The 130,038-nt window shown below is 37.7% G+C and overlaps 7 protein-coding genes and 1 long non-coding RNA gene across 8 annotated transcripts; 4 read left to right on the top strand and 4 right to left on the bottom strand.

Annotated features, from left to right (window-relative positions):
* Positions 1 to 9,017: 9,017 nt before the first annotated feature.
* On the bottom strand, positions 9,018 to 10,041 carry LOC142626429 (metalloendoproteinase 2-MMP-like). Its single transcript, XM_075800253.1, has one exon. It carries the CDS (start codon positions 10,039 to 10,041, stop codon positions 9,103 to 9,105), a length of 939 nt encoding a protein of 312 aa, XP_075656368.1. The 3' UTR covers positions 9,018 to 9,102.
* A 19,037-nt stretch (positions 10,042 to 29,078) lies between these two features.
* On the top strand, positions 29,079 to 30,990 carry LOC142624516 (protein MOS2). The gene is made up of 2 exons (XM_075798102.1): positions 29,079 to 30,584; positions 30,704 to 30,990. Exon 1 carries the CDS (start codon positions 29,285 to 29,287, stop codon positions 30,572 to 30,574), a length of 1,290 nt encoding a protein of 429 aa, XP_075654217.1. The 5' UTR covers positions 29,079 to 29,284; the 3' UTR covers positions 30,575 to 30,584; positions 30,704 to 30,990.
* Positions 30,991 to 41,021: 10,031 nt separating this feature from the next.
* On the top strand, positions 41,022 to 46,584 carry LOC142624517 (uncharacterized). Its single transcript, XR_012842346.1, has 3 exons — positions 41,022 to 43,387; positions 44,666 to 44,773; positions 45,751 to 46,584. It is a non-coding gene; the product is annotated as an uncharacterized LOC142624517 (long non-coding RNA).
* A 4,683-nt stretch (positions 46,585 to 51,267) lies between these two features.
* LOC142626105 (metalloendoproteinase 2-MMP-like) lies at positions 51,268 to 52,858 on the bottom strand. Its single transcript, XM_075799891.1, has 2 exons — positions 52,601 to 52,858; positions 51,268 to 52,311 (listed from the first exon to the last, which is right to left on the bottom strand). The coding sequence occupies exons 1-2, from the start codon at positions 52,830 to 52,832 to the stop codon at positions 51,602 to 51,604; spliced, it is 942 nt and encodes a 313-aa protein (XP_075656006.1). The 5' UTR covers positions 52,833 to 52,858; the 3' UTR covers positions 51,268 to 51,601.
* Positions 52,859 to 74,316: 21,458 nt separating this feature from the next.
* Positions 74,317 to 75,428, bottom strand: LOC142623171 (metalloendoproteinase 2-MMP-like). Its single transcript, XM_075796573.1, has one exon. The coding sequence runs from the start codon at positions 75,426 to 75,428 to the stop codon at positions 74,496 to 74,498; it is 933 nt and encodes a 310-aa protein (XP_075652688.1). The 3' UTR covers positions 74,317 to 74,495.
* A 7,327-nt stretch (positions 75,429 to 82,755) lies between these two features.
* LOC142625034 (uncharacterized) lies at positions 82,756 to 89,352 on the bottom strand. The gene is made up of 12 exons (XM_075798745.1): positions 89,013 to 89,352; positions 88,839 to 88,919; positions 88,679 to 88,747; positions 88,493 to 88,561; positions 87,387 to 87,745; positions 87,111 to 87,294; positions 86,580 to 87,009; positions 84,004 to 86,288; positions 83,680 to 83,813; positions 83,467 to 83,586; positions 82,948 to 83,012; positions 82,756 to 82,831 (listed from the first exon to the last, which is right to left on the bottom strand). Exons 1-12 carry the CDS (start codon positions 89,350 to 89,352, stop codon positions 82,756 to 82,758), a joined length of 4,212 nt encoding a protein of 1,403 aa, XP_075654860.1.
* An 11,882-nt stretch (positions 89,353 to 101,234) lies between these two features.
* Positions 101,235 to 101,939, top strand: LOC142625033 (uncharacterized). Its single transcript, XM_075798744.1, has 2 exons — positions 101,235 to 101,561; positions 101,631 to 101,939. The coding sequence occupies exons 1-2, from the start codon at positions 101,235 to 101,237 to the stop codon at positions 101,937 to 101,939; spliced, it is 636 nt and encodes a 211-aa protein (XP_075654859.1).
* Positions 101,940 to 103,146: 1,207 nt separating this feature from the next.
* On the top strand, positions 103,147 to 103,944 carry LOC142625032 (uncharacterized). Its single transcript, XM_075798743.1, has 2 exons — positions 103,147 to 103,518; positions 103,735 to 103,944. Exons 1-2 carry the CDS (start codon positions 103,147 to 103,149, stop codon positions 103,942 to 103,944), a joined length of 582 nt encoding a protein of 193 aa, XP_075654858.1.
* Positions 103,945 to 130,038: the final 26,094 nt, after the last annotated feature.

Raw genomic sequence — 130,038 nt, 5'->3', positions numbered from 1 at the left:
AACTTATAATTTGGTATAAAATGATTAGCGGTAATTGCGGGTTTGGGAGGGCAGACATTCTAGAAATTCAAGAAAATCATATATGAAAATCATAGACAGAAGGGAATCATTTTTTTAATGATTTTAAAGTATTTAATAGATCATATATATAATTTAATACACGTGACGTGTGTGGTCTTATATTGACGGCCACGTAATAGCCCAATTTATATATAAAAAAACTTTGAAATTTTTTTTTTTTGTTTTTGTTTTTGTTTTCTCCTTTTAGCTGTTAAGAGTTAAGACCTTTGACCCTTTTGGAATCTAAAAGGAATAAATTGGAGAGAAAGAGAAGAGAAAAAGAAAGAGATTATACGGAATAAATAGAATTTATACTACATTTTGGGGTTGTGATAGTTAAATGTTAACCACAATCACTTTTGTCATCATTGTTCAATGTCCGATACCATCACTTAACTAGTCAACCACGTGGGTTTTAGTTAGCTCAACTGAAAAAGTTTCTGACGGTTGAATAAGAGATCTGGGGTTAAATCCTCGCTTACACAAAAACTAATTGATATCTTGGTTTGATGATAAAAAGTACAATGATCAAAAGAAGATGCCATAGGTTAAAACTCAATAAAAAAAATAATAATAAAAAAGACTAGTCAACCACTCACATTTTTATATTCTAATAATACACTTAAGTATATTACTACTACATAGGAAAACTTTGAATATGATGTGATATTATGAGTTTGGCTAAAATACACTTTACATCCTTTGAGTTTAGAGTCGATTCTTCATCGGTGCATCAACTTTCAAACTTATAATTTACACTATTAATTTCCAAAACTTGCATCTTACCTCTTTATAATTATGACAATGTCAATTTTTTGTTCAAAACAACATTTTTGGATGAGCAAATGACAATAGGTGATAGTCGAAAGTGTGAATTATATGTTTTGAAAGTTGAATGACTGATTTATAAGAAACCCCAAATAGAAGTGTAATGTGAGTGTACTTTTACTATCATTCTTCCCTCAAAACAAAAATTTTTTTTTTGTTATCTCTCTCTCTCTCTCTCTAGATTTGAAATTTATAAATTAAAAATTTTACAAACAAAATAAATATTACATACAATATTATATATATATATATATATATATATATATATATATCTCTCTCTCTCTCTCTCTCTCTCTCCAATCCCCCACCCCTCCCATTGTATATTTAGATCCCTTTAAAATAGATTTTTTAACCTATTGAATTAGTCAAATAGTTACTTAGGTTAATTATAAAATCTAGGTTAAACATTAGTATATCATATCATGCAGTATGGGAAAAGAAATAAGACAACGATATGATTACCCAAGAAAACCAATGAAACCAATCTATTTCAAGGTAAAAACTTGAGGAGGATTTGACCTAGCAATCCTCAAGATAAACAAATCCACTAGAAAAAATTTAAGTTTACAAAAGATTTAACTCCTAAACCTAATGCTTCCTCCAGTAGAACTTATTAACACGACCACGTGCAACTCCAACTCTATGGACTCTTCCCTCTTGGATTTGCTGAATGCAAGCTCCCATGCTTATGACTTTAAGTTCCCACTCAAAGATTTCAAATCACCAGTCGTTGTTGATCTTGTAGCAACAACTTGATTCCACCAGTTTTTCATTGTAGATCTTTTGATCTGGCAGATGCTTGTTGAGTTAAAAGGTCCAGAACCTTTCAGATTTCACAGGAGTAACTCACAAGACTTCCAAGAACCTCTAAAATGTAGTTAGGGTTATCCTTTTATACCAAAAAGTGTTTCACTTAAAATCTAAAATGTTTTTGTAGTGTTTGGATTGAAATAGAATTCTGCAAACAAAATCCTAACTGCAATTTTCAATCAGTCGAAGCTTAGTTTCAATCGGTCAAATCTCACTAAAATTAACTTCCCTTTTCTGCAGCTTGTAAATTCTTAAATCCTGATTTGTACTATCATGAGCAATGCCTAATAGATAATCTAGACATGTTTTGATCTCGGTTTGTCAACATACATAAAAATAGAAATCTAAATATTTAATCCTAAACATTTAGAACCTAACAAAAATAATTTCAAGAATGCAAGGTGAGTTTACTACTTTGATTATCTCTTTTTAATCGTAATAAGTTCTAAAAGAAAGTGTTCTTTCTGCTATAACAAGCACTACAAAAAATTGGTTCTATAGTCGCGTTTTTTTTTTCTTCAGCGATTTTAAAAATCATCACAAACGAGACCTAATATGGCCTTTTATTGTTACAATAGATTGACCTATTATGACGCTTTAAAAACGCTGCTATATGTCCAATTTTTTGTAGTGAAGCATTTCTTATAATTGCATATTGTAAGCAAGTGTGCCTAGCTCATACAAGAAGAGACTACGAAACACCCCCTTAAACTTTGTCTTGTTTTAGGAGTTTGAATCAATTAATTTTTCTTTTGGAGATGGACTTGAATCAATTAAATTAATACGATAAAGGAGACTTGAGAATAACGCTAGGAGTCTCTTATAAATGCCGGTCTACTGGCTAATGAAATTCATACAGGATATAGCACATCGCAAAATATATTCTCATTCGTATAGTCTATAAATGGCACACAAGCTTTAAGACTTTTACTCCGTCCAACGACGGCTTAATTTCAAATTTCCATAACCATGGCTTCAAAGTTCAGAAGTTCTTTTGCTTCAAAGTTCAGATGCTTTTTTTTTTTTCACTTGGTGGACCAAACACAATTTAAGGCTAAGCCCAAAACTTTTGATGGGCCTTTATGTATTTAAATATCAATTATTAATATTTAATTTATTAAGAATTTATTTAATTATTCCTACAACAGTCCACCACTCTACCAACTGAGCCAGGGTTGGACTTTGTCCACTGGACGACTGATGTCAAAGGAGAAAATATGAGAAATGTGAGAGGGTAAGAGAGGAATTGCACTATTTATAGGTGACAAATCTGGACATTGAAGCGATGCGAGGAACTAGAGCATGCCACGTGGCAATTTTCTTGAAGAACAAAATGACACGACTAGCAAGCCCCAAAGATCACTCCACATGTCAACATCTGAAGCATTTAATTTTGGATTACCTTGACATGACACTTGGAGGTCCCCTTAACCAATGGAAAACCACCACGTGCCAAGCCAATAGTATCATGGATGACACAAGGACAAAGGGGCAACTGATAGGGATTAGAGATCAATTTGTCCAAAGTAGTCATCCATGACCTTATCACGTCTAGAGAAATTTATGAATAGAGAAACCCAACTATGGCACCACATGCATGAATAGTACCCGTCCATAGATAACAAGACCATCCAATCTAAGGATGGTCGTCCATAATTCAAGGGCATAAACGGCCAGATGACACTTTGCAAATTTTGCAAGAACTTCTCAAAAGGCTCCATGTAATCAGACCGTGATACACTACTACCAAAACGTGGAGAGAATTCCCCGTAATCTGCTCCGCGTACCCCATTTTCTCTGCGTATCCCATTTTCTCATTAACCACACACATCACCCATGATGGTGATGGATCTAAACAAATAGACCCACTCCTAACTCTCTATAAAAAGAGCAAGTCTCCCATTCACCCAAGGTAAGTTCGACCATTTACTATTTCCCATCCTTGTGTTCTAGAAAAAAAAATTGACTTAACTGTCGGAGGGTGCTTGGCCAGGTTACACTTGTCATCTTTGGCTGTTCTTTCTTTCCTTTCAGGACCTATAGCCTGAAGCATTCCAACAAACTGATTTTCTAGCATCGTCAATAACAATTTGTAAGACTTCTATAATAAAATTTGTAATATTTCTAAAATCAATTAATATTTTGGACTTTCTTAAAAGTTTAGGAAAAATATATATAACTTACTTCATTTTTCCTGTATTATTATATGCTTTTTGTGGGATAATAGCTAATAGAATGCTCATGTGAATTTGCGTTAGCCATTTGTTATATCCTTTTTATGTTTTAGAGCGAAAACGGTATCAAAGAGTGGGATAATAACTAAAATTCACTAGGTAACAAGTACCTGACCCGATAGTATCGGGTTTTACCCAGTTTATCATGGGTAAAGAGACCCAAGATGGATTGTTGCCCAAATCCAAAATTCTTAGGTCGGGTTGGGATATTTCCCGAATCCGATCCATACTTTAAAAAAAAAATCCCTTAGCCAATCTAATAAGGGGTTATACTTATAGGCCACTTTCTTAGTTTTTTTTTTTCCATTACTTTTTTTCTTCGGCGGAGAGGTTTTGAACATTGGAAAAATGAAATTTTCTTAAGTCATAGTTTTAAAATGAAACAATGAATCAGCTAGCATCTATGAAGCATGGGTGCGTTTCCAGATTTAGGTGCGGGTGCAGCGAGATGCGACGATTAAAAAATTATTAAAAATATTTTTATTTTTATTTTCTATATATTGCTAAGTATACTTTTTTACATTATATAAACATATACCAAATTTAAGAGCAATAATAGATAATAACTAAAATATAATGTTCATAAATTAAATATAACCCATAAGTTTGAAACTAAAACATTCCATGATGTTCGGAAATTAGAATACAACCCACAAGTTTGAAACTAAAACAAAATAAAAGAAAATCAACAAGACAATCAAATACAACCGTCATCATCATTATCAACATCAATAGCTTCACTTTGAACTTCACTTTCACTAATAGTAATACTAGTACTAGCAATCCCAATAACCATGGTCTCCAACTCCGGCTCATCAAGTGTAAAGGCAGCATTCTCAAGAATTCCAACTCCTCCATGTATGTCGCTCTCATTCCAAGAGTCTCTTACAATATCCCACATCTTTCTTACTATATTTATGTACTCCTCATTGCACCTTGACAAGAGTCAAAGATTAGAATGCACATATACCAAATCCTCAACACGTGCAGGAGACATTTTTCTTTTTAAGGAATGAATGAATTTGTATATGCTCCAATTCCTCTCAGCACATGATGATGAACAAGGTTGTCCAAGAAGTTTTAGGACAAGGGTTTGAAGAGTTGGAAATGAGGAGCCATGGTATTGCCACCAAACCAAAGGTTGTAAGGCCCACCTATATGTTAAGGCATCTGGTGAAGGAAACCTCCCTCCTAAAAATGTAGCAAACTCAACTTTCACCACCCTTAAGTCATTTTCATCTTCAAAGTATCGATCCAAACACTTGCTCCTTTCCATATAAATTTCATGATCCCGATGTAGAGCGATGCGTTTTGGATTCTCCAAAAGCTATTCAATGAAGTAATACCTAGTTATTGATTAAGAAACAAATATAGATGAAACCTGTGTTTTACTAGAAGGGGGAACTAAGGAAAATAGAAAATAAAAGTACTTAGGATTTAAGGAATGAGCCAAGCAATGTAGTGGTGTATAATTTTTAGTCTATTGATCAATGAGTATATCATAAACCACATTAAAAAATAAGCTATACTCATCATCTTCCAAGCCTTCATGCCGATATATTGTTGCCTTCACCTTCTCTATCATTGAATTCCACATCTCATACACAAGATGAAGACAAGGCTTATCTATGTCGGCTGCTCATAGCATATCATAAATAGGTGATGTGAATTCAAAGATATAATCAACAACATCCCACCAACGATCACTTAGAATCATATCTTTTGCCTTTTGAGCTTTTCCAACATTATCCTCCCTCTAAGAAGCCCATTGGTCACTAATAGCCATGGCTTGAAGGCATCTTTTTATCAACTTTAACCTTTTCAGCATTACAACAACCGAAGCAAATCTAGTATCAGCAACTTGAAGCAGTTTTGATGGACAAAATTTATTAAACATTGTCAACCTCATTGAATGGTTCATAATAAAAACACGTATGAAGGATGCATCATCAGCAATACGTGTAATTCAACTACATTCCTCATATGTAACTTCATTCTTTTTAGTATTTTTTGCTGCATAAATATTCTTCAAAGCCAGATTGAGAGTGTGGACAACACATGGTGTCGAAAATATTTTGGAATACTCACTTTCAATAAGAGCTCTAGTAGACTTCATCACACTAGCATTATCAGTGATGACTTGGACAACTTTTTCATGTCCAATCTCTTTTATCACATCCTTCAACACCCTCGCAATATAATATTTGTCTTTGAACTCACCTGGCCCATCAATTGCCTTTATAAACACTGGACCCCTATCTGATACAGCCATAATATTAATAAGAGGCCTCCTTTATGGATCTGACCATCCATCAGAAACTATACTTACACCATTTTCAAGCCAAGAGTCCCTAATTGGTTTCCAAAGTCTTTCAACATGAGCTCTTTCTTTTTGCAAAATTGATGTTCTCAAGGCATTGTATCCAGGAGGAGCATAACTTGAAATGCTATGGGTAGCAGCATATGCATAGGAACTACGATAATATGGGTTCCTTACAAAGTGAAACGGAAGCCCACCGGTGTAAAATATCCTACCAATTCTACTATACAATTCATGTCTAGCATTATTCTGGAATGCTCTCTCCAAAGGAGAATTCGCAATCACCTTCCTCCTCTTACCATCAACAAGATCTGTATTATCACTCCCTGCCTGTCTCCGAAATGAGGGGATAAGCCCATGGCCTGGGGAAGGTGGGGGTAAGGGAATTTGACTTCTGCTTTCTCTCTCTAACTTATCATTCTCAATCTAATCATGCATTCGCTGCATTTCCAACCTATGGCTCGGTGTCACTTTAGGGCATGCTCTAATACCTTTATTACTATTTTTTAATAAATGAGCCTTAACCCTAAAATAGGATCCCAAAAAAAACTCCACCGCAATAGTTGCACTTAAACTGTATATTTCCAGCTAATTTAATAGTAGAACCAGGTGGTTTTTCTAATTTAGTCACATACTGCCAAAGAGGAGCTTCATCATTTGGCACTTCTTCATTAGATAAAGGTGAAGTTTCTATGCTAGTAACTTCATCCATTGCAAATTCAATAGATTCAATTTAACTTACAAATAATTTGACAAATATATAATTACTATTAACTAAGTAAAAAATCAAACCCAAGTCAAAACATTACACTATTACAGCTTATATAAAAAATTAAAAAAAAAATCATATCACAGATTGTAATAGAGCATGTGAGAGTATAATGAGCTTGAGATTGAAAAACTGAGATTGAAAGCTTTGATTAGTTTGATACCTAAGTTAAGAGTGGGTCGGTGAGGTGAGGTGAGCTTGAGACTTGAGACTTGCAAAGAACTCTGAATCAGAGAGGGGAAGGGAGACGGAGAGTGAGATTGTGAGAGGGGAGGCGGAGAGCAGAGAGCAAAACGGGGAAGGGAATGGGAGCAGTGGAGGCGTGGAGCTGGAGGCGCACAGAGAGATGAGAGTGAGAGGAGCCAAGCTGAGAATCTGAGACATGAGACGAGAATGAATAGGAGAGAGCATTAAGGTTTTGTTGTTAATTCAAACAGTGTGTTTTGCACCCTTTTTTTTCTTTTTGAATTTCGGCCTGAATTGGCCGGTTCGATGCCGATATAGATTAAATCGGTTTGTTTCGGCTGATACGGACAGATTCGACACAAATTGGCCCAAGTCAGCACTAAATTGGTGCGTATCGGCGCGTCTTGGGAAAAAAATCTAGACGCGGCATCGCCCGCCACACCCTGCATCAAGCTGCATCGGACGCGAGTGCAGCACCCATTTTGCCACGTCAATGCTTCAGAGGCTGGCATCTGTCTGAGTAGAACAATATAAGTTATGGGATCTTGATATTGGAAACAAGGACACAATTAAGCATGGTGGATGTCCAGGAAGCTATAGAGCAGCTTTAAGTCTTTAACATAGGCAAAAAGCAGTTACAGAGTCGATGATATTGATACAGATATGTGTCATTATTTTCATTGCATAGTCGCACGTAGAGTCAATTCCTACTCGAACTTCCAGCAAACACTAGCTGATCCAATGTTGCTATCATCGATTTTGTGTATGAATATTTGAGGAGGCTCTTCTCTGCTACAGGCAAAGTACACATGAACATATTAATCGCTTGAGGCTAGATCACAAGAAGAATCTTACTTTTTATTTTTCATGTTGGTTATTTTTGCATGTTACTTCAAATATACCTGTCAATTAAATTATGAAGCCATGAAATATGCACCAGTAAGGCTCCTTGAATGGGTGAATATCCAAGGATCAAATAATCTGGATTCCGGAATAATAGAGAAGATGTTGAGATACATAAGTAAAAATACATACCAAATGATATGGTATAAATAAGAGATTATAATGCTATGGCACGGTAGATTAGCCTCTATCGATGACCAAAAAAAAAAGGAGGATCAATTGAGACAGTTTGAGATGTTAAAAAAAAAAAACGAAATGAAAAGAGCAAACGGATGTAAATCAGTTGAAGTTGAACATAAAATTAAGCACAAAGAGAATGTACAAGATCGAGGTCATTAGTAGATCAGGCGTACCTAAAATTTGTAGGGTCAAAGATGTTGGATGAACTTTTTTTTTTTTTTTTGAGAAAAAGGCAAGGAGGATGAACAGATCATATTGGCAACTGTTTTTGCAATTGCACTAGCTTGACATTTTTTACTTTCTATGTATGTTGTTGAGATTGGGGATGCTTTTACCTCAACATGTGGCTGATAGCCGCTATTTAATGCACCTGAAATGGTACATCTATATTAAAATTCAATCATAAAAAGTCCTTAAGAAATTGTTATTTTTGGTTATTATAGTTAAAAAGAAATTAAAAAGTCTTATTCATCTCAATACAAATTTCCAAGTTGTATAATTCCATGATAGTATAAAAATGAAGCATTATTATTTCACTTTATTTTTATGATTTGATAATTGGGATTGAAGGATTTGAACATTGTTCGTCTTCGATGTAAAGATAAAAAGATCTCATTTAACTGCAAAGCTCTTGAAAAAATGAAATAGTATTATTACAATTTGAAGTAAAATACAATCAAGTGTCACTTTCTACCAAGAGTAGGTTAAAACTTTACTTTCTCTCTTCATGTCTCATAGTCCCAGTGCCATGTATTTGCACTATGTTTTATTCTCTACCTGCTAATAATTGCATATTGCACATCCTTGAACACTTAAAAATTACATAAGGCTTTAATGCCATCAATATCGTCCCTATGCAAACCTTGGGTCACCCTTGAACGTATGGCAGGCCACATGATGGCCCCTTCAACTTCGCTATGCCCTAACCCAAGAAGGTGCCCAATTTCATGCAAGGCAGCTGTCTCCAAGTCATATGAACCTGGGACTGCTCCCACACTCCATTTTTCATCTGCATCATAATGGAATCTCCCATTAGTCGGTGAAAAAGCATGGGCTAGGGTTCCACCAGCTCCATCGAAAGGGGCCCCATCTCCATGGTCCCCCCTATGAAAACCAATTTTGAGATCTGTATTTGTTTGATCTTGAGCCCTTGAGAACTTGAAGTGTGTGTTGGCAGCCCGCGTTTCAAAAGCTTTTGTGACGGGACTCATTGCTTCAGTTGGGGTGCCAGGGAGAAATCCATAGGTGAGATGGTACTTAGAAGTTGGCCACTTGGGATTTCCTTGGAAAAAAGTATAGTGAGAGACAGTATGAAGAGAGCCATGGCGATGGTGATGTTTATTCTTGCCTGAGCGCATCCAATTTGTACCATTGATGATATCTGCCACCCCACAACGAGGCATCATCATTGTTGATACTGTGTTGACATCCATTGACCCTGTGGCGTTGAGATGGTAATTAAGTTGGTAAGTTTTAATGGCAGATTCCAAGAGTTCATCAAAATCATCATCATTGGTATGAGTTTGATTTTGAGAATAATTATAGCTCAAATAACCAAATTTCTCAAGGTAGGCTTTGAGGTTATGGATGCCTTTGACCTTTTCTCCCTTGTGACATCCCTGAAGATGTTTGAGAAACCCAAACGGTGATGATTTTTTGTCATGGATGTTTCTTGATGTTGCATGGGAATGAAGAGGAAAAGGGAGAAGGAGGAGAGTGAATGAAAACAGAGAAAAAACTTTATAAGACATTACTGAGAAAGTTTGAAGTTAAGCTAGAAGCTAGAACAGCAGAGCTTAATGGTGCAAAAGTGTTATAGTTTGGTTGCTATGTATGGATTCTTAAGTAGAAGGGGCAAATTGATAAATCTTTTGCCAATTCAGTCGTATGTACATGACTTTTACTAGCAAATTGAAGACTTCATAAAAGTAATGCTATAGACCCATTGATTCACCTTTACAATGAGCTTTTTTTTTTTTTTTTTTTGTGAGAAACAAGGAGCATTAGAATATTAAAAGGAGACCAATTCTGGAATATTGGGTCTTAACATATACTCTTGGACTTGCCTCGATAGGTCCGACATATTAGTCTCCAAACTTATAATTTGGGATAAAATGATTTGCAGAAATTGCGGGGTTGGGAGGGCAGACATTCTAGAAATTCCAGAAAATCGTATGTGAAAATCATAGACAGAAAAGAATCGTTTTTTTTAAATAATTTTAAATTATTTAATAGATCATATATAAAATTTAATACACGTGACGTGAATGGTCTTATATTGACGGCCATGTAATAGCCTAATTTATAAGAAAAATTTGTAAATTTATTATTATTTTTTCTGTTTTCACCTTTTAGCTGCTAAGAGTTAAAGAGTATGGACTAAGGGTCCGTTTGAATGCAGCTAAAACTGAAAACTAAAAACTGAAAACTGAAAAATACTGTAGTAAAATAATTTTTTTTTTAATGTGTAAATAGTACCGTGGGACCCACTTTTAATAAAAAATTCTGAAAAAGTACATGAACAGTGCACGCACAGTACACGCACAGTGTGCGCACTGCGGTTTTGTGCCCCCGCAGCCGAAACGAAAAAAAAAATTCCTAAAATGTGTTTTGCGTCTAGACGTGGACACAAAACGCAGCTCCCAAACGCATTCTAAATAGAGTTTATACTACCTTTTGGGGTTGTGACAGTTAAATATTAACATTTGGAGGTCGAGAGCCATTTAGCTCACTGACACATTTTGGTATTTCAACTTAAAAAATCTAGGGTTTCTTCAAGCTCTCAACTATTGAATTATCAACAACAACAACAACAACAAAAAATTAAAAATTATTATTAGAGGTGTTTCTTTGTGAGAAATTTATACTATGTTGAGATACTACTTAACTCACAAGCCTAATGACATAATAAGGAGTTTCCGCTTTACATTGTTATATTAACCAATCACCGTTGTCATCATTGTTCAATATGCGATACCATCACTTCACTAGTCAACTATTATTTTTATATTCCAATAATACACTCAAGTATTCTACTGTTATGTAGGAAAACTTTGAATATAATGTGATATTATAAGTTTGGCTAAAATACGTCTTTTGAGTTTAGGATCGATTCTTCATTGATGCTTTTAATTTACACCATTGATTTCCAAAACTTGCAGCTTACCTCCTATATATATTATTATAACAATGTCAATTTTTTGTCCAAACAACATTTTTGGATGAGCAAATGACAACAGATAATGGTCGAGAGTGTGAATTACATGTTTTAAAAGTTGAATGACTGATGTGAGTGTATTTTTACTGTTGATCTTCCCTAAAAAAAAATTATTTTATTTTGTTATCCCTCTCTCTCTTTTATATCTATAATTGAACTTTATAATTTTTTAAAATTACAAATATAAGAAATATTACGTACAATATTCTCTCTCTCTCTCTCTCTCTAAGAGCATTTACATCAGTCTCACCAATTTAATATTTCAGCAAAAATTTATCTAAACTCAACCAAAACAAGCATGCACCAGCCTCACTAAATTAACTAAAGTTTTTAATGAGGATAGTCTCATCTTTACATGTAGTGATCTTATATCCTCGCTATATTAAATTTCAATGTTGATAAAGTATTGAGACTGATGTATGTACATGAAAATAATAGATAGCTAAAGTATTAAATTCCAATTTTTTTTTTTTTAGTTATTATATATTTCATTTTTGTAGTTGGGTTTCCCTTCTAAAACTTTAGGCATTTTCTTCTCAATAAGCGTAGCTAGCCTCACCCAAATATCAACCATCCAATCCAAAAACTTAACAAAAACAATAAAAATATTCATAATGATGATTGTATTTTAGCACCCAAAAAAAAAAAAACATATTTTACCACCGAAGATACCAAAAAAAAAAAAATCATGTGTTATTGCAACTACAGTAATTGGTATAAATACCAATTGACTGTAACAAGTTGTTAAAAAAATAAAATACAATATTTTATTACGATTATATCTCTTCCTTCAATTAAAAATTTCAAATTCTCTCTCTTCCTTTATTATTTTCTTAATGAGTTGTTTATATTATTTTAAATGAAGTGATAAAAAAATAGAACATTTGATATTGGGTATATTGTAAAGTGAGGTGATAAAATAAATAAAATAGCTTTTTAAGGCGCTAAAAGCTAAAATTTTTAATATCACCACTATGAATGCTCTAACTTCAACAACAAAAAATCCTAGCCAGCCTAGTATTAAAAAAGACGTTATTTTTTTTTCTTTATTGGTAAATGATTGCATCTTAATGTATTTAGAAACAACAATTTTGCTCATTAAAAAAAAAAAACAACGATTTTGTGTATTTATAATTTTTTAATATTATATGGATGTCTATTTGGAGTTTTTTTTTTTTTTACTTCGGTCCTCACGAAATTAAAATCTTGGGTTCATCTCTAAGCTAAATATTTAAGGAGACTGATGTGAATGCTCTAATCCAAAAATAATAATAATAATAATAAAAACTCTTCTACTACCTTCGCTAAGAAAGGAAAAGAAAAATGATTGCAAGAATGCAAGGTGAGTTTACCACTTTGGTTATTTCCTTTTAATCGTAGTAAGTTCTAAAAGAAAAACGTTCTTCCCATTATAACAAGCATTTCATATAATTGCAGATTCGAAGAAAGTGTGCCTAGCTCATACAAGAAGGCTACGAAAGACCCCCAAACTTTGTCTTGTTTTAGGAATTGAATCAATTTATTTTATTTTTTTGGAGAAGGAATTGAATCCATTAATATGATAAATGAGACTTGAGAATTACGCTAGGAGTCTCTTATCAATGCCGGCCTATATTGGCTAATCAAAGTCATACAGGATACAGCCATAACGAACGACTCAAAAGGAAAATCAAGGTGCTTTCAAAAGATAAAAGATAAAAGCACTTCGCATAATACATTCTCATTCATGTAGTCTTTATTTATATTTATTTTCTTTTGAGAAGAATTCCTATAGTCTTTAAATAGCACACAAACTATAAGACTTTTACACCGTCCAACGACAGCTTTAGTTTCAAAATTCCGTAACCATGGCTTGAAAGTTTTGAAGCTTTTTTTCTTTTTCTCACATGGTGGACTGAACACAACTTGAGGACTAATGCAAAAAACTTTTATGGGACTTTTATGTATTTAAATATCAATTAATAATATTTAATTTATTAATAATCTATACATATATATATATATAAACAAAACCTCTAAACCTTCCACAAATTTCCATATAATCACTATTTTCTTTTTCTTTTTATTTTAAATTCTTTTTTATTTTCGTTCCCCCACCATATAGAGTTTTGGTCGCAGTGATATCCTTACTCCAAGGACACTTTGGAGGTAGTTTAAACATAGTATAATTCTAATCATTTGGGAAAATGGGCTTTTGCCCTTTTCACGAAAAAAAATCAGCATGTTGCCCCCTTTCCCAAACTAATTAGGGAAATGCCCTTCTTTTGAAATTCGATTTTCTCAAAATTGAGTTTCAAAAAAAAAATTTTGAAGCCCTATAGGGACGTTTTAAGGAGCCTATAGCGATGTTTTAAGGACCTATGGTGGCGTTTTGTAACTCGAGCTCCATGAAATCAAGTTATAGGTAAATTTTTTTTTTTTGTTTTTTTTTTTACCTATAACTCGATTTCATGTAGCTCGAATTCCAAAATGCCGCTATAGGCTCCTTAAAACGTTGCTATAGGGCTTAACTCGATTTTGAGAAAATCGAGTTTCAAAAAAAGGGCATTTTCCTAATTAGTTTGGGAAAGGGGGCAACATGCTGATTTTTTTTTTGTGAAAAGGGCAAAAGCCCATTTTCGCCTCTAATCATTAGGCCATAAAAGAAACAAACTTTGCTATACATGTTTCAATCCTTAAACATAACAATTTGTCTGCCTATTTTTTTGATAGGTCGTCTACCAAAATTTGTATCTACATTAACTAATATTTTGTTTGGAAGGGGTGTAAAAAATATTATTGATATTGTTTGCTATAATTATAATTCTACAATACAAACCAACACTTTTCTAATCCATCGTTTAAAATAATAATAATAAGAGAAAATTATATTATAGTTGTATCACTTATAAAGCCAGTTTTGTTATAGTATTGTTATAGTAGTATTGTTGGCTTAGTTTTGTGAAATATGTTATTAATAACTCCTTTTTGTATTTGTTTGATGGTTCTTCATGTTTTTCTGTTTTTGTTTTCCTTTTGATTTTGCAGGTTTCCTTAGATGCTATCGAGCTACGGGCTTCAGCAGCTTTCAAACCTAGATAGATACTAGTTGTCAAGCTAGCTGTCAAGATTTAAAATCCAGCACTTCCTTACTTGATTCTTAGACAGACTTGCATGGCTTTAACACTTGAACTTGAAACCTTGTTCCTTGAAGTATTAAACACATCCTAGATCTACCTAATTACAAGTAAAGTGTGTTCTGTCAAAAGATTAGCCAATATATAAAATGTTGACATATGTTCCTAACATCAAATCACATATATCCTAACAATCTCCCTCTTTGGCAATCCGTGACAAAATCACAACAAACAAATGAACATATGAGAGAGTCACAAATCACTCAACTCATACTCTCTTGTTGAATACAATGAAATCTATTCTAACACAAATTCTTGAAAAACTTTCCCAGAAGAGAGTTCATGGCAAGTAGACTTTGACAACCTGTATTTCTGAAACACTTTAAAAAAACTCATCAAGGCATCTTAGTGTGAGATAGAAATAAAAGATTGCATACAATAAATAAGAAACATGTGTATAAAGAGATAAAAGAAACAATACATGGAGAGATAGGTGAAAGAACTGTAATAACAACCTCAAATGTATATATATCAACATGTACAAGGTTTGCTATCACAATATGATCACAAGATCTAAGGTACATGAACAATGTATCTAAAATTGAAAAAAGAAAAAGAAATAGATACTTAAAAATCCTCACTACATCCCTCAAAAATATGAACACTCCCCCTATCTCTTAAACTAACCCTCCCCCTATGAGTATGACTACTCTCATCTCAAAACTACTCCCCTTTTTTTGTCACGAGTGACAAAGGGGTAAGTACATCAAGTAGACATCAAGTAGACATCTCATCATCACTAGGCGAGCTAGCATCATCATCCTCATCAGCATCATCACTGCCGAAGCCATCGTCACTCTCATCCTCGGATGCAGGTGGAGATGGAGAAGAAGCAACTGTGAAACTACCCATGATAGCCTGTCGTCGTGCAATACGACCAACACGGGTGTTCATCTGACACAACTCATCACTGAGTGTGTCAAGGCGAGCATCTATGCGCACAAGTTGTGCCATGATGGCCTCAAGGGTCACACCGCCCATAAAAGAAAAAGGAGCGGATGTGGATGGAGCGGTAGAAGTTGGAGGAGCAACCATCTTGGTCTAATTCCACCTTGAGCGAAGCTGTGCAAAACTCCGCTTAACAGTAACGGCATCAATGGCACACATGAACGTGAAGTGGGGAGACTCAGGATAGGAGACAGAAAAATGGCAAAGGGGTCGTGTGATAGCCGAAGGAAAAATGAGCTTATCACGGGTCGCTGTATCCTTATAGACATCTATAAGGGAGAGTATAAAGTGAGAAGGGAAGTCAATTGAAAGATCCTTAATAAGGGATAACAAAAGGCGAGCACGAGGCTCTGTGATGGTGTTATAGTGAGACAAAGGATGTAGAACAAAGGTCATCACCATGTTAATGAACCTTGGACCTTTAGCAAAGTCCTAGCAATGGGTGTATTAGACAGTCACCCCAAGAAGAAGGTGTCTCACAGAATAGAGAAGAGAGTTCGTATTTGGACACTGTCCTTAGACGCTCACAGCCAGGATAGTCAGGATGCGCTACCCTAGGAACGTGTAGTACCTCGAATACAATATCCGGAGTAACTACTATACGTATACCCCGAGCACGAGTGACAAACTAGGGTATAAAATAATCAAACCTATGCATATTGGAGTAGAACTCCTGTATGATCACGGAAGGGCACGTGACCGGGACGCCACATAGTGACTCCCAACCCCTACTGTAGATGACAGTGGGTAGGTTAGTGTCAGAAAAGTCTTATAGAATGACTTGGCGTTTCGAATGAATGCCTCGTCATGAAAATTTCTCTAAGAAGTCCGATTTGGCCTTCTCATCACGGAACCGTACGTGAAAAGGAGTGAGGTTAGAAGGAGAAGAAGAAGAAGATCCCCGGAACAAAGAGGGTTCCGGGACGGAGTGGATTTATGTTTAGGTGCCATGACGCAACTAACATAAGAGGGAGAGAAAAAGAGAAAGAGAGGGAGACAATCAGAAAAGTACCAAACAACAAATATATCAAAATATGTAGAATTGAAGGTACGTATGCATGAGAATGCATGAAATGTGACATGCAAATATAAATTCATCATGAGCTCAGCCCAATCCAAACCTACCAGCACACAGCATAGCAACAAGGTAAACATACATCTAAAATGTATGAAACATTGTTATAATGCACATGTGATGCAATGCATGAAGTTTAATCATTTTGACAAACCCATCCCAAAAATTGAGCAAAAACTTCATTGATTTTAAAAAATCTCAAAACTTTCCAAAAATCCCAAAAGTTAGGTCAAACATATGAAATGCATGATGAAAAGAGGGATTAAGGACCTTACCAGTGAAGAAAAGCAAGATTAAGGTCGAAGAAAGCTTGGGCATGAAGTTTGAAGTGAGTGAGAGGTGTTTGGGAGGTAAAAAGACTCAAAGAAGTCGAGAGAGATCGAGGAGAACAGATTTGAAATCGCGAGGTGCGTATATATAGAAACTTCATAAACCTCGATCGATCGAGAGCTATCGAGCTTTAAAAAGGCGTGTTTTAGCTATTGAACCAACTATCGAGGATCTAATGAGATGTTCTCTTAACAATGAAGCTTGATGGATCAAGGTAGCTATCGAGGAGACAAAAAGTTTCTCGATGGACCGAACTAGCTATCGGGAGCTATCGAGAATGCGATAAAAAGTAGCTGAAGGGTCTCGATAGATAGCTTATTTGTCAAGAGCTATCGAGATAGCTTAAAAACAGTTTTTCAAAGAAGAGAAAAACACAGATATAAATGCAATCAAGCATGTTACTCAACCAAAGATCCAACCAACATTTCAACCAACTTATTAATTAACACTAACCCTCGTTCCCTTAAAAAATGAATTAATATTTTTTTTTACTCAAGCTCCATTAAGATCATGTACTATTTACATCCCAACCCCCTAACCTCAAAAAGGAGGGTTCTAGCGGAACAAAACAAACGATGTCGAGCCAAGAGCACCCTCATTCCTATCTAATTAATATAAAAAGAAAATGATGGATGTAAGAATCCACAGACGACCATATCCCTCAAGTCGCACGTTGCTTTTTACCACATTGCTTTAAACGAAGTTTTACCATAACATTTCCTAGCAGGTTGTAGTAAACAGTATGTAATTGATTCCATTATGGACTCATGAATAGTCATTGGTTCATTCAGTACATAGTAATCCATACTTTTATGAATGGGTAATTTCACAAGAAGTCTCAGCACAAATTAAATTTAACCCCATATTATATATATAATAAATAATACATAGAAATATAATAAATATTTTTTAATATATTATTTTATTTTTCTTTAGAATTATAATCTAAATATAAATATTAGAAAATAAAAAAATTGAACTAATAAATAACACAAATAAGTTTTTTTTTTAATCTCCAACTTGAGGTGACTTGCTAAAATAGATTCACCAATTACACACTTATTTGAGTACCAAGGACTCATAACACGTTATTAAAAATATTTAATTGATTGAAAATTTCCTATTTCACTATCATTACATTATTTGAATAAGGCTTTATAGTAAAAATTGCATTTTGATAATAATAGAGAAAAATTCATATTCAGATTAAACCATAAAAAAATTTAATTTTTTTTTTCACGAGGTGGTGGATAAAGACTGATAGAATAAAGGCTTTGGGTTGCTATTCTTTTTGATAAGTCATAATTAAAAGAGGATCCCAATACCTATCAAGTAGACTAAACAAATATCTTTGAAAGTAATTAGAAACATTCTATGTTAAAGGGTAAAGTTAAATATTTAAAATATAGGGATATTAAATCTATTGCCACAAAACTTAATTGAAATAAAATAAAGTTTTCAGTGAATCAATGAAATAGAATGATAACAATACATACATATATACATATATATATATATATATATATATATATATATATATATATATTTATATATATAAGCCTTCGCTCTCTTTCTGCATAGTTTATTTGACTTGGAAAAAGTCAAGAAAATAATCCGGCTACATTTAAAAATTTAGGAAGTAAGGAAATTGAATGGTAGATCACTTCGAGGGGATCTAGGCCTCCATGGACAGAGTATGAGAAGAAATGTAGAGAGAGAGAGAGAGAGAGAGAGAGAGAGAGATATTCAATCTGATGTTATTATTCATTGAATGAATTAGTAACCACCCATACTCATCTTATACATCAAGTCTCTAACTAACTATCCAACTGATAGTCTAACTAACCACCTTCAGATATGTAGTGCACACTCACACAGCCACTTGCACACTTACATGCACAGCCTTGCAGCAATACACGCACACCCTATCATCAGTACACACGCACCCCTGCATCAGTACGTGCATACCCCTGCGCGCGCGCACACACACACACACACTCACACTCACACTTGTAACCAAATACACTTATACAATAGAGATGCCTAACATTACCCCCTCCCATTTAAAGCACCTTGCCCACAAGGTGAGGGAATGACAATTGAAGCTGATGCAAAGACTTCCATGTGGCATCTTCTGAGGAACAACCAGACCACTGAACCAGAACTTCAATAATCTCTCTAGACCTCAGTGACTTGGACTTGGTTTGCAGCACCTTGATAGGTTTAGCACACACCTGACCTTAGCATCCACAAGTGGCAGAGTAGGAATGGGATGAACCTGTTGGCCAAGCTTCAATTTCAAACATGATACATGAAAAATAGGATGGAGTTTGGCTTCAGGAGGCAAATCCAACTTGTAAGAGACTGTCCCCACCTTCTGTAGCACTTGGAAAGGTCCAAAATACCTTGGTGACAGCTTCCACTTACCCTTATAGGCCAAAGTTCTTTGACTATAGGGCTACAACTTCAAATAGACCTAATCACCAACCTTAAAAGATCTGTCCTGTCTATGCTTATCAACTTGGACATTCATCCTCTCCTGGGTAGCAGCCAAATTTGCTCTAAGTATAGCTAAGACAACTTCCCTCTAACACAATAAAGCATCCAAAGCAGCCACCCTTGTAGTACCTAGCACATAGGATTGCAATGTAGGAGGTGAGAAACCATACAAAGCTTCAAAAGGGGTTAACTTCAAACTAGTATGGAAATTGGAGTTAAACCAAAACTCTACTAAAGGCAACCATTCAGCTTATCTGTGTGGACTGTCACTAGTGAAGGCCCTTAGTTAGATATTGCTCCAAGCATCTATTAACAATTTCTGTTTGACCATCAGTTTGAGGATGATAAGCAATTGACATGGCCAAATTAGTTCCTTGCAACCTAAATAATTTAGACCAGAACAATGAAGTAAATGTGGCATCCCTGTCACTCATAATAGATGTTGGCATGCCAGATGTTGGCATGCCATGCAATTTGAAGATATAGTGCATGTATAAGGAAGCTACCTTGGCTAGAGAATAAGGATGAGAGATAGGTAAAAAATGGGAATATTTTGTCAACCTATCTGCCACAACCTGAATTACCTCATGCCCTTGGGACTTAGGTAGACCTTCAACAAAATCCAAGCTTACATTTATCCAAGGAGTGGTAAGAATCTCTAAAGGTTGAAGCAAACCAGCTGGAGCAGAAGTCTTAGACTTGATTCTTTGGCACACATCACACTCCCTCACAAAAGCTTTTATATTTGCCTTCATCCCTTGCTAGAAGAATTCCCTCTTGGCCCTTTGGTAGGATTTGAGAAAACCTGAGTGACCAGGGCTACTATGAACCAGCTACAACACTTGAGTCTTCAAAGGGCATTGAGGACCCAAGAAGAATATGCCCTTATAGAAAACTAGATTATTTTGCCAAGTGAACCCAATGGGAGTTGTACTAGCTTGAATGGATTGAATAAGTTGCTGCATAAATTGGTCTTGAGAGTAGCTGTCTCTAAGGATATGCAACCAGGTAGGATCAGGAATTGAACGAAGCAACAGACAAGTAGCCTTAGAAGACCCATCTTGCTAACTTGACATAGAAATGAAATCAGACCTCCTTGAAAGTGCATCTGCCACTTTGTTTTCAACCCTTTTTTTGTATTCAACTACAAAGGCATACCCCAACAACTTAGCCAACCACTTTTGCTAAGCTGGTGTGGCAATTCTTTGCTCCAATAAAAACTTCAAACTTTAATGGTCTGTCCTCATAATGAAAGGTCTACCCAACAAATAAGGCCTCCATTTCTTGGCTGTAGTGGCCAAAGTAAGCAGCTCAGTCTCATAAGCAGACAAATTAAGATGTTTTCCCTTCAAGGCTTGACTATGATAGGCAATGGGCCTTTGCTCTTGCATTAGAACAGCCCCTAACCCATATCCTGAAGCATCACACTCAATGATGAAAGACTTTGAAAAATCAGGACGAGCCAAAACTGGAGGTTGAGCTACTGCAGCCTTGAGCTCATTGAAAGCAATAAGAGCTTTATCTGACCAATGGAACCCATCTTTCTTGAGGAGGTCAGTCAAAGGCTGAGCAATAGCCCCATAACCTGTAAGACCCAAAAACCCTTTCAGAGCCTTAGCATTTTGAGGAATTGGCCATTGTTGCATAGCCAAAGTATTCTTAGGATCAGCTTTCACCCCTTCCCCAAATATGATATGGCCTAAATATTCAACCTTAGCACAACCAAACACACATTTAGATTGCTTAGCATACAATTGATGAGATTGCAGAACCTCTAACACAATTTTCAAGTGAGAAAGGTGATTCGAAAAATTTGAACTAAAAACCAAAATAGCATCAAAGAAGACCAGCACAAATTTCCTCAAATAAGGCCTAAAAATAGCATTCATGAGAACCTGAAATGTTGAAGGAGCATTTGTCAAGCCAATTGGCATCACAAGGAATTCATAGTGACCCTCATGAGTCCTAAAGGCTGTTTTAGGAACATCCTCGGGTTTCATATGGATTTGATGATACCCTGACCTCAAATCCAACTTAGAAAAGATGGTGGAACTTGCAAGTTCATCTAGCAACTCATCTACCACAGGAATTGGAAATTTATCCTTAATGGTGGCCTTGTTGAGTGCTCTATAATCAATGCACATCCTCCAACTTCCATCAACCTTTCTAACAAGTAAAACAGGTGAGGAAAAAGGACTTTGGCTAGGCTGGATTGAACCAAGTTCTAGTAATTCATCTACAATTTTCTCAATTTCAGACTTTTGGATATAGGGGTATCTACAGGGTCTTTCACAGACTGGTGGTGTGCCATCTTTGAGAACAATCTGATGTTCATGTCCTTAGATTAGAGGTAATCCTGTAGGAACTTCAAACACCTTGGAAAACTGAGCCAGCAAGTTTGACAAGGCAATAGGTAACAAGGGTTGAACATCAGGACCAGAATTGGTGACAACTGAAATATGGAGGACCAAGCCTTTCTTTTCTCCACTAGAAAACAAATTATATGCCTCTGAAAAGGTTGAAGGTGACAGATGCAAGCCCTGCAAGAACACTTCTTTACCCAAATAACAAAATCTCATGGTCAAAAGCATGAAATCCCATACAATTTCACCCAATGTACACAACCACTGAGTGCCAAGGACCACTACACACCCCCCCCCAAATGCAACACATTGAAATCCACTACAAATTTATACCCTTGGATAATGACTTTCACTCTATGACAAACCCCTAAAGTCTTGATAATGTTGCCATCAGCCACCTTAACTTCTAAAATTTGAGATGTATCTAATGGTAAGTTTAGACTATGCAACTTAGCAGCATCCAAGAAGTTGTGTGTGCTCCTAGAATCAATGAGAGACACTAACTCATGATTTTTGATCCTGCCCTTCACCCTCATGGTCTGAGTAGATGGATTGCCCACCAAAGCATATTAGGTGATCTTAGCGGGTGCACCAACACTGTCAGCTAAATGCACATTCTCTTGAGGCCCCAACACCACCCCATCTTCCTCTAGCTCTACTAATTGAGCACTAGAACAAGGCTCAACATCCACATCCCAACCCTCCAATAAAAACAGCTTTGCCCCTTTACACTTATGTCCTAAATGCCATTTCTCATCACAGTTATAACACAAGCCTTGTTTTCTTCTCTCCTCCTTTTGAGCATTAGTTAGCTTTTGCAATGGAAGCTTAACCTTTGAATCATTTTTGCCCTCCAACTTAGGTAATCCTAAGATAGAAGGTTTACTGATATCTGATATAGGTTTGAAAGACTTCCTATTACTTATTAAGAACTCTTCTTGAATCTTAGCTAACCCAAAGGAATCATTAAGGGACTTAGGAACTAACATCCTTACTGGCAATCTAATATTATCTTTTAGACCACTCAAAAGCAACTTAGTTTGTGAGATTCAGACAACCCATTGATTCTGTTAGAAAGGATTTTGAAGTTACCTTTATAGGAAATTACAATGGTAGTCTGCTTTAGCCTAGTGAGTGCTTCCATTGGATCATCATAGGCTGAGGTACCAAAATGGGTCTGCAAAGCTTTGATAAAGACCTCCAGCTAGCAAAGCCACCTACTTGTTCAACATCTTGAAACCAAATCAGAGCTTCCCCATCAATGTGATAAGAAGCCATGATTACCTTCTAATGTTCAGGTGTACTATGGTGTGAAAAGAACTGGTTGGTCTTATAGATCCAACAAGTTAGATCTTCACCATGGAACTGAGGAAATTCCAACTTCAAGTTCTTGATGGTACACACTGAAGAAGACTCTAAGTTGTTGGGATTCCCAATTTGAAGAGCTCGTGAACCATTAATGGGACAATTAGGACGCTTTTCTTCATTTTCAGTTATTCTCTGCATAAACGAGTTGAGGGTTTGCAATTGTTTCCGAATTTCTTGTAAGGCTTGTTCATGGCAGTCAAGGACCTTAGACATCGTTGTAATTTTCTCAATATTTTGGGAAGTAGATTGTGTTTCAGTCATGGTGGTGAATCGGGATTAACCAAGCTTTGATACCAATGTTAAGATTTAGGAAGTAACAGGATTGAATGGTAGATCACTTCGAGGGGATCTAGGCCTCCATGGACAGAGTATGAGAAGAAATGTAGAGAATTAGAGAGAGAGAGAGGGAGAGAGAGAGAGAGAGAGAGAGAGAGATATTCAATATGATGTTATTATTCAATGAATAAATCTGTAACCACCCATACTCATCTTATACCTTAAGTCTCTAACTAACTAACCAATTATATCCAACTGACAGCAACTAACTAACTACCTTCAGATATGCAGTGCACACTCACACGCAGCCACTTGCACACTTACATGCACAACCTTGCAGCAATACACGCACACCCCATCATCAGTACACGCACACCCTTGCACACACACACACACACACACTTGTACCCAAATACACTTATACAATAGAGATGCCTAACATTGCAATTATTTCCTAAGGAAAAGTGACTAAGATGTATGAATATACTTTGTCTCAATTGGTACATATCATAAATTTACAATTATTCATAAAAGAAAACACAAAATACTTAAAAACGGGGTTCAAATAAAAGACATATGTTACGTATGTAACTTTATTTATTTTTTATGAAAATTTAGATAGCCACATATATTGAAATTGGTATTTTACATAGACGTTTAACCCCTATCTACTGCGTCAATTCTATGATGAATCCTAAATAAAAAAAAGAATCATATTAGAGTGTTCCAAACTATTACTATATTTTTATAAATGTAAATTAAAACAAGTACATATTAAATCATTGCTTGTATTTTTATTTTATGAGGAACTAACTTATTAAATAGAAGTATGATTTAATCTATGCTCCCATCTTACCTCTTACATCTATACAAAATAGATTCAGTTACATCTGTGTTATTTGAACATGATTTGATTTTTGAAAAAGATATAACTTATATAAGAATCAATCAATATAGGAAAGAAAAATCTGATTATAACCAATCTTATTCTACTCTTAAAAAAAAAATAAGGTTGTTTAAAAAAGGGCAATCTTTCTTTTATTCTAATATAAAATAGAAAATCTATATTCTGATATGATATATATAATATAATAGGTAAACTTTGGGATGGAAAAATTCGAACCTCTAAATATTGGGACCAAAACTCGTTGCCTTACCACTTGGCCACACCCCATTTTTTATTTTTATTCAACATTAATAAAGACTAATATTGATAGTAGTTCTTCGTCAATTCTAGTCCAAATCTATATAGAATAGATTAGATTGTTGCTAGGATTTTGAGACATTTAGATAGAGAATGAAACAACATTTATTGATCATTACTTACAATTCAATTGAGATATTGTATGAAAGTATGGTTTTGTCTATTCTCTTTTGATTTGAGAATTGAAGGATTTTTGATTTGGTTAATTCAAAATAATAATAATAAGATTATAATAATTCATATTAAGAACTCATCATATTAATAACTCAATCAAAATCAATTCAATTATCTTCAAGAACAAAGCAATTTTTTTATGCTTAATATCTTTAGTTTGATCTGTATTTGTCTTAATTCTACTCTTTCTTCAAGTAGGTTTTTCTTCTCAAAATTGCCTGAGTTTTATGCTTTTTTGAATCCAATCGTAGATTTTATGCTAGTAATACATTTGCTCTTTTTTCTCTTAGCTTTTGTTTGGCAAGCTATTGTAAGTTTTCAATGAGATCTTTAATACGGTCCTAGAAAAATTCATGATTTATTCAAAAAAAAAAAAAAATTCTAACAATTCATAAGATCAGATAAGTCTTATAATATAACCCTTTGATTCAAATAATGAAAATCTTGGATTGCCACAATAAGTCTGGGGTCCCCCCAGTTCCTCATTCAGACCCTCTTTTACAATGAAAGAACCTAGTAGATTCCTCCGCAATATCTAATTGCGGGTATGAAAAAGCTTTTGGTAATGAAAGACTTGACTCTTATTATAAATGAATTTCTGAAAATTCTTTTATATTTCTATAGATTTAGAAAAACAATTTCGTGGTGTCAACATAAGATATGTGGTATAAAAATGGAGAATATTATCTTTTTTTCGAAAAAAAGAAAAAAAAGGGATCTTGGAGATTGTGTAATGCTTACTCTTAAACTATTTGTTTACACAATAGTGGAATTCTTTGTTTCTCTCTTTACCTCCGGATTCCTATTTAATGATCCAAGACGGAATCCTGGACGTGAAGAGTGAAAAATAAAAAATAACAATAAAGTTTTTAAAATTTTCTTAGGATTTTATTTATTCCACATTTTTAACTATTAACTAATATTAATTAAAAAGAAAGAAAAAAGATTCATTGAAAGAGAAATTGAAAGATAAAGAAAAAATACCAAGTCATTGACTAAAGCAGAAAGAGAGGGTTTTGAACCCTTGGTATGAAAAACCCGTACAATGGATTAGCAATCCAACGCTTTAGTCTACTCAGCCATCTCCCTCAATTGAAAAAGGATAATTACTAAATTATATTGCACAAAAACAGTAAAGCTTGAAAAAGGGCCCTCTCTTTATACCTCCTTATTATTCAGTATATAATTATTATATAAATATCTAATTATAGAGACATAGAAAAATATAAAAAATATAGAAAATAAAAATCAGTGATTTCATTTAGCTAAAGTAAGGGCTCGAAAGTGACATCTCAACTCCACTATTCCAATAAATATAAATTTAGATATATAACCACCTAATGCCCCAAGAATATTATATATTATATAAACTATAAACTATAAATTATATAGCAATGAATTTCTTATATATAAAAAATTATAGAATTAATAAATAGTAAATAGAGAGTAATAATAAATATACAAATTAAAATTAAATAAATAATAAAAAAGAGTACATCTTTGCTTTCGTCTGCAAGATCCTTTTTTACTTTTACTTCCACAGCCCGGCCCCCGGTCCTGATTGGGTTGGGTCTTTTGTTTTTGTTCTAATGAATCATAGAAAAAAAATGATTGTTGTTGTTTCAAGAACAATCATAATAAAGGCAATTTCTATTCCTATCATATAGAATAGAATAGAATAGAATCCGAGTGTCATTTCTTAATTATTTTATTCTTTTTTTTCTTTCCATTTACTTTACTGGAATTAAAAGAAAAAGAAAAAGAGTAGAACCATATATTCTTGCACAATTTATGTTATGGCATATGCCCTTTTTTTTTTTATCAAGACGTATCCTTCTCATTTATAAAAAAGCATGTTTTTTTAGTTATTTAAATAAATCCTCTTTCCCCAATCTCATTAGTCTCCTTGGCCAAAGCATGTCAATGCTCTAATTTTCATGATTCTTTTATGATCTTATTGTCTTAATTATGACCCATTTTTTTGTTTGACAAAAGATCCATTTATATATAATAATCATATTGTAACGGGTATAGTTTAGGGTCTATTTATATACAATAATCACATGGTACCCAACACACCTCTAGGATAGTTTTTTGTGTGAAAGCAAGCCGGGCTTATTTCTCGTAAAAATACAATAGCTTCAAGTCAAGTTTTTTTGTGTGCAAAATACGAGGTTAGATTTGTGGTGCAAGTTTTGGAACATAAACAACTTAGGGTTAGCTTTAGTGTGAAAACAAACTAGCTTATTTCTGTTGTGTTTGAAATTAGAGTTTAAAGTCAGTTTATTTTACTATTAAACTTATTTTTGCTACTATTTAGCTTATTTTTGTTACTATTCATGGGTCTCACATCACTTTTTGGTACTATTCATAGATCCCACTATACTATTTTAGTTAGTTTTTACTTTTATTTACAACACTTTTAACAAAAAGTTTTCAATTTCAGTTAAATAAACTATTTCTAAATGGACCCGCAGATGGAAAAATTATTATATTGGGTAACTGGGTATAAACTATTTATATATATATATAGGTAAAAAATTGTCAAGTATAAAACTATATACCCGATACATTTTAAGATCTGATTCAAAGCCTGCACAACTTAGACCATAATTTGGAAGTCTCCCATAATATTGCCAAATAAATAAGTTGAGGCTGCTAATACCTCATGACATCTATGAGTTATTTTGATCAAAACTCTTAACTAGCATTTTGTGGGTCACCCCAAAGGGTTTTCTTATGGAAAATGAAAAATTGGTAGGACTTAAAAAAACAATTTCTTTCTATTTTTTTTCTCTCACCTCTTTTCTTCTAACCAAAAAAAAAAAAAAAATCATATTTCTTCCCTTTCGCACTTCTCCTTTGACTCAACATAATTCTTGATATATTAGTCCATGTATTATATGAAAAGGGGTAAATTTTGTACATACAACTTCACAAATTACTAACATCAATCCATATAAAATTATATAAATTGAAATTGTTATTAATTTAACAGTATAAATATATACAGTTACTATTCATATTCACATCTATTTTTCTAATATTTGTTTATCATATACACAAAAAAGAGAGAGAAATAGATGATTTGAAAGAATAAAAAAAAATTGATGAAAATAAATATTTTAATAAAATATATAGCCGGATTTTTTTATTCCAAAATACACCTACACCCTAGGTTTAAGTAGAGACAAAACTAAAGGATAGTTTGGTAAATACATGTCTAACTTGCACTAAAATATTGTCTACAAAATAGGAACATTCTTCCACTATCCTCTTATTCAAAGCAACTATACGCTTATTGTTTTTTTTTTTTAAATAGAAAAATAAGTTAAACACCTCACGTTTATCTAAAAACGAATTTAAATATATATATAAAATTAAAGGACAATTTGGTAAAAATACAACCCTAATTTCTACTAAAACATTACCTAAAAAATATGGTCACTTTCCTATTGATTTTCAAATTTATTTATTTATTTATTTTTGATATGATTTTCAAATTTATTAATCTACTTATAAATTAAATTCTCAAAATAAAAATTATATATGTAAATTTATTAATCTACTTATAAATTAGATTCTCAAAATAAAAATTATATATATAATAAAAAAAAAGAATATATATATAATTTTTATTTTACATATATAATTTTTATTTTGAGAATATAATTTATAAGTAGATTAATAAATTTGAAAATCGTATAAAAAAATTTATATATGTAATAAAAAAATATAGATTTTTTTTTGCTACTACCACTAAAAAAAGAAAGAAAGTCTCATTTCACGCACAAAGTGCGTGCGATAAGATTAGTATAAAATAAAAAGAGAGGTGCTACGTCCACAACATTTTTACAACAAATCATAGGTGGTTAGTTGTTATTGGTTCAAATTTGAACCTAACACTAAGATTAATTTTTTGCCCCAACAATAACAATCAGTAACATCCTGCCACTTAGAATTTGTTGTAAAAATATTGTGAACATATCATTTCTCAAATAAAAAATATAATGTAAATGCTTTTGAAAAATAGAAAAAAAAAAAATCTTTACGCTAAAATATATAAAAATTTTTAGAATAAATATTCCAACAAAAACTAGTTACGCCTGGCTTTCTTGGGTGTAAAAAAAAAAAAAAACGGCCCGGATGGATTGATTTCAAATTTGACAACATAAAAAAAAAGGGACTGTGGCACCAAATTACCAGTCGAAGCCACCGCCCTGCCTACTCCTCTCCGGTAGTATCTGTCTCTCTCTCGTTTCTCTTATTCAGTTTCCTTTATATTTGCTGCTGGAGGGGTGGACTGCTTCTACTGCTATGATTATATATAGAATATTTCATTGACCTAGTTGATTTCGAAGAAGATGATGAAATTCTCTCTGCAATCCAAAAAGCCCTTTTCTTCTTCTTCTTCTTCTTCAAAACCTAAACCCATTATCAAACCCTCCGAAGATTCCAAGCAAGTTCAATTCATAACCGAATTCGACGCCTCTTCCAAAACCACCCAACCCAAAAGACCCATTCCAGTAATCGCTCCCATCGAGAACGAATGGAGACCTCACAAACGCATGAAGAATCTCGAACTCCCGATCTCCTCTTCCGCCGCCGCGCCGCCGCTCTCCTTCGAGGCCGCGGCACCTGACTCCCTCGACGACAAGACTGCCATATCCTACGGCCTCACTATCCGCAACAACAACAACAAAACCCCAAAATCCGAATCCAATGGCGGCGTCGACGAACAAGAACTGCCGCCGCGATCTGAAAACAATAAGGGTGTGGAGAACATGTTGCTTCAGAAGCTGAGGGATGATTTGAAGAGGTTACCTGACGATAATGGGTTTCAAGAGTTTGATGATACGCCGGTTGAGGGTTTCGGCAAGGCTTTGCTCGCCGGATACGGATGGAAAGAAGGGAGAGGGATTGGGAAGAACGCGAAAGAGGATGTTGAAATTGTTGTACAGAAGAGACACACTGGGAAGCACGGGTTAGGGTTTGTCGAGAAGGTGGATGAGCCATTTAGGTTTTCTGTTGGGAAAAATGTTAGAGTCATTGCAGGGAGAGATGTGGGTTTGAAGGGTCGAATCGTTAAGGTATTAGAGAGTAAGTCTGAGGTTGTTTTGGAGCTCTCTAAGAGTGAAGAGAAAGTGCAAGTTCGAGTCCAACATCTTGCTGAATTGGGGTCTAAAGAAGAGGAGATTTGCTTGAAAAAATTGAGAGAAGCAGCATCAAACTCGAAAAAGAGGAAGATGGAGACAACGACAACGACAATGACCACTAGCATTAAGGCTTCTTGGCTTAAGAGTCACATTCGGGTTAGGATAATTAGCAAGGATTTGAAAGGGGGGAGATTGTACTTGAAGAAAGGGGAGGTTGTGGATGTAGTTGGACCGAGAATGTGTGATGTATCGATGGATGAGAGTAGGGAGTTAATCCAAGGTGTTTCACAAGACTTTCTTGAGACTGCACTGCCTCGCCGTGGGGGACCTGTTTTGGTTTTGTATGGTAAACATGAGGGTGTGTTTGGAAATCTTGTTAGCAAGGATTTGGAACAAGAAACTGCTGTGGTTCAGGATGCCAATAACCATGACTATGTAAATGTGCGGCTTGATCAAATTGCAGAGTATATCGGGGATCCCACCTACCTCGGATACTGATATGTTATTAGTAAGTAATTCAAACAATTTTCATAATGGGCTACTGATCAGTTGCAACAATCTAGTTAATTTAGTTGCTCTGTGTTATCGTGGCCTATACTAAGAAAATTTGAACGTTTTCTCCCCCAGGGAAATCCAAGGATGAAGCGATGAGTGATTATATCACCAAGGTGAAACAGTTGCTGGAAGAAGCTGCCGCATCTGCTTGATATCTTGTTGATGTCTGTGTTCAAATGTTTAAATTGAATGGAACATAATGATCTGTAGTTTTCAAACTGGTAATGAGTTATTTCTGAATGGTGTGAATGAATCAGGTTTATCAGGTACTTCTACTAGATGTGGTTATGGCAATTGTACTTGTACTGAGTATGTTTCTTTTGATTATAAATTATGTCTGGTCAAATCCTTGAAACCCACCCATTACAGTTCCTGCTTTTAACAAAGCTTTGGTTTAGCTCGAGCTTTTTTGTTTCTGCTTGAATATTAGTGAGTGGGCTGTTCAGGTTGGGCAGCATAGACCTCTCAGATCATTTGCCTACAGCAGTCTTCTTCACTCCCACTTTGCTCTGTCCCTCAAGTTGAATATTCCAGGACAGCCTGCAAATCAGATTCAAAAGGCAATGACTTTTTTTTATAACGCAACATGATATGAAGACTAACAATGAGTTAAAATGAGCATACAATTTGGCTCAGGTACTTACTGGTGTTCACTGGTCCAACAGTGGCTTGCTTGTAGAGACCATAGAGAATAAGCTTGTTTTCGTTTGTCGTATTCTCTGCCAGGGTCTTGGCTTTCTCTGCATGCTCTTCAAATTCCTCCTGCAATAACCCCATTGTGGTCAGACTAGTGCAGTTTGATGCATGAATGTTAAGAGAGATGAATGAAACAGAAGTCCACCCTTTAACAATAATAGGCATAATGGAACTAAATTCCAGACAAAAGAAAAATGTTTACCAAACCAATTCCTCCATCTTGATGTAGCCATCAACACTTTTGGACATTATCCACAGAACCCCAAAACATAAAAGATTAAAGTCCAAATTTCCATAGGCAATTTCATAATGCAGTAACAAATGATCTACAGTCTTACTACCACTTTTGCAAATGCAGCAACGATTAGATAGTTAATTAAAATATATTGTAAAAGTAAAGATCAAAAAACAACAGGGTAGTAAAATTTTTAAAAAGACACAAACCATCATTTGGGCCCAACCACAAGAACCATTTTGTAATTTTATTTATTGTGCAACTCTTTGTTGTGTATTATATGGTTTACTTTGCAGGAGGCACATTGTTGTAGTCAGTGGGGTCATGACTTTCGACCTGACTATAAGAATCTTGGCATCCTCAAGACTCAATTTCCTAATGTTCCTTTGGTTGCTTTGACTGTATGTCTTCATTGTTTTTTTTTTTTTTGTCATCATTAAAGAAAAACATCCAAAGTTTCAATTTCTAATTTCTATAATGCCGTTGTGTATGTAAGTTTATGTCTTTGTCATATGTTTTTCAGGCAACTGCGACACAGAAGGTCCAAACTGATCTGATGGATATGCTGCACATTCCTAAATGTATTAAATTTGTCAGCACAGTCAATAGGCCGAATCTCTTTTATATGGTATAGTTTTTAGTGGGTGTGTTTATTTATATATTGCCTTCAATATTTCTGTATTAATAATTTATGAGATATCATATTGTCTTGAACTATAGGTGTGGCAAAAGTCATCAGTTGGTAAGGTGGTGATTGATGAAATTGCTGAATTCATCCAAGAATCTTATTCAAATAATGAGTCTGGGATAGTTTGTTGCTTTTCTAGAAAGGAATGTGAACAGGTCTGTGTCTTCTACCTTTTCTTCCCTTCCAGTATTATGTTCATTAACTGTTATAACTTGATTTGAAATTGTTTCTTACCTGTTTTATATCAGATTAGCTTTTATGCAAGTTGCTAATGTAAGATTTTTTATTGCCACAATTGTTAAAAATAATGGTAAAAGAAATATAAATAATGAAATCTTGAAAGGATTGTGTTTTCAACAAAATTTAAGCAAATTGAATTGTTTAAATTTTATTAAACGCAAGTTCAAGATACCCCTTTTTTTCCTACAGCTAACTAGTACTAGCTGATGACGCGTGGTGCATTTTGAAACATTTTGCAAGAAATTATCTTATGGTGATATGGTCCATGTATATTTAGGAATTGACTTCAATTATATTACAAGTTAGAAAGAGAAAACACATAACTTTAAAATAATTAAAAATTTGAACCTTTAGCTTGAGTGATTAGACAAAAAGTTAATTATATAACTCTAACTTAAGGTTTTAGCTATTTTTTTAATTTTTATATTCTTAATTGTGTGTTTTTAATTTGCTTTTCTCCTTTTCATAAAAAAATAATAATAAGTAATTGTTTTTTTATATCTTTTTTGAACTTTTTCAATTATTTCCATCTAAATTTGAGTAAAAATATCATATTCCAAATAAGTTGTTTCTTATATAAATATTAGAAAAATAAAATTAGTGCCACATATTTGCCTTTTGAGGTGCATTCACATTTGTTTTGAGGCAGTTAGGCTTGCGGAATAATTTGGGAAAATCAGAAATAGTGCCAGTTGGGGAGGTACACAATATTGAGGATTTGGCAGGAATTCTTGGGTGTGGTGTCTCTTCTCTCCTAACAAAATATCTGGGATTACCCCTGTGTGCTACTTTCAAAGCAAGAGCTATTTGGGATCCATCTTTAGAACGTATGCAAACGAGGTTGGTTGGGTAGAAAAAAATGTACCTTTCTAAAGGGGGTCAGCTCACTCTCATTAAGAGTATGTTATCTAGCCTTCCCACTTATTTCTTACTCTTTACCCTTTTACTAGCGGGCATGGCAAATTGGATGGAAAAATTCCAAAGGGATTTCCTCTGGGGTGGGTTGGGGGATGAATTCAAATTTCACTTGGATAATGAGAATAATTGTTCTAATCCTCTTTATCATGGGGTTTGGGAATTAAGAAGTTAACGCTATTTAATCAAGCCTTATTGGCTAATGGTTGTGGCTATATGTGTTCGAAGATACAATATTTTGGAGATGGGTAATAGAGATGAAGTATTGGTCCAGTAGTAAGTTATGGCGTACAAGTGAGGTTAGGAGGCCATTGGTGGTGGGATTGTGGATGCATATTAGGAGTGGTTGGACTCAATTTGAACAGTTTATTAGATTTGATGTTGGAAATGGAACCCAAACTAGGTTTTGGCTTGATGTATGGCAGGGGAAGACTACCATTAGACTAACCTTAAGGGGAGAGATCTCATTTTGTTTCACATTACAAGAGATAGAGATGCTAAAGTGGCCTATCATGTAGAAATCCAGAATGATGAGTGTTATTGGACCCTAGTGTTTCTGTGTAGTACATGATTGGGAAGTGGATCTTGTGGAATAGATGCTGGAGGATCTTTACATCACAAAGGTCCAGAATGGGAATGCTGACAGGTTGATGTGGACCCCTTCACTGAACAAAGGTTTTCAAATGAAGAGTTATACTGTGTATTGAAGGGGTGGCAGGGAGAGTTCCAATGGAAATGTATTTGGAAAGCCCATGTTTTGTCGAGGGTTTCTTTCTTTTCTTGGTGTGCGACTTTAGAAAGAGTCTTGACAATTTATAATTTAAGGAAGCAGGGAATTATTTTTACGGAGTGGTGCTTCATGTGTAAAAGCCATGGGAGGATGTCAATCATTTATTTTTACATTGTGCTTTCTATGATATTCAGGGCCTGTTTGTTTTTCCATCTCAAAGTCACATTTTTACATTTTGAATAACATTACGCACATTTTCACACACTTTTTCACCCACACGTATTTCAAAAAACTACAAAAATCTCATCTCAAACTACTCTACCAAACACCCCCTTAGTATGTTGAAAACTTTTTCAGTTCTAGAAGAAACAATTTGGTGGTAGAGGTTCTTGCGGGGGGGGGGGGGGGGCGGGTGGTTGGTTATGTCTCATGTTGCCTTGGAGGGAGTGGAATGCTAGGTTTTAAAGATAAAGGGAAAGAACATTTCCCTAAAATTAGCAACAGAAGCTACCAAACCAGCAGCTGACCAGCCTCGAGAAATTCCTCAAGTTCCAACTAAGCCATCCAAGGATAGTACTAATTTATCTTTGAAAGATTTATTGAAGTCCCTATGTCATATGCATGAGTTCTCCATTGACTGTCAAAAGCACAAGTTATCTTGTGAGTAACATTTGACATGTTGAGTTGAAGATACATGTAAACGAACAATGGGAACTTAAAGTCACAATCAAAGAAAATATGATAAAATGATCAATGTCTAAGGTGCCATGACGTAGGACAAGGGGGCAAGCAAAATTAGATTTAGAACTCTTGGGCAGATCTGGTAGCAATTGGGTTTTGAGGGTTTAGGGTTAGGGTATTCAGATTAAAGGTGAGACTGCACATCTTGCCTCTTTGGAGGAGATTTCTTGGAGACAAAAGTCTCAGATGTTATTTGTGAAGGAGGGGGACAATAATACTCGCTTTTTTCATCAGGTTGCAAACTCCCATAGAAGAACTAATCATATTGGGGTATAGAGGTGGATGGTGTCCTCTATGAGGATGAGCAAGAGGTACGGTCAAAGGTGGTCCATTTTTATCAGAATCTGTACACTGAGTCAGATACTTGGCGCCTTTCTATGGATGGATTAGAGTTTGCTAGTATTGAGGAGGATGAGCGGCTTGATTTAGAGAGGGATTTTTCTAAGGAGGAAGTGATGAAGGTTCTTCAAGAGATGGAGGGGGATAAAGCCCCAGGTCCTGATGGTTTCACTATGGCATTTTTTCAAAAATGCTGAAGTGTAGTGGAAATTGATGTCATGGCCTTTTTTGATCATTTCCATAGGAGTACAGAGTTTGATCGGTCTCTGAATGTTACTTTTTTATCCTTGATTCCCAAGAAAAATAATGCTTTGAATATCAAAGATTTTAGGCCTATCAGCTTAGTGGGCAGTGTGTATAAGCTTTTGTCTAAGGTTTTGGCAAAGAGATTGAGGCGGGTGCTAGATAATCTTATCTCGGAGTCACAGAATGCTTTTGTGGGTGGTAGATAGATTTTGGATTCAGTACTTATTGCTAATGAATGTTTAGACAGTAGGCTGAAGTGTTGTACTCCAGGGGTGGTGTGTAAGTTAGACATTGAGAAAGCGTATGATCATGTAAATTGGGACACCTTGTTTTATTTGTTAGAGAGGATGGGTTTTGGGGATAGATGGAGGAGATGGTTAAAGACTTGTGTCTTTACTGCCCGCTTCTCAGTTTTGATTAATGGATCTCCTGTTGGTTTCTTTGGTAGCTCTAGAGGTCTCAGACAAGGTGATCCTTTGTCTCCCTTTCTCTTTCTTTTGATCATGGAGGTTCTAAGTCGTATACTGAAGAAAACTAAGGAAGGTGGTTTCATTCAGGGCTTTCAAGCGGGTCCTATTAATTCTACCGGTATCTGTGTTTCACACCTTTTATATGCTGATGATACCATTCTTTTCTGTAAGGCCTCTAGAGAGCAGATTCTTACTATTAGGCTGGTTTTAACTTGTTTTCAAGCTTTTACTGGTTTGAAGGTGAATGTGGGGAAAAGTGAAATCGTCCCTATTGGGGAGGTGCGTAACATTCAATCTTTAGCTAATATTCTTCAATGTAGGGTGGGCAGTTTGCCTATGACTTATCAAAAAAAAAAAAAAAGTTTGCCTATGACTTACTTGGGTATGCCATTGGGAACTTCGTATAAAACAGCATCTATTTGGAATCCGATCCTTGAGAGGATGGAAAAGAAGCTTTCAGGTTGGAAGCGGCTTTATTTGTCAAAGGGTGGTAGACTCACCTTGCAGAAAAGTACCCTTTCAAGCCTTCCAACTTATTACCTATCCCTTTTTACTATCCCTTTTTACTATCCCTAAAGCTGTGGCGACTAGATTGGATCGAATTCAGAGGAACTTCTTATGGGGTTCATCAGCTAAAAGTTTCAAATATCCTTTGGTGGCTTGGGAAAAGGTTTGTTTACCGCGTGAGTTTGGTGGTTTGGGAATTCGGAATTTGGTGTCTTTTAATCTGGCCCTATTAGGGAAATGGCTTTGGAGGTATGGCCATGAAACCACTCATCTATGGCGAAGGGTTATTGCCATGAAATATGGGGAGGGAAAAGGGGGTTGGTGCACTAGGGCTTGTCGTAGGGCTCATGGCTGTGCGTTATGGCGAAGTATTAGTGAAGGGTGGGAAACTTTCTCAAAGCATGTCTCTTTTATGATAGGGGATGGTTCTCGTATCCTTTTGTGGCATGATAAGTGGACTGGAGATGTTTCTCTTAAATTTCTTTATCCTCAGTTATTTATGTGTTCAGCCAATAAGGAGGCCTATATTTCGGAGGTGTTAAGCCCTCCTATGGATGATAATGAGAGTGTGGAGTTTAAGATTTTATAGAGAATTCAATGATTAGGAGTTAGCGGCTTCTTACTCCCTTCTTCGTTTCATCCAAACTCGAACTCCTAGGGGTGGAGGGTGTGATAGGCTTAGTTGGGATCTTAATGGAAGTGGAAAGTTTGATACTCGGTCTTTTTATTATAAGATTCGAAATGTAGCTCCTTCCACTTTTCCTTGGAAGGGCATTTGGAAAGTTAAAGTTCCTAAAAGGGTGTTTTTTTTTCATGTGGATAGCAGCTCATGGTCAGATTCTAACCTTGGATAACCTTATGCTTCGTGGTTGTCATTTGGCGAATTGTTGTTGTATGTGCTGCTGTAATGCGGAATCTGTGAGCCACCTGTTACTTTTTTGTCTGATAGCTCATTCTTTGTGGATGTATATGATTCGGTTGTTTGGGATCGATTGGGTCATGCCTGGTTCAATTGTGGACTTTTTTTTTAGTTGGTATCATTGGCTTGGGAAGCATAGTTCTGATATTTGGAATTTGGTCCCAGGTTGTTTAATGTGGACTATTTGGACTGAACGAAATCAGCGGTCTTTTGAGGATGAGGGGAAAACGGTGGTTCAGTTATTAGAGTCTTGCCAGCGGACCTTCTTCGATTGGTCTCGATGTTGGGGTTTCTCAGATTGTTCTACCCTTACGGATTTTCTTTCTTCTATTAGAATAGATTAGGGGTTGCTTAAGTCTTTTTGTTTCCTTTTCCTTTATTCACTACCGTGAACTCTTTGTATTGTTCTCGCTTTTCTCTTATTAATAATATTCTCATCTTACTTATAAAAAACAAAAGAGGGTTTAGGGTTAGGTTTTGGTGGGGAAAAGGCTGGAAAATAATAGGGATTATAGGTTTCTGAAGGGGACAAGGATTAGTAGGATTTGGCTGTTTGGGGATGAAACAGAGGAGAAAAATCAAGATTTGGGTGACTGTGAGCAGAAACATAAAGAAAAGATAAATTCCTTGGCATCACACAAACCGTAACCGTCCATAACTGTAAACAAAGCTTCATAGCTCTAAAGTCTGAAAATATATTTTTCCTTCCCCAGTAGAAAGCATTACAACCCTTTAAATAGAACTCTAATACCTTTTCCTAGTTGAAATAGGATTTCTTAAAACCCTAATAACACTTGGATTCCAGGGGGCTTTTACTACTAAGCCCAACTAAATAACTAAACTTAAATAAAACCCAAAATAAGTCCTAATGGACTATTAGTACAGCCCATGTTTAGAAATTAGGAAATTACAAAATTGCCATTGACACAAAATCAAATAAAATATAAAACTGAGATAGGCTTTCCTCTGCCTGCATCATGCCTATTGTTCAAGGATTGGAAGTTTGGAAATTAGACTCAATTGCCATTCTCAATATAGTCAAAGTTTCAACTAAAGATCTTTTAGGGTCCGTCCGTTTGGGTGGAAAATAGAGAGGATGGAAAATAGAGAGAGAAAAATAGGGTGGAAAATGTTGTTTTCTACTGTTCGTTTGGAGAAGGAAAATAGGAAGGAGAGAAAATCCGGGAGAAAGTTTTCTCTCTGGGCCCACATTTTTTTTTCAACGTTATCTTCTCTCTCTCTCTCTTTTTTTTTATTTTTTATTTTTTATTTTTTAAAACGTGACCTGATCTATAATAATATAAATTTATATATATGATGTGATAAATTTTATATTATGTAATGAGTACAAATAAATTTATTTCTTACATATTACGTAACAAGAGTATAATAGTCAATTTATATAAATTACATTTTCCATCCTTCCTATTTTCTCTCCAACTGAACAAAAGAGTTTTTCACCTCTCTAACCGAACACACAAGAGGGAAAACTAAATATTTTCCGTCCTCCTACTTTTCCACTCTTCTAACCGAACAGACCCTTAATGAAACAAAGACTCTAAAGAGGTGGAAGTTGCTAATGAAGTTGAAATTGAAGAAACAAGAGTATAAAAAATGCAAGGGAAAGGCAAAGGATTTGGAGTCCGAAGCATCTTATTCCCAGTTTATGTTGCATATCAAAGAAAGGTTCTGTTGCTTGCACTAACTTCTTCAAAATAATGATTTTGTCATATTGAAAAGTTTAATGGTTTAATTGGATTAGTGAGTGTATCGTTATCATCATTACTACTTAAGATGAAGAAATAAAAGGAAATTGAAATCTGATCATTTTATTTAATGTCAAGGATTTACTTCAAGAAACTGAGATTCTTCTTACTTCAACACTTTAAAACTCGAGGACAAGTTTTCTCTACCAGGAGAGAATGACGCAAGTAGCAAGCTAATATCATTTTAATTTTATTTTAGGTGTCATGACTGGTGTATAATTTTTTGGTTTTTAGAGATGGGTTTTCCTAATAGTCTTATTTTGGTTTTATTTGAGTTTAGTTATTTAGTTTGAGCTTACTAGTAAAAGTCCAAGGAGTCCAATTCTTATGTCCTACTAGGAGTGGAATAGGTATTAGTCATCTATCATATGGATGTAATGCTTTCTATTCAGAAAGAGGATTAAGTTTCTAAATTTTTAGAGGCCATGAAGCTTTGTTTGATACAACCTTCTTGAAGGTGTGATGCCTAGGAAATCTTTGGCGTGATCCTTAGAAGTTTACTGTTTTTCTTTTCTGTTCTTAAATACCCAAACTTAAAACCTTGCAAACACACATTGGTTTGTAACCTTCTAAACCCTAAAATCCAAAATTTCAAACCCTAAGGGCTCATTTGGTTTGGCCATGACTCAGTTTTCTTAACTCAATACTCATAACTCAATACTCATATCCCAAATCTCACTTTATCTCAAAAACTCCAAAATTCTTGTTTGGTCACATAACTCACCTTTTGCCACCATAACTCATATTTCAGAAATTAAAAACACTAAAATTCAGTTTTCAATTTCCATCATCTATCACTCAAATTTTTGAGTTTTGAGTGATGAAAGCATCACCCAAAAACCAAGCCAAACAATATTTTTTCGGTGGGATCCACGCGTTTTGGAAATTTAGTGATGAAAACTAAGTGATATCACTCAAAATCATGGTGATCCAAACAAGCCCTAAACCACCCATCCATTAAATATCCCCAACAATGCTTATAGAGAGCCAAAACACTTTTCATGGGTTACTGTTCACAGACCTGGAACAACAATCTAAGTGTGCATTTAGATACTGCTTATTTTGTTGAAAATTGAAAATTTATTGCTGAAAATACTATAGCAAAATATTTTTTATTGCTACAAATTACTGTTCATCCGTTTTTAGCACTTGGCTGGTCCATGAACAGTGCCATGGACCAGGCAAAAAAACGCAACTTATACAAACACAATAAGCTCTACACAAATGCACTGTAAATCTTAGATTATCTTTTTTGTCTCATCCCTAAATCCCACTATTGTTGAAGCTGAAATACTTATTTTTGTAGACTGTATATGAATGGACTTCAACGTCTCTTACATCTTCTATTGCAGACTTTCTTGAGTTCTTGGATTCCTTGAGCTTTCATTAATTTTTTGTTGTACCTTTTGTTTTTATTTATTTATTATATGTTTTTGCTTTGCTCCTTACATACACCCCATGTATTTGGTTAGCATCCCTTTGCTTCACTTATTTATTTATTTATTATTATAGATTATATATAAAAAAGTGCCTAATTTTTTTAATGTCCTATTGTCCAAATAAACTCTCAGCATCACTACATCCAAACTAGTTGGGTTCTTATCAGTTAGTGTAAGATTAAATTTTTTTTTTTAAATTATTTTATTTTTATTTCAGAGAAATATGTTTACATTTTGCATTATGTTGTGAATATATGTCAGTCCTTATGTCATCGATATGAAACTGCAGCTTTGAGTCATTTGACTGAAAATTGATTATTTGTCTTTTGTATGCCATCGAGAGTTGCAGATTGCAAAGGAGCAACTAGAGAGAGGAATTTTCAAACAATTATTATAATGCAGATATGGATGCAAATACTTGTGAGAAAGTACATATGTGGTAAAGTCATTGTTTTAATATAAAATGTTGTGAATTGCAATGTGTTAAATGGTTAATGAGCTCTATCTCAAATGGCACCTCCTCCCCTTGTAAAAGCAAGGTGGAGGGTGAGGTAATGTGAATTGCAATAGTAATTAATTCATTAATTTTTTATCATCATGGAGCACAAAATGATTAGGGGTGTACATAGATTGGGTTGGAAGGTTTTACGATCCTAAGTAAATTTTTTCCTAATTTCATTAGGTCTATCAACAAAGGTTTTTGTTAAGAAAAATGTTAGGACCACCAACAGTTACTCAACTTTTGCCACAATTCGCCACGTGTTATGGCAAGTTGTGAGTAGTGAAGAAAAAGTGGTGGGTCCACACTCCACTTACAACTTGCCATGTGATGAGTTGTGACAAAAGTATGTAATTTTGTGTCTTAACATTGTTTAAAAATTAAACACATACCACATCACTCTCCACCAAACCAACACTTTTTTTTTATATTCTATTTTTCCTGTCCATGTCTTTTTTATTTGTTTATTTTTTTAATGAATCTCCTCCAATCTTCTCCTTTTTAATCTCTTCCACATGTTTTCTTCACCAATTTTCTAGAATCTTCATTTCTTCTCCTACCTTCTTTGTTCTTTCTTCTTCAATTTTCTCCTGCCTTATTTTTTCTTTCCTTTATAGATGTAATAGATCTCCACCCCTGTTTTTCTCTCACTCTCTCATCGTCTTCTATTGCCATCGTGCTCTCCCTCTTGCAGTCCGCTTCTCCCCATCACGGTACCAACACACTTCTCCATGGTTGATCTATTGTGCTGTGCGTCTATGAAGAAGAAAGAGAAACGGACTCACCAGCTACCTTGCAATTGACGAAAAAATCTTTGCTTGAATGGTTGGTCATTGACAAATACAGAGGATTTGAGATTGTCTTACAAAGGCAGAAATGGAGTTGTCTTTTGGCGTTTAAATGGTGGTTAAAATTGGATTCATTAAAAAGAAGTAAGGGTAGTTTCAGAAGAAGACAACTTTCCAACAGTAAAGAGACTTGTTTAGCTTGTGTTTTGGTATTGTTACTCTGATGGTCCAATGCAAAAACCCCAAAAAAACACCTTTACGGTCCCAAAACGCAGGTTGTGAAAACTATTTCAAACGCTAAAATTTACTATTTGAAAACGGCAATGTGCATTTTGGGTCCAAATAGCTGAACCAAACGGGCATTTAAGACCCATCGGGTGGGTGTGTATGTTACCGATCCAAAAAATTTTTAAAAAATTTGCAATGTGTAAATTGAGTATTCTGCAGCTAGTTGTGGTGACAGTTTCACCATTATTTTGTTACATCATTTGCTACTACTCCAGTTCAGATAAATACTCCCATTGCTTGTCTTGCCACTCAAGAACCCTATGTCATTGAATTGGGTGAGATTAATCATATGACTGGGATTTTTTATATCCTGAGCATCTAACTAGTCTTTTTTGCACTACTTTGGTAGATGGCTCTGCCACTAATGTTTCTGGTTTGGAAATATTAACCTTCTACTTTTTCACGATCTTCAGTCCTATATTTTCCTTAATTTCCATTTAGTCTCATTTTTGTAAGTAAACTGGTGTTGCAATATTCTTACCTTTGTATTGCATCTTTTATGATCTCTCACGGTTTGATGACAGTTAGATTGGTGGCGGAATTTATTATCTTGATTTATGCAACTCTTCCTGTTCAAGTACACTTTATTCATCCGTTTCTTCTCTTTAGCATCATTGTCTTCTCAGTCATCCTTCTCTTTGGATCCTGAAACTGTTAGTTCCTTCATGTCATCAAGTTGCGTCCATGCAAGGTGAAGCGTTTTAATTGAGGGAGCATCATAGCTTGTCCTTTGTGTCTAAGAGTGAGTTGTGTCAATAATTTTTTTTCACTTAGTACATCAGATATTTGGGTTCCAAAAAGGCAATAAGAGTCCCATCATATTCTCTTTGTATACGTCTTGTGCACTTGGGCTATGCCTGTTTTTCTTTAATGAAAAAAAAAAAAAACATAAAAACTAATAAGAGTCCCATCATATTTGGGCCTTAGGTATTTTGTATTTTTTGTTTGATACTTCAATTCGTATCTTTATATTTGATAAAGCTCGTTTATATTTGACACAATTTTTTTTCCTCAATTTCTTGATGGTCACGGCATGCAATGCATAATTCATTTATATGTTTACATACAATAAAATGCTCTGCAAAAGTGTAAGTTGAGACATATTTTGGAGAATACCTGTGCACTTTTATTCCATGCTTGTGTTCCAAAACCATATTGGAGTGATGCAGTGCCGACAGCCTCTTATCTTATCAATTGCATGCCTTCCGTTGGCCTTGGTGCGTATATCCCTCATGTCATCCCGTCTCCTGGTAAAGACTTGTTCCATTTATCTCCTAAGCTTTTTGGGTGTATTTTCTATTTTCACATCTTAGGTCCAGGAGGTGATAAACTTGATCCTAGATCTCTTAATGTATTTTTCTTAGGTACTCTTGTTCTTAGAAGGGATACAAGTGGTATTCCCTTACTCTTTGCCATCATTTTTTAGTGTTGATGTCACCTTCCTAGAACTATTCCGAAAAAACTATTTATAGTGTATAGTCCTTAGCAACCAAGTCCCATTGAGAATTTTCCCTAGTTTGGAATCCACTTCTTGATTGTGATTCTCTTCCTACTATGCTGCATAAAGATAAGTTTACTTGTACTTGTCATCCCATTTCCTGGTTTGAAACATTTGTCTCCACCTTTTGGTGCTTTTGTTTCTTGGGTAAATTATAGGGTCGATTTGGGTCTCAAATTTAACAAATTTTGATTTGGTCTTTGAAATTTAAAAAAGGGTACAATATAAAAAAAAAATTAATAGAATAATATCTTATAAAAATCAACACATCATTTATATTATATTATATTATTTTTCTTTATAATTACATTTTAAAGGTGAAAGCCACCATTTGTTAAAAAAAAAAAAAAACCCAGCCTTGATTGACAAAGAAAAAAAAAAGACTTTGATTCAAATGAAAAAAAAAAAAATACATTGAAAGACATTGAAACCATAGCTTCCTTGAGATACACGAGGAAAAAAAGGAAAAGAAAAAGGAACAACGTTAAGCACGCTGACACAGTGGAGAGGGAGTGGCAGATTTGGTGTTTTCTCTCTTACCCTACTCCTCATTTTCTCTCCTAAAATCACCCCAAATTGGGGAGATAAGATTTTGGTAGGCCCAGAGAGAAAATTCCTAGGCCTAGCCAAAATCTCTCCAATTTTCCACCCCAACCGAACAACCCAGAAAACCCTTTTCTCTCCCCCATTTTCTATCCTCCTTGTTTTCACCCCAACCAAATGGACCCTAAGTCTATCCAGGAGTCTTTATCATTTATTCCAGGCTGGAGGAAAACATTCCATTAGAATGATACATGGGACATAGTTCCTCTTCCATCCAGAAAAAAAACTATTGCTGGTTATCACTGGATGTATACTGTGAAGAACTGCTGGACAGTTCTATTGAGCATTTGAAGGCTCAACTTGTTCCTCCCATTCTTGAGTTTTTAAAATTTTAATTTTATTGCTTCCCTTTCTATGTTGTTAAATATATGTATGTCTCACAATTGATGATTATAGGTTTCTATATTAATATGAGCTTTGTTTGCAGGTCATGCACAACTTATGGTTTCTTTGCTGTAAGATATGCAAGAGAATGATCAGAGAATGACGATGTTACAATTGATAGACAAAATGAAAATATAGCACAAGGAACTAGGTTGGTTTTATGCCTTTAATTCATTGTCCACTGTTGAATATGAATAAGCTGGATATCATGTGTAAGCAGAGCAAGGCAACCATAGATATCATGTATATGTTAGTATTACCAGTATACAATATTGCTGCTATTTTCTCATGGCTGATTTTTATTCAAAGACTTCGCCCATAATATACTTATTGATTACTAAGTGAAGTGGGAAAAAAAAAAAGGATAAAATACTTATTGGTTGCATCATTTGAAGACGGGACTGTGCAAGAGTCGGATTTCCAGGTGGGTTGAAGTGTGGTTTGAATTATCTAAAAGGCAAAGGATTAAAGATCATCAGTAAGGTGGTTTTTGCTGCTACCATCTATCAGATTTTGGCTCCAAAGAAATAAAAGAATTAATAATAGTAGGATTCTCTTAGAGAGGATTGTATTGTCAATAATATTAGGGATGTTGTAAGGTTTAGAATTAATGGCAGTGGTAACTTGTAAATTCATAAACTCCCTGCAGAACAGGGTGTTATGTGCTGTGTTGACTGTGGAGGATTCCTAGATCTATTCTTTGTTAGGCACTTAGGGATGAGGATGGCTCCTCTTGCACTATACCTATAAAAATATGCAGTAGCCAGCAGGTATGGGCCCAGCAACTAGATGGGCATCTCAAAAAAGATTCTCTGCAATCTACATGATGGGCTGGTTTTATTGCTAATGCCTAACACAATGTTCCTTCTATAGTTTTAGGTATTAGTAACAATATTTTGAAAGATGTCTTATAAGGCAATGGTCAATGCTCCTAATATTTCTTTCAGGATTGTTTTGACTAATCATAACCAATACATGAAGCTCTCCTCCTTTTGTTCGAAATTCATGTCATTTTTATTAATCCTTACATTGTGTCTTTTTTTCTTTCTTTCTTATTTTAAAGCACTGCTTGAAGCCAATACCTTTCTGTCTATCATATGGTAATTTATCGTATTACAAATTCCCTAGGTTCTGAACTGAAGAGAGAGGAAACAGAACTTGTCATAAAGCTTATATTAGATCGTATATTGGTAAGAATCTTCTCTTTTGACCTTATAATTTTTTTTAAAAAAATCTCGATAACTTTTCTTGGTGAACTGCTAAAAGTTGTGTAAATTTAATTTGTTAATTACATTCAATGTGCTACATAACGTGGAAAATTATGATGTTCTGAAAGGAGGAAAAAAAAAGTTTGAACAAAATAGACCTACTAGTTGATTATGGCATCATGCTACATTCCTTTCTGCACAAATTGTGGCATAACTGATAGGATTTTTCTCTATGTGAATGGAATTTCACATTTTTCTAATGAAAATAATCTTACATTAGATTTTGAAGCAGTAGTGACTAACCATTTGCAATATGAGTGTCGGTAGAGAAATTTTTTCATCTGTCTGACACAATCATTAGTTTTTTTTTTTTTTTAAGTAAAAAAAGGGAGCTAACAGGTTAGTTCACTACCCTAGGCCCACTTGAACCCTACTCATGACTGGTGTGGGACCATCTGCGCAATTAATGGGGAGTGCCAATACTTGAACTCTCAACCTCGGACTCACAAGTTGAAGTATTGGAGGGCATTTTACCACTAAAGCACCTCCGCAGGTGGTGTCTAGCAAATTCATTAGTTTGCCCAATATTGTCAATTTCCATCATGCTAGATGTCGAAGTCTATAAATGTCACCCTAATAGCTCTGCATGTTTTAATTATTGAGCATAAACTATTGGGAATTTTAATGTTCATTTCATACTTCTAAATTTGTTCTATAAACAGAAAGCTAGCCACGACATGAAAAAAAAAAAAAATCACTAACAGACACATATGAACCCACAAAGATGGGCAGCGGAGAGTGTAACACACAAAAAGACCCTGCTTACTTTCTTAAGACACAGATTCATGTGAGCACAAATGCACAGAGAGATGCAAAAATAAATGCGTTTCAATGATATCTGGGTTTGTGAGCTTTTGAGTTGAACCTTGGTTAGGTTGGGCTACTTCTATACTAAACAAGCTTACCTTCAGGCTTTAGCTCTGCTTATTTGAAGCAAGTCTAGCGGAGAGTCTAGCCAAGTGTTTGTGACAAGCTTGTGAGCACTTCGCATTTTTAACCAGATTCTTCCTACCTTGGTCTTTTAAAAATGGCGAAATTATACTATTAGTCCCTGAAATTTACCTTGTGTGCGCAATTGGTCCCTTAAGTTTGAAACAAGCATAATTAGTCCCTTAAGTTTTAAAACTGAGTTGTATTGGTCTTTTTACTAACTGCTATTGACGGTGTTACTTAAGTGGTTAACGGAACAATGACTTGACATTTTTTTAATGATGTGACATATTTTTAATTAAAAAATTACAAACTAAAAGGGATTAATATTAACTTTGCTATCAAGTAATTACCCTATGTCCAGGACATAGGGATTAATATCAAGTAGAATCTATAACTGGTTTATCAAAAGTAGAATATTAACTTTGCTACAACTACAACTCTTACTAAACAAATTAACGTAACTACATATTTTGAAAATATAATAATTGAATTGCATGTTCTTTATGTTCTTAAAACACATATCAAATATCCAGTCAATCAGATGTTATTTACTATTCGATTCATAAACTTATTTTTATGTATAATTTTAGACTCCAAAAAGTCGTAATTTAAATATTTGATGGATGGCATGGCTATTTTTCTTTGATTTTCTTGAAATTTTGCAAGTATGGAGGATTAAGAAAAAAAAAATGTAATCCAATAGTAGATTTTAAAAAAATTCATATTCAATATAAAATATATATTGAGTAGAGTTGCAACCTTAGTTTACAAGACTACAATCAAGTTTGTTTTGTCCAAAGTTTATGTTAGGTTCTTAGACTTTAGGAACTAATGTATTAGAACTTCAATTTGTAATATGTTGACAAACCATGATCAAAACATAGAGTTTAAGTTTAGGCTTACTCAAAGTGTGTTTAATTGTAAAATTGGAATCGAATGATTGCAGGATTTATTGGACAAAATCTGCAAGGCTTGATCGATCAAAAATTAGACTCGATTGATCGAAACTCAGATTTGATAGATCGAAACTTGTGTAGATTTAATTTTCTGCAGAATTTTCAATTTAGCCCAAGCCCATGTGGTGTTTAGGGTTAAGTGTTTTACTTCACATATAAAAGGAAAAACCCTGACTACGTTTTAGAAGTCTTTGAAAACTGTGTGTCGAATCTTCTGTGAGATCTAGATGTGTTTACCTTCATACACACACATAGAGTTGTCAAGATCAAGATTCGTGTCAAGAACTAGATGATCTCTTCAATTGCTGCATAAAGAACGTTAAAGAAGATCTAAAACCTTTGAGTGGAGTCTCAAAGTCACTAATAGGAGAACTTGTGGTTATAGCAGATCAAGGAAAGAAATAGTCCGTGTACTTGAAGCTGTCACGTGGTTGTGGTAGTAAGTTTTCTGCTTGAGGTAGCAACATGATGTTAGTGGTCTAAGTTTTATTGTACAAAATTCACTTCTTTCATAGTGGATCTGTTTTATCTTGAGGATAGTTAGGTTAAATTCTCCCTAGGTTTTTTACTAGTTAGGTTTTCCTGAGTTATCATATCACTGTGTTCTTTATTTTTTCGCATTATTTACATGATATGATTTTTTTGTGTTAACCTAGAACTGAATAATTTATCGAAGTATTCACTTGGTTAATTAATTAGGTTAAACAACTTGTGTTAAGGGTCTAAAAACGTACAGTTTAATTATGTTGGGTAATTTTATGGGTTTGTTGCTTGCATATTTTAGTGGGGGTGGTGCTGTTTTTAATTTTTTTATAGCTATTAAGTAACAAACTTTCTCACACTTACCTAAGAAATGGCGTCCATGCGCAAAATGGGTTAGAATTTTTTGATCCGTTAAAAAATGACCCATTTTGACCCGCGACCTGATTGATCCGCAAACTCGATTAACCTGATCCGAACCCGACCCTCCCGTTTTGCCATGTCTACCAACGTTGAGTAGATTGAGATTGATGTGTAATTCTTATAAAATATTTACTTATTATTTTTTGCTTAATATGTTATGTATTCCATTATAGTTTGTCAGTCTTTACTTGCCACCTTCATTTTCTCTTTCTACTTTAAACAGATCAAAGATTATACCAAGATTAGCTTCTAGAAAGTTGGAAAAAAAAAGTTGTACCAAATTTTGGTATCAAGTGTTTAATATTAATTGGTAAGTGGTAACAGTATCACCAGTGAGAATCTAATCATAGTTAAGGAACTCATAAACATTTGACAGATTGCATCTATTTACAAAAAAAAAACTTGTTTGAAAAATACGGGTCAGCCCGACCTGACCCGACCCAACAAGCGACCCGATTGACTAGACCTAAACCTGACCCGACCCGCCCATTTTGCCACGTCTATGTGTGTATGCACTTGGTTTCAATTTTTCCACTATACCAGCTTGATTTTTGTCCTTTTTTTAAAAAACAATTTTGAGGTAATAACTTCGCATACTTGATTGGAAGCCTTACCAAACTTTGTTTTAGGCATAGTTTTTGGTATAGGTTGGAGAGCCAAAATGGGGATATATCCTTTTCGGCGAAAAATTCTAATAAAATGTCCCATTTCTGAAACTATTTAGAAATATGCTTCTGTTTTGAAACTCAATTTTCTTAAAATCGAGTTTCAGTGTAGAACTTGAGTTCATTGAAGTTCCACAATATAAATATATATATATATATATATATATTTAGTTTGATTTGGCTATAATTCGATTTTCTAAAAATCAAGTTTTACATTGAAAATCGATTTTGAGAAAATCGAGTTTCAAAACAGAGACGTATCCCTAAATAGTTTCAAAGAGGGCATTTTGCTGGAACTTTTCGCCGAAAGGGGTATATCCCCATTTTTGCCTAGGTTGGAAAGCTTGTACAATAGTCTTTATAAAGGTATCAACTTTGTTTAGTTTGGTAAGGTTACTTAGCCAAGAAGTAGGGTGGTTCACATGGGAAATCTTCAAAGTTGGTTTTTTATTGTTCTTGTACAAGCAATATATATAAATAAAGAGATGAGCTTGAGATGCCATTTTATTTCTTTTAAGATGTAGATAATTGCTCCTAGCTTATGAAATTATCAACTTTTTGGATCAACCATGGGTGAGTTATGACAAATTTGTGCACAAAGAGGGCACTCCAACTTGATTTGGACCAAATTTTGTGGGCTTGGCATGATTTTTTTCCCCATCTTTGCAAACATACTTTTAGGCCTTTCTAATCTCTATTTAGCTCAAACAAGGTGTTGTTGGAAGCTTGTGACATCTTCTTTCTAAAGATACCAACTTTGTAGCCTTTTTTTTCAAATTTTATAAGCTAGAAGTTTGGGAAAGTAGCATTGAACTCAAGTTTTTGTCCAAAAATTTCCACTTTGGTATTTTCTCGAATTCTTACTGTTTGAGTGGAATTTTTGTGATTTGAACTTTCTAAATCAAGTCACAAGACCTTTTCAGTGACCCCTTGCACCAAGCCAAGGTTGTTTGATCATGATTTAATTGAGATTTAACCTCGATTAATCATGATCAAGTTTTATGTCACTTTATCCAAAAATGACCACGTATATGGTTAATTTTCAATACCTTGCTCATTTTACTTCCAATGTGGGCTTGCAAGTAATCATTTTAAAGGAAATTACTTAATATCTTATATGAGCATGAATTTTATCCTGATTGAACGATTAAGTTTTTTGTCAATTTTCGGTCAAATTTTGGTTTCGCATGGTTAAACTTAGTGAATGATAGGAAACATGTTGTGGAAGATGTGTTTTGGTGTGATATGATAGAATTTGGTGGTTTTTTCTTGTCCGTTTGACTATTGTCAAGGTTTGATCAATGAAGAGTATTTTGGTCATTTTGGCTCTTAATTCTTGAATTTGGTTATTTTGACATTCAATTGGGTCAAATCAACTTAATTTTTTTTGACTCATTTGATTTGAAGGAAAAAAAAATTAAGCAAAATTTTTTTTTTTTTTGGAAAATTTATGAGCTTAATTAATCGAGAACAAACAAAATGAGGTATCAATAGAGGACACCTATGGTGCACTAGTGGGTGAGATTTTAGGGCTTGTTTTCATAAGTGGCCTAGATCTAGACTTATGGTCGTTACTCTGGTAAATTTAGAAATATGTTTCAAGAATCACATTTCCCGATCAGGATGTCTTCTTGGCCCACAAACTCATCTTTTGACTCCTATGTTTTTTCAATCATTGAGTTCTACGTGAGGTTTTCCGTTCACAATGGTTCACTGGATGAGGATCTCAGACAAATACATTTTTATCCATACTAATTTTAAAAACTTTATTAGTAAGATGACTTTAACTATTATCCTATTTTTGAAAGTACCAAATTTATAAGACATCTGTATTAAAAGTCAATCAAAAAAGTCCTTAAAAAATTATTATTTTTGGTTATTATAGTTTAAAAGAAATTAAAAAGTCTTATTTATCTCAATACAAATTTCCAAGTTGTATAATTCCACGATAGTATAGAAATAAAGCATTATTAATTTACTTTATTTTTATTATTTGATAATTGGGATTGAAGGATTTGAACATTATTCATCTTTGATGTAAAGATCAAAAGGTCTCAATTGAACTACAAAGCTCTTAAAAAAATGAAATAGTATTATTACAATGTGAAGTAAAATACAATCAAGTGTCACTTTCTACCATGAGTAGATTAAAACTTTACTCTCTCTCTTCACGTTTCATAGTCCCAGTGCCATGTATTTGCACTAGCTTTATTCTCTACCTGCTAATAATTGCATATTGCAAATCCTTGAACACTTAAAAATTATATAAGGCTTTAATGCCATCAATATCGTCCCTATGCAAACCTTGGGTCACCCTTGAACGTATGGCAGGCCACATGATGGCCCCTTCAACTTCGCTATGCCCTAACCCAAGAAGGTGCCCAATTTCATGCAAGGCAACTGTCTCCAAGTCATATGAACCTGGGACTGCTCCCACACTCCATTTTTCATCTGCATCATAATGGAATCTCCCATTAGTCGGTGAAAAAGCATGGGCTAGGGTTCCACCAGCTCCATCGAAAGGGGCCCCATATCCATGGTCCCCTCTATGAAAACCAATTTTGAGATCTGCATTTGTTTGATCTTGAGCCCTTGAGAACTTGAAGTGTGTGTTGGCAGCCCACGTTTCAAAAGCTTTTGCGACGGGACTTATTGCTTCAGTTGGGGTGCCAGGGAGAAATCCATAGGTGAGATGGTACTTAGAAGTTGGCCACTTGGGATTTCCTTGGAAAAAAGAATAGTGAGAGACAGTATGAAAAGAGCCATGGCGATGGTGATGTTTCTTCTTGCCTGAGCGCATCCAATTTGTACCATTAGTGATATATGCCACCCCACAACGAGGCATCATCATTGTTGATACTGTGTTGGCATCCATTGACCTTGTGGCATTGAGATGGTAATTAAGTTGGTAAGTTTTAATGGCGGATTCCAAGAGCTCATCAAAATCATCATCATTGGTATGGGATTTAGATTCTCTAGAGTTCTTAGGGTACTCTACCAGTAGATTTCATTAAATCCTAACCACTCTTTAATGATTTAATGGTCTAGATTCTGCCATGTCAGCATTTCATTAATAATATTCTTAAAATAATAAAATAATGTTGTAAACAAAACAATTAAGATGATTGTTAATGAAATGCTGACATGTCAGAATCTAGACCATTAAATCATTAAAGAGTGGTTAGGATTTAATGAAATCTACTTGGTAGAGTACCCTATGAATTCTAGAGGATCTGAATCCCATTGGTATGAGTTTGATTTTGAGAATGGTTATAGCTCAAATAACCAAATTTCTCAAGGTAGGCTTTGAGGTTATGGATGTCTTTGACCTTTTCTCCCTTGTGACATCCTTGAAGATGTTTGAGAAACTCAAACGGTGATGATTTTTTGTCATGGATGTTTCTTGATGTTGCATGGGAATGGAGAGGAAGAAGGAGAAGAAGGAGGAGAGTGAATGAAAACAGAGAAAAAACTTTATAAGACATTGGTGAGAAAGTTTGAAATAAAGCTAGAAGCTAGAACTTAATGGTGCAAAGTGTTATAATTTGGTTGCTATTTATAGATTATTAAGTAGAAGGGGCAAATTGATAGATCTTTTGCCAAGTCAGTCGTATGTACATGACTTTTACTAGCAAAATGAAAGACTTCATAGAAGTAATGCTGTAGCCCAACTAATGAAAGACCATGAGCATTTTTTTTGGGTGAGAAACAAGGAGCTAGCATGAGAATATTAAAAGGAGACTCTTCTCACAGGAAAGAATATTAAATGCAAAAACCACATTTTTGTCTCTATATTTTTACACAATTCCTATTTTGGTACTATCTTTTATTTTCACCACTTTTAGTCATTGTTTTGAAAAACGCGTTCCGTTTTAGTCCCTACTGTTACTCATTTAACAGAATTATCCTACTTGGCTAACGGTCCAACAGTAAATGCTGACGTGTCTATTAAAATAATATTAAAAAATTTATTTACATTTAAAAATGGCACATCAGCAATTTAATTTAAAAAAAAAAAGCCACATCAGATAAAAATAATATAAAAATTTCTAACCAAATTATTTTTTTTTAAAGAAAAGAAAATAGTTAAATTAATTTTTTTTTTTGGAAGAACAGGAAGAACTCAGCTAGCCCAGAGAATGTGTTTTTCCCCCAACTAAGCTTGCCCAGAAAATTAAAAATTTAAAACAAATTTCCTATTACTTTCCCACACTTTCTCGGGAACCAAACACAAACTAGTGAAACAAAACAAAAATCAGCTTTGAGATTCTAAGAAACCAAACAGATCTATCAGCGATGACAATTTAACCTCAAGAACAAAAAATTAAATACTCGTACTTTTCCACGCTTTCTCGGGAAACAAACAGATCTATCAGCCACCACGCTTTTTCGACGCCAGAGTAGCCATTTCGTACCTTTCGTTTTTTGCTCATTTGACTGACGCCCACCCACTCATCGACGCCTACCCACTTACCATTGCCCACCCACTAACTGACGCCACTGACCCATCTTCTCTTCCCTCTCGCACAACCCCTGGGTCCAACGATAATCTTGGGTTTTTGGTGGCTACCCAGCTCGCCTCCGTTGGGTTAGATTTTCAGATTATGTTATTTGTTTCTTGGGTTTCTTATTTTTATTTTTAAATTTTTCGATCTGGGTTTGTGGAGAATTTTCTTGGCTCTCTGATCTAGATTTTTGTTTGATGCTGGTTGTCTTTTGGGTGGTCGGCAGTGGTTTGATGGTAGGTTGCAATTTTGGTGGCTGTTTTTTGAATGGTTTATGTTGTGTTTTTTGAATTGTTAATGGTAGTTTGGTAGCTGGTGGTGTTTTGGTGGCCGCTTTTTTCTTCCGATGTGGAGTTTTCTGGGCAAGCTTAGTTGGGGGATGGACACATTTTCTGGGCAAGTTGAGTTCTTCATGTTCTTCCAAAAAAGAGAAAAAAAAAATTAATTTAACTAATTTTTTTTAAATAATTAGGTTAGAAATTCTTATATTATTTTTATCTGATGTGGCTTTTAAAAAAAAATTATTGATGTGGCATTTTTAAAAATGTAAATAATTTTTTTAATATTATTTTAATGGACACGTTAGTATTTATTATTGGACCGTTTTCTACGTAGGATAATTTTGTTATATGAATAACGATAGGGACTAAAACGGAACGCATTTTTTAAAACGAGGACTAAAAGTGATGAAAATAAAAGATAGAGACTAAAATGAGAATCGTGTGAAAATGTAGAGAAGAAAATGTAACTTTTGCCAATATTAAGAGGAGACCAATTCTGTAATATTGGGTCTTAACATATACTCTTGGACTGGCCTCCATCGGTCCAACACTTTAGTCTTCAAACTTATAATTTGGGATAAAATGATTAGCGGAAATTGCGGGTTTGGTAGGGCAGACATTCTAGAAATTCAAGAAAATCATATATGAAAATCATAGACAGAAGTGAATCATTTTTTTAATAATTTTAAAGTATTTAATAGATCATATATATAATTTAATACACTTGACGTGTATGGTCTTATATTGACGGCCACGTAATAGCCCAACTTATATAAAAAAGACTTTGAAAATTTATTATTGTTTTTCCTGTTTTCTCCTTTTAGCTGTTAAGAGTTAAGACCTTTGACCCTTTTGGAATCTAAAAGGAATAAATTGGAGAGAAAGAGGAGAAAAAGAGAGTATACCGAATAAATAGAATTTATACTACATTTTGGGGTTGTGATAGTTAAATATTAACACAATCACTTGGTATTTCAACTTATAAATTTAGGGCTCAAATCTTCTGTCCCTCAACTATCGAATTATCACAAAAAGAAAAAAAATTATTGGAGGAGTTTCTTTGTGAGAAATTTATACTATGTTGAGATTCTACTTAACTCACAAGCTTAATAGTCTATTAATGAGTTTATGCTTAACATCATTATGTTAACCACAATCACTTTTGTCATCATTGTTCAATGTCCGATACCATCACTTGACTAGTCAACCATGTAAGTTCTAGTTAACTCAACTGAAAAAATTTCTGATGGTTGAATAAGAGATCTGAGGTTAAATCTTCGCTTACACAAAAACAGATTGATATCTTAGTTTGATGATAAAAAGTACAATGATCAAAAGAGGACGCTATAGGTTAAAACTCTAAAAAAAAAAAAAAAAAAACTAGTCAACCACTCACATTTTTATATTCTAATAATACACTTAAGTATATTACTGCTACATAGGAAAACTTTAAATATGATGTGATATTATGAATTTGGCTAAAATACACTTTACATCCTTTGAGTTTAGAGTCGATTCTTCGTCGGTGCATCAACTTTCAAACTTATAATTTACACTATTAATTTCCAAAACTTGCATCTTACCTCCTTTATAATTACTAGCCTCGTCACACGCGCTTCACTCGTGAGATGATACTTTTTTTTAGCCAAAAGAAAAAACTCTATGTTTTTATTATATATATATATAATTTTTATTTTGAGAATCTAATTTACAAGTGGATAAAGTAATTTGAAAACTAACAGGAGAGTGATCCTATTTTTTAGGCAATGTTTTAGTGGGAGTTAACGTTGCATTTTTACCGAATTGTCCTTTAGTTTTGTCTCTACTTAAACATATGGGTGTAAGGACATTTTTGAACTAAAAAAAATGAGGAATCCAAACAGGGAAAACCCCTTAAATAATAGTATGGATGACAATGTCAATTTTTTGTTCAATACAACATTTTTGGATGAGCAAATGAAAATAGGTGATAGTCAAAAGTGTGAATTATATGTTTTGAAAGTTGAATGACTGATTTATAAGAAACCCCAAATACAAGTGTAATGTGAGTGTACTTTTACTATCATTCTTCCCTCAAAACAATTTTTTTTTGTTATCTCTCTCTCTCTCTCTCTCTCTAGATTTGAAATTTATAAATAAAATAAATATTACGTACTATATTATATCTCTCTCTCTCCAACCCCCCCCCCCCCCAAAAAAAACTCTTCTACTACCCTTGCTAAGAAAGGAGAAGAAAAATTGTTTGTTTATTTAGATCCCTTTAAAATAGATTGATTAACCTATTGAATTAGCCAAATAGTTACTTAGGTTAATTATAAAATCTAGGTTAAACATTAGTATATCATATCATGCAGTACAGGAAAAGAAATAAGACAACGATATGATTACCCAAGAAAACCAATGAAACCAATCCATTTCAAGGTAAAAATTTGAGGAGGATTTGACCTAGCTATCCTCAAGGTAAACAAATCCACTAGAAAAAATTGAAGTTACAAAAGATTTAACTCGTAAACCTAATGCTTCCTCCAGTAGAACTTACTAACACGACTACGTGCAGCTCCGACTCTACGAATTCTTCCTTCTTGGATTTGCTGAATGCAATCTCCCACGCTTATGACTTTGAGATCCCGCTCAAAGGTTTCAGATCACTAGTCGTTGTTGATCTTTTGATCTGGCAAATGCTTGTTGAGTTAAAAGGTCCAGAATCTTTCAGATCCCACAAGAGTAACTCACAAGACTTCTAAGAACCTCTAAAACATAGTTAGGGTTATCCTTTTATACCAAAAAGTGTTTCACTTAAAATCTAAAATGTTTTTGTAGTGTTTAAATTGAAATAGAATTCTGCAAACAAAATCCTGACTGCGATTTTCAATCAGTTGAAGCTTAATTTCAATCGGTCAAATCTCACTGAAATTAAATTCTCTTTTCTGCAGCTTGTAAATTTTTTAATCTTGATTTGTACTATCATGAGCAGTGTCTAATACATAATCTAGACATGTTTTGATTTCGGTTTGTCAACATACATAAAAATAGAAATCTAAATATTTAATCCTAAACATTTAGAACCTAACATAAATAATTGCAAGAATGCAAGGTGAGTTTACCACTTTGATTATCTCTTTTTAATTGTAATAAGTTCGAAAAGAAAGTGTTCTTTTTGTTATAAGAAGCACTACAAAAAATTGGTTCAATAGTCGCGTTTTTTTTTTTCCTTTAGCGATTTTAAAAATCATCACAAAGGAGACCTAATATGGCCTTTTATTGTTACAATAGATTGACCTATTATGACGCTTTAAAAATGCTGCTATATGTCCAATTTTTTTTGTAGTGAAGCATTTCTTATAATTGCATTTCTAAGAAAGTGTGCCTAGCTCATACAAGGAGAGACTACGAAACACCCCCTTAAACTTTGTCTTGTTTTAGGAGTTGAATCAATTCATTTTTCTTTTGGAGAAGGAATTGAATCAATTAAATTAATATGATAAAGGAGACTTGAGAATAACGCTAGTGGTCTCTTATAAATGCCGGTCTATTGGCTAATGAAATTCATACAGGATATAGCCAAAACGAACAACTCAAAAAGGAAAATCAAGGTTTTGTTTTTTGAGAAACAAAAGGAATCAAGGTGCTTTCACAAGATAAGAGCACGTCACATAATATATTCTCATTCGTATAGTCTATAAATGGCACACAAACTTTAAGACTTTTACTCTGTCCAACGACTGCTTAATTTCAAATTTCCGTAACCATGGCTTCAAAGTTCAGAAGCTTTTTTTTTTTTTTTTTTCACTTGGTGGACCAAACACAATTTGAGGCAAAGCCCAAAATTTTTGATGGGCCTTTATGTATTTAAATATCAATTATTAATATTTAATTTATTAAGAATTTATTTAATTATTCCTACAACAGTCTTCCACTCTACCAACTGAGCCAAGGTTGGACTTTGTCCGCTGGACGACTGATGTCAAAGGAGAAAATATGAGAAATGTGAGAGGGTAAGAGAGGAATTGCACTATTTATAGGCGACAAATCTGGACATTGAAGCGATGCGAGGAACTAGAGCATGCCACGTGGCAATTTTCTTGAAGAACAAAACGACACGACTAGCAAGCCCCAAAGATCACTCCACATGTCAACATCTGAAGCATTTAATTTTGGATTACCTTGACATGACACTTGGAGGACCCCTTAACCAATGGAAAACTACAACGTGCCAAGCCAATAGTATCATGGACGACACAAGGACAAATGGGCAACTGATAGGGATTAGAGATCAATTTGTCCAAAGTAGTTGTCCATGACCTTATCACATCTAGAGAAATTTATGAATAGAGAAACCCAACTACGGCACCATATACATGAATAGCATGAATAGTACCCGTCCATAGATAACAAGACCATCCAATCTCAGGATGGTCGTCCATAATTCAAGGGCATAAACGGCCAGATGACACTTTGCGAATTTTGCAAGAACTTCTCAAAAGGCTCCATGTAATCAGACCATGATACACTACTACCAAAACGTGGAGAGAATTCCCCGTAATCTGCTCTGTGTACCCCATTTTCTCCATTAACCACACACATCACCCATGATGGTGATGGATTCGAACAAATAGACCCACTCTTAACTCTCTATAAAAAGAGCAAGTCTCCCATTCACCCAAGGTAAGTTCGACCATTTACTATTTCCCATCCTTGTGTTCTAGAAAAAAAATTGACTTAACCGTCGGAGGGTGCTTGACTAGGTTACACTTGTCATCTTTGGTAGTTCTTTCTTTCCTTTAAAGACCTATAGCCATCACCATAGACTAGAGCATTCCAGTCTACTGATTTTTGAGCATCATCAATAACAATTTGTAAGACTTCTATAATAAAATTTGTAATATTTATAAAATCAATTAATATTTTGGACTTTCTTATAAGTTTAGGAAAAATATATATGATTTACTTCATTTTTCCTATATTATTATATGCTTTTTGTGGGATAATAGCTAATAGAATGCTCATGTGAATTTGTGTTAGCCATTTGTTATATCCTTTTTATGTTTTAGAGCAAAAACAGTATCAAAGAGTGGGATAATAACTAAAATTCACTAGGTAACGAGTACCTGACCCGATAGTATCTGGCTTCACCTAGTTTATCATGGGTAAAGAGAACTAGGATGGATTGCTGCCCAAATCCAAAATTCTTAGGTTGGGTTGGGATATTTCCCAAATCTGGTCCATACTTAAAAAAAAAAAAAAAAAAAATCCCTTAGCCAATCTAATAAGGGGTTATACTTATAGGCTACTTTCTTTTTTTTTTTTTTTTTCCATTACTTTTTTTCTTTGGTGGAGAGGTTTTGAACATTGGAAAAATGAAATTTTCTTAAGTCATAGTTTTAAAATGAAACAATGAATCACCTGGCATCTATGAAGCATGGGTGTGTCTCTAGATTTGGGTGCGGGTGCGGGTGGTGGTGCAAGACTCGGAAATTTTTGAAAAAGTAGGGTGCGGGTGTGGGTGCGGCGGAATGCGGCGATTAAAAAAATTTTAAAAAAATTTTTATTTTTTTTTTTTATATATTGCTAAGCATACTTTTTTTTACATTATATATATACCAAGTTTAAGAGCAATAATAGATAATAACTAAAATATGATGTTCATAAATCAAATATAACCCACAAGTTTGAAACTAAAACATTCCATGATGTTCGGAAAATAGAATACAACCCACAAGTTTGAAACTAAAACAAAATAAAAGAAAATCAACAAGACAATCAAATACAACCGTCATCATCATTATCAACATCAATAGCTTCACTTTGAACTTCACTTTTACTAGTAGTAATACTAGTACTAGCAATCCCAATAACCATGGCATCCAACTTTGACTCATCAAGTGTAAGAGCAGCATTCTTAAGAATTTTAGCTCCTCCATGTATGTCGCTCTCATTCCAAGAGTCTCCTACAATATCCCACATCTTTCTTACTGTATTTATGTAGTCCTCATTGCGCCTTGACAAGAGTCAAAGATTAGAATGCACATATACCAAATCCTCAGCACGTGCAGGAGGCATTTTTCTTTTTAACGAATGAATGAATTTGTATGTGCTCCAATTCCTCTCAGCAGATGATGATGAACAAGGTTGTCCAAGAAGTTTAAGGACAAGGGTTTGAAGAGTTGGAAATAAGGAGCCATGGTATTGCCACCAAACCAAAGGTTGTATGGCCCACCTACATGTCAAGGCATCTAGTGAAGGAAACCTCCCTCCTGAAAATGTAGCAAACTCAACTTTCACCACCCTTAAGTTATTCTCATCTTCAAAGTATCGATTCAAACGCTTGCTCCTTTCCATATAAATTTCATGATCCCGATGTGGAGCGATGCGTTTTGGATTCTCCAAAAGCCATTTAATGGAGTAATACCTAGATAATAATTAAAAAGAAATATAGATGAAACGTGTGTTTTACTAGAAGGGGGAACTAAGATAAATAGAAAATAAAAGTATTTAGGATTTAAGGAATGAGCCAAGCAATGAAGTGGTGTACAATTTTTAGTCCATCGATCAATGAGTATATCATACACCACATTAAAAAATGAGCTATACTCATCATCATTCAAGCCTTCATGCCGATATATTGTTGCCTTCACTTTCTCTATCATTGAATCACACATCTCATACACAAGATGAAGACAAGGCTTATCTATGTCGGCTGCTCATAGCATATCATAAATAGGTGATGTGAATTCAAAGATAGAATCAAGAACATCCCACCAACGATCACTTAGAATCATATCTTTCATCTTTTGAGCTTTTCCAACATTATCCTCCCTATAAGAAGCCCATTGGTCACTAATAGCCATGGCTTGAAGCCATCTTTTTATCAACTTTAACCTTTTCAGCATTACAACAACCAAAGCAAATCTAGTATCAGCAACTTGGAGCAGTTTTAATGGACAAAATTCATTAAACATTGTCAACCTCATTGAATGGTTCATAATAAAAACACGTATGAAGGATGCATCATCAGCAATACGTGTAATTCAACTACATTCCTCATATGTAACTTCATTCTTTTCAGTATTTTTTGCTGCACAAATATTCTTCAAAACTAGATTGAGAGTGTGGACAACATATGGTGTCCAAAATATTTTGGGACACTCACTTTCAATAAGAGCTCCAGCAGACTTCATCACACTAGCATTATCAATGACGACTTGGACAACTTTTTCATGTCCAATCTCTTTTATCACATCCTTCAACACCCTCGTAAACACTGGACCCCTATCTGATATAGCCATAATATTAATAAGAGGCCTCCTTTGTGGATCTAACCATTCATCAGAAACTATACTTATACCATTTTCAAGCTAAGAGTCCTTAATTGGTTTCAAAAGTCTTTCAACATGAGCTCTTTCTCTTTACAAAATTGATGTTCTCAAGGAATTGTATCCAGGAGGAACATAACCTGGAATGCTATGGGTAGTAGCATCTGCATAGGAACTACGATAATATGGGTTCCTTGCAAAGTGAAACAGAAGCCCACTGGTGTAAAATATCCTACCAATTCTACTATCCAATTCATGTCTAGCATTATTCTGGAATGCTCTCTCCAAAGGAGAATTCACAATCACCTTCCTCCTCTTACCATCAACCGGATCTGTACTATCACTCCCTGCCTGTCTCCGAAATGAAGGAATAAGCCCACGGCCTGGGGGAGGTGGGGGTAAGGGAATTTGACTTCTGCTTTCTCTCTCTAACTTATCATTCTCAATCTGATCATGCATTCATTGCATTTCCAACCTATGGCTCGGTGTCATTTTAGGGCATGCTTTAATACCTTTATTACTATTTTTTAATAAATGAGCCTTAACCCTAGAATAGGATCCCAAAAAAACTCCACCACAATAGTTGCACTTAAACTGTATATTTCCACCTAATTTAATTGTAGAACCAGGTGGTTTTTGTAATTTAGTCACATACTGCCAAAAATGAGCTTCATCATTTGGCACTTCTTCATTAGATGAAGGTGAAGTTTCTGTGCTAGTAACTTCATCCATTGCAAATTCAATAGATTCAATTTAACTTACAAATAATTTGACAAATATATAATAACTATTAACTAAATAAAAAATCAAACCCAAGTCACAACATTACACTATTACAGCTTATATTAATAAATTTATGAAAAAAAAAAATCATATCACAGATTGTAATAGAGCATGTGAGAGTATAATGAGCTTGAGATTGAAAATCTGAGATTGACAACTTTGATTAGTTTGATACCTGAGTTGAGAGTGGGTCGGTGAGGTGAGGTGAGCTTGAGACTTGAGACTTGCAAAGAACTCTGAAGCTGAGAGGGGAAGGGAGACAGAGAGTGAGATTGTGAGAGGGGAGGCGGAAAGCAGAGAAGGGGGGAGAATGGGAGCAGTGGAGGCATGGAGCTGGAGGCGCACAGAGAGACGAGAGTGAAAGGAGCCAAGCTGAGAGTCTGAGACATGAGATAAGAATGAATAGGAAGAGCATTAGGGTTTTGTTGTTAATTCAAACGGTGTGTTTTGCACCTTTTTTTTTTTTGAATTTCGGCCCGAATCGGCCGGTTCAGCGTCGGTACAGATTAAATTGGTCTGTTTTGGCTGATATGGACAGATTCTGCTTGAATTGGCCCAAGTCAGCGCCGAATTGGTGTGTATCAGCGCGTCTTGAAAAAAAAAAAAAAAAAAAAAACTAGACGCGGCACCGACGCATGGGCAGCAGCGTTACCCGCCGCACCCCACGTCAAGCTGTGTCAGACGCGGGTGCAGCACCCATTTTGCCGCGTCAATGCTTCAGAGGCTGGCATCTGTCTGAACAGAACAATATAAGTTGTGGGATCTTGATATTGGAAACAATGACACAATTAAGCATGGTGGATGTCCAGGAAGCTACAGAGCAACTTTAAGTCTTTAAAATAGGCAAAAAGCAGTTACAGAGTCGATGCTATTGATAGAGATTGTCATTATTTTCATTGCATAGCCGCACGTATAGTCAATTCCTACTCGAACTTCCAGCAGACACTAGCTGATCCAATGTTGCTGTCATCGATTTTGTGTATGAATATTTGAGGAGGCTCTTCTCTGCTGCAGGCAAAGTACACGTGAACATATTAATCGCTTGAGGCTAGATCACAAGAACAATCTTAATTTTTATTTTTCATGTTGGTTATTTTTGCATGTTACTTCAAATATACCTGTCAATTAAATTATGAAGCCATGATCCTTGAATGGGTGAATACCCAAGGATCAAATAATTTGGATTCCGGAATAATAGAGAAGATGTTGAGATACATAAGTAAAAATACATACTGATGAGGCTGAAAATATCACCAGTGAGTTGTAAGCGCTCCTCGAACGAAAACAACACCTGCAAAAGGAAAACAAAGGACCTAGAAGAGAGCACCGGTGTGGTGTCGGCCGAGTACCCTCCGAAGGTCAAGTTAGAATCTTGTTCCTTTAACCCTAGAGTGCCAGAGTTAAGAATATTATGCGTACCTTCATACCTAGGGTTTCTGGAGTATTTATATTGAGTAGAATTACCTTTCTTTAAGGATACAACTTCCTTCTCAAGTTCCTTTCCATATAGGAGTCTTTCCAAACGTGTGTCGCAAGAAGTCCAAGTATACACGTTTGCGTGGGGATAAAGCAAAGGCTTATCTGAAATATATCAAATGACATGCCGCGTGGCATCCACAATTAATTTATACAAGACGGATATTCAGCAACACCCAACCGTCATAGCTGGGTCACACATGGTGTCGATCCGTCCTCAACCCCCCCGTCTATATACCATTTTTATCCCCTTCAGTTGCCCCCTTCAGTCCTTGGATCCGTCCTTAGAATCTGACGGATCCATGAAATGACTTAAAACAATGTATTAAACGGGGACGGCCTTGGCATACCATGACCGATGACACGTGGCCTGTATTTCTGACGAAAAGCACGTGGCCCTCGTGGATTGGCTATTTCCCCAAAATGAGGCGTCGTTTCGTATTCCGTGCCCTCTGTTCTATAAAAAGCCAGATTTTTCTCTCCTCATTGTATCTTCATATCAAAAACTTGTGAGCAGAGCACACCCGTCACAACAATCGTGCCCTCCCGTCATTTCAGCAGATCCGTCCGTAGTTTCTCGTCAGAAACCATATCGATCCGGTACGTATTCCAAACCTTTCTCCGTCTTTCTTTGAATTTCACTTTTTTAAGTATATGCATTTTCTTTAGAACCGTCGGTGTCTTAGGTTGTACCGTCATAAATGTAGGTAATGTCTAGTGCGTCAAGTAACCAGTCGTTTGTCCGCGAGGGGGCGGGCTACGATGAAAAGTTTTCGTCAGGTCCAAGAGATCCTGACACTTCAAGTGAAGAGTGGAATCCGTCAAGTACCTCTTCTTCCCTTGATGGTGGTCTGGAGACGGAGAGTTCAGAGTCGTCCAGTAGTAGCTTGGACGGTGTGGATCCCCCCGTCCAATCAGTAATTGGCCCAGATGGCCTTAGGGAGTTCGTCATGCTGCCTCTCTGGACGGTAAATGATTTTAGGTCATCCATGACTGAATCTCAACTCAACACACTTAGGACAAAGTACCAAATACCAGACAACATCCGTCTACGTCTTCCCAACAAATCCGAGAAATGCTACTACAAGGGGTTAGACGGTGTGGGGATCTACGAGCAAGCTTTAAAGGCGGGGCTCAGATTTCCCTTAAGTTCTCTTCACCGTCGACTTCTTCAATACCTTGGTCTGTCCGTCACCCAAATTTCCCCCAATGCCTGGAGAGTGTTCATTGGGGTTGAGGTTTTGTATGGGGCGATGTCTGAAGGTGCCCGAAGGTTGACGGTGGAAGAATTTTTCCATTGTTACCGTCCAACAGAGATTGTCAAGTCCAAGGGGATGTATAGCTTTGCAGCTAGAAGTCCCTTATTGAGGCTCGTCAGTGACACTCCAGACTCAAATAGAGACTGGAAGAGTCGTTACTTCTTTTTGGAAGGGGACGAATGGATGTGCCGTCCAGGAGATGTAACTAACATGCCCGTCGACACAACATGGGGCATAATGCCTCCGTCGGGTATGTGTACCTTTTTTTGCTTCCGTCCAGTCTTTGAAGTTAATTTTATTTTCTAGGTCTAACCGTCCTTTATTGCAGCTCGGGACCGTCCTCAGGTTAACTTGGAGCAGTGGAGTTTCTTGGAGAGAATTTTTAACAAGACGAAACTGCAGGAAAGAACTTGGGCTCAACTAGTCACCCTTGATACTCTGAATTGGTATTGTGACGGACCAGAACCTTCATCCGCTGCCCGTCAATACGACAACAGAATTCGAAAACGTAAGTTCGTCAAAACTATTCCCGTCTTTCATTTTTCTTTTGCTTTACTTTACCTTTCCTCTCTCATCCGTCTTTGATTCGCAGAGATGGACGCCGCCAGGAGGAGAGCCCTTATTAAACAGCAAGCAGCAAAGAAAAAGCAGGACGGAGGTCAAGCAAAGGGGACGGCCCAGACGGTACCGTCAAAACGAAATCAACATGAGAAGACGGACCGTCCTCAAAAGAAACAAAGGACCACCGTCGAACCCGTCGTGGCCTTACAAGCTGAGAAAACGCCCGTCAAACATGGAAAAGGCAAAGGCTTAATGAAGGGTCCAGCACCTTCAGGGGAGAAACCACCCGTCCTCTTCCGGGAAGATTCGAACTATGCCCTTGAGAAGATGTCGTCCATGCTGACAGCTGACGACTACGCAGACCTTGGCAACCACTCGACGGAGGCGATGGGTGAAACAGGCCTCTTCACCCTTGCACAGGTAATTTGGATCCGTCTAGTATTGTTGTTAAGTTCCTTTACGCCCGTCATTATCATGACATTGTTTTTCTTCTTTTTTTTTTTTTTTTTTTTTTTTTTTTTTTTTTTTTAGGCCATGGTGATGATGAAGGGGCTTTTTGGCCATTGCCTTAATCATGAGACATCCATGGACCGTCTGAGACAGAAAAACAAGACGATGGAGGAAGAGTTACATGAGCTGAAGACCTATAAGATTAATATGGACAGAAAGCTCAAGTGCTCGGAGCAAGTTAGAGGCGAAGTGGAGAAAGAGAATGGGCATCTACGCGAACTTTTTAAGGACAAAGAGAAGTAGCTGACGGAGACGGTGTCGAAGCTTGACAACGCCAAGGAGATAGCCGTCCAAGAATACCGTGATTCTGAGAATCTTCTGACGGAGCTTGGAAACTCCTTTGCAGACGGGTTCGATGACGCTATCCGTCAAGTTAAGTCGTCATACCCTGACTTGGACGTATCTCATATCAACATTGATGCTTAAGGGCAAACACTTGCGCAATCCGTCCAGTCAGAAAGTACAGACGAAGTGTTTGCCGTCACTGCTCCAGCCGATGAAGGTGAAGTTCAACATCCTACTCAGCCAGACGATGGTCCATTGGACGGGAACTCATCTCCGAAGAATGAATAGAATACTTGCTTTTTTTTGTAAAAGTTTTTACCGTTGTAAAAGAACTTTAAACCGTCATTAATATTTATTAAACTTGACTTATCAAGTCTTTTTATTGCATTTTGCTTGCTCATTAACCGTCATGTATCCAGTTAACCCGTCCACTTTGTGAATGGACTTTCAAACGTATTTTTGCTAACCGTCCACCATGTAAACATTCATTCGTGGGATGATCCGTCCACTCTGTAGACTATGTTTTTACCCTTTGGGTGATCCGTCCACTTCGTGGACTAGTAGGTTTCTCACCCTTTTGGTGATCCGTCCACTTTGTGGAATCGTAGGTTCTCACCCTTTGGGTGATCCGTCCACTTTGTGGACTTGTAGGTTTTTCACCCTTTGTGTGATCCGTCCACTTTGTGGACTTGTAGGTTTTTCACCCTTTGGGTGATCCGTCCACTTTGTGGACTTCTAGGTTTTTCACCCTTTTGGGTGATCCGTCCACTTTGTGGACTTCTAGGTTTTTCACCCTTTTGGGTGATCCGTCCACTTTGTGGACTTGTAGGTTTTTCACCCTTTGTGTGATCCGTCCACTTTGTGGACTTGTAGGTTTTTCACCCTTTTGGGTGATCCGTCCACTTTGTGGACTTGTAGGTTTTTCACCCTTTGGATGATCCGTCCACTTTGTGGACTTGTTTTTTATTTCATTGTAGACTTTCCATCAGCATGCATAAAAAATTCCTCTCATAAGTTCAACAAACCAAATTGTTCATGAAAAAGAAAAACTGAGCTCTAAAAAGTAAAAGCCATAACATTCTAAAATTAGACTGAAAAGTAAGGCAGTAGGTATTGTGACTGCTGCACTATTGGTAGTACTTCTTCAGGTGCTCCGTGTTCCAGGGCTGGCCTAACTTCTTTCCGTCTAATGTCTCCAAGTAGTACGTTCCTTTCCTGTGCCATGAGATGATTCGGTACGGACCTTCCCAGTTGGGACCCAGCTTTCCCAGGGATGCATCTTTCGTAGCGCCAAGCACTTTTCGCAACACTAGATCTCCAACTTTGAAGTCCCGGTGCCGAACCTTAGAGTTGTAATGTTTTGCCATCATGTCCTGGTACCGCGCCAGTCTTTCGGCCGCTGTTGCCCTAACTTCATCAACAAGGTCAAGCTCTAGACGTAATGCTTCAGTATTCTTACTCTCGTCATAACTTTCCACGCGGTAGCTCGTCAATCCCACTTCTGCTGGTATGAGGGCTTCAGCACCAAACGCCAATCGAAACGGTGTCTCTCCCGTTGGCGTCCTTGCCGTTGTTCTATACGCCCATAGGACACTTGGTAGTTCGTCCGGCCATATGCCCTTTGCCCCCTCGAGCCGGGTCTTGATGATTTTTAACAAGGACCGGTTCGTGACTTCAACTTGTCCGTTGGCCTGTGGATGGGCGGGCGACGAGTAGTGATTATTGATTCCCAGCTGAGAACAAAAATCTCGGAACGCATCGTTGTCGAATTGCTTCCCGTTGTCTGACACGAGCACTCTCGGGATCCCATATCGGCAAACAATATTTCTCCATACAAAGTTGCGAATATTTTTCTCCATGATAGTAGCAAGAGCTTCTGCTTCCACCCACTTGGTGAAGTAGTCGATACCAACCACCAAGAACTTCAGTTGTCTTGCCGCTATAGGAAATGGACCCATGATGTCTAACCCCCATTGTGCGAATGGCCATGGGGCCGTCATAGGCGTGAGTTCCTCCGTTGGCTGTCTGATAAGGTTGCCGAATCGCTGACACTTATCGCAGGCTCTTACGTACATGTGGGCATCCTTCTGCATTGTCGGCCAATAATACCCTGCCCGGAGTAGTTTGTGTACCAGAGATCTTGATCCTGAGTGGTTTCCACAGATCCCTTCATGAACTTCCCTCATTACGTAGTCCGCTTCGTCATGGCCCAGGCATCTTAGATAAGGTCGGGAGAATCCTCTTTTGTAGAGGATGCCTTTGATCAGTATGAATCGGGCAGCCCTAACCTTCAATTTCCTTGCTTCTTCCTTCCGGTCTGGAAGCTTGCCGTCCATGAGGTACGCCACAATTGGAATCGTCCAATCATCTCCAGTGGTTAATTCCTGCACCTGAACATTATCTAGTAATGATGAATATTGGACGAAGGACAATACCTGCTCTGGGACGACCATTGGTTCGGCTGAAGCAGCCTTTGCGAGTCGATCCGCTTCTTGATTCTCTTCTCTCGGTATCTGAGTTATCGTGAATTGGAGGGCACTCGTCCGACCCTTCACTTCATTGAGATACCTTCTCATTCGTTCATTCCTACAATCATAACTCCCATTAACTTGGCTAGCTACGATTTGGGAATCGGAGTAGACCATTGCCTTCCTGGCCCCAGCTGCTATTGCAAGCTCCAATCCCGCTACCAGGGCCTCATACTCCGCTTCATTATTCGTAGCAGGGAACTCCAGACGGATCATACATTCAATCTTATCTCCTTCCAGGGTGTGGAGTACAACTCCGATTCCTCCCGCATGCTTATTGGAGGATCCGTCTATGTGAATTCTCCATGTAGGCGTCTCTTCTGCCCCCTGCACCTCATGTGTAGTGAATTCCGCAATGAAGTCTGCCAATATTTGTCCTTTCACAGCTGTTCGTGGCTGGTATTGGATATCGTACTCGCTTAGCTCGATAGCCCACAAAGCCATTCGTCCGGCGGTTTCAGGATTGTGCATTGCTCTCCGCAATGGCTGATCCGTCAGGATTGTTATTGTGTGGGCTTGGAAATACGGCTTCAGTTTTCGAGCTGCGGTTACAAGTGCGAAGGCGAGTTTCTCTATCCGTGGGTACCTCTCCTCAGCGCCTCGTAGCGCCCGGCTCACAAAGTACACAGGCTTCTGGACCTTCCCTTCCTCTCTAATGAGAGCCGCACTTACCGCTGCCGATGAGACAGCAAGATACAGGAATAATTCCTCCCCCGGCGTAGACGGGCTAAGTAATGGCGGGGCAGACAGATACGCCTTCAACTCTTCAAATGCCCTTTGGCATTCGTCCGTCCACTTGAAAGATTTCCTTAGCGTTCTAAAGAAAGGGAGACACTTGTCGGTTGCTCTTGATACGAACCTATTTAAGGCTGCTATCTTTCCCGTCAGGCTTTGCACTTCCTTCACCGTCCTTGGAGGGGATAGATCCATAATTGCTTTCACTTTCTCGGGGTTGACCTCAATGCCCCGCTGGGACACCATGAACCCTAAGAACTTTCCAGCAGTTACTCCGAATGCGCATTTACTTGGGTTCAGCTTCATTTTGTACGTTCGAAGAGTGTCGAAAGTCTCCTAGAGGTCCCTCAGATGATCCGACGCCTTTACGCTTTTTACCAACATGTCATCTACGTAGACTTGGACGTTCCGGCCAATCTGGTGCTCGAACATCTTGTTCATTAATCGTTGGTATGTGGCTCCTGCATTCTTGAGCCCGAATGGCATCACCTTGTAGCAAAAAAGCCCTTGACTCGTCACAAATGATGTCTTCTCTTGATCTGTCTTCTCCAACTTAATCTGGTTGTACCCCGAGAAGGCGTCCATGAAGCTCAACAACTCATGTTTTGCGGTAGAGTCGACTAAGGCGTCAATCCGTGGGAGCGGGTAGCTGTCTTTAGGGCACGCTTTATTTAGATCCGTGAAATCAACGCACATTCTCCACTTCCCATTTGACTTTTTGACCATTACCACATTTGCCAGCCAGTCTGGGTAGTACACCTCTCTTATGAAGTCCGCTTCTCGTAGCTTCTGCACTTCCTCTGCTGCAGGTCGATCCCTTTCGGGGGCGAATACGCGTTTCTTTTGTCGGACTGGAGAGAACGAGGGTGATACGTTTAATTTATGGACTATGACTGTCGGATCTATCCCCGGCATGTCGTCATGGCTCCATGCGAACACATCTTGGTTTTCTTTGAGGAACAGTAGGAGCGCATGTCAAATCGTTTGGTCGACCGAGGTTCCTATCCTGGTGGTTCGATCGGGCCTTGAATCATCTAGTTGGACTTCTTCCAATGTCTCCACGGGTTCTGCCACTGTTCTCTGTTCTTCGATGCTCATTGTCTGTACGTGGTCATCCATCTCCATCATGGCCACGTAGCATTCCCGTGCCGTTACCTGATTTCCGCGTAGTTCTCCAACTCCATGTTTAGTGGGAAACTTGATCATCAGATGGTAGGTTGAAGTGATGGCTTTCCATGCATTGAGAGTAGGACGTCCGAGTATGGCGTTGTATGCTGAAGAACAATCAACCACTAGAAAGGAGACATTTTTAGTTATCTGTCGTGGGTAGTCTCCTACCGTCACCTCCAATGTGACGGATCCTAAAGGATGGACCCGGGTTCCCCCAAAGCCGACGAGGGGCGCGCGTGCCGGGATCAGGCGCTCCTTTGCAATCCCCATCTGCTGGAACGCAGGATAGTAAAGGATGTCTGCTGAGCTCCCGTTGTCTACGAGAACTCGGTGGACGTTGAAATCCCCTACCTGTATGCTAACCACAAGCGCGTCGTCATGGGGGTGGTGAAGGCGCCGGGCCTCGTCTTCAAAAAACTCGATACTGGAGTCGTTTCGCCGTATTCTTTCTAATGAAGGTCCCGTCGACTGGACACTTTGTACCGTCCGTAAATAAGTCTTTCTGGCCTTCTTGGACGATCCTACTGAAGCGTTGCCCCCCATTATCATCCGTATGTCTGCTACCGGTGGTCTGGGACGCTCATTTTCCCGTCTAGGATTCTGCTCCTGAGGATGATCAGTTCTTTCCTTCCTCACGAACCTTTGCAACCTTCCTTGCCTTATAAGGGCTTCAATCTGTTGTTTCAAATCATAACAATCCGTCGTATCATGGCCGTGGTCTCGGTGAAAGCGGCAATATCTATCTCTTGGCCTCTTGTTCGGATCTCCCTTCAATTTGCCCGGGAATGTCAAGCTTCCTTCATCTTTGATCTGCATAAGCACTTGGTCAATTGGGGCTGTGAGGGGGGTGAAACTTGTGAACCTCCCTGAAGGCGGTTTGGGTCTCCGGTCTTCTCGTCGATCTCTGGTTCTAGCCACTTTTCGTCCGTTGTCTGGTTTCATATCTTCCTCTCTTTCCCTTTTCTTTGGTTTGTAGTCTTCTCTGGCCAGCAAGGCATCCTCCGCGTTCATATACTTCGTTGCCCTGTAATAGACATCGGACATAGTCTTTGGGTCATTCTTACATAGGGAAAATAAGAACTTACCCTCTTGTAACCCATTTGTGAATGCTGCCACAAGTGTCTTGTCGTCTGCCTCGTCTATCGAGAGGGATTCCTTATTAAAGCGGGCTATATAAGACCTTAATGTCTCACCCTCTCGTTGTTTAATTCCCAGTATACATGCAATAGACCTCTTGTGTCGATGACTTCCAATGAAGTGTGATACAAACTGTGCACCTAATTCCTTAAAAGTGCCGATGGAATTAGGCGTCAACTTGCTGTACCAATCCCTCGCAGGCCCTTTCAAGGTGGTGAGGAAAGCCCTGCACATGATTTCGTCCGGTACACCCTGAAGATGCATTAGAGTTCTGAAAGACTCCAGGTGATCCAACGGGTCCTTGGATCCGTCATAGTTTTCTACATGGGGCATTTTAAACTTTGAAGGGACGGGGTATGAATTCACCAACGCTGTGAATGGTGAATCCGTTCTATGGACTAGGTCGTCCAGATTGCTGGATACTCGTCCCTTAAGGGCGTTCATCATTGCATCCATACGTTCCCTCATCTCCTGCATTTCGGTGGCTATGTGAGTCGGCACAGGGTCTAAAGCAAGCGGTTGATTGGTTTCTTGTCGCTCGGGTCTAGTCGGAGCGTTGCTGCCCTCAGGTCTTTCCGCGTTCCTTCCTTCGGGACTAGCTCCCTCCTGATCTTCCTGTGGTGCGCTCTGATGTGCAGTTATTTGCCGCAACTGCTCTTCCAAATCATGTTTCTGCTTAGTGAGGCGCTCAACCGCCGCTGCAAGCGTTTGGACCTGCCTTTCCAAAGCGGTGGCGCGTGGTTCGTCGCCTTGATTATTGTTCGTTGCCATCGATCGGGTGAGTGCCATGCAACTCTTTGTCTCAGGGATAGAGCGAGGCTGAAATAATCCGAAGTTTTTCTTCCTCCTCCTTAGTGTAGTTTTTTTTTTCCCACAGACGGCGCCAACTGATGAGGCTGAAAATATCACCAGTGAGTTGTAAGCGCTCCTCGAACGAAAACAACACCTGCAAAAGGAAAACAAAGGACCTAGAAGAGAGCACCGGTGTGGTGTCGGCCGAGTACCCTCCGAAGGTCAAGTTAGAATCTTGTTCCTTTAACCCTAGAGTGCCAAAGTTAAGAATATTATGCGTACCTTCATACCTAGGGTTTCTGGAGTATTTATATTGAGTAGAATTACCTTTCTTTAAGGATACAACTTCCTTCTCAAGTTCCTTTCCATATAGGAGTCTTTCCAAACGTGTGTCGCAAGAAGTCCAAGTATACACGTTTGCGTGGGGATAAAGCAAAGGCTTATCTGAAATATATCAAATGACATGCCGCGTGGCATCCACAATTAATTTATACAAGACGGATATTCAGCAACACCCAACCGTCATAGCTGGGTCACCCATGGTGTCGATCCGTCCTCAACCCCCCCCGTCTATATACCATTTTTATCCCCTTCACATACCAAATGATATGGTATAAATAAGAGATTATAATGCTATGGCACGGTAGATTAGCATCTATCGATGACCAAAAAAAAAAAAAGGAGGATCAATTGAGACAGTTTGAGATGTTCAAAAAAAAAAAAAAAAAACGAAATGAAAAGAGCAAACGGATGTAAACCAGTTGAAGTTGAACATAAAATTAAGCACAAAGAGGATGTACAAGATCGAGGTCGTTAGTAGATCAGGCGTACCTAAAATTTGTAGGGTCAAAGATGTTGGATGAACATTTTTTTTTTTTTTTTTTGGAGAAAAAGGCAAGGAGGATGAACAGATCATATTGGCAACTGTTTTTGCAATTGCACTAGCTTGACATTTTTTACTTTCTATGTATGTTGTTGAGATTGGGGATGCTTTTACCTCAACATGTGGCTGATAGCCGCTATTTAATGCACCTTAAATGGATTATGAACTAATATATACTTTGAAAACCTATTTATTTAAAAAAATTTGAGAAAAATTGGTTTTTATTTTAAAAATGTTTGGATGCAAAATCACATCTTTAACTCAATTAAAAAAAAAACCGGGTTTGGATCAGGTTCTAGTTATTCACGAGTAAAAAATCTAGGCAATAATAATCGGTTATCAGGATCAAGATATACACAAGTAAACCCAGCCCATGACCATTACTAGTGACACCCTCATTCTTGAACAGGAACTCAGACTTCATCCATGCTTAACTCCAGATCCTTGCCTACAAATAAAAGGTCTGCTCTCAGTCATGGCAGAACAAGTTTTAGGGTCTATTCCAATCTTATATAGCTTTTGCTCATTTTTACTATCTCTTAATATTCTCTGTTATGGTGTATGTAGTGTCTATATATATATATATATAAAAGTGCAAATGGGTTAGCCTAATATCACTTAATTAATTAAGTCGGCTAGGTATTAGAAATTTCTGTTTTTTTTATTTTTTGAGAAGAGGCTAGGTACACATTAGAATTTGAGAGCAAACCAAAAACAAGAGCCTTAATAAAAGGGAACATTTGATTGCAAGTTACTAACACAACATTAATAAAGGTTACACAAGGTGGATCCTCAATCCGATCATATAATTATGGCGTATGCCTCGTAGCACCATAACAATGTATTTCGACAGTAGATGGCAAATGTTTTATTCTCTCTATATATATTAGTACGTTCGTACGTAACTGAAGATTCCACTATCTTGGACACTTAAACATTATATAAGGCCTTAATTCCATTGATGTCATCTTTGTCCAAACCTTTGGTCCCTCCTGGAGAAATGTTAGGCCACATAATAGCCCCCTGAACTTTGCTATGTCCAAGCCCAAGAAGGTGCCCGATCTCATGCAAAGCAACAGTTTGCAAGTCAAATTGACCTGGAACAGCTCCCACACTCCATTTTTCATCAGCATCATAATGGAATCTTCCATCAGTTGGAGCAAAAGCATGGGCAAGGACTCCACCAGTTCCATCAAAAGGGGACCCGTCTCCATGATCCCTACTTTGGAAACCAATTTTGATATCTGCCTTTGTGTCGTCTTGAGCTCGCGAGAATGTGAAGTGTGTGTTGGCAGCCCATGTTTGAAAAGCTTGTGCAACAGGGCTCATGGCTCTAGTTGGGGTGCCAGGGAGAAATCCATAGGTAAGGCTGTACTTAGAAGCTGGCCATTTCTGCTTTCTAGGGAAAAAAGCATAGTGACTAACAGTGTGTAAAGAGCCATGGTTGTGGTCATGTTTTTTGTTGTCTGAACGCATCCAATTCGTACCATTGATGATATCAGCCACACCACAACGAGGCATCATCATGTTGGATACTGTTTTGGCATCCAAAGTCCCAGTGGTATTGAGGTGGAAATTTAGCTGGTAAGTTTTAAGGGCCGACTCTAGGGGTTCATCGAAATCATCATCATTGGCATGGTTTTGTTTTCTGGAATGGCTATAGTTCAAGTAACCAAATTGTTCAAGGTAACTTTTTAGGACTTTGATGCCTGAGACATTGTCACCCTTGTGACATCCTTGTAAATGCTTGAGAAAATCAAAGGGTGATGATTTCTTGTTATTGGTGTTTCTTGAAGTTCCATGAGAAAGAAGAGGAAGAAGGAGGAGAGTGAATAAAAAGAGTGAAAATGCTTTAGAAGCCATAGCTGCAAAAGTTTGAAACGTAAGCACTTTGTTAAATGTTGTGTAGAAGTGTTTTAGTTTTCATTGCTATTTATAGATATTATTAACGGGTGGCTTCTTGAGAGATATTCTGATTATTCTCATGTGAATGCAAGGTTGATTCTTCCTCTACCATGATGGTATGACTTTTACTAGCAAGATAAGAGATTGAGAAGTGACCTAGAACTAGATGTGGCCAGCCACTTGGAGACTCAAGGTCTAGGGGCCCTTTTTTTCCGAATTTCTACAACTTCTAAAGTAATGCCACATACCTAATTGTGGAATTTGAGATTTATAATTTGTTGTGATGATAAAATGTGATTTGTGAAACATCATTTTTATGTAAGCTCACTTATCACTATAGAAACCATAATTCATTATACACTAATCACAAATTACCAATTAAATATTTTAAAATTTTATTATGTAGAGTGACTTGTGGAAAACTTTTTCAAAGCCATCAACAATTCAATAACTTTAAAGTTTCCTTCAATAAAAATACTTATGCCCTTCCTCCTCCCCCAAGTGAATTTACTAATAATAGTAGGTCTTTTATTGAAAACATTATTGCTTGATCTCCTATTTTGTAAAATTTTTAAATAGTAACTGAATTCAAATATATAAAATTATTTAAGACCATAATAAAAAGAAAGCCAAATTAGTAAATATTCATTTAGGAAAAAAGTTTAGTTATAAACTTGGTTGTAGCCAATAACTACAACTCCAATACTCCACTCAATATTCTTCTTTATTAGAAATGAATTTTGAGAAATTTTTCATTGAATTACATTTTCTTTTTATATACTCTATGCTTACAAAATTTTTAGAAGATAAAAAATTAATAGTTATTTCTCAATTAAATATTTAAATTTTAAGTTTTTATAATTTAAAATTATAAATAAAAAATAAGTTTAGAGATTGAATATTAAATTTATTTTATAGAAAAGATTGAATAGTAAATATACAAGAGTCAAATGCGTATCACGTGTGTTATACTTAATTATGTTTTTTATGTTTTTGCTGAATACTTAATTATGGTTATTGGTCATAATTAACTTTGACCGGAATATTTTCTACTAAAATATGACTTTTGGGTTGTGTGGAAAGTAGAAGAATGTAAATTCACCACTGTATTTATTTTGGCTGGTAGTCACGGGGATAAAATCAAGACAAAGATATTGTTATAATAGAAAACCTAGACAAGTGACCAATGTTATTTATATCTCATGTATGCTCAAAAAGCTAATACCGCTGATTTGAGGACCTTAGATTGCGTTTGGCATTACTTTAAAAAGTCAGTTTTTTTTTTACTATTTAGCTTATTTTTGTTTCTATTTAACTTATTTTTATTATTATTTATGAGTTTTATTACATTTTTTGGTACTATTTATGGGTCTCATTGTACTATTCAGCTACTTTTTAGCTTTGTTTATAATACTTTCAGTAAAAAAATTTCAATTTCAATTAAATAATCTATGCTTGTACCAACGGTTTGGCAAAGATAATCTAAAGCATAAGTTTAGAATGTACATAACGAGATGATAATTGATAAATAAAACTAGCTTTATCACAGGCAAATGTGTTAGGAGAGCTTTTTTATTTATTTATTATTATTTAAGTAAACATGTAGTATCAAAAAATTTTATTCATACCAATTCAATGTTTATTTGTACAAGCCAAGCAACATTTATGAATGCTTCAATCACTAAAATAGTCTAGAGTGAGATGAGACCAAGCCACAAAAAATGAACATTGAAATAACATGGAAGGCATTATTCAATTTATGGGTTTAGGTGGGTCCAATTTTTTAGGCTAGATTTTATCTTACTTGGCTAACGCATAAAACTCAAATGGGTATGAAGAAAAATGTGAATGTTATAATTTTGTTTTTGAAAAAAAAGTAGAGTTTGCCAAACATAATCTAAAGCATAAGTTTCAAGTGTTGGTAATTGAATAATTGATAAATAAAACTAACTTATTACAGGCATTATAAATGTGTCGAAAGGGCCTTTTTTTTTTTTTTTTTTCACCGTTCACTTTTAAGAAAAAACATAGTATTTAAAATTTTCGTTCATACCAATTCAATGTTTATGTGTTAGCCAAGTAACATTTATGCATATTCCAATCGCCAAAATAGTCCGGAGTGAGATGAACATATATATATATCCAAAATTGAGAGAAAATTCAATTAGATTTCAAACTAGAATTAAATTAAAGTTTAATTTTGTACCTGTGTCTCATCTAATTTAAGATTTTAAATTTTTATGCCAAGTGAGTTGCATTTAGTGTAAAAATAATGGATTTCAATTAGACTTTAATTTTGTGCCATGTATCCCATTTAATCTAAATTTTTAAAATTTTGTGCTAAATGAGTTAATTCAGTGTAGAAAACGAGAAGTCCAATAAAATAAACCTAGGTAATATATATATATATATATATATATATATATATATATATAAACAAAAGCTCAAAGAAAATTTGATTAGAATCAACATTAGATTTTGCCTTTGTTAGCTTTATATACAAATTAAATTGTTTATATTTTTGCTATTATTTTTTTTTCTAAACTAATGAGTATATTTTTTGCACTATTTCTATTTAGATATTTTATATGTGAAGATCTTGAATGTAACAAACTGTAATTAAGCTAAACAATTCCATACACCTATCCCTATTCAATTTATATAGGAGATACTATTAAACCAATTTATTCTTTTATTTAGTAGAATTTCATGGACAATGATAGTGAATTAATATTGTATATATAGTGTCAAATAGTGATTTTTAGAATTATATACATATAGCAGTGTAATGAGAAACTTGGCGTAATCAATTATATCAATAAAATTGCAAGTAAAAATAATTTTAATAACTCTAAATGTCCTGATCAAACTAATTTCCTATATATTTAATAACCCAAACTAACATTAATAGCATCACTACAATTTATCATTCTTGTGAGTAAACACAAATTACAAACTAGTTATTTTTTTAGTAAACAGTAATACTTATTAGAACACACACGAAAATAGTAATATTAGTGTTTTAAACCAGGTTTATAATATAAAATTCATTATTCAGTGAGCAGGCGTAGGAGGGTTCAATTTTTCAACCTAGATTTTATCTAATTACCACTATTTTTGCGATTGACAAATGAATAAATCTCACTTTGCTAACCCATAAATCTTAAATGGGTAAGAAGAAATATGTGGGCACATAGCAATGAAGGTTTTTGTTGTTGTTGTTGTTGTTGTTGTTGTTGTTGAATAGCAATGAAGTTAGTGCTTAGTTATAATAATTGGTCATAATTAACTCTGACCAGATTATTTTCTACTCAGGGATGGAACTAGGATTCAAACTTAGGGGGGGTTGAAGTTCTTTATTCAAAGATTTTAAAAAATTGGAATATCAATACTAGGGGTTGACAAAAATGCATATTATCATTAATTTATTAATTATTAATTATATTTTTTCTTTTGAAAAAAAATTAATAATAGGATTTTATAATCAAGAGTTTTGCAAGTCAATTGATTCGTCTTAATATTTTCAGGGTCTAATTAATGTGTAGATGAAGCGATCAATATGTGGCATATGAGTTGTCTCTATGCCTATGAGGGTGGAGTCATTTGAGAGGGGCATAGAGCTCTCAAGTGAGAGGAGGAAATTGGGTAAAGGTTATTAGGTTTTTGTGATTTTTTTTGCTGGGATTTGTAATTGATTTGCTGTTATTGTTTTTGCTTAAACCAAATTTATGATTTGTCAAAAGAATTTCTTATTATCTGGCAGGGGCGGCCCAACAAATTTTGAGGCCTAAGACGGTATATTTAAATGGGGCCTTTTTTATATTACTTAAATAATGTTTAACTAGTTTTTAATATCATAATTTTTTTATAACAAAAATCCATTTTTTTTTTATCTTGCAATATACTTTTTATTTTTTTTGAAGAAATGATAAAGCTATAAAAAAAATTTGCTATAAAAAATTTTACTACAAAAAACTTATAAACGATGTAGCAATGAATGTGATTAGTAACACTACAAAAAGATAATAAATAAGTATTTGAATGAATGATGTTAAAGACATTATAAATTTTACACCATGAGGCTTATAAAGATGTATCATCAATCACAAAAAGTAATTTAAAATTTTATTTAATAGGTTGTTGACGTCCACAAATCATATTAATTGTCATATCAATTTGTAAAGGTTTTGAAGTAAAATTTATAGTATTTCTAGTATTTTCCTATCTGAATTATTTTTTATAATTAGTGACACATATTTGTAAGCCCTATATATTTAAAGTTGTATTATCTCTAGCACTACTCAATTCTTTGGAACTTCTTAAAAGTAGAGAAAAAATGTAAATTTTTTTTTTCTTATATCTCAAAAAAAAAATTATATTTCAATTTTTGCTCCAAAATTTTGAGCCTTTCTCTAGTAGGGAGCCCTAGGCGATTGCTTAAATGGCCTAGGCCTATGGCTGGCCCTTTTATCTGGATATGTGTATTTTTTATAGATTTTTCTTGTTATCTATTTGTTGAATTTCTTGGGTCAGTTTGTAAATTTTTTGAGGAAGGGGGGCCAAGTATATAAATTTAAGAACAAGAATTAAAATTCTTTTTGTTAATATACGTACTAGTATTTTTTTTTTCAAAGGTTGAGGGGGGGGGGGGGGCATGGCCCCCCTATGCCCTTGAGTAGTTCTGTCCATGTTTCCACTAAAATATGACTTTTGTGTCGAGTAGAAGTAGAATAATATAAAGAGGAAGTAAGTAGTTTGTTTTCGATGTTAATTTTTTAAGATTAGTTTTGGTGATTTGAAAATGAAATAATAGCAATACCACTGAGAAAAGGACTGAAAGTATGAAACAATAAAAAATAATTATTAACTTCGCTACATTCACAATGTTTTCAAAACATTTTCACAACAAATTATAAATGGTAAGTTGTTATTAGTTCTAATATAAATCTGTCATTAAAATTACTTTTTTATCCACCAATAATAACCCATAAAAACTAGCAACATATGATTTATTGTGAAATTGTTATGAACATAGCATTTCTCTATTATATTTACATGGTTGCTCACTTCCTCTTATTGTTTGTTCCCCTTCTCTCATTTCTCCTTTTTCTTTTGTTTGTTTATTTTTGCTAATTTTTTTAGATATTATATTTACGACTATAAATAAAGATAAGAAGAAGAGAATTTACAATGTCATAACTATTTTTGACTAGATTAATTTTCCATTCAAATAGCACTTTTGACTAGATTAACTCTGACCGGATTTTTTTCCACTAAAATTTTGGGTTGAGCAGAAGTAGAATAACATGGAGACGAAGTAAGTAGTTTGTTTTCACTTTTAATTTTTTAAAGATTATTTTTGGCAATTTGAAAAGGATAATAGTCACTAAGAAAAGGACCGAAACAATAGAAAAATGATTATTAACTACTTCAGCGCTTTAATATAAAGTAGTTTGATGGATCAAAAAACTAATACCAAGGTTATTATATTCATATGGTTGCTCTTATTCTTTGTTCTCTTTCTCTCCTTTCTCTTTTTTTTTTTGTCTAGGTTTATTTTTTGCAATATTTTTTTTAGATATTATATTTACGATTATAAAAAAAGATAAGAGGAAGAGAATTTACGATATCATAACTATTTTTTAATAGATTATTTTCCATTCAAATAGCACTTTTGGGTTGTGTAGAATCTAGAATGTAGAGAGATAGTGAATCACCACTAAAATTGGACTTTTTAGGTTGTGTAGAAATAGAACGTAGAGAAGACTACAAGAGTCTTTTGAAACACAGTAAAAGTCTTAACGTGAGGTACACTCTTAATCTCTGAAGTGGTTCCTCTTTGACGATTGGAAGTATTTATTAGTCTATTCTAAGTTCTAACATAGAATTTCGGTTTCCACGGTCACTCTTTTATGTATTCTACTAGTCTCATTATATGCGTGTGCAATGAGGTTTTTTTTTTTTAGTGTTACAAATATATTATAGAATTCATATTTTGAAAATTTCATTGTTGAATTACATGTTATTGGGTGTAACATTGGAATTTTAAAATTCCAATATTGGGAGCCACACCATATTTTAAGAGTATAACATTAGATTTAAGTATGAAGAATATACAAAGATAGTGCAATCCAATGGTAAATTTATCAAAATTTTATATCTAATTAAAAAATATTGTGTGGTGTAATATTATTTAAAGTTACAGATGGTATAACTTGAACCCAACCCTATATATATATACAAGCCTCTGAGCATGCGCTCACGCGCGTGCTCAGAGGCTCTTCTATTTTTTGGGTAAGAGTTAATGTAGAGCATTTATTATAATTTGGAATTACTACTTTTTTCAATCACCAAAAAAAACCTAGGGGTGTGATGAAAAATTATTTCACCACACATACTCATTTTTATCATAAGATTGTTTGCAATTTGTTGAACTCCGAAATCAACTTTATAACCAACTACTCTCTAAGCACGCGCGTGAGGCTCTTCTATTTTTTGGGTAAGGATTAATTTAGAGCATTTATTATAATTTGGAATTACTACTTTTTTCGATCACCAAAAAAAAACCTAGGGGTGTGATGAAAAATTATTTTACCACACATAATACTCATCACATCCCTAGGTTTTTTTTTCTGTGATTGAAAAATGTAGTAATTCCAAATTATAATAAATGCTCTAAATTAATCCTTACCTAAAAAATAGAAGAGCCTCACGCGCGTGCTCAGAGGGTAGTTGGTTATAAAGTTGATTTCGGAGTTCAACAAATTGCAAACAATCTTATGATAAAAATGAGTATGTGTGGTGAAATAATTTTTCATCACACCCCTAGGTTTTTTTTGGTGATTGAAAAAAGTAGTAATTCCAAATTATAATAAATGCTCTACATTAACCCTTACCCAAAAAATAGAAGAGCCTCTGAGCACGTGCGTGAGCGCGTGCTCAGACGCTAGTATTCCGTAACTATTATCCATTTTTGCCAATTTTATTTATGCAGTAATCAACATGTTATTGATTGGAAGATGATGCAATAATTTAGTATTAACCTTTAGGGGAGGAAAAAAAGATCCTCTGAATAAATCTTATAAATAATGCATATATTGAAAATGCATAGTAAAATTGTAACAATAAAACTACTTATAAAATACATGCAATGACCTTTACAAAAGCAATTATGAAGAAGTTGATGGATCAATGTAGAAAACTGAAATATTTACATTAGGTAAAACTGTAAAATAATGCACTACATTTGAAACATGAATATGTGAACTTATTAATATTATGCCGGCTACGGTGGAGAAGTTGGTGGAGCAATGCTATTTGTTCCACATTCTAATTGCTTTCCAGCAGCATTTGCCATGAACCTATGATACAAAATGTGTTAGTTTGTGTTATTAATAGAGACTTTAAAACGTACATAATAATAATAAGCACAATAGATATCTAGTATAAACTTGTAAAATGAAATATTTGAACTGACCTTGTGATGATATTGCATAGCTCCATGTATGTGAAATGGTCTACTTCAGCTTGGGACTTGAAGAACTATCATTTAATTACCAAAAATTTAAAAAAAAATTATATAAAAACTATGTAATTAAGTTTTTTTTTTTTTTTTAAAGTAGACGTGGTAATGATTTGTACCTGCTTTATTATCGCATCGTCCTTGACTCTCATTTTCAGTTTTTCTTTACTATTTTGGGTCTTGAAAATTGCAACATCCTTGGTTTTTTTTCTTCGTATCTTTTTTTTCTCCTGGATGTTGGAAACCACATTGTCCTTGATTTTCATTCTCCGTTTGTCTCTGTTGGCATGAGTGTTAGAGATCACATCGTCCTTAATTTTTCCTTTGTCTTTTTTCTTATGGATGTTGCGCACCTCATTGCTCTTCTTGACATTGATTTTTTTTTTGTCTTTGTTCTTGGAACTTCAAAATGAAGAAAAAAATTGTTTGTATATTAAGACTATCAATTAGTTATTTTCCTATTTTAAAAAATACCGGAACAAACCTTTCCAATTTTTGTGACTCTAAAACTCGTTTCACTTCTTTCCAAAGCTCTTTCTTGTCAGCTCGAATAGTGAATCCCCAACCAGGTGAATAAATTTCCAATTTGCGAACCTAACCCATACGCAGCATGACATTTTTAATATTAATTTTGATAAAACAATTGAAAGGGATGCTGATTAAATATTTCATTAAAAAGAAATATACCTTGTTATCAATGGCCTCCATGTTTAATAATGATTGATCATCTTTCCAATTTTCCCAATGAGTAGTAGGAATAGCATGCACTCCATTACTTAGCATAGTGGATTCATTCCTCGCATTTGAGTTGGGCATCCTTCCTGTTACCAATTAATTGTATACATAAAAAAAATCAAGAAATAAAATATTAAAACGTAGACCTCATAACCATTAAAATTTGTAAATTATTAAAATAAATTTATATGTAAGACAGTTCTTTCCAATTGTTAATTAATACCTATGAGGAAGGGAACAAAACATCCTTATACACAATATTTCTTGTGTGAACACCTTCCTCCTCAAGTATTGTTCCTTTTTGCACCAATAGTTTTGTGGTGGATTGAGAGACTCCCCTTGACAACGCCACATATAATTGGCCATGACTAAAAACATGATCAGGAAGATAAATTTCAACAGTTGGAATTGTCTGACCTTGCGCTTTGTTTATTGTAAGTGCAAAGCTTAAACGTACAGGAAATTGTCGTCTGATCATTACAAATGGCAAGTATATATTTTCTGTTGTCTTCAAAGGGATTCTTGGCAAGAAAACACGTGTACCCGCATATTGTCCAATCAAAATTTCAGCGTCAATTACGTTGTTAAAACATCCACGACATATCAATCTTGTACCATTACATAATCCGGCTTTTGGATCTATATTGCGCAGCAACATAATTGGAGCACCCTTTTTTAGCCTTAATATATGTGGTGGTAAACCCCCTGGAGATATAGAATTTAGGAATTCTTGTTGATATAGATGATGCGTATCTCCTTCAACCTCATCAAAAGAATGTAACGTAAACTCATCTCCTGGGAACTGAGAAATTATCTTTGCATTAAGCTGTTCAACATCATCATTGATAGGTGTTAGCAAAGCCCTATCAACCATATACCTTGCATCATTGGCATGTTCTTGCAAATTTGGAAAAACTTGATCAATCAAGTTGTATATAGAATGCTGACCCTCCCATTGCATTGCCATTGAAGGGAGTAGTTTAATCAAATCATCCATTATAAATGGTTCATTCCCATCACCAATGCGTTGTATATACTCAGCAAACTCTTCATTGTTGATAGATCTCATATTCTGCTTCAAATGTAACACTTTGACATCTTTCCATAATGGGGACTTGACTATGCATGCATCAATCATTTCTGTCCTTGTACCCTGTGGAACAACCGGAAGTACTTGGCGAAAATCTCCACCCAAAATTAGCACCTTCCCACCAAAAGGTAAATTTACTTCCATAATATCTTTAAATGTTCTATTTAAAGATTCAAGTGCACGTCGATTTACCATTGGGGCTTCATCCCAAATAATTATGGTGGCATGTCTAATAAGTTCAGCTAAGTCTGATTGTTTACTTATTGAGCAAGTAGATGAAGCATCGGGAGTTAAAGGAATCTTAAACCTGGAATGCGCTGTTCTTCCACCAGGGAGTAATGTTGCTGCTATGCCAGATGTAGCTGTGGCAATTGCAATGTGACCTGCTTTTCTCAAGGTTGCCAATATTGTGCGATACAAAAATGTTTTCCCCATTCCCCCTGGCCCATCAATGAAGAATATCATGTTTTCCTTACGATCAATAATTATCATGATTTTCTCAAATGCAACTCTCTGGTCGTTATTCAACTTTTCAATTAAAGTGAGTTCTTCATCTACATTAGGAACAGTTAGCTCATCTTGAATGAGTCTGGGTACAGCTGAATCATTGTCACATTCTCCAGTTGATATCGGCAAATCATACTCTATAATGTGCTTTCCATGTTGCAAGAGTAACGCTCTTAAATCCTTGAGAAGTTTATTTGTACGATGTGTCTCTGTTGTAACAAATGTTGATGGATAATCTTCTACCATATATGGGTAAAACTCATTCCACAATTCTCTTACTCCAGTTGGTAGACAAAATACCAATATTGTTGCAAACAATCTTCTTAAAGCTGACGGCATTCGAATGTCTCTTGCCTCAAGCAGACACTGTCGTATGCTGTTATCATTCTCTAGTAAACCCCTTTGTTCAGCTGCTTGCTTAAAAGTTTGATAGGTTATCCCATTAACAGTCAATAAATCATCAAATCCTGTTGGCCCTTTGACATGATTAAGAAGAACACGCAAATTGAACTTCTCTCCATCAAATGGTGAAACAGTATATATCCTGCCCACTACTTTTTTATGAGATCTTCTTCGTGTCCATATATTGTTTTTATAATCCCAACAATAATGCTCAGGAAACTCTCTATATACATAATTTCGTGCATCATGATCAATCATATTCATATAAAAAAATTCAGTAAGCATTGTCTTTTTACTTCGCTCCAAAACATTAGCAATAGGTTCATGTGATCTAAAGCGTACCTGTTGTCTATCTGGAAGATGAATTTGCAAACGAAAAATGGCAGGGTACATTCGATACATAGGAAAAGAAAAGATCTTCCAACATGCCTCTGGAGCACATACCCATCTTGCATCAATGTACTGTTGGACCTCATCATAATTTGGGCCTGGCCTAACTTCCATAGAGACACGATCTGGGCCTTTATACACATATTTATATAAGTACTTTACACTCTTGATACTGCAACATATTTCAACATTAATATGACAATTATATTTCAGCAGTAACCAAGGATCATATGGAACAACCCAAGTGTTGTCTACCATAATCCTGCAATGATCATTCAGTGGCACGGGATTATTAGTATCATATCGTTTGTAAACAGGATATGAGTCATTGCCTTAGTATGTTTCTGGTGAGAAAGGCTTTGGGTATCCTTTTTTACATCGCCCATTTTTCATGCATGGTGATCTTGGATTTTGTACTCCGCAAGGGCCATGTATCATATGCTTCAGTACAACTTTATGTAACTGAGGTTGTTCCTCCTTACACGGTATTTCTGCCTTAACAACCCGATCGTAATCATCTGGATTATGCAATTTATCATCTTCATCGAGAATTATAAGCATGTGTGCATGTGGTAAACCCCTTTTTTGGAACTCAAAGACTTGCACGTATACAATAACTCTTCCGAGAACCCCCTTGACCACGATATCATCTTTCAATTCTTCAAATTTCGATTTGAAAACTCTTGCAAGCAAGTCTGGACGATCTTGTGCTGTTTGTGCAGGTAAAAGCTCACTTTGGATTTCTTCCCATCCTGGATTGCACGTCATTGTGATGAGTAAATCTGGCTTCCCAAACTTTTGAACCAATGACATTGCATCTTGAAATCGTTCGATCATATCGCGTGGGCTTCCCACAAATGATGAAGGTAGAATGGTTCTATGTCCAACATTTCCTATATATATATAAGATGAAAAAGTTGGGGCACTAATAAATATTGATACTAATTCGCCATTAATAAAGTAATGTAACTTTCAAATGTAAAGTTTACATTACCAGTATCACTCTCTCCTTCATTGAAAGCATCTTGTAGGCCTTGGTACAGATCTGCCCTAATAGAATCTTGATTGTGCTCAAACCACCTAAGCTTGTGTGTTTCAATTTTTACATAATTATCAACAACATACTGTTGGGAAAGGCGTCCTCCAAGCCAAATCATTGATACAGCATTGTCACGAATCTTCGACATTAGTAAAAATAAATGTATGTTTAGTTATTTTATAATGTAAGCGGCATTTCGAAGTAATAGATTGAAAATAATAAAACTGTTACCTGAAATATGTATGCATAATAATCGCGACATGACACTTTATTTCTATTAGCGTCACGTGTGTTGATATCCCATCCATATGTTCCAAATGGAAAAAGTATTGGGTACTGCAATGGATCATAAAATCCTGCTGTATCTTGAACATTGATCAAATTACCACCAAAGGTTTGAACCAAAATTTCTCTGCCACTTAAATGACCAGCTTCTTCTCCTCCTACAATAATAGCTGCCACTTGGGAAGCATTGGGAAGGCAATATTGAGGTTGGTTTAGAGGTTGTTCTTTAATGAGGAGTTTACACTGATGTAAATTTGGACTTCGAGATAATTGACGAAATTTCTCCACAAATGGATTGTGCATGTCTAAGATCCTTTGAATAAGTCACACAATATCTTCATGAGCTTCTACAGATTGAGACATTCTGCGTTGTATTTCAAGATCGGTGTCATAGATATACAATTGTAGATGCCGCACACTTAGAGGTGTATGTGGTAAAAGACTACCAATTCTATGATAGATGGCACCTTGGGCACGAAATGTATATATTCCTCGACTATTTGAGGCCATGCTTTCATCCACATGCACACCCATTGAGGTAAATGCAAACATGTTGTTGTAAAATTGTATATATTGCCTGAAATGTCTGCCCCGTGGTGTTTGCTCACAAATGAGTTCCATAAATTCAGGACAAATTGGTATATTGGGGAAGGATATTTTTCCATCCTTGCAACACATCGAGGATGTCTCTCGATGGAACAAACGGGCATTACAAAAGTGACATGTCTTTGGTTGTGGTAGTTGGTACCTAATGGTCTCTATACCTTCTTTAAAATCCTTTGCACAATTGTATCTACCTCGCATACAATTTATTACATGTGCAGTACCATCAAATGTGTTGTCAACACCTAATTTTTATTTTGAGGAAAAAATTAGTGATAAACAGTGTTATGATAGTTGTGAAAGAAAATATTAAAATTGTACCAAATATTATGTTGTGAAAAAAGTAAAATATTAATAATGTTTCGAATATGCAGTTTGATAACAAATAATAAAATTGATAATGATAAACATGTAAATTGAAATGAAAATGGTGACATTGAGTGACGAACCTTGTTCTCTATAGCCATCCCCATGATTTTGATTATTTATATTTTCAACTTCTTCAGTTCTCTCTACAGCTACAATTTAATTATAGAAAATGCTCAATTGGTGTAATTATATATAAAAAATTATGGTGAAAGCTTTATAGAAGGATATGAAAATGAAAATAAAAATGGTGGCATTGAGTAATAAACCTTGTTCTCTGTAGGCATCCCCTTGGTTTTGCTCAACAATATTTTCAACTCCTTCAATTCTTTCTGTAACTACAATGTAATAATATAAAATGCTCAATTGGTTTAATTATATATAAAAAATAATGGTGAAAGCTTTATAAATATATTATATAAAACTTACCATTATTAACATCAGAATTTATATGACTTGGTCCAGCCTCAAAGTCATTTGCCATTATAGTTGGATAGGTTGGAGGGAGACCTAAATTTAATATTATAAACATTAACTTAGTAATTTTTTATACATTGACATACAACTAACATGCCAAAAAATATGAATTTTGTATAATCTCACCACTGACTTCTTGCATAGCTCTATGCTCAACTGGCATATTGTGTGCCAAGTTACGAATATGTGTAAGACGACAACTTTGTCCAGCCTCGTGATTAGGTGGTATTAGTGATGGGTTTGTTGATGTTGAATTAGAATGTACAACATCTTCTTCATTCAAATTTGTTGGGCCTCCCACTAAAATGTGATCACCACCCAAAGTTTGTTGTCTTTGTCTTGCGTAATTGGCACGACGTCTTGCCAATCGAATATTTCTGCTTTCATTGTCTTCTCTTTGTATTCTCAAGCGAGCATAATATCTCCATTGTTCTCGACAACATTCTATGTCATCGGTATCCACCATCGCTGTATTTTGCGAACTCATTCCTACATAGAATTAAATAAAATTTATAGTGGTTGTTGCACATACATACACAATAATGAATAGATTTTTCCTTGTCACAAATAGAGTGTATTAAAACCTCAAAAAAGTGAACTAATTTTGAACAAATTAATCACATGTAAGAATTGAAATAATATGTGTAATTGTAATAAATTTTTAGTAAAATAGGAGAAATAAGTTACACTTCTTAAAATTATTAAATTATTATTTGAGGTAGAAGTTTTGAGAATATATTTAAATTTAATTAATGATTTGTAAGATCAATATGACAAAAATATTATTTACAAAATTTTTACTTTATTTCACAAAATCATTAATTATCCATAAAAAAAATACATGGCTTGCATTTTTGGATTGGGATTTGGATGCTTCTACTAATTTTTACATTAGTGAGTATCTGATGAGTTTTAAACTGACAGACTATCATTATCAATACTTATGTTGTATTTTATGAGGCACGTAGCATTTTCTATGGAATAGTAAATTAATAAGCTTTTTGTTAAAGGAAATGTTCGTAAAAAGATCCTAAAATTTAGTAACTATTCATCCACTTTTTTTTTAATTTTTTTTTCCAGTATTGTTGATGTTGTTCTTTTTTTCAAACTTTATGTATGACAGTTACCATTTTTTGTCTAATCCTAAAATGTAGTTTTTTTAATCCTAAAATTTAGTCATTTACTACATATCCATAACATAAGTAAATAAAAGTTTAAATTGAAAATTTTATGGCAAGAGATACATGTTAATTTTATAAAACCACAATTGTATTTTGAGATTTTTTTAAATAAAGTATTAAATGGTGCTTTAACCTTAACAAAAGGCTAATACAATTGGGAATTAATGATTGAAGTATCTTGAAAAAAAATGGTATAAAAACTTCATGATTGTTTGTTGAGAAGAAAAAAAAAAATGTAGTTTAAGGTCATAGCAGTAGGAACAATATCCAAATTGACGTTTAAAAATTTGTTTTCAATAAAATATTTTTAAAGATATTTCCTAAAAAATTCTTTAAACTTTTCTCATTAAAAAATTCCCAAAAATATTTTGTAAACCAATGCAATTCTCCAAGTTAGTTTAAGCATGGGCTTGAAAGTTGGAAAGCGGAATATAGGTCATGCAGATTTGGCGTTTGCACCTTTCACTTAATGCACCTTTCAGACGGCGCCAACTGATGATGCAAAGAAGATCAGTAGGCTGGATGCTTCGGACTTGAAAGGACCACTTGCTCTCTCTGCGGCCTAAAGAAAAAGAAAAGCGAATCAAAAGGTGACCGGGGCTGCCGGCCAAAGACCCTCCGATGGCAAAGTTAGTTTTTCTCTCTATATTCTTGAAGTTCCAACTTTTTTGGAGTAAGTTTCACATACCTTTGCTTTGCCAGAATCAGTGTTTATATAGCGTTCCCATAGACGGTTATTGAATACTGGAACCTCCCCTAGATTCGAGGAGGCAAAAGGATTAAATGTAACTGCCATAACCGTTTAGGAGTTACATTTCTATTTCACAACGGATATATGACAGTTATGCGTAGGATAAGGGATTATCACATTATATTTGGAGATTTTCCTAAGTATGATATCCTCGTCCTGGAATTCCTTCGTCGAGTGTGCCTGATAATTCCAATAGCATCCTCGTCCACAAATCTTTATGTGGACGAGTCCTCTCGGGATAAGCTGTGCACATCCCATGGACAAGGGATGGAGCTTTGCCATCATCCTCAGGACAGCCTTGCCCGTTACCCTTGTTCTGAGGATAACTCCTGGACGGCTGCCGAGGTGATGACCGTCTAGGGATGGTCAGAGTTTTCGTCCCACATCAGTTGCCCCCTCGTCCAGGAGTTATGCAACGTATCGACAGATTTTAGGACGAGTTCATCCCCCTTTATTTTTTTTTTATCTTATCTTTTTTTTTTTAATGCACTGCGTGTCACACATCCATAGGGGGTCAGTCATCTGTTTTTATTCCTTCGAGGCATGCGCCACGTGTCGCATTTTAGTTGGTTCCGTCGTTGCGGTTACCGAGACTTTTCTGCCTATAAATAGCGGTTTCCCTCTCATGCCCCTTTCACTTTTTCAAATTTTCTGCTTTGACACTCTCGTTCGTCGCTTCGTCTAAGAATATCCTCAGCGTCCTTAGTGTCCCTCTAGAGCTAGGTAATCTTTCTACACTTATTTTAGCTTTCCTTTTTAAGTGTGAGGACGTTTTCAATGGCCTCCTGCTCGTCTAGTGACAGTGTGGTCAAGGCCATAGATGAGTATCACGACGACTCTAGTTATGACACTTCTAGTAATGTTAGTAGTAGTAGTGGTCATACAACTGAGGAATACACATCTGGTGTTCCTGGAATCCTCGTAGAAATTTTTCAAGAGAGTGTTAGGACGAGGACAGCCTCTGGGGCTGACACCTCGACGAGCTCCCCGCCGTCCTCCCCTTTGGACGAACGAGAAACCGTGTATAGTTGTGCTCTAGAGGTTCCTTCTAGGACGGACGAGAGAAGGTTAGATGCCCTTAGGACTTGGTTTTAGATTCCTGATGATCTAAACCCTAGGTTAGCTGTCCGAGGTGAATGGTGTTGCCGGCCTCGTTTTGGGATAGGTGTCTATGAGGCTTATTTGTTAGGGGGGCTTAGACTTCCTTTGAATGCCTTTGCTAGGGAATTACTCACTAGGCTGGGCTTGGGAGTGTGTCAGCTTAACCCCAATGCATGGAGACTAATTGTCTCCATGCAAGTCTTATGGATGGAGGTGTTTGACGGGGACCGTCCTATCACCGTGGACGAGTTCTTGTACTGCTATAAACCCTCCGAGATAAATCAATCTCGAGGCTTCCATCAGTTCACAGCTAGGGGCAATGACTGTGGACTGATTAAGTCTTTGCCCTCGTCTGACAGAAACTGGAAGACGGAATTTTTCTTCGTCTCTGGTTTCTAGGCGGGGCATCCCGTTGAGGTTGGTAGAGATTCTTTTGCTTCTTATACTGGAGACATAGGGAACCTTCATCCAGAAGGTATGTTATGCTCTTCATTTTTGTTTTCTTTTTATTATACTCTCTTTGGATGATGGTCTAACCATAACTTCTTTCTTCCCTTTCCAGCCGTTGGACGACCTTCTCTGAGCAAGTTCCACCGAGATCGCGTCCACAGGGCCCGTCTACATTCTGAACGAGACTTTCACTCGTTAGTGACCCTTAAGCGTCTACACAAGTGGGGACTTGGCCCTGAACCGTCCGTCGAAGCTTTAGCACACGAGCTAACTACCCGTAGATGTGAGTGCTCCTTTTAAGATATGCGTTTTTCATTTTTGTTTTATTATTATTATTATTTTTATTTTATTTTATTATTATTATTATTATTTTTTAGGAATGGCAACCATGAAGGGAAACAAGGGGAAGGAAGTGGTCGACGAGGCAGCTAGATCTGAACCTCAACCCCAACCTCGTCCTGTTTCTGGAGAAAAAAGGAAGAGCTTGTCTAAGCATGTGGACTTGGCTAGCTTGCCAAGTCGTCGAGGGAAGAAGGCTAAGTCTGGGTCGTCCAGGCCTGAAACTGCTAGGCCTGATCCTCCTTCCCAGCCGCCCGTCCTGGACGTTGACGTAGACTCGTCCACGCCCCTTAGCGTCACTCCGTCCAAGTCTCCTGCTCTTGACTCGTCCCAGCCTCGAAGGATTTCTACCAATTTATTGGAGAATGAAGATCTGGCTTGGGAACGATTCCAAGAGGCTGTGAAAGGCGAGGACGTAGCTGCGTGCTACGACATGTCCTTGAAACAGTTCGAGCACTCCGGCGTCCACGATCTCTTCAAGGTGAGCATTTTTCCTCGTCCTGGTTCATCCATGTTTGCCCATTCTATCTTCTGAACTTTCTATTCTTCCATGTAGGCAATGTCAAAGTTCATTGCTACATCTAGGCAGGCCACAGAGATGGACAGGACGAGGATCCTTCTAGAGAAAAGAATAGAAGAGATCAAGAATGACTGTAGGACGTGGGCGGAGGTGGCGAACAAGGCCAAGGACGAGGCTGAGGAGTTGAAGGCTTTAGTGGGGGAGCTGAAGTCCGACGCTGCCAAGAAGGATGACCGTCTGGAGCTTCTTCAAAAGGAGAATGACGAGCTGAGTCTTCTTCTTAAGAAAGCTAAAGACGAGGCAGTGGAGGAATTCAAGGCGTCCAAAGAGTTTACTGACCTGATGGACACAAACTACGCAGCAGGGTTTGAGGACTTTAGGATGGACGCTATGGACAGCTTTCCTGAAGTTGACTTTAGCATCATTAAACTCAACCTTGCTGCTGCTACAAGTTCTCTCGTCCACACAGGCTCAGACGATGTCAACATCGAGGACGACGCTTCCACCAGACCAGCCCAGGACGACCCCAACACTGATGCCCCTTCCTCTTGAATAAGATGTTTATGTTTTTAACCAATTGTCATTGTCGCTTAGCTTTCTTTTCTTTCTTCTTTTTTTTTTTATTTTATTTAAAATGTATTTAAGAATTTGAAATGTATTCAAGTACAATTTCCTCGTCTAGAGTGTTCTAGACGAGTTTATGAACAATGCCTTTTAATGCTTATTTTATAAGGGTTTTTGGACGGTGGCCGTCTACCCTTTTCAGGTTAAAGAATATCTTCTTTGTTTGTTATCATTTATGCCATTGTCTTTTAAACAACGCTCTAAGTGTTGAATGACCGTCTACAATCTTTTTATGGACAACCCACTTAGGACTGATGATGACTGCATTACTTTTGCCTGTCCTTTAGGCAATTATTATTCGCCTTCTCGAAAGTAGTTTACAATGTTTATTTTTTCTCGTCTTGACGAGTGCTCGTCTCTGGAATGCTATACCTTAAGGCTTACTTTTCTTTCTTAGACGAGTGGGCCTTGGCCTTTTTCCTTTTGCTTTATCCTTTTTTAAAGGAAAGCTTTGGACGAGCTGTCCTTGGCTTCTTTCTCTTGCTTTATCCTTGTTAAAGGAAAGCTTTGGACGAGAAGGCCTTGACTTCTTTCTCTTGCTTTATCCTTTTTTAAAGGAAAGCTTTGGACGAGCGTCTCTGCGTCCGAACTTTTTCAATTCACCTTAGACTTTTCCTCTTCTGTGGATATTATTATGGAAACTAAGTCTATGCATCAAATACATAAAAAACTCAAACCATATTATTACATGAACATTGCTCACAAATATGGCACATGCCTATAAGCTAGTGCCTTATTAAGATATTTAAGTACATAGCCTCGTCTTTCGTAAGCTGGTCTGTAAGTAGTGCAAAAGTTTAAGGACTAGCGCACTTTTATTCATAACACACCGTAATAGTAGTAAAAATACAGCAGCAAATATAAGCAAACACAAATATAAGCAAACACGCAAATCATAGCTGTAACTTTGCCACTGACTTCCCTCGTCCCTACTTATTACTGATAGTACCTTCTCAGGTGTTCCACGTTCTAGGGATGCTCTAACTTCCACCCGTCCAGGGCTTCCAGGTAGTAGGACCCCTGCCTCTTGCAGTTGATTACCCTGTAGGGTCCTTCCCAATTGGGTCCCAGTTTTCCATGAGCTAGGTTCCTGGTCGCCAAGGAGACCCTTTTGAGGACAAGGTCCCCCACACCGAACCGTCTAGGCTTTACCATGGCATCATGTTGTCTGGCCATGAGATTTTTGTACCTCGCCATCCTTTGCTCCGCATCCATTCTTACCTCGTCAATAAGATCGAGGTCAAGGTGAAGTTGTTCCCCGTTGTCCTTCTCCTGGTACTCCTTCACTCGGTGACTTGCCATATGGACCTCCGCTGGTATGACAGCTTCACTCCCATAGGCTAGTTTAAAAGGGGTCTCTCCTGTCGGAGTTCGTGCAGTCGTCCTATAAGCCCAAAGAACACTTGGTAGCTCGTCTGGCCATATCCCTTTTGCCCCCTCGAGCCGGGTCTTGATGATTTTCAGCAGGGATCGGTTTGCTACTTCTGCTTGTCCATTTGCCTGTGGATGGAAGGGTGAGGAATAGTGATTCTTGATCCCAAAATGACTGCAAAAGTCCTTGAAGGGCGCATTGTCAAATTGACGTCCGTTGTCAGATACTAATACCCTGGGTACTCCGAACCTACATAGGATATTCTTCCATACAAAATTTTTCACATTTTGCTGAGTGATTGCTGCAAGAGGCTCGGCTTCTACCCACTTGGTAAAGTAATCTATTCCTACCACCAAAAACTTCATCTGTCGGATTCCCATGGGGAAGGGGCCTAGGATGTCCAGTCCCCACTGTGCGAAGGGCCATGGGGCCATCATTGGGGTCTGGTATTCTGACGGCTGTCTAGGCACATTGCTGTAGCGCTGGCATTGGTCACATACCTTGACATAAGCTTTAGCATCTGCCTGCATTGTAGGCCAATAGTAGCCGGCACGGACGATTTTATGGACTAGCGACCTTGCTCCTGAATGATTTCCACACGATCCTTCGTGAACTTCCCTTATAACATAGTTTGACTCGTCAGGAGCCAAGCATCTTAAGTAAGGTTGGGAAAAACCTCGCTTGTACAACACTTCATTTATGAGGACATACTTGGCCGACCTGACCCTTAACTTTCTCGCTTCATCTTTGTCTCTGGAAGCCTTCCATCTTTGAGGTAAACCATTATCGGACTCATCCAATTCTCTCCTCCTCCTATCTGCTGTATGTCAGGGATGTCTATGCTCGGCATATATTGGATGTTGTCGAACTCGTCTATGACCCCTGTCGATGCGGCTTTCGCCAAGGCGTCTGCTTCTGCATTCTCCTCCCTGGGAAGTTGAATAAAACTTATGGCTGAAAATTTTCGTGCAAGGCGTTTCACTTTGTTGAGGTATTTCTTCATTTGATCTTCCTTAACATCACACATCCCATTCACTTGGTTAATGACCAGTTGAGAATCTCCTCTGATTGTTAGCGACTCCGCCCCTAAGGACTTGGCTAACTCCAGTCCCTTGAGTAGAGCCTCGTACTCGGCCTCGTTGTTGGTAGTTGGGTACTGCAAACGGGCCGCATACTCCAGCCTGTCACCTTCAGGGGACTTCAGTACAATTCCAATCTCTCCTGCATACAGTGTGGACGATCCGTCTACATTGACCACCCACATTTCATTTCCTTCGTCCTTATTCAGGTCGTCCTGGCTGGGGGTGAATTCTGCGATGAAATCTACCAACGCCTGCGCCTTTATCGTACTCCTTGGGAGGTATCTGACATCAAATTCGCTGAGCTCAACAGCCCACTGCACTAGCCATCCAGCAACTTCCAACTTGCTCATCGCCTTCTTTATGGGATGGTCTGTTAGGACGTTGATGACGTGTGCCTGAAAATAATGTCTCAGCTTCTTGGAAGCTGTGATTAACGCGAAGGCTAGTTTCTCCATCATCGGGTATCGTCCTTCTGCCCCTCTCATCGCGTGGCTTGTGTAATAGACCGGTTTCTAGACTCTCTCCTCTTCTCTGACTAACGCTGAGCTTACTGCGTGTGGGGACACTGCCAAAAACAGGTACAACTCTTCCCCAGGTACAGACGGACTCAACAGTGGTGCAGTCATGAGATACGTCTTCAAGTCTTGGAAGGCCTGTTGACACTCGTCCGTCCATGCAAAAGCCTTCCTAAGGACTTTAAAGAATGGTAAACATTTGTCAGTAGCTTTTAATACAAACCTGTTGAGGGCGGCGACTCGTCCAGTGAGAGATTGGACCTCCTTGATATTTTTCGGTGGCTCTATGTTCAGTATTTCCTGGATTTTATTTGGATTCGCCTCAATTCCCCTGTGCGACACCATAAATCCCAAGAATTTCCCCGATGAAACCCCGAAAGCACACTTGCTTGGATTTAACTTCATGTTGTACCGTCGCAACGTATCAAAAGTCTCTTGAAGGTCATCCAGATGTTTATCCTCGTCCTGGCTCTTCACCAGCATGTCGTCCACATAAACCTCCACATTCTGCCCGATTTGAGGACGTAACATATGGTTAACCAGCCTTTGGTAGGTCGCCCCCGCGTTCTTCAAACCGAAGGGCATTACCTTGTAGCAATACAACCCTTGGCTTGTGATGAATGAGGTCTTCTCCTGATCCGCTTCATTCATCTGAATCTGGTTATATCCTGAGAAAGCGTCCATGAAGCTAAGTATCCTGTGACCTACCGTCGAGTCCACTAACTGGTCAATGCGTGGCAATGGGTAGCTATCCTTGGGGCAAGCTTTGTTTAGATCAGTGAAGTCCACGCACATTCGCCACTTGCCATTAGCTTTCTTCACCATGACCACGTTCGCCAACCAATCTAGGTAATGAACTTCTCGGATGAACTTCGCGGCGACCAACTTCTGTACCTCTTCCTTAATGGCATTATCTCGCTCGGGAGTGAAAACTCTTTTCTTCTGACGCACTGGTTTCGAATAGGGACACACGCTCAGGCTATGGGTAATGACACTCGGATCAATGCCAGACATGTCCTCATGACTCCATGCAAAGAAATCGAGGTTTCTCTTCAAGAACCGGATCAAAGGGCGCTTTGCCCCCTCTTCCATGCTCGCCCCAACTCTAGTATACTTCTCAGGCTGGTTATCGTCCAAAGGGATGTCCTCTAGTGCTTCAGTGGGTTCCGTCGCGATTCTTCGTCCGTCTATACTCATTGCCTGCATGTGCTCGTCCATTGCTAGCATAGCCAAATAGCATTCTCTGGCAGCCAACTAATCCCCTTGTACGTGGCCTACCCCGTGCTCAGTTGGAAATTTGATGGACAGGTGGTAAGTAGAGGTTACCGCCTTCCAACTATTCAAAGTTGGTCTTCCAATAATTGCATTATATGACGACGCACAATCGACAACAAGAAAATTCACCTCCTTGGTTATCTGCTGCGGATATGTTCCAACAACCACTGGTAGTGTGATGGTACCCACCGGTTGCACCTTCATTCCTCCGAATCCTACCAATGGCGAGTTTACTAGTCGAAGCTGATCTCGTCCTAGCCTCATTTGTTGGAATGCTGGGTAGTAGAGGATGTCTGCAGAGCTGCCATTGTCTATCAACACCCTCCTGGTCATGTAGTTAGAGATGAGTAGAGTGATGACTATCGCGTCATCATGTGGGTGATGAAGTCGTCCTGCTTCCTCGTCCGTGAACGTAACGGCATGCTGGTCTACTTGGATGACTGCGCCGTCGAGTTTCCTCATATGATCACCCTTATTTCTCCTAGTGGGGGTCGTGATGATTCTTCCACCTTAGCTTTCATTTTCTCATCTCTCTGGTCTCGTCCAAGGAAATTCCTCAGTTTTCCTTGTCTAATGAGATTTTCTATCTGCTGCTTCAAGTCAAAACATTCGTCCGTGTCATGCCCGTGGTCTCTGTGAAAGCAACAGTACTTGCTCCTGTTACTCTTGTTGGGGTCTCCTTTCATTTTATCCGGCCACTTCAAGGACGGATCGTCCTTGATCTACATAATAACCTGCTCTAGTGGCATAGTCAGGGGGTGTATTGCTGATTCCTCGCGGAGGAACTAGCCTTCTTACCATCCTTGTCTTTCCTCTCATCTACCCGAGCTTTCTTTGGACGAGGTCCTTGATCCGAATAACGATGGTGACCCGCTTCTGAACATTCTGCCCTTTTTCTTTTCTTTGCTATGATAGCGTCCTCAGCGTTCATAAAATTTTGGGCCGAATGGACGAGATCGGCCATGGTCTGTGGTTCCTGCTCGTAGAGCTTATGAATGAACAAGTCAGAATTGACCCCATTGTGGAAAGCGGCCAGTAATAGCTTGTCATCCATCTCGTCCACCGTCAGGGCCTCCCTATTAAACCGGGTGATGAAGGATCGCAAACTCTCATTTTCCCCTTGCTCTATGGTCAGTAGGCTGGAGGAGGAACGCTTGTGACGCTGTCCTCCAATGAAATTGTTGACAAACAACTTACTCAACTCTTCAAAGGATCCCACCGAATTTTTTGGGTATCTTACCGAACCACACCTGCGCCGGTCCCTTAAGTGTGGTGGGAAAAGCTCTGCACATAATCTCGTCCGGGACTCCTTGTAGGTGCATGGTCGTCTTGAAAGTTACAATATGATCGCAAGGGTCGCAATTTCCATCATACGAGTCCAGAGAAGGCATTTTGAACTTTGGAGGTAGGGGGTGACTGCTGATGGAAGCCGTGAAGGGGGAATCCGTTCGGTTAACCATATCATCCACTGGGTTCGCTCGCCTCATGTTTTCCCTCATTTCATCCATGGATTTTTACATCTGGTCTATCTCTTTTTCCAAGTGTGGCACCCTTCTTGAAGCGGTACCTCTTGTTTGATCTTCGGACTCGACATTTTCTCCTCTACCTTCCTGACTCGGTGCCCGTCTATCCGCATGCCCATCTTGGCGCTGCCTCCTGAGGTTGATCTCCCTATTCAACTCCTGGTTTTGACGTGTCAGTTCCGCCATAGCGGCGGCCATGGATTGTATATGTTGAATGGAGGGTGGTTGCACGACAGGCGCTGATCTGCGATCGCGAAGGGGGTTGCTAGAAGCACCCCTACTCTCCTCGTGGCCTGGGCTTGTAGCCCTTGATCTTGTTCGAACCATTCAGCCCTTTGTCTGGGAAAGGCTAATCGTTGAAAACAGAACAAACAACCGAACGAAAAGAACACTAGTTTTCCCACAGACGGCGCCAACTGATGATGCAAAGAAGATCAGTAGGCTGGATGCTTCGGACTTGAAAGGACCACTTGCTCTCTCTGCGGCCTAAAGAAAAAGAAAAGCGAATCAAAAGGTGACCAGGGCTGCCGGCCAAAGACCCTCCGATGGCAAAGTTAGTTTTTCTCTCTATATTCTTGAAGTTCCAACTTTTTTGGAGTAAGTTTCACATACCTTTGCTTTGCCAGAATCAGTGTTTATATAGCGTTCCCATAGACGGTTATTGAATACTGGAACCTCCCCTAGATTCGAGGAGGCAAAAGGATTAAATGTAACTGCCATAACCGTTTAGGAGTTACATTTCTATTTCACAACGGATATATGACAGTTATGCGTAGGATAAGGGATTATCACATTATATTTGGCGATTTTCCTAAGTATGATATCCTCGTCCTGGAATTCCTTCGTCGAGTGTGCCTGATAATTCCAATAGCATCCTCGTCCACAAATCTTTATGTGGACGAGTCCTCTCGGGATAAGCTGTGCGCATCCCATGGACAAGGGATGGAGCTTCGCCATCATCCTCAGGACGGCCTTGCTCGTTACCCTCGTTCTGAGGATAACTCCTGGACGGCTGCCGAGGTGATGACCGTCCAGGGATGGTCAGCGTTTTCGTCCCACATCACTACTATTTAAAGGGCTTCCCCTGTTTGGATTCCTCATTTTTTAGTTCAAAAATGTCCCTACAGTCCTATGTTTAAGTAGAAACAAAACTAAAGGACAATTTGGTAAAAATGCAACTCTAACTCCCACTAAAATATTGCCTAAAAAATAGGATCACTTTCCTATTAATTTTTAAATTGATTTATTCACTTATAAATTAGATTTTAAAATAAAAATTATATATATATAAAATAATTAAATACAGTTTTTTTTCTACAAAATAGGACAACTAAAAAAAAAAGCCTCATCGCACGCGCGAAGCGCATGTGATGAGGCTAGTATATATAAAAGAGCTCACCTGATTTGGAATCGCTTCCCCAAATCAAACAAAAAGTTCTCGGTAGGGTTAGGGTCCTCTCTGTCCCTGCCGTAGCAAATAGTTCCCTTCTCGGTTTGAGAAGGACGATACATCCCCTATAGTAACGTAGGTTGCTATTAGGGTTTGGTGTTTGTTTCTCGTAGGGCTTTGGAGTTTGTTTCTCGTAGGCTTTGGTGTGTGTTTTGTTACTATAGTATGGAGGAGATTACGCAGAATTGGAAGAAGTTATCTCTAACCGAAGAGGAAGGCAGAAATCTGGATTTAACGAAGAATAAGAGAGCAAGTAGGTTTGTGTTGGCGGCCATATTTTTCATGAGGCACACTGTAAACATTGAAGCGGTGGCTCGGACTTTCTGTCCACTATGGCGTACTCGCAGAGAGTTTGAGGTCAATGATGCAGGGAATAACATTGTTCTATTTGATTTTGAGTTGGAGGCGGATGTGGAGAAGGTGCTTCTAGGGGAACCATGGTCCTATGATAGGCACTTGGTGGTTTTGGAACGGTATGATGGTTCTACTCTGGTTCAGACTTTGAAGTTCGACACTGCCGTGTTCTGGATTCAGCTTCATAATTTGCCTCATTCGCTGTAGAATTTTGAGACGGCACAGAGTCTGGGTGAGAGTATTGGTGTTTTCATGAATCCTAGAGATCCTAGTGAGATGAGAGGGTGTAATTTTATGAAGGTTCGGGTGGCTGTGGATATTTCGAAACCGTTGTGCAGAGGGCGTCGTGTTACTTGGGATCAAGATTCTGATGGGTGGATTGCTTTTAAGTACGAGCGTCTTTCGAATCTGTGTTATTGGTGTGGTTTGATGTCTCATGATGATAAGGACTGTTTAATAGGTATACAGAGTACCATTGCACCGTTCAGAGGTTCAGTAATTTGGGGCATGGCTTAGAGCAGCTTAGTTTAATCCAGCCAAGAAATCGTCTGTGACAGTACCAGGGTATGAGGTAATGCAGCGACAGTCAATGGCAAAGGAGAAGGGTTCGTTGGGAGATGGCCTGGGTTCAGATTATGTGCAATCGGGTTCAGATGGGGTGGGCGTGATGGAGTTTGAGGTGACTTGGCCAGCACCGACGGTTGGTTCAGTCAATACTTTCGCCAATCAGACTCGTCCTGAATTCGAGGAGCTAATTCAGGAGATTGATAAGCCCATTCACGAGGTTCATAAGGTTCATGAGGTTGTAAATTGGGACCCTGTAATGGGAGGGGATTTAGTTCCTTTTGACACTCCGGTTACTGAGGCTTTACAGGTTTCGGGTCTAGTAGATCAAGGACTGAATTTTTCTGAAAAGGAATCTATTGTAAAGGACATTAATTTCAGTATGGGTTCGGCTGGTAGTGCAGGAGCTATGGGGAGGGGGAGAAGAAAAGGCAGGCCCAAAGGTGTTGTAAACAATGGGAAGAGGTCCAAGGTGGTAAGGGGGTCAGCCCCTAATAGTACGGATATAGCAGCTGGTTGTGAGAGTATTGGGGGGTTTGAGGTGGTTCTGAAACGCAAGAAAGATGGGTTGGATGGGGTGGCGCATCAGAAAAAGTCTAAATTGGAGCATGGGGTCGGTTATTGTCACTCATGTGGATGCATCTTTAGTATCGGCGGAGGTTGCTGGGCAACCCCGCCGGGTCCAATGAGTCTTTTAAGTTGGAACTGTCGGGGGTTTGGGAACCTCCAGACAGTTAAGGCCTTGGAGAAATTGGTTTTCCAAGAAGAGCCCAGAATTGTTTTCCTTATGGAAACAAAGTCAGATTTGGAGTGGATGGTTATGGTCAGGGATAGATGTAAATTTAAGCATGGATTGATAGTTCCAAGTAGAGGCAAGAGTGGGGGTTTGGCAATGCTTTGGAAGGAGGGGGTTAGATTGGATGTGCAGACTTATTATCCCAACCATATCGATGCTCTTGTTGATGGTGGGAGTGAGGTTGGATGGTGGCACTTGACGGGGTTCTATGGTGATCCGGATACAGCAAAGAGGCCAGAATCATGGGCAAAACTTAAACACCTACGGGGTACCTTTACCTTACCTTAGTTGGTGATTGGTGATTTTAATGAAATTATGGGTATGTCGGAAAAGGAGGGGGGTAGTGAGAGACATAGGCCGCAGATGGATAAATTCATTGAGACAATTAATTGGTGTAGTTTGAGGGACATCGGTTTTGTGGGGCCTAGGTTCACATGGTTGTATCGAAAATCCGATGGTTCGCAGATTAGGGAGAGATTGGACGGAGCTCTTGTGACTTCAGATTGGCTGAATCGTTTTCCTTCAGCCAAGCTTTTTCATTTATCCTCTTCTGCTTCAGATCATTCCCCATTGTCTCTCCGGTTAGTGCCTAAGCCGAGATCTAGGATGGCTGGTAAATTGTTTCGCTTTGAATCTATGTGGCTTAAAGAGCCAAGATGTGCGGAAATTGTCCAAGAAGCATGGGGGGAAGGTTTAAGGGAAGCTTCTTCAGATGTGTTGGGCAAATGCCTTGAGGTTTGTCGATCCAGATTGGATAGGTGGAATAAAACTGAATTTGGTCATGTAGGGAGAACTATTGCTGATTTGTAGAAGCGTCTTGAATGGCTAGAACTTTAGCCTTCTTCTCCAACAATCATACGGGATTTGAGAAGCACTCAGATTGATCTGAATATTTGGTTGGAGAAGGAAGATGCCATGTGGTTGTAGTGCTCTAGAATAAATTGGTTGCAGTCCGGCGATAGGAACACTAGGTTTTTCCATGCAAAGGCCTCAGCTCGCTATAGTAAAAATCTTATTTCTGGCTTGATGGATGCTAGGGAGGTTTGGCAAGAGGAGGATTCCAAGGTGGAAGAAATTGTGGTGGACTATTATCAAACTTTATTCACTTCTAGCAACCCTTCGGATTTTGTTGAGCTTCTCCAAGCAGTGAATCCGAGGTGACTTCAGACATGAACAATGACTTGACAAAAGTATTTATAGCTAATGAAGTGAGACAGACTTTGAAACAAATGTACCCGCTTAAAGCGCCAGGCCCAGATGGGATGCCACCACTATTTTTTCAGCACTTCTGGCCTCTCATCGGTGATGTGGTGACAAACACTGTCCTTGACTTCCTTAATGCAAGTATCTCTCCTCCAAATTTTCATGATACTCATATTGTGCTTATTCCTAAATGTAAAGAGCCCATGAGAATTACTGATTATAGGCCTATAAGTTTATGTAATGTGGTATATAAAATTGCATCAAAAAGTATTGCTAACAGGCTGAAGAAGATCTTACCGCAAATTATCAGTGACACTCAGAGTGCGTTTGTGCATGGGAGGCTTATCACTGATAATATTCTTGTTGCTTTTGAAACTATGCACCATATCAGTCAAAAGAAAGTAGGGAAAACAGGAGAAATGGCGCTGAAGTTAGATATGAGTAAGGCTTACAATAGAGTGGAGTGGATATGCCTAGAGAAAATTATGGAGAAATTGGGCTTTGCAGATAGATGGAGGGCGCTTGTGATGAAATGTGTTACTTCAGTCACTTACTCAATGAGAATTAATGGAAAGCCTAGAGGTCATATTGTACCTAGTAGAGGGCTCCAGCAAGGGGATCCTTTATCGCCCTATTTATTTCTTTTATGTGCTAAAGGGCTCTCTGCCTTGATAAAATCTGCAGTTGACAGTGGTGATATGGGGGGTATTGCAGTGTGTAGAGGTATCCTAAATTATCCCATCTGTTTTTTGCAGATGATAGTCTAATTTTTTGTAAGGCTTCCATTGAGGAGTGTTTGGCTTTACAACGAATTTTGCAGGTTTATAAGAAAGCTTCAGGGCAACAGTTGAATCCTGCGAAGACTTCCTTGTTTTTTAGTAGTAATACTCCGGGTGATATTAGGGAGGAGATAAAAAATATGTTTAGAGCTCAAGTAATCAGACAACATGAGAAGTACTTGGGCTTACCTTCTTTAGTGGGGCGACGTAAGCGGAATACTTTTAATGAGATAAAAGAAAAATTGGGTAAGAAGTTGGCAAGTTGGAAGGAGAAGATGTTGTCTAAGGCTGGAAAGGAAGTTCTAATCAAGGCAGTGGCACAGGCTATTCCCACTTATACCATGAGCTATTTTAAAATTCCATATTCACTGTGTGATGAACTCACAACGATGATTAGGAATTTTTGGTGGGGGTAGAAGCGAGACGAAAAAAAGATGGCCTGGTTGAGTTGGGATAAATTATGTAAATCTAAGGAGGAAGATGGTATGGGGTTTAAGCAATTACAAGAATTTAATTTAGCACTTTTGGCGAAACAGGGTTGGAGGCTTCAGATGAAACAAGACTCTTTGGTGTATTGAGTCCTAAAGGCAAAGTACTTTCCCAAGTGTAATTTTATTGATGCTACAATTGGCCATAATCCATCTTTTACCTAGCGGAGTATTATGGCAGCGCAGGGGCTAGTGAGGTATGGAATAAGGTGGAGAATTAGAAATGGGGAGCATGTTTGTGTCTGGGGTGATAAGTGGTTGCCTTCTCCTAGCACATGTCAAGTGTCTTCACTGAAGCTTTTTCTGAGTGCTGATACTCAGGTGTGTGAGTTAATAAATAAGGAGGAGGCCACATGGAAGACTGATGTGCTGAAGGTTTTATTCTTGTCTCATGAAGTTGATTTAATTAGTAGTATTCCTCTTAGTTCTTGGATGCCAACTGATAGGCAGATTTGGGCTCTCACTTCCAATGGTTTATTTAGTGTTCGTAGTGCCTATTATGGTGCTCTACAGTTATACAAGGCTGAGACCAGTGGTACTTGTTCAGATGACAGCCTTAATAGGAGATTTTGGAAGCATATTTGGCAGCTATCTGCTTCGCATAAGGTTAGACATTTTGTGTGGAGGGCTTGCTGTGACATTTTTCCTACAAAAAGGAACTTGTTGCGGAGGAAAATATTGTAGGAAAGTCAGTGCGAGAACTGTAATCAGGAGGACGAGACAGCAGGCCATTTGTTTTGGACGTGTCCAACAGCTCGTTAAATGTGACAAAATTCGAAGTGGGTTTTCCCAGTGGAATCAGAGCATTGTAGTTCATTTAAAGAGCTTATGTGGTGCTTGCTAATGGGTGATCAACCTAGGTTTGAGCTTACTGCTAAGGTGGGAATGTGTGCATGGGCGTTGCGGCACAATAGGAATCAAGTTCGGCTTGGGGGTGTTAGGAAGACTGGTCACGTTCTGTTGCAATGGGCCGTGCAATATCTGGAAGAATATTATGTAGTTTTTGAACTCTCTCCCACACCTTTGATCCCAGCTTCGGTCCTAGCCTATGATGCACGGACGCGGCGCCAGAGGTGCCGCACCCACGTCCGACGCGGCGCAATGCGGCAACGCCCGAGGGACGCTGCTGCTCGCGCGGCGGTGCCGCGTCGGGCCCAAGGAAGTCAATACCGTACCGGAGGCTGTACCGGTTTGGCCACCGGTATGATATATTTCGGATACTGGTCAATACCGGTGTACTGTTTCGGGTTTACCGCTATTTTATATACATACACACACACACACACACGCACACCAAAATCTCAAGAACCATGTTTATAAACATATAATATTTCACTTATATGATAGTAAATATATAAGTTTATTATAAAACATTACCTCAATTCAGAACAAATTATTCATAGTTTTAGACTTTAGTATCAAATAATAAAAAAAAAAACACAATATAAAAAATAGAAAGTTTAGTTGTTCATTGCATACTAAGAAAACAAATAATACTAAGAAGTTAATGTAAATAAGTTACCATTATGCCTTTACAAAAATTCAAAAATTACAAAACTAAAAAATAAAAAAAAATAAAAAACTTTTTTCTATACTGGCCGGTATTACCTGAAATTGGCCGGTATGGCCGGTACGCGGCCGGTATTTTTTTCGGTACAATATAGAAGTGTACCGGTACCGATGCACTGACCAGTACGGTATGTACCGGCCGGTACCGGTACGGTATCGGCCACACTGGCCGGGCCGCGTCTGCCACGTGTTTTCTTTTTCTTTTCAGTCGACTCGCGCCACGCGGCTTGAATCGCGCCGACTCAGCTTTGATTCACGCCAATTCGGGTCGAATCGGTCAGAATCGGGCAGTATCGGCCGGCGACCGAAACGGCCGAAATCGGCCTTGAATCATGCCAAAACAGCCAAAATCGGCTCTGAATGAGACCCAGAAACCCTAAATCTGTCCTTCCTCAATTTTATTTTGAATATTTGTTACTTCTTTTGTGTTTTCTACTTTTCTTTTTGGTTTTGTGTTTTGTTTTGTGTTTCTTGCTTTCTTCTTTTTTTGTTTTGTGAATCAAGACATAGTAATATATTTTTTAAGAATATTTTAATAGTAAAAATATATAAAAAAATATAAATAACAATATTTTTAATAATTTTTTAATTGCCGAGTCCCGCCGCACCCGCACCCACCTTTTTCAAAAATTGCCGAGTCCCGCACCCGCACCCGTACCCGCACCCGCACCCACACCCATGCTTCATAGGTCCCAACTGCACATAGAAAAACATGGTCTCCTTCGCTAGATCATTCTTACAATGCTAATGTTGATGGTGCCACATTTTTAGACCTTGGAGCTGTTGGTATTGGGGTGATAGTTCGGGATGTGTCTGGGCAAGTTGTAGCAGCTTTAAGCAGTAAACTCGTGGCTCCTTTGGGGGCCATTGAGATGGAAGCAGAGGCTTTAGAGGCTGGGTTGCAGTTTGCTAGGGATGTTGGGATTCATGATTTCATTTTGGAGAGTGATTCTTTGTTGCTTATTCGTTCATTAACAGGTCTGTCTTCCCCTCCATCTTCTGTGGCTTCGGTGGTGCAAGGGTTGTTGGAGTTTAGTGAGGAGTTTCGTAAGGTGGCTTTTTCTCATGTATGTCGCCAAGACAATAGACCGGCTTATCTTTTAGCTAAACATGCCAAGGGCATTGTTTATATTTCTACTTGGTTGGAAGAGACGCCTTGTTTCTTAGAACAAGCTCTTTTCCATGATGTAATTTCTTTTGTTGATTCTTAATAAAGTTGTTGGTTTCATATCAAAAAAAAAAAAAAATCAAACAGTTTTTTGCAAATCGCACACTCTCTCTCTCTCTGCTCTTCCTCTTTTCAACTGAATGACTTTTCCTTTCCCCTGCTCTTTATGACCATTCTGTTGCTAGTGCCCATAAAAAAAAATCAAGGAAAGGATATTCAACCCGTACGTCAAAAGTCCTCTCTCTCTCTCTCAACCGGAAGCGACCATGGAAGGTACTCTTTACAGGCTTAATTTTCTTGATTTGAACTGTTGGAACATGAGAAGTCTTTTTTTTTTTTTCGATTGTATAGACCTCCTTTTTTAAAAAACAACATAAATAAATCCGAATTTGCTTTTACAAATCAAAAACTTCTAGCGGGATGAAAAATTACAGTCATACATATCAGCACACCGACTCTGCAATTTCATTCGTGTACATCTGCAAACTATTGACAACACTGTAAGAACAGAGGAGTCCAATGGAAAGGGCCTTAAGAGTGAAACCTCCTAGCTCCTCCCCCTAATAAAACCATTCTTTTCAAATACCCTGCTTTAATGAGGATAAAATTTATAAGATATTTCATCCAAATCTTCTAATATCTTGGTTAAACTAATGTGCTATATATTTATGTTAACGAATGCCGTAAGGGCATTGGTTTATGAACTATTTTTAGAAACATTGTATAGAAAAATGATAAAACAATTAGGTCATGTTTTGTAACTATTTTCATTTTCTTGTTTTTAAAGAAAAAAACAGATTTTTTGTGTTTTTAAAATGAAAAACACATTTGGTTAGTTGAAAAGAAAAAAGCATTTTCTGTCATACCTTGTTATCATCAAAAATCTATGGAAGCAGTAGTGATTTTGTGGCATGAGGTTATATATTGGGACGCTGGGACACAGATTCATACGAAACACATAAAATACCCATTTGACAATATCAATTAACCTCACACCAACAATTGACACTCAACAAATTTGATAGAAAATAAATTTTTGGTGCGAAAATTTGGGAGAAAAATATGTTAGACACGATAATTAGAGAGAGAAAAATTATATGAGTGGGAAAGGGAGTAAAAATAATATTAGATAAAAAAAATGTTGTTAGGTGACTCGAACTAGTGTGTTGATTCATTAAAGTAGCTTGTAGTCATTGTTTTCTCCCTGTTTATGTAAGTCCTAGAAAACTGAACAATGAAAAAAGCCAAAGCTTTGTTTTCAATCTCCTTCACAATATGGAAATTAGAAACAATTTTTGTTTTTTGCCTAAAATAAGTTGCCAAACAAATTTTTTGGCCTAAGAAACAAAAATTTGTTCTAGAAAACAGAAAATTTAGGAAAAAAAACAGTTACTAGACATAATTTTTCTGTTAATTTTTTATATTTCTTATAAAAGTAATATTAAAAATTTCTTAATATAATTTATTAACAATTGTCTTAAGGATACTCGTTAACTAACCCTATGTTTAATAATACAAATTAACATCAATAGCACCACTACAATTGACCATTTTCGTGCGTAAACACAGGATACATACTAGTTTTTTAATGAGGAGAGAAAAGAGATATTGCGAAAAAGAGTGCACATTCATTAATAAGTTCTACTCAAGCTAAAGTCCTTATGCTTCTACACTGGGTATATATATATTTTTTTAATTTTAATTAATGCATTGTATTAGAATTAGTAAAATATTTCTATAATACATGTATGATGTATCTACGATTTTTTTTTATTCGATAATTTTTCATTATAAAAAAAAAATCCCTTTACCATAGGAATTGTAAATACTCTAACATCTACTCTTTGTCGTGTTGAATTTTAACTGGCTCAAAATTGGACTTAAAAAAATGGTTCAAAAATATTTCTAGTAATTTTTAGGTTAGATAGATGGGATTATTTCAACTTGAAATGTAATTGGCTGATTAAAGGGGTTATGAATTTTTTTTTTTAACAAATAAAATTAAGTTGGAACAAAAAATATAATATGATTATGGTGGTTGTTTACAATAAAATAATCACTCTTAAGAGCCTAATCATGATTGGAGTATACTTTTTATGGTTTTGGGCCTAGGATTATCAACTAAAAATTATTATTATTAGTATTATTATTATTATTATTATTATTGTTGTTATTGTTATTGTTATTGTTATTGTTATTGTTATTGTTGTTGTTATTGTTATTGTTATTGTTATTGTTATTGTTATTATTGAGTCTTTTATCTCAATTGACACCACTTAATATTTCCACTTTCCAACTAAGATGTTGTGAGTTCAAATCTCCTACTCCCAAATATCAATTTATATATATATATATATATATATATATATATATATATATATATATATATATATATATATAATACATATTTTATAACAACAGATAATTACAAGAGTTAAAAAGATTCATCAAAATAAGTAAGTCAATTTTTTTTTCTCCCTTGAGTTATTTACTTAAATTCAAATTCCTAGAGTGATAGGTGATCAATCTTATCTAAGGAAACATGAAATTAACTTTAAAAAAATCAAAAGAACTGAATTAAATTATTGGGAAAAAACTTACTATCGGAGAAAAAACACTTTCTAAAACATAACTACCAATTAACACTTCCACAATACCGACCACTGGTTGATTGCCAATCAACAATATCAAATCCCAATTGACGCTTTACTAATATTCCCAATTTGAATTAAAACAAAACCCCCTTGAATTCCTAATGTTAAAAAGTGAATGCATGCCATTTTTCTTCATGATTGCAATTTCAACACTTCCCATCAAATCCGAATGTACACCCATCTTGGAGAGGACCAATTGAGAAGTGAAAGAGGCCAAGAGCTACCTGAAGCATTTTAATTACCCAAAGATGAATTATGACACGAACCAAATGGTAGTCAATGTCTATCTCGAAACACAAGATTGGCTACAAGAAACCCTACTCAAAGAGAAATGCTAATGCCACAAAATAATTTATAACTTTTGCAAAAACTCGCTTTGTGGAGAGTTGCAGTGGAGATGTGGACTCACCTGAATCCACTATTTTATTTCCACCACTCACAACTCTCCATGTGATGAGTTATGACAAAAATAGTAAATTATTTTGGGGCATGAAGCATTTCTTCTTTTCAAATGGTTGCAACCTGATGATGCTGAAAATCGTCAGTGAGCCGGATAGTTCTCACGTGCCCTTGGTAACCCACGTAACACAAATAAAAAAGAGAACCTTGCAGAGAGTACCGGTGTAGTACCAGCCAAAGACCCTCCAAATCAAGTTAGAAGAGAGAAATTTTCTATCACTCCAGAGTGCTAGAACTAGGATATTGTTATCCGTACCTTAATTTGTGAGGGCTTTGAGATTTTTATAGTAGCGTAGAGCTGACCTTAGTTTCTTGATGGAGAACATATTTCCTTATGGAGAAGATCTTTTCCAACGTCCATATATTATGGAATTCTTTCCTTGTAGGGATCCCTCAGATTACGGTGGAAGGTGGAATGCAAGGCATTCCAATATTAGGTTCCTTGGAGACTACTTAGGTCACGTGGGTGCCACGTGGCTTTGCCACCCATCTCCATCGGGTTTGTCCACCTTAAAGAGTCTGTTCACATTAAAGAGTCCGTCCCCATTAAAGAGTCTGTCCACTTTAAAGGGTATGTCTGTCTCTCTGCTTTCGAGGCTCCGTCTACTAGGTCTTTGACTGTCAAGCTATCCAAACCGTCTCTAGGTGTCACCATCACTTTATTATTAGCTTAGCAAATTGGATCCGTTTGCTATGGGATTTATCCCTATCAACTACCCCCTCACTCCATGGGTTCGTCGCTTGATATGCCTGACGGACATGTAGGGTGATGGTTTCACTTATTTCTAGGGAGTCATGTTTTGATTGATAGAGCGACTGAGCACCATTAATGCTGAGAGACATGTGGAAAAATTTTAGTGGCTGGTTACTCAGATTAAAGTGTCACTTCGTCTTTCGCGCCATTTTCCCTATATATATGTTGCCTTTCCCATTCGTTTCCACTTTTCGCTATCATTTCTTCAGTCAGAGTGCATCTATCTCCTACTAGAATTTGTTAGTCCGTTTTCTCAACGTGTCCATTCATCACAACATCTCCGTCTCTTTTTTACACCGTACAACTGTAAGTGTTCTCCGTCTTGTTCATGTCTTCTTTTTTCATTTAAGTGTTATACGTCCGTCGTGCATATAGATTTTAGAGTCTTAGGAGTTTATCTGTCACTTGTAGGTATGATAATGTCTAGTGAAGCATCGAGTGAACAATAGTGTGTCCGCGAAGGAGCAAGCTACGATGATGTGTACCCGTCAGGTAGGGGCGACCTTGGCGCCTCTTCCCCTGAAAGGGTTCTATCTGCCAACTCACCTTTCGAGGGGGAGGATGAGGATATGGACATGGATGAGTCCGAGAATGACACAAATGGAGGCTCAAGCAGTGAAGAAGGCGTTGACTCTCCTTTTAGAATCGTTGTTGGCCCCAACGACCTTACGAATTTCGTTCTTCCCCCTTTGTGTACGGTCAATGATTTCAATTCCAACATTAAAAGTAGTCATTTCAATTCCTTGCGTGAGAGGTATCAGATTCCCGCTGAAATCCCCATCTGTCTACCCCTTAGGTTTGAAAAATGTTATTACTGCGGTGTTGATGACATCGGGGTTTATGAGCAAATGTTCAAGGCAGGATTCAAATTGCCCTTGAGTGCTCTCCACTATCGTTTACTCCAATACCTAGGGCTAGCCGTCACCCAGATTGCTCCGAATGCTTGGAGAATCTTTCTTGGTGCTAATGTCCTATACGGGGTTCTAAGCAAAGGGAAACGTCAATTATCGATGGAGGAGTTCTTCCATTGTTACTGTCCTTCTGAGATCGTCAAGTCTAGGGGGATTTACAGCTTTCTGCTGAGGAAACCATCACTTAGGCTAGTGTACGAAACACCTAATTCCAACCAAAATTGGAAGAGCCGGTATTTCTTCATCCAATGAGACAACTGGGTGTGTCACCTTGATGAATGGGAGAACATGCCCCTAGTTAATAGAACTTGGGGCATATTGCCTCCATCTGGTGGGTGTCCGTTTGCTTAATTTTTTGCTCGTTTATCTTTTGTCTGTTTTACTTGTTAGTCTAATTGTCTCTTATTGCAGCCCAAGAACGTCTAGAAGTTGATCTTAAATAGTGGAGCTTTTTGGAGAAGATCTTCAAAATTTCTTTGAAAAAGAGGACGTAGAAGAAGCTTGTCACCTTGGACACCGTATACTGGTACTATGAGGGTCCCAAGCCTACAATTGCTGCACGTTGTTATGATTCACAAGCACGCTAACGTGAGTCCATCGCCTATTCCTTACCTTCTCCTATCTCTGTTAACTTTTTATCAATTCTTTTCTAACCTTTTCTTTCCGTTCTCTTTGGTGCAAAAATGGAAGACGGTAAGAAGAGGGCTTATATTCACCAACAAGCCGCCGCAAAGGCAAAGAAAAAACTGGACGAGGTCATGCCCCCAACCATAGGGACAGGTCCCCTAAAGCGTTCCTAAAAAGGAAACCAATAAACAAGGTTGACCATCCTCCTAAGAAGCCGAAGGTGGTGACTGGTCCAACCGTCGAGGAGATGCCTTCGACTACCAAGCTACCTCCTCCCCACCGTTACTTAAAAAGAAGGGTTTAATGACGGCCTAGGGTCTTATCACTGAGTAGTGCCCTCCCCCCACCTTCGTGAAGACTCGCATTACGCCATTGGGCAACTCTCGTCCATTATCAAGGATGATGATTACGAAGACTTGGGCAACCACACAAATGAGGCCATGGGGGAGACAAGCCTCTTTAGCTTGGCTCAAGTGTGCGCCCGTCCTCTTTCTTTCCCGTCTCTTTGTTATCCTCACTTCTAACCTTGTTTAGGGTTTCTTTTTGCAGGGGGTGCTAATGATGAAGGGCCTGATGGAATGTTGCATGGCCTGTGAGGAGTTGGTTGGCCATTTGAAAGAGAGGGCTAAGGCTACGAAGACGGGGCTGAATGAGCTCGAGGCCTGGAGAGAGGTGCAAATCAAAAAGCTTGACCTAACGAAGAAAGCCCTGGAGGAGTTAGAGAGACAAACCGAGGTGCTAACAAACATGCAAAGACAAGGAGGGAGAGATCTCCTCGTTAAGGAAGCAAGTCCTTCAGGCCAAGGAGGACTAAAAGATGGAGTTTCGTAACTCCGATGGCTTCCCTTACGAGCTTGGCGGTTGTTATGCCAACGTCTTCAACGAGTGCCTCCGTTAGGTTAAGGCTTCCTTCCCCGATCTGGACGTGTCTTCCATTTCAATTGATTTCGTGGCCCAGACCCTAGCCAGATCCATCGATCCTAAAGGTACCGACGAGCTATTTAAGGCTGATCCAACTCCTAACGCCCAAGGTGGCGAAGAGGCTACACTTCAGGATGAATAGGTTAAGTCCAACGAGGATGAGAACTGTCCCTTTGAGGAAGCTAAGACGGCTAGTCACAAGAAGGTCGCAGATGAGGAGGCCTTTGTCGACCAACCTTAGATTTTATTTTTGTTTTTATAAAAAGTCTTGGGAGAACAATATATATGTAATTTCTTTAACATCGCCCACCTTTTTGGGTTTTGTATGTAAACATTTGCCTTCCATTGGCTTTTATCCATTATCTTTTTCCATACCCGTCGCTTACATTTTTACTTGCTTTGTTTGAACATGCTTTTGTTATTAGATTTCAATGGATTTCTTCGTCCATGTTGAGGTTAGATGGGATTAACCATTCTCCCTCGTCCATGTTAGATGTTGGTTCATGTCCATCCGCTTAGTGGACTTATAACGTAAGTTGGTCACCTTATGGACTTAGCAAATTTTTGAAGTCATACCAGTCCACACAAGGGGTTGTGTAATCCTTAGGAGATCCCTTGGGTTGCACTCGTCCATCCACGAACTTACAAATTTCAAGGTATTTTTTGAGATTTCCTTGTATTCGACCACTCATGGACTCAGGTAAATTTTAAGGCATCCTTGGATGCGTCTGTCTACTTACGAACACGAATCTTAAGGCATCCTTTTGTGATGCACCCATCCACTTATGGATGTATATAAATTCTATGGCACCCCTTTGGGATGCATCCATCCACTTAAGGACTTAAAAAGAAATTCTAAGGCATCCTTGGAATGCATCCATCCACTCGTGGATATATATAAATTCTATGGCACCCCTTTGGGATACATCCATCCACTTAAGGACTTAAAAATAAATTCCAAGGCATCCTTGGAATGCAACCGTCCACTTGTGGACGTATATAAATTCTATGGCACTCCTTTGGGATGCATCCATCCATTTAAGGACTTAGTCGAAGACGCGACTTTGTAGAGATGTACATACGCATGACATATCTGAATAACTCCTCTTATTATGATAAATACTTGCGTAAGCAAAAAATTGTTCTTGAAAAAATGAAAGGCTGCCCTTTGGGCTTAAAAAGTATTGTAGATAATAATAATAAAAAACTGGAAATGAATAAACTAGAAATGAGGAGTGATCTGTATGCCATCGTCTACTGGTAGTACTTCTTCAGGTGCTTGGTGTTCCATGGATGACGCAATTTATGTCCGTCGAGTTTCTCTAGGTGATAGGTGTCTTTCCTCTGCCATAAAGTGATTCTATAGAGTCCTTCTCAATTGGTACAAGCTTCCCCTGGGATGGATCTCTTGTGGCGTCCATCACCTTCCTCAAGGTGAGGTCTCCAACTTGGAAGTCCCTGCGTCTAACTTTGGAATTGTAGTACTTGGCCATGAGGTCATGGTATCATGCTAACCTTTGTTCGGCTGTTGATCTGTCCTCGTCCACTAGGTCCAATTGTAGGCGCATGGCTTCATCATTTTTATTCTCGTCATAACTCTACACCCTGTAGCTCGTGAGTCTGACCTCAGCAAGGATAACAGCCTCGCTCCCGTATGCTAGCCTAAATGGTGTCTCTCCTGCAGGTGTCTTGGCCGTCGTCCTATATGCCTATAGTACACTTGGTAGCTCATCTGACCATATACCCTTCACCCCCTCAAGCCAAGTCTTGAGTATTTTGAGCAAGGATCGATTCGTGACCTTAACTTGTCCATTGGCCTGAGGGTGAGCGGGTGAGTAGTAGTGATTCTTAATCCCTATATATGAACAAAAATTCCTAAATGGCTCATTTTCAAACTGCTTTTCATTGTTTGAGACCAATACTCTAGGGATTCCGTACCTATAGATGATGTTTCTTCAGATGAAGCTTCGCACGCTTTTGTCCGTGATGGTAGCTAGCATTTTAGCTTCCACCTATTTGGTAAAGTAATCTATACCGACCACAAGGAATTTTAGCTATCTTACAGCCGTCGAGAATGGGCACATGATATCTAACCCCTATTAAACAAAAGACCACGGAGCCGTCATTGGAGCGAGCTCTTCGGTTGGCTTTCTAATGACATTACCGAACCTCTGACACTTGTCGCAAGCTTTGATGTAGGCTTGGGCATCCCTCTGCATGGTGAGCCAATAGTATCCTGCCCGAATTAGCTTATGCACTAGTGACCGTGACCCCGAGTGGTTTCCACAGATTTCTTTGTGAACTTCCCTCATGACGTAATCTGCTTCCTCGGGGCTCAGGCACCTTAGGTACGATCAGGAGAAGCCTCTTTTGTATAAGACATCCTTTATTAGGACGAATCGTTCTGCCTGAATCTTTAGCTTCCTTGCTACCTTTTTACCGTCAGGTAGTGTACCATCTTTCAAATATGAAACTATCGGTGTGGTCTAGTTACTATCCGAGCCTATTTCCTACACATCGACACCATTTATCAAAGGCGAAAGTTGAACAAAAGAAAGTACCTTACTGGGGATGAGTATGTGTTCTGCTGATGCAACCTTGGCAAGACGATCAGCTTGCTCGTTTTCTTCCTTTGGGATTTGAACAAATTTGACATGAAGGTTGACCACAAATCTCCTTACTTGCTCTAGGTATTTCTTCATCCGTCCACTTTTGCATTTGTAGTCACCGTTCACCTGACTTGTGACCATCTGAGAATCGTAATAAAAAATCATACTTGTGACCCCTACTTCTTTGGCGAGATCCAAACCTGCCACTAAAGCTTTATACTCTACCTTATTGTTAGTCGTAGGAAAGTCAAGACGAACTATGCACTCGATCTCGTCCCTTTCTAGAGAGTGGAGTACGATACCTGCTCCCCTAGCCTACCTGTTGGATGACCCGTCTGTGTGGATACTCCATTGAGGATGCTCTTCTGCCCCCTAGCCTTCCATATTGGTGAACTCCGCGATGAAGTCAGCAATTACCTGTCCTTTCTTAGCAATGTGCAAGCGGTAATGTATGTCAAATTTTCTTAACTCGATCGCCCATAGTGTCATCCGTCCAGCAGCTTCAAGATTACTCATTGCTCTTCGTATGGGCCTATCTGTCAAAACAACTATAGTGTGGGCCTGGAAATATGGTTTGAGCTTGCGAGCTACGGTCACCAAGGCAAAGGCTAGCTTCTCCATCGGGGGGTACTTCTCCTTCATGCCTCAGAGTGCTCGGCTAGTGTAATATATGGACTTCTGCACCCTATTTTCTTCTCTGACTAAGGCTGCACTGACGACAGCTACGGAGATGGCCAGGTAGAGAAATAACTCTTCCCCCAGCTTGGATGGACTTAGTAGTGGTGGGGAAGAGAGGTATGCTTTTAAGTTCTCGAATGCTTGTTGACACTCGACTGTCCTCAAAGGACTTTTTCAACATGTGAAAGAAAGGTAGGCATTTGTCCATTCACCTTGACATGAACCTGTTTAATGCTGCTACCTTGCCGTTGAGGCTTTACACTTCCTTTATGTTCCTGGGTGGTGCCATCTTCATTATGACCCGGATCTTGTCTGTGTTGACTTCGATACCTCTTTGAGATACCATGAACCCTAGGAATTTTCCAACTGTTACCCCAAATACGCATTTGCTAGGATTGAGCTTCATGTTATATAAGTGAAGGGTCTCGAAGGTCTCCTTGAGGTCGTCCAATTGGTCGTCTTCCCGTCGACGCTTTACTAGCATGTTGTCTACGTAGACCTGGACATTCCTCCTAATCTAATGCGCAAACATTTTGTTCATGAGCCTTTGATATGTTGCACCCACGTTCTTGAGACCGAATGGCATTACTTTGTAACAAAAAAGGCCTTGGCTGGTGACGAATGAGGTCTTTTCCTAATCAGCCTCATCCAGCCTGATTTGGTGTAACCAAAAAAAGCATCTATGAGAAGTCTTTGGAGCACGCATTGGTGTCTCGCTGTTGAATCTACCAAGATGTCGACCCATGAGAGTGGGTAAATGTCTTTGGGGTATGCCTTGTTTTAAGTCCGTGAAGTTCACACACATCCTCCACTTTCCATTGGCCTTCTTAACCATTACTACATTGACTAGCCAGTCGGGGTAGTACACCTCCCTGATGAATTCTACATCCTGCAATTTGAAGACTTCTTCCGCTATAGCCCTGTCTCATTCCTGAGCAAACACCCGCTTCTTTTGTTGGATAGGGGGAAAGGACGGTGATACATTCAACCTATGAACTATGATTGAAGGATCATTCCTGGGCATGTCCTCATTGCTACAGGCAAAGACATCTTGGTTTTCCCTTAGGAATGTTGTTATTGCTTGGCGAATGAGAGGACTGGCGAGGTTGCCGATCTTGGTCATCCACTTAGGTCTAGAGTTATCGAGAAGTATCTCTTCCAACCCCTCAATGGGCTCCGCAACCGTTCGTTGCTCTTCTATGCTCATAGTCTGTAATTGGTCGTTCATCTCCAACATTGCTATGTATCATTCACATGCTGCCACTTGGTCTCCGTGCACCTCTCCTACCCCGTACTCTATTAGGAATTTGATCATCAAGTGGTAGGTTGAAGTCACGGCCTTCCACGAATTAAGGGTAGGTCGGCCTAGTATGGCATTATAAGCGGACGAACAATCCACGACAAGGAATGTGTCATCCTTCATAATCTGCTGATGGTAATCACCGACTGTCATGGGTAGTGTAACCGCATCGAAGGGGTATACTTTCGTTCCTTCGAACCCGACGAGTGGTGTATTGGTGGGTATGAGCCATTCTCTATTAATCCTCATCTACTGGAACGCCATGTAATAAAGGATATCAGTAGAGCTCCCATTATCAATCAGGACCCGATGAGTGTTGTAATCCCCTACCCGTATGTTAATAACAAGTGCATCATCGTGGGGGTGGTGGAGTCGTCGAGCATCTTCCTCTAAGAACCCAACTATGGGGTTGTCAACCCGTGCCAGAATTGGAACGAAACCTATTAGTTGGACGTTTTGAACTATCCTAAGGTAGGTCTTGCGGGCTTTCCTAGATGAGCCAGATGTTAGGGTGCCCCTTACAATCATTCTTATGTCCCCTAAAGTTGGCCTAAGGCGCTCGCCTTCCCTTCTACTTGCTTGCTCCTACGGTGGGTCCACCCTTTCTTTGCTAACGAACCTTTACAGTTTTCCTCGTCTGATGAGGGCCTATATTTTTTTTCTTCAAGTCATTGCACTTAGATGTGTCGTGACCGTGATCACAATGAAAACGGCAATACTTGTCTCTAAACCTCTTGCTTGGACCCCCTTTTAACTTGCCCGGCCATGTTAAGGTTGAATCATCCTTGAACTGTATTAGGACTTGATCGATTGGGGCAGTCAGCAGGGTAAAGTTTGAAAACCTCTAGCGGGTGGTTTGGATCTCCTGTCCTCCTGTTAGTCTCCTGTTCTAGAGGTCTTCTGTCCTCTCTCTTGTCGCATATCTTCCTGTCTGTCCCTCTTCTTGGGCTTCTCTTCTCAAGCCATCAGCACATCTTCTGTTTTCATGTACTTAGTGGCTCGATAAAGCACATCTGACATGGTCTTCAGGTTGTTTTTGTATAAAGAGAACAAAAACTTCCCCTTCCACAATCCACTGGTGAATGCAGCAACAAGTATCTTGTCATCAACTTCGTCTATCAAAAGGGATTCTTTGTTGAAGTGGGTTATGTAAGACCTCAGTGTCTCGTCCTCCCATTGCTTGATGCATTAGGCACGCAGTGGATTCTTATACCTATGCCCCTCGATAAAGTGCAAAGCAAACTGTGGGCTTAATTCCTTGAAGGTGCTGATGGAGTTAGGCACCAATCTGATAAACCATACTCTTGCAAGTCCTTTCAACGTAGTCGGGAATGCTCGGCATATGATCTCTTCTAGGACCTCTTGCAAGTGCATTAGGGTCTTGAATGATTCCAAGTGATCCAAGGAATCCTTAGACCTGTCGTAGGGTTCTATCTATGGCATCGGGAACTTCGCGGGGAGGGGGAAGGAAGTGAAGGGTGCTGTGAAGGGTGAATTTATCCTGTGGACCAGCTCATCGAGGTCATTTGACACCCGTCCCTTGAGGGCGTTCATCATGAAGTCCATCCTCTCCTTCATCATCTGCATCTTCGTGACAGTGTGTAGCAACGCGGTATCCGTGACAGATGGTCTGCTCAAGGCGTTGCTACCTTCTGGTCCCTCTCTATTCCTGGTGTGCTGAAGATTGTCGCAATCTTGTTCTTCTTCTAGGTTCCAGGGCTCCGCATCCCTTTGGCGCAACTGCTCTTCTAGATTGTGGCTTTGCTTAGCAAGGCATTCCATAGTTGCAGCCAAAGTCTGCACCTGTCTCTCAAGGATAGCTGCGCGTGGTTCATTCTCTTGATTGTTAGTTGTTGCCATCGAGCATGTGAATACTGATGATGCAAAAAAAAAAATCAACAGTTGAGCTCCTCGTCATAGCAGATGGACGATGTTGTGGATGAGATTGTCTTGTAGATGAGAAACCTGCAAAATGACTGGGTGGAAGAGTAACACGCCAATGTGGCATCAGCCAAACTGCCTTCGATGCTTAAGTTAGTAAGGGAGATTCTCGAGAGAAAATGAGTAGAGAGTGATTTCGCAGAGCATTTATGTGTACCTTTAGCTTCTGTTATCTTCTCTTTTATAGTTGTATGCCTCATTAATGGGCAATGATGTGCTGCATTTATGCTCAACGGCTAGTATGTTACAAAATCTTTTTCTGAAGGCCACAGCTCATTCTGTGATTGTTGGTCCATTAGTTACGTTTTGTCATCAATGATCGTAATAAATGCATAACGTCTTCTCTAGGTGAATGACGGTCTTTATATAATGACGACCATAAATTTATGGTCCATCAGTTGCCCCCTTGTTCGTTATCTCGTCTTTTAGACAAGATAAGAACGAATTCATCTAACGCTTTGTATTCCGTGTTCTGCGCATTTATGATGATTTGATGTTTGGGTGGTTGAGCACCATGTGAACGGCTAGGATGTGTTCAACGTACGAACATGTCTCGGTTTTCCCGCGTGAGTTTTGGCCACTTGTTTGCGTTTTTCCCTCCTCTTTCCTTTCTTCTGTGTTTTTCATTATTTAGTTCTCCGTTCTATGATTTGTTTCTTCTCCAAGCTTCCTTTCTCTATTCTGCGTTTCCTAGTAAGTCCTTCGTGCTTCTTCTTTTTTTATTCTTCCATGGTAGATTATTCTGCTATTAGAGCGGATTGTCCTTCCATAGCCTTCTTTTTTGCTCATTTAGGTAGTTTACTTGAGTTTGTAGAAGGGGAGTGTCTTGGAGGGATCAGTTCTTTCGTAGGAAAGGACTGTCCATATACTTTTGTTCTTTCTTCCTTGTTTCGTTTAGTTTCCCATTCTGTTGAGGTAACTAGATTATTGAGGATGTTTGAGGTAAGGTAAAGTGACCTAGAGACAGGGTTATCCCCATTTGATGATCGTGTGGTCTCAAAGGCCACTCTGTTTCTACCCCCTATAAGGCCTGAAACATCTTGTGTTCTCTCTTCGAAAAGGATGAGAAACGGATTAGGGACAGATTTCAGTTTCCTGATTCTATAAAAATTAGGATCTCAAGTGACGAAGAAAGAGCTTGTCACTCATATGCTGATGAGGTTTGTTTCTACGAGGCCGATTTTACCAGTGGCCTTCGTTTCTCTATTCATCCCTTTGCTAGGGAACTTTTTTCCTATTTGCATCTTGCTCTGGTGTAATTGGTGCCTAACTCTTGGCAAATCCTTGATTACCCCTTGTCCCTCCGAAACTGGAAGCCAAATTTCTATTTTATCTCTGGAAATGGTTAGGAGTTCATCCCTGGTGAGGACTTGGATGAAGCCCCCAAGTTTTTTCGTAGTTGGGGAGTTGCCATGTCTGGTGCATCTTCCTCGTCTTTTCAGCTGTTTTTTCCTTTTTCTAGGGGTGTTGGTGATAAGTAACTTACTCGTATTCTTGTTTTGCAGTTGCCCAGCATCCTCTTCTGAAGAAGAGGTACCAGCTACTTATGGAAAAAGTAAGGGAATATTTGGAGACCGTTAAGGATTTTGATGAGCTCGTCTCTCCTAAATCTTTATTTCTTCATTTTTTGGGTCTAGAACTATCAACTAAGGTTCGGAAAGACTTGGAAGTTGTGAAAAAGAGTAAGTGCTCCTTTTTTCTTTTGTCTTCTTCTCATCTTTTTTTTTTAACCTTTTCTTCGTCCTTTCAAGAATGACGACTAGGTTTAGCAAGCAAAAGTTAGCCGAAGTTCAAGAGAAGAAGGCCAAGGGTGGAACCATCAGTGGCCTTTTGTCCAAGAAGAAAGCTGGTGACGTTGTTAAGAAAAATCCCACGAAAACGCCTTATTCTACCAAGCATATTGCCTCTCCCACTTCGTCACTAGAGATGATTGCCTCTGGTAGAAAGGAGATTAGGAAGAAAAAGAAATTAGGTGGTAAATCTTTTCTTCCTACTTTCTGGGACAATGTTGATGCAGTGGCTTTCAAGGCCCACAAGGCACTTTTTGTGGACGATTTGAGTCCTCTGATGGTGAAGTCGTCCAGCGAGGTGATGTCGTCTCACATTCAAAAGATTGTGCAAGTAAGCACTGTAGGCCATCTTTACTTCTTCTTTTTCTTTGCTTTATTTTTGCTAAGGGAGGTTCTTTGCAGGCTTTGAGGGAGTCTCTGTTCGTCTCTGGGAAGTTCTTGGACTTGGAAAAGAAGGTGGCTACGTCCAAGCCTATGATCAAGTCTTTATCTACTGAGAACGAGACGTTTAAGGATAAGGTTGCCATCCTTGCTGCTGAAGGTGAGAATGACAAGAAGCGCGTGGAAACCCTGGAGAAAAGCCTACAAGTGGAGAAGGACTTCTACAAGCTAAAGGACAAGCAGATTGGTGACCTAGAGCTAAAGCTACAGAATGTTGGGGTCACGGCGGTACAGGATTTTAAGGACTCTAACGAGTACTCTGATGAACTATGCAAGTACTACGTGGAGGCTTTGATCTTCTTGTGAAATGGATGGTAAAGCATCACCCTAGCTTGGACCTCTCTCGCTTGGCTGTTGAGGACATTGAAAAAGAGCTTATTTCTAATCGTTCTTCTGAGGCTACAACAAAGAATGTGACGGAGGAAGCCACAGACGTTACTGAAGGGGTGAAGGAGGCCATTGTTGTAACCCCTGCAGACCCTGTCCCTGAAGATGAATAATCTTTTTCTTTTTTTTCTACTTTCTTTTTTATTTCCTTGCAACGCAAGAATAATATTTCTCTTTTGGGCCCGCTGTTTAGGGCAACTAAACAATTCCTTTGGGTCCATTGTTTTGGGCGACTAAACAATTCCTTTGACGATGATAGATAGGTTTATGGATTTCCTACTTTTAGCTGTAGTAAGCAACTCTTTTATGTTTGGATAACTCTCTATGACGAGGTTAGTTGCGTTGAGACAACTCCTATGCTTAGCTTGCATTTTAGCAACTTTTTTCATATTTAGCTTGTATATGAACAGCTCCTTGCATCCGGTTGTGGTGGAATGATTTTCTATTGAGTCATATTTGACTGATGGTCTTAGTTGTGTTTGAACGACTAAGTATATTTTAGCCGTGATTGACCAATTTTGTATTGGGTCATGTTTGAATGACAATGCTAGTTGTGTTTGAACAACTTAGTATTTTTAGTTGTGTTTGAACAACTTTTAATTGAGTCATGTTTGAATGACGATGCTAGTTGTGTTTGAACAACTTAGTATTTTAGCTGTGTTTGAACAACTTAGGCCTTGTTTGGTGAGTGAGTTCTAACTCACATTTTCACATTTTAAACAACATTACACACTTTTTCACCCACACGTATATCAAAAACACTCAAACAACGTAACTCAAACTCCTCTCCCAAACACCCACTTAGTATTTTTAGCTGTGTTTGAATAGCTTTTTATTGAGTCATGTTTAAATGACGATGTTAGTTGTATTTGAACAACTTAGTTTTTTTAGCTGTGTCTGAACAACTCTTTATTGAGTCATATTTGAATGATGATGTCAGCTGTGTTTGAACAACTTAGTATTTTTAGCTGTGTTTGAATAAATTTTTATTGAGTCATGTTTAAATGACGATGTTAGTTATGTTTGAACAACTTAGTATTTTTAGCTGTGTTTGAACAGCTTTTTATTGAGTCATGTTTAAATGACGATGTTGCGCTCTACTCGTGACTTAGGGTCGTGGTATTGGAGCATCTTTTGGGTTAACCAATTTTTGTTTTGTCTTGAATGACGATTATGTTGGTTGTGTTTAAACAACTCTGATTTAGTCAACTTTGGTAGTTGTGTATGAACAACTTCAATGACTATGATGCCATTGGTTGTGAAACTTTAATGACAGAGATCCTTGAGATGTCTCCCAATGACGACTCCTAAGCGTTGCACACATTTTGATGGTAATAGTTCATGGACAATCATTGTTAAATATGGATTGATAAGTCATGGATAATCACTGATAAATAGGCATGGATAATGCTTTCACGTATTATTGATCTTATGAATGACGAAAGTAATAGTTGTCATACATGCTAATATGAAGATTCAACAACTTGAAAAATGTAAAGTGTTCCTTACTTGTAGTATTTCTTCAAGTGCTCTATGTTCCATGGTCGAGGCAATTCTTGGCCATCTAGAGACTTCAGGTAGTAGGAGCCTTCTCTGGAATGACAGATTACTTCGTAGGGGCCTTCCAAGGTTGGTCCCAGTTTTCCTTGAGATAGGTCTTTTGTTGCCTGTTACACCTTCCTCAGGATGAGATCTCCTAGGTTGAACCTTCTTACCCTAACCTTTCTATTGTAGTATCTGGCCATTGCTTCTTTGTGTTTGGCCATTCGCTTCATAGCTTCTTCTCTGACTTCATCCATTAGGTCTAGATTGATGTTAAGCTCCTACTGATTCTTCTGGTCTTCATATGCTTTAACTCAGAAGCTCATTAGTCCTACTTCCACTGGTATGATGGCCTCAGTGCCAAATGTTAGTCTGAATGGTGTTTCTCTTATTGGAACTCTTGTGGTCGTCCTATGTGCCCAAAAGAAATTTTTTAGCTCTTCAGGCCATGCCCCCTTTGCCCCCACAAGCCTGGTTTTGATAATTTTGAGCAAGCTTCTGTCTAGCTGTTGGCCTGAGGGTGTCTTGGAGAAGAGTAGTGATTCTTGACTCCTAAGTCTTGGCAAAATTTTCGAAACTTAGGGTTGTCAAATTACTTTCCATTGTCTAATATTATGATGTGTGGGACTCCAAACCTACGGATGATATTTTTCCACATAAAGCTTGTGACTTTAGCCTCTGTTATCATTGTCACCGGCTCTGCTTCTACCCATTTTATGAAATAGTCAATAGTGACGATCAGGAACCTGAGTTACTTCTTCCCTAGAGGGAAGGGACCCATGATATCAATTCCCCATTGGACGAAGGGCCATGGTGAGGATATGGGTATCATCGTCTCTCCTAGTCTCGTTTGGACATTTGCGAAGTGTTGAACTTGTTGCATGCTCTGATGATGTTGTATGCATCTTTCTATAGGGTTAGCTAGTAATATCCTGCCCTGAGCGCCTTTCCTGCTAGGGATCTTGCCCTAGCATGATTTCCACAGATTCCCTCGTGTATCTCGCGGAGCACATAATTTGCTTCTTCATAACTGGCACATCTTAGATATGGGAGTGAATATCCTCGTCTATAAAGCACATCATCAATAATGACGAAGTGAGCTGCTCTGATTTGTATCTTCCTTACTTCTATCTTATCTTCAGGGAGCCATCCTTCTTTCAAATAATGGATGATATGAGTCATCCACTCGTCTTGTTCTTTTATCTTCAGAACTTGCCCACCTTCTGTGCTTGGCTACCCCCTTATCTCTACATATAGTTCAGAGGTTACATTGTAGTCGTCTGATGAGGCCAGTCTTGCTAGGAAATTAGCTTCTGCATTTTTTGGTTCTTGGGATTTGCACGAAGTCCAGGCTATCAAAGTTCTGTGAGAGTTGTTGGACGTTCTTCAAGTACTTCTGCATCCTTTCTTCTTTGGCTTCGTAATCTCCCTTCACTTGTCCAATTATTAGCTGAGAATCAACTTGGACAATAAGATTTTTTTCTCCTAGAGCTTTTGCTAGGCTTAGCCCTGTTAGCAATGCTTCATATTCTACCTCGTTATTTGTTGCTTGGAATTTTAATCTGATAGCATACTTCAATGTTTCTTTTTCTAAAAATATGAGCACTAATCCTACTCCTCCTACCTTCCTTGTTGCAGATCCATTTGTTTGGACCATCCATGTTTCCATAGGAGGTTCTTCTTCCTTATAGGGATAAGTGAACTCTGCAAAGAAATCTGCTAGCACCTGGGCTTTGATTGTTGCTTGGGGCCGATATTCAATGTCAAATTGGCCCAACTTAATTGCCCATTGGATGAGTCATCCTGCTGCGTCCATCTTATTCATTGTCTTTTTTATGAGCTGGTCTGTCATGATGACGATGGGGTGTTCTTGGAAATAAGGATGGAGCTTTCTAGAGGCAACCAACAACACAAAAGCTATCTTTTCCATCCTTGGGTAGCTTGCCTCTACACCCTGAAATACCTAGCTAGTGTAATAGACGGGCTTTTGCATGTTCCCTCTTTCTCTGATCAATGCCGAACTTACCGCAGTATTGGATACTGCCAAGTAGAGATACAACTTCTTTCCCACCACCGAGGGGCTTAGCAAAGGTGGCTTCATCAGGTACTCCTTTAACTTAGCAAGGGCTTCCTTGCATGCGTCAGTCCATCGGAAATCTTTTTTCAATACCTTGAAGAATGGCATACACTTGTCCGCTACCCTAGAGAAGAATCTGTTTAGGGTTGTAACCTTTCTTGTCAAGCTCTGTACCTCCTTCACTGTCTTTGGTGATTTGACCTCGATTATTGCTTTTACTTTGTCTGGATTTGCCTCTATATCTCGTTGGGACACCATGAATCCTAAGAATTTTCCTGAAGTAATAGCAAAAACACATTTTGCAGGGTTTAATTTCATATTGTACTTACGTAGTGTGCTAAAGGTTTCTTTGAGATCGTCTAAATGGTTGGTTTCGTCCTTGCTTTTTACCAGCATATCGTCTATGTACACTTCTACATTTCTTCCAATCTGATGAGAAAACATGTGGTTCACCAACCTTTGGTAGGTGGCTTTTGCGTTCTTTGGTCCAAAGGGCATAACTTTGTAGTAGTACAACCCTTGACTAGTAATAAATGAGGTCTTCTCTTGATCGTCTTTGTCCATGAGGATCAAGTTGTATCTAGAAAATGGGTCCATGAAACTCAAGAGCTTATGTCTAGCCATCGAGTCTACTAGTTGGTTAATCCTTGGCAAAGGGAAGCTATCCTTGGGCAGCCTTATTCAAATCTGTGAAGTCGACGTACATCTTCCACTTGCCATTGCTCTTCTTTACCATAACCACGTTTGCAAGCCAATTTGGATAGAAGACTTCCCTGATGAAATTAGCTTCTAGCAGTTTCTCTACTTCTTTAGTTACAGATTTGTTGTGTTCTAGTGCAAACACTCTCTTCTTCTGCTGTACAGGTTTGTATTCTGGGTAGATGATGCTGTTTGATCTTCCTATCAAGCCCAGGCATATCTTCGTGTTTCCAAGCGAAAACATCTTGGTTTGCCCTTAAGAAGGAGACCATTTTCTCTTTCTTAAAGGCTGGAAGTGTCGTTCCGATCTTCAATATCTTTGTCGGGTCTCCTAGGACGATTTCCACTTCTTGTGGTGTTTCTGACGATTCAAGAATGGGCTCTGGTTCGTTGATCACCCTTGTGTGATTCTCTCCAGATGCTAAGGCAGCTTGGTAGCACTCTCTTGCCAAAACTTGGTCTCCTTTGATTTCTCCTACCCCATAGGCTGTTGGAAACTTCACTTTCAAGTAATATGTTGACATTGCTACTCTTAGTCTGTTAAGTGCAAGTCTTCCCAAGATGATGTTGTATGTTGAAAGACAATTAACTATAAGGAAATCAATTTCCTTGGTGACCTGTGCTGGATAAGTTCTTGCAATCACAATTAGAGTGACGATGCCTTTAGGGACAATCTTATCCCCCGTGAAGCTTACCAGAGGCGAGGTAAAAGGCCTGATCCTCTTCTTGTCTAACTTCATTTGTTGAAATGTGGGTAAGTAGATGATGTCTGCTGAGCTTCCGTTGTTAATAAGCACCCAGTGGATGTTAAACTCTTTTACTTTGAGCATTATTACTAGTGGATTGTCATAGGGTTGCCTGTTGCCACAATTGTCTCTCTTTGAGAAGACAATATCAGGTTCGTCATTCCTTGGCATCTCCATTGGAGGGAGCCATGAATGAACGCTATTAATCTCCCTTCCCTATGCCTTTTTTTAGGGATTTCAACGTTCCACCTGCCGTTATTCCTCCCGTGATCATCTTTATTTCTCCTACAAGAGGTTTGGTGTCCCCTATCTTCGGAGTTCTGTCCTGGTCATCCTTCTATTGATACTTATATGGCTCTATCTTTCTGACGTATTTCTGCAACTTCCCTTGTTGGATCAAAGTTTCCACCTGATCTTTCAAGTGCCTAAACTCATCAGTATGATGCTCGTGGTCCTAGTGGAATCAACAATACCTGCTCTTGTCTCTTCTTTCCACTAGAGTGCTAATTGGCTTCAGCCATTGTAGGGAAGGATCGTCTCTTATCTGCATAAGGACTTGCTCAATTGGCATTATTAGAGGAGTGAAGTTGGTAAACTTAGGTTTCCTCTTTGGAAGTTCCTTCTTTTTCCCTATGGTCTGTCCACCACTTCTTGTCTCATTCTTCTTATCCCGATTGCTATTTGTTCCTTCGTCTCTCTTTTTGCCTTCATCTCCTTTGCGAGCGCCGCATCCTCTGCATTCATGTACTTCGGGGCTTTACAGAGCAACTCTGCTACCGTTTTTTGTGGACTTTTAGTAATTGAGAAGAAGATATCTCCTGGTAGCAATTCTGCTTGGAAGGTTGTTAGGATGACTTAATCTTCAACTTCGTCTACTTGTAACAGCTCCTTGTTGAACCAAGTGACGTACTGCCTTAGTGATTCTCCTTTTGCTTGCTGAATGTTAAGAAGATGGCCAATTGGCTTTTTGTTCCTTTGCCCCCCAATGAAATGATGAACAAAACCCTTGCTAAGTTGTTCAAAGTCTGCAATGGCTCTTAGGGGTATCTTGTTGGACCATACTCTAGTTGCTCCCTTCAATGTTGTTGGGAATGCCCTACACATCACTTCGTCTAGGGTCATCTACAATAGCATCAGCATCTTGAATGATTCAATGTGATCTAAAGGATCTTTGGAATCGTCATATAACTTTAACTGTGGGAGACGAAATTTTGGTAGGAGGGGACGGTTCAGTACTTCAGTAGTGAAAGGTGAGTCCGTCCTTCGAATCATTCCATCCAGATTCTCTCCGCCTTTGTCCTTCATAGCACTTTTTAGTTCGTTCACCTACTTCCTCATGTTGCGAAGCTCGTTCTCCACCCTAGTGGAATCTTCTCCTGAAGTTTTGTCTCACCTATTGGCTTGAGAATTTGATTCTTCTTCATTTTGGTTTTCACCTGTTCGCCAATGTTCTATGTTTTGAGACTCCATATTCTTTTGTAGTTCTTTGTTCTTCGTTTTGGCAAGTCAGCT

Source organism: Castanea sativa, chromosome 2, assembly GCF_040712315.1.
Source record: "Castanea sativa cultivar Marrone di Chiusa Pesio chromosome 2, ASM4071231v1".
NCBI lineage: Eukaryota > Viridiplantae > Streptophyta > Magnoliopsida > Fagales > Fagaceae > Castanea > Castanea sativa.
Note: the sequence above shows the minus strand (reverse complement) of the source record. Positions and strands in the feature narration are given on the sequence as shown.

Excerpts from the sequence above, each read along its gene's own strand:
- LOC142626429 (XM_075800253.1), bottom strand. The coding sequence starts at position 10,041 with ATGTCTTATAAAGTTTTTTCTCTGTTTTCATTCACTCTCCTCCTTCTC.
- LOC142624516 (XM_075798102.1), top strand. The coding sequence starts at position 29,285 with ATGATGAAATTCTCTCTGCAATCCAAAAAGCCCTTTTCTTCTTCTTCT.
- LOC142626105 (XM_075799891.1), bottom strand. The coding sequence starts at position 52,832 with ATGTCTTATAAAGTTTTTTCTCTGTTTTCATTCACTCTCCTCCTTCTT. Across the intron at positions 52,312-52,600 it reads TAACCATTCTCAAAATCAAA|CCCATACCAATGATGATGAT; the intron begins CTCATACCAATG and ends GAGAATCTAAAT.
- LOC142623171 (XM_075796573.1), bottom strand. The coding sequence starts at position 75,428 with ATGGCTTCTAAAGCATTTTCACTCTTTTTATTCACTCTCCTCCTTCTT.
- LOC142625034 (XM_075798745.1), bottom strand. The coding sequence starts at position 89,352 with ATGGTGGATACCGATGACATAGAATGTTGTCGAGAACAATGGAGATAT. Across the intron at positions 87,295-87,386 it reads ATTATGCATACATATTTCAG|ATTCGTGACAATGCTGTATC; the intron begins GTAACAGTTTTA and ends CTAATGTCGAAG. Across the intron at positions 83,013-83,466 it reads AATTGGAAAGGTTTGTTCCG|TTCTTCAAGTCCCAAGCTGA; the intron begins GTATTTTTTAAA and ends ATTAAATGATAG.
- LOC142625033 (XM_075798744.1), top strand. The coding sequence starts at position 101,235 with ATGGAGGAGATTACGCAGAATTGGAAGAAGTTATCTCTAACCGAAGAG. Across the intron at positions 101,562-101,630 it reads GGTATGATGGTTCTACTCTG|AATTTTGAGACGGCACAGAG; the intron begins GTTCAGACTTTG and ends CATTCGCTGTAG.
- LOC142625032 (XM_075798743.1), top strand. The coding sequence starts at position 103,147 with ATGGATAAATTCATTGAGACAATTAATTGGTGTAGTTTGAGGGACATC. Across the intron at positions 103,519-103,734 it reads TGTTGGGCAAATGCCTTGAG|TCCGGCGATAGGAACACTAG; the intron begins GTTTGTCGATCC and ends AATTGGTTGCAG.